Genomic DNA, 142,006 nt, shown 5'->3' on the forward strand with positions numbered 1-142,006 from the left:
TCAAATGAGATTTATCTTTGGCATGCAAAGATGGTTCAACATATGCATATGAATAAATGTTATACACCACATTGATAGAATGAGGAACAAGCATTATATGATCATCTCAATAGATGAAAAAAGCATTTGACAAAATTTAACATCATTTAATGATCAAAACTCTTAACAAAATAGATAGAGAAGGAATGTACTTCAACACAACAAGGGCTGTATATCACAGTTGTATGACTAACATCATACTCAGTAAGGAAAACTCTAACGTATTTCTCTAACAAGACAAGCATACTCACTCTGACTCTCACCACTTCTATGCAACATACTGGAAGTTTTAACCAGAGCAATTAGGCAGTGAAAGGAGTAAAAGGCATCCAAATGAAACAAGGAAGATGTAAAATTATCTCTGTTTCCAGAGGACATGACATTATGTATAGAAAACCCTAAAGACTCCATCATAAAACTGATAGAACTAGTAAATATAGAAAAGATACAGGATATAAAATAAATATAAAAATTAGTTATGTTTTTGTACACTAACAAGAGCTATCAAAAAAGTAATTCAGAAGAAAATCCCATTTACAGTAGCATCAAAAAGAGTAAGATACCTAGGAATAAATTTAACCATGGAGATGAGAGATCTGTACACTGAAAACTATAAAACATTGATGAAAGAAATTGAAGAAGAAACAAATAGGAAGATATTTCATATTTGTGAATTAGAAGAACTAATATTGTCAGAATATATGTATGATCCAAAACAATCTACAGATTCAATGCAATTTCTATCAAAATTTCAATATAATTTTTCACAGAAATAGAAAAATCCTAAAATTCCTTTGGAACCATGAAAGACTCTAAATTTATAACAGAAGCAATCTTGATCAAGAAGAACAAAGCATCACATTTGCTGATTTCAAATTATATTGCAAAGCTATAGTAAGCAAAACAGTATGGTAGCATAATAAAAATAGACATATAAGCAGGAGGAAGAGACCAGAAATAAACCCATGCATATACAACCAATGAATCTTTGACAAAGGCAACAAGAATACACAATGGGGGCAAATACAGTCTCTTCAACAGATAGTCTTAAGAAAACTGGATATTCACATGGAAAAGAATTAAATTGGACCATTAAATCGGACACAAAAATCAACTCAAAATATATTAAAGACTGCGACATAAGACGCGAAACTGTATAACTCCTAAGAGAAAATATAGGATAAAATCTTTATAACATTTGTCTTGGCAATAATTTCTTGGACATGACACCAAATGCACAGGCAACAGAAGCAAAAATAAAGTGGGACTACATCCATTTAAAGTGTATCTGCTCAGTAAAGGAAACAACAGAGTGAAAAGGTAGCCCATGGAGTGGGAGAAAGTATTTGTAAGCCATACATAAGGGGTTAATATCCAAAATTTGTAAGGAATTCATACAATTCTGTAGCAAAATATCAAATAACTTGATTAGAAAATGAGCCAAGGACGTAAGTAGGCATTTCACCAAAGAAGACACATGAATGTCCCACATATGAAAAGATGTTCAACATCAATAATCATCAGGGAAATGCAAATCAAAACCACAATGAGATATCTCTTCATATCTGCAAGGGTGGCTATTATCAAAAAAGCAGAACATGTTGGCGAGGATGTGGATTGGCATCCTTGTGCACTGTAATATAAATGGGAATGTAAAATGGTGCAACTGTTGTGGAAAACAGTATGGAAGTACCCCAAAAAGTTTAAACTACCATGTATTCCAGCAATCTCACTTCACAGATATTTATACAAAAGAATTGAAAACAGGACCTGGAAGAGGTATTTTCAATCCCATGTTAATTGTGGTAGCATTCATAGTAGCCAAGAAGTGGAAATAAACTAATGTCCATCAACAGATAAATGGATAAAGAAAATGTGGCTTATACATGCAATGGAATATTATTTAGCCTTAAAAAGGAGAAAATTTTGTCATTGTGACAGCTGAATAAGCCTGGAGTACATTAAGCTAAATGAAATAAGCCAGACACAAAAAGACAAATACTGTATCATCCAATTATATTTAGAATTTGATAAAGTTGTACTGATGGAAACAAAGTAGAAGGGTGGTTACTGGAGGGCTTGCAGTGGAAAATAGGGAGATGTTGATCAAAGAGTACAAACTTGCAGTTATAAAATCCTTCAGTTACAGAGACCTAATGTACAGCGTAGTGACTATATTTAATAATATATACTTGAAATTCACTAAGATAGTAGATCTTAATTTTTCTTATCAGAAAAAGTAATAGATAACTGTGAAAGTTGATGGGTATATTAACTTGATTGTGGTATTTTGCAATGTATCTATGTCAAAACATCATGTTATATACCTTGGTATATACAGTTTTTGTCAATTATACCTCAATGAAGCTGGTAGAAAGGGCGAAGAAGCTGATAATGCAGCAGGGGAAGTAGAGAGTTTTTGAGGAAAATTGGAAAGACCAGAATGGATAAATCATGAAAGATTAGAACAGAACAAATTTTAGAGATCATCTAGCCCTATTCTCTTTACAGATAAGAACACAGAGGTCCTCTAGAGATTATACAGCTAGAAAGCTGAATAACAAGTATGAAAAATACTTTTGACTTCAAGTCTTGATATTTTTCTACTGTGTCTAAAATATTACAAAATTTTAATCCATATCTTTAGAATTATTTTATTAATCATTTCAAGTTCTTTCTGGAGGTAGGCAGGACACAAATAAGTAACATTCTTTCAATCCTGTTAATACTTTAAAAATGGCATTATGTGAACATTTCATTTTTAAAATGAAGGTTTGACTGAAAACACATTGTATGTTCAGTATTGCAGCCTTATAAGCATTGTTTACAAGTGAGATATTATCTAGAAAGTGAAAATCATGAAAATTAAAATTATAATGCCAAAATTCTCCGACTCTGAAGACAGATACGGTTGTTTTTCTCAAACCTAGGAGAGTTGCATAATCTGCGATAGCCTCTAGCTAAAAATGGATATATATCTTCCTATAACAAAAATATTGTAGAGTGAAAGAATGACAACTTTGGAAGAACAATCATTTTTCTCATTCACATACAAACAGTAAAAGCAATTTCTATCATAAGTAGCCATTTATCTTCATTCCTATTCCATATGTATTTATTCATACTGTCTCATTACATTCTAGTATTAGGCCAGGTACAGTGGCTCACACCTGTAATCCCAGCACTTTTGGAGGCTGAGGTGGATGGATTGCATGAAGCCAGGAGTTTGAGACCAGCCTGGCCAACATGGTAAAACTCCATCTTTATTAAAAATACAAAAATTAGCTGGGCATGGTGGCACATGTCTGTATTCCCAGCTTCTTGGGAGTCTGAGGCATGAGAATCATTTGAACCTGGGAAGCAGAGGTTGTAGTGAGAGAAGATCAAATCACTGTACTCTGGCCTGTGTGACAAAGCCAGACTCTGTCTCAAAAAAAAAAAAAAAAAAAAAAAATCTGGTATTGTTCAATACCCCTTGGGTGTGTTGTGATTTTACCTTTTTGGATTTTGGATACATCAGTCACAAAATGGTTATACATTGTAATAAAAATAGATGCTTCACAAAAATTTATATTGGCTATATTCCATCTTAAATACTTTTGTTTTAATAAACACAAAAACTATGTAATATTTTAATTCAAGAAGAATTTATCTTATTTTCTAATTTTTTCAAACTCTGCTGTAACATTTAAAAATAACATGTATAGGCTGGGCGTGGTGGCTCATGCCTCTAATCCCAGCTCTTTGGGAGGCCAAGGCAGGTGGATCATTTGAGGTCAGCAGTTTGAGACCAGCCTAGCCAACATGGCGAGACCCTGTCTCTACTCAAAATACAAAAATTAACTGGGCATGGTGGTGGGCACCTGTAGTCTCAGCTACTTGGGAGGCTGAGGCAGGAGAATTGCTTGAAGCCAAAAGGCGGAGGTTGTGGTGAGCCAAGATAGCATTACTGAACTCCAGCCTGGGCAAGAGAATGAGACTGTATCTCAAAAATACATAAATAATTAAATAAAAATAACATGTGTGTAATACAGAAATCTTTGTAGAATTTATGTAAAATCCACAGACTTTTCTTATTTTCTTTTATGTAGCTCATGAATTTCACTTAAAGCTATATATACCTATAATAATTGTACTGTTAACTAAGTTGCTTAGAACTACTTAGTGGGACTCTACAGGCCTGGATGTTCTCTTTAATAAATTCAGGTTATCTAGTAATGCTTGTTTCTACATTATTTCTGTTGTCCTAATGAAGTTTTCATTATGTTTTATATGTACATTTTAGTAGCTTTCTTACTAGCTAATTGTTCTGCTTCTATTTTCTCTGCATCTCTTCCAAAACACAAATTAAATGTAAGACATAGTCAGTCTGCTATAACAAATTACCATAGACTGGGTGCCTTCAACAACAAACATGTATTTCTCACAGTTCTGGAGGCTAAAAACTCCAAGATCAAGGGGACAGCAGGTCCTGTATCTGATGGGGGAGTGCTTCCTGGTTTTCCGATGGCTATCTTCTCACTGTATCTTCACATGGTGAAGAGGCAAGGTAAAAAAAACAAACTCTGTGCTATTTCTTATTGTAATGACATTAATCCCATAATGAGGGCTGTCCTCTAATGATCTAATTACCTCCCAAAGGCCCCATCCTCAAATGTAATCATCTTGGGGGTGGGATATAACACTTTCTTAATTCCTAGAATTTTTACTTTATAGTTATTTAGAAAGTTATTTTGGATGGTGGATGGGAGACAGAACTAGATTGCAGCTTCAACTCGGATGGAGAGAACAGTGTGTGGAGGCTTGCATCGTGAATTTTTGCTCCAGAATGACTGCAGGAATAAATTGAGAAACCTGAGAGGAGCCACAGACCCTCTGAAGGAACCAGATTGCTCCTGCAAGACCCAGGAGACACCCCAAATACTGCAAAGTGGGAAAGGGAAATTGCCCCCAAATACACACCTCCATGGGAGAAACTGAAGATCTAGATTACAGGAGAAGATGCTGGCCTTACCTGGAGCTGAGTCCATTTATAGAGCCGAGTGAAATACAGGGGTAGAGGAAGCAGCAGGAAAAGCTCTGTGAGCTCAGCTCGCTGGGTCCCCTAGAAAGCCATATCTGCCTGGCCTCACAGGGGTCCTTCAGGAGGCTGGCCAGAAGCACTGAGAACAGGCCATAGGGAGAAGGCAATATCCAGCTGAACTTTGTAATGATTTGAAATGATCAAGAGGCCTCCTTGCCAAAACTCGGAGGAGGGCATGAATCCGGTGTGCAGACTCTACAGGTGGGTAACAAGGAAAGCCATACTTGCTTTTGCAACTGGAGGGTGGGTAGCCTGGGGCAAGTTTTCAGCCCCACTTGCCCACTACCTGGAAACAGACTCAGTGATGTTGGTGGGGGAATGGTGGGGGTGAGACCAGCCCTTCAGATTGTTTGGGAGCTGGGTGAGGCCTGTGACTCTGGCTGTCCCCCACTTCCCTGACAACCTGCATGACACCGTATAGACAGCCATAATCCTGCTAGGAACATAACTCCTTTGACCTGGGAACCTCACCCCCATCCTCCACAGCAACTGCAGCAAGACCCACCCAAGGAGAGTCTGAGCTCAGACATACCCCCACCCAATGGTTCTTTCCCACCCACCCTGGTAACTGAAGACATATGGCATATACTCTTGAGAGTTCTAGGGCCCTGCCCACCACCTGTTCCTTTCCATACTGCCACAGCTGATGCTTTCTGGAAAGCATCACCTCCCGGCAGGAGGCCAACCAGCACAAAAGTAGTGCATTAAACCACCAAAGCTAAGGAACCTCACAGAGTCTATTTCATCCCCCTGCCGTCTCGACCAAAACAGGTGCTGGTATTCGTGGCTGAGAAACCCAGAGATGGTTCACATCACAGGACTCTGTGTAGACAACCCCCAGTACCAGCGTGGAGCCTGGTAGACTTGCTGGGTGGCTAGATCCAGAAGACAGATAATCACTACAGCTCAGCTCTTAGGAAGCCATGTCCATAGGAAAAAGGGGAGAGTACTACATCAAGGTAATACCCCATAGGACAAAATAATCTAAACAATAGCCTTTAACCCTAGACCTTCCATCTGACAGAGCCTACCCAAATGAGAAGAAACCAGAAAATCAACTCTGATAATATGACAAAGCAAGGTTCTTTATCACCCCCCAAAAATCACACTAGCTCACCAGCAATGGACCAAAACCAAGAAGAAATCCCTGATTTACCTGAAAAAGAATGCAGGAGGTTAGTTATTAAACTATCAGGGAGCCACCAGAGAAAGGTAAAGCTCAATGTAAGGAAATAAAAAAAAAGATACAAGAAGTGAAGGGACGAACATTCAGCAAAATAGATAGCATAAACAGAAAAACAATCAAAACTTTAGGAAACAGTGAACACAATGAAATGCAAAATGCTCTGGAAAGTCTCAGCAATACAATGGAACAAATAGAAGAAAGAAATTCAAAGCTTGAAGATAAGATCTTCAAATTAATCCAGTCCAACAAATACAAAAAACAACAACAAAAAGAAAAAAACGAACAAAGCCTCCAAGAAGTCTGGGATTATGTTAAATGACCAAACCTAAGAATACTTGGTGTTCCTAAGGAAGAAGAGAAATCTGAAAGTTTGGAAAACGTATCTGGGAGAATAATCAAGGAAAGCTTCTTCAGCCTTGCTGTAGACTTAGACATTCAAATACAAGAAGCACAAAGAATACCTGGGAAATTTATCACAAAAAGATCATCGCCTAGGCATTGTCATCAAGTTACCTAAAGTTAAGATAAAAGAAAGAATCTTAAGAGCTGTTAGAAAAAAGCACCAGGTAATCTATAAAGGAAAACCTATCAGATTGACAGCAGATTTCTCAGCAGAAACCCTACAAGCTAGAAGGGATTGGGGCCCTATCTTCAGCCTCCTCAAATAAAAGAATTATCAGTCAAGAATTTTGCTTCCAGCAAAACTAAGCTTCATATACAAAGGATTTTTCAGACAAACAAATGCTAAGATAATTTGCCACGACCAAGCTACCACCACAGGAACTGCTAAAAGAAGCTCTAAATCTTGAAACAAATCCTGGAAACACATCAAAACAAAACCTCTTTAAAGCATAAATCTCACAGGACCTATAAAACAAGAATACAGCTTAAAAAAAACACAAAAACAAAAAACAAGGTATGCAGGTAACAAATAGAAGAATGGAATGGAACCCCACATCTCAATACTAACATTGAATGTAAACGGCCTAAATCCTTCACTTCAAAGATGAAGAATTGCAGAATGGATAAGAATTCACCAGCCAACTATCTGCTGCCTTCAAGAGACTCACCTAACACATAAGGACTCATATAGATGTAAGGTAAAGGGATGGAAAAAAACATTTCACGCAAATGAGCACCAAAAGCGAGCAGGAGTAGCTATTCTTATATCAAACAAAACAAACTTTAAAGCAGCAGTTACAAAAGACAAAGAGGGACAAAATATGATGATAAAAGGCCTTGTCCAACAGGAAAATACAACAATCCTAAATATATATGCACCTAACACTGGAACTCCCAAATTTATAAAAAAATTACTAATAGACCTAAGAAATGAGATAGACAGCAACACAATAATAGTGGGGGACTTCAATACTCCACTGAGAGCACTAGACAGATCATCAAAACAGAAAGTCAACAAAGAAACAATGGGTTTAAACTATACCCTGGAACAAATGGACCTAACAGATTTATACAGAACATTTCATCTGACAACTGCAGAATATACAATCTTTTCAGCAGCACATGGAACTTTCTCTAAGATAGACCATATTATAGGCCACAAAACAAGCCTCAATAAAATTAAGAAAATTGAAATTATATTAGACACTCTTTCAGACCACAGTAGAATAAAACTGAAAATCAAATCCAAAAGGAACCTTCAAAATTATGCAAATACATGGAAATTAACCTGCTCCTGAATGATCATTGGGTCAAAAATGAAATCAAGATGGAAATTAAAAAAATCTTCAACCTAAATGACAATAGTGATACAACCTATCAAAACCTCTGGGATACAACAAAGGTGGTGCTAAGAGGAAACTTCTTAGCCCTAAATGCCTATCTCAAAAAGTCGGAAAGAGCACTAACAGATAATCTATGGTCACACGTCAAGGAAGGAGAGAAACAAGAAAAAACCCCAAACCCAGCAGAAGAAAGGAAACAACCAAGATCAGAGCAGAACTAAATGAAATTGAAACAAACAAACAAAATTGCAAAAGATAGATGAAACAAAAAGCTAGTTCTTTGAAAAGATAAATAAAACTGATAGACTATTAGCAAGATTAACCAAGAAGAGAGAAAATCCGAGTAAGCTCAATATGAAATGAAGAGGAGATATTACAACTGACACTACAGAAATACAAAATATCATTCAAGGCTACTATGAACACCTTTACACACATAAACTAGAAAACCTAGAAGAGATGGAAAAATTCCTGGAAAGATACACCCGTGTTAGCTTAAATCAGGACGAATTAGATACCCTGAACAGACCAATAACAAGTAGCAACATTGAAATGGTAATTTAAAAATTACCAACAAAAATAAGTCCAGGACGAGACAGATTCACAGCAAAATTCTGCCAGACATTCAAAGAAGAATTGGTACCAATCCTTTTGACACTAGATAAAGAAAGAAGGAACCCTTCTTAACTCAATCTATGAAGCCAGTATCACCCTAATACCAAAACCAGTAAAAGAAATAAGCAAAAAAGAAAACTACAGACCAATATTCCTGATGAACATAGATGCTAAAATCCTTAACAAAGTACTAACTAATCAAATCCAACAACATATTAAAAAATAACCTGCCACGATCAAGTGAGTTTCATATCAGAGATGTAGGGATGGTTTGACATATGCAAGTCAATAAATATGATATACCACATAAACAGAATTAAAAACAAAAATCACATGATTATCTCAATAGATGCAGCAAAAGCATTTGACAAAATCCACCATCCTTTTGTGATTAAAACTCTCAGCAAAATCAGCATACAAGGGACAAATCTCAGTGTAATAAAAGCCATCTTTGACAAACTCACAGCCAACATAATACTGAATGAGAAAAAATTGAAAGCATTCCTTCTGAGAACTGGAACAAGATGAGGATGCCCACTCTCACCACTCTTCTTCCACATAGTACTGGAAGTCCTAGCCAGAGCAGTCAGACAAGAGAAGGAAATAAAGAGTATCCAAATCGGTGAAGAGAAAGTCAAACTGTTGCTATTTGCTGATGATGTGAGTATTTAACTAGGAAACCCTAAAGACTTCTCCAGAAAGCTCCTAGAACTGATAAAATAATTCAGCTAAGTTTCAGGATACAGAATTAATGTACACAAATCAGTAGCTCTTCTATACATCAACAGCAACAAAGCTGAGAATCAAATCAAGAACTCAACCCCTTTTACAATAGCTGAAAAAAATTACTTATGAATATACCTAACTAAGGAGGTGAAAGACATCTACAAGGAAAACTACAGAACACTGCTGTTAGAAATCATAGACAACACAAAACAAATGAAAACACATCCCAGGCTCATGGATGGGTAGAGTCAATATTGTGAAAGCGACCATACTGCCAAGAGCAATCTACAAATTCAATGCAATTCCCATCAAAATACCATCATCATTCTTCACAGAATTAGAAAAACACAGTTTTAAAATTTATGTGGAACCAAAAAAGAGCCCACATAGCCAAAGCAAGACTAAGCAAACAGAACAAATCTGGAGGCATCACATTACCTGATTTCAAACTACAATATAAGGCCATAGTCACCAAAACAGCATGGTACTGGTATAAAAATAGACATAGAAACCAATGGAACAGAGTAGAGAACCCAGAAATAAACCCAAATACTTAACAGCCAACTGATCTTCAACAAAGCAAACAAAAACATAAAGTGAGGAAAGGACACCCTTTTCAACAAATGGTGCTGGGATAATTGGCTAGCCACATGTAGGAGAATGAAACTGGATCCTCATCTGTCACCTTACACAGAAATAAACTCAAGATGGATTAAGGGCTTAAATCTAATACCTGAAACTATAAAAATTCTAGAAGATAATATTGGAAAAACCCTGCTAGACATTGGCTTAGGCAAGGATTTCATGACCAAGAACACAAAAGAAAATGCAATAAAAACAAAAACAAATAGCTGGGACTTAAGAGCTTTTGCATGGCAAAGGAACAGTCAGCAGAATAAACAACCCAGAGAGTGGAAAAAAATTCTTCACAACCTATACATCTCACAAAGGACTAATATCCAGAATCTACAATGAGCTCAAATAAATTAACAAGAAAAAAACAAAAAAACAATAAAACAAACAAACAAACATCAAAAAGTGGCCTAAGGACATGAATACACAATTCTCAAAAGAAGATATACAAATGACCAAAAAACACATGAAAAGATGCTCGACATCATGAATGATCAGGGAAATGCAAATCAAAACCACATTGTAGTTATTCATACCACCTTACTTATTCATACCACCTTACTCCTGCAAGAATAGCCATAATCAAAAATTCAAAAAACAGATGTTGGCATTGATACAGTGAACAGGAAACACTTCTACACAGCTGGTGGGAATGTAAACTAGTACAACTACTATGGAAAACCGTGTGGAGATTCCATAAAGAACTAGAAGTAGAACTGCCATTTGATCTAGCATTTTCACTACTGGCTATCTACCCAGAGGGAAAAAAGTCATTATATGAAAAATGTACCTGCACATGCATGTTCATAGCAGCCATGGAACCAACCCACATCCACATGCCCATAAATCAATGAGTGGTTAAAGAAACGGTGATATATATATATATATATATATATATATATATATATATACACACACACACACACACACACACATATATATACATATACACATATATATACATATATACACACACATATATACATATATATATGATGAATACTACTAAAAAGAATGATGGAATTCTTTTTAGTCATTAAAAAGAATGAATTAATGGCATTTACAGCAACCTGGATGAGGTTGAAGATTATTATTCTAAGTGATGTAACTCAGGAAGGAAACCAAACATCGCATTTCTCACTTATAAGTGGGAGCTAAGCTACGAGGATGCAAAGGGATGAGAATGACACAATGGACTTTGGTGACTTAGGAGGAAATAATGGAAGGAGGGTGAGGGATAAAAGACTACAAATAGGGCACACTGTATACTGCTTCGATGGTGCGTGCACCAAAATCTCACAAATCACCACTAAAGAGCTTACTCATGTAACCAAATACCACCTGTTCCCCAATAACTAATGGAAATGAAATATTTATTTTGAACTCATTTAGACATATATTCTTATCACATCTCACATAAAAAATAAAATATAAGTGAAATAAATTTGGTTATGGAATTCCTAAAGCTTATTCATATAAAAGTACTTTTCCTAAATCACTTTTCAATTCAGTCTTTGATGTTGGTCTTTCCACATCATATTGCTATGGTCTGAATGTCTGTGTCCCCCAAAATTGTTATTTTCAAATCCTAACCCCCAAGGTATTAGGAGATAGAGCCTTTGGGAGGTGGCATTAGGTGGTAGGGCTTTGCAACCTGAACATACTAAGGCAGGAAATTGGTATTGAGAAGTGGAGGTGCTGCTATGATACTTTCCTAAGAATGTGATAGTGGATTTAGGGTAGAGGCTTGCAGAGTTTTGAGGGGCATGCTAGAAAAAGCATACATTGCTGTAAACAGTTTTTTGTTGTTGTTTTGAGATGGAGTTTCACTCTTGTTGCCCAGGGTGCAGTGCAGTGGCACGATCTTGGCTCACTGCAACCTCCGCCTTCCGGTTTCAAGTGATTCTTCTGCCTCAGCCTCCCAGGTAGCCAGGATTACAGGCACCCACCACCATGCCTGGCTAATTTTTGTATTTTTAGTAGAGATGGGGTTTCACTGTGTTGGCCAGGCTGGTCTCTAACTCCTGACCTTGTGATCTGCCTGCCTCAGCCTCCCAAAGTGCTGGAATTACAGACGTGAGTCACCCTGCCCGGCCAGCAGAATGTTAAGGATGATTCTGGTGAAGGCCCAGAAAGAAAAGAGGAGTGCAGTAGAGAATGTCTCAATCTTCTTAAACAATGCCTAAGTAATCCTGAAGAGAATGTTGGTAGAAATATAGACATTAAAGGCCATTTTAGTGGGACGCCATTCTCAGATGGAAATGAGGAACATATCATAAAGCAATGGAGCAAAGGCCATCCTTGTTATCATGTGGCAAAGAACTTGGCTCAATTGTGTTCATGTTCTACTGTTTTGTGGAAGGTAGAACTGTGAGTGATTAAATTGAATATTTGACTGAGGGAAATATCTGAGCAAAGTGTTGAAGCTGTGACTTGGCTCTTCTTGACTGCTAATAGTAAAGTATAAGAGGAGAGAAATGATTTAAAGATGGAATTGTTAATCAAAAGAGAAGCAGTGCTTAAGGATTTGGAAACTTCTCAGCCTATACATATAGTAAAGAATGAGAAAGCATGTTCAGGAGAGAACATGAAGGGTGTAGCTAAATGACCATCTGATAAATTAGCAATCTCAACAGAAGCCAAGATCTACTATCCAAGAAAATGGCAGAACAACCCTGAAGAAAATTCAGAAGTCATCAGAGTTCTTGAAATGCTTTCATAGTGACTGTTGTCCAGTCATAGCATGAGAAAACCATATCTGTGCACTTTTGGGTGAGCTTATACTTTAAATTATCAAGTCTATTCATGTACAGGCAATGACAACTACATAATGACTTTGAGAGGATATTGACTGGAAGATACAGTGTGGCTGCTGAGATGTTTAAATGTAAAAATATGTGCCTTGGAAATTATGAAGTATCTCATTTTTTGTGATATTTTTAGTTTTAAACAGACAGTGACTCCTCTTTGCTTCCAGGATAATAATGTCTATTAACCTAACACGGTAAATAAGACTCTTCTGAGGTTTTTCTACCCTCACCTGCTATGACCTTTGCTTCCCTTAAAAAGTGTTCTAACAGCTCAGCTCAATATTTTTGTACATGCTGTGCATCATTATACATGCATGCATGTTTTCATGGAATTTCCTTTTTTCTTTCTTTCTTTCTTTCTTTCTTTCTTTCTTTCTTTCTTTCTTTCTTTCTTCCTTTCTTTTTTTTTTTGACAGACAAGGTCTCAGTCTGTCACCCAGGCTACACTGCAGTGACATGATCATAGCTCACTGCAGCTTCCAACTCCTGAGCTGAAGCAATCCTTATGACTCCACCTTCTGAATAATGGGAATACAGCGTGTGCCCCGTAACACCCAGCTAATTTAATTATTTTTGGTAGAGATCGAGTCTCACTATGTTGCCCAGACTGGTCTCAAACTCCTGGGCACAAGTGATCCTCTCGCCTTGGCCTTCCAAAATGTTGAGATTACAGGCGTGAGCCATTGCACCTGGCGAGGTTCCTCTTATGTGTTCCTTTCCTCCTTCACCTCGCTAAAGTGAACTACTTATCTTTTCATGTTCGGCTTTTCCATGCATCCTTCATGGAGCCCTCTTATTTTAAGAAAATTGTTTTCTCATTTGTGTTCTCCTAGGTATTTGTGCATCTAACATTTATCATACTGTACTGCATTTATCAACTATTTTATGGAACTTGGTATCTATGTTCTGAGTCAAGAACGGGGATTGTTTCTTGTTCATCTTTTGTTCACAGTGTCTAACATTTAATAGGAACTCAATATTTGTTTGAATTGATGTTTAAAGTCATCCATTTATTCAAAAAATATTGAGTATCTATAGTGTGCAAAATAATATGCTAGGAGTTCAATATAGGGTAATAAGTAATACTCTTATTATCCCCAGGTAAGGGATCAGAGATTTTGAGTGGTTAACTAATTTGCCTAGTAAAGAGTGGTAGAGTTCTCTGGCTGAAAATTGAGTGTCCATAACCATTCATATCCATTTCCTTGAACTTAAGACTTTATAATTTTAAATAGCCATTCTGTGTTTTCTATTTTTAAAATTTAATATTTTGGTTTTCTGCATTTTCTAGTTCAATATAACTGTTATGAAATAAAAATTTAGAAACAAGAGTTGAATGAAGCAAATATTGTACTCAGCAGAGCTTTGCATTTGTCAATGTCTTTATAAACTAATTCTGGTCTACTTAGGTATGATTATATTGGGATCCCTTCAAAGGCTCTAGCATTCTTGTGACCACAATCACTTCCTCATTGTCATTTGCATCTTCTATATGTGGCAGGAATTTTGAAAACCAGCAAAGTGTTGGAGAAAATGTAATGGAATCAATGAGAATCTGGTTTGAAAAGAATAAGCATTTTATGACCTATATTCTAAATTCTATTAGCCTGGATAAAACGTATCAAATCTAAAATACCAAGAGGTTTAAGTCTGATGCAATTGAAAATGAGTATCACTAAGTAATAATGACATTTTCTTAGTGTTAGTTTATCTTCTCAGTATTATCCACTATGAGACCCAACTTCCTAAGAAAATCTGAAAACCTTATCTACCATTTAAAAGTAATCTTTTAATCCCCTTAACATTTTATAATAGACTGTCATAATGAATTTTCATAAGCTTTCCATTGATGTGGTGCCACAAACTTTCCCCTTTATAGCAATCCATTGGTTGCAAGTTGGACAAAATGCTACGTGATTGAGTGACAGTAATTACTTTCTTCTATCATCTCTCTCATACTTCATTATTTGCATTATTAATATTGTCTAGTTTTTCTGTTTCTTTTTAGAAATTTTTTAACATAACTTTATTTTCTGAGGAGTAATCTAGATAATACATTCTATAAACTTGTTTAGTTAGTTAAATGTAAGTCCAATACATTGCATTATAGTAATTGTAAATGAATAACTGAAAGGCACATTTGTGAAACGCTCTTAAGTTATGGCATCTCCCACCTTTTCAGCAGGAGACCTCACATATGACCAGCTTACATACAGTCTTAGTGAAGATTCCAGTGTCAATTTCATAGTAAGTATTAGTAAAGCCTATTTTTTCTTACTTATTAAATAAAAATAAATAGAATGTCCTTGAATGAACTTGTTATTGATAATCTCATTGTTTCTAGATCTGTACCTCAACTATTTTCCCTCAGCTCAGTTGTTCATGCAGACTCTCAATATCTGCTGTAGACTTAGAATTTTCTGAATCTCTTTTGGTACAGGGAAAGACATCTGAAAGAAAGAAATACAGAGCCCAGAAATAGATTCATGTGCACATATGTGAATTAGGATAAAGAGCCATTTCAGACCAATTACTAAAAGATGAAGAATTAAATAAATATTATTTGGCTCATTGGTTAACTACTTAGACAAAAAGTAGAGTCTTCCATCTTATTCATTCACAAACACAGAAAATATTCTAGATATTCCGGATGGCTTAATTTTTTCTTTTTCTTTTTCTTTCTTTCTTTCTTTTTCTTTTCTTTCTTTCTTTCTTTTTTTTTTTTTTTGACAGAGTCTCACTTTGTCAGCCAGGCTGGAGTGCAATGGTGCAATCTTGGCTCACTGCAACTTCCACCTCTCTGGTTCAAGCGATTCTCCTGCCTCAGCCTCGGGAGTAGCTGGGATTCTCCTGCCTCAGCCTCGGGAGTAGCTGGGATTACAGGCGCCTGCCACCACACCTGGGTAATTTTTGTATTTTTAGTAGAGGTGGGGTTTCGCTATGTTGGCTAGGCTAAGCTCGAACTCCTGGCCTCAAACGATTCACCAACCTCGGCCCCCCAAAGTGCTGGGATTACAGGCATGAGCAACCATGCCCGGCTGCTATTTCATCCCTTTCTGTCACCATCCTTATTCAATGAATACCCTTAGGTATAGTAAATAATGATGGCAAAGAAACTGGAAAACATATGGGAAAAAAATCTAAATGAACATTGTAGAAAACACACAAGTGATAATTATGACTAATTTTGAGGTATAAATGCAAAATAGAACTATGATGCCGGAAAGAAATGAACTAAAGGCACAAAGGTCATCTGAATTAAAGCATTCTGTTATTTTGAAAAAGGTAGAGACATTGATTAATTTATACCTTGTTAAATCACGTATTAAGGGTAACTATTAAAGTAATAAAAATAAACTTGTGAAAACCAGTATAGAGAAGAAAAATATTAATTTGTTTTAATACAAGTTAGGAAAGGAAAAAAGAAGTAAAGAAATAGCCTAATAAATAAAAGGTGCACAAAAATGCAACTATGTCAGTGTCAAAGTAAATGAACTAAAATCACTTAGATTGGATAAAAATGCAAATCCCAACAATATACTGTTTACAGGAGGCAGAGACAAAGAAATCCATAATATTAGAAAGGGTAAAAGTAAAGGGATGGTAAAAGTTATAACTAGGACCAAGCCAATCATAAAGGTAACTACTATCTTAATTGCTATGTTAATAGTGGACCAAGTAGTTTGGTCTACTAATTAAGTTAGTAGATTGGCAAAGAACATTATTAGGGATAAATTGCATCATTACACAAGATGAGGAAGAATTCACCAGCAAGATGTCACAAATCTGAACATGTATATATTTAATAAGCAAAGAAACCTGACAAAATTATGGGATAAATTGACAAATCCACAATTACTATGGGAGATTTTAACATAGCCCTTTACGTAATTAATACATCAACCAATTAGTATGGATAGAGAATATTAACCCCACAATCATACAATTTTACAAAGCTTGGTATAATGATTAAATGTACACCTATCCAGAATCTACAAAGAACTCAAACAAATATACAAGAAAAAAACAAACAACCCCATCAAAAAGTGGGGAAAGGATATGAACAGACATTTCTCAAAAGAAGACATCCATACAGCCAACAGACACATGAAAAATGCTCATCATCACTCGCCATCAGAGAAATGCAAATCAAAACTACAATGAGATACCATCTCACACCATTAGAATGGCAATCATAAGAAGTCAGGAAACAACAGGTGTTGGAGAGGATGTGGAGAAATAGGAACACTTTTACACTGTTGGTGGGATTGTAAACTAGTTCAACCATTATGGAAAACAGTATGGCGATTCTCAAGGATCTAGAACTAGATGTACCATATGACCCAGCCATCCCACTTCTGGGTATATACCCAAAGGATTATAAATTACTCTACTACAAAGACACATGCACACTATGTTTATTGCGGCACTATTCACAATAGCAAAGACTTGGATCAACCCAAATGTCCATCTGTGACAGACTGGATTAAGAAAATGTGGCACATATACACCATGGAATACTATGCAGCCATAAAAAGGATGAGTTTGCATCCTTTGTAGGGACATGGATGCAGCTGGAAACCATCATTCTTAGCAAACTATCACAAGAAGAGAAAACCAAACACCGCATGTTCTCACTCATAGGTGGGAACTGAACAATGAGATCACTTGGACTCGGAAGGGGAACATCACACATGGGGCCTATCATGGGGAGGGGGGAGGAGGGAGGGATTGCATGGGGAGTTATACATGATATAAACGTCATGCACATGTACCCTAGAACTTAAGTATAATAAAAAAAAAATAATAAATAAATAAATAATAAATAATAAAAAAAAATAATGTACACCTTGCACCCAACAATTGAAAACTACACATCCTTTTTTTGCACACATATAACATTCACAAGTATTGTTAAGTAGGGCCACAAAACAAAACAAATGCCAGAAAAATCAATATCACACAGATTATATTCTCTAACCAAAATACAATTAGGTTAAAAATCAATAATAAAAACTTTTAAATACCCCTACCTTCTGAATTTTTTGAATTAAGTAACTCATGGGTAAAAGATGAATAGAAACCGTGTGTTTAAAACTAAATAATAAAGCAGTACTGAGAGAGGAATGTATAACCTTGAATGCTCATAGTAGAAAAGCCTGCAAATGAACTAATTAGGCATCAACTCAAAAAGACAAAAATGAGAGCAACAAAGAATGTCCAAAGAAAGTAAAAGGAAATAAAGAATTAAGAAAAGTACAGCTATTCATTAAACAGAATTTAAAAAAAGAGGGGATTCAAATTATGGTTGTTTAATAAACTGACAAGATAAATGAAGAAAAAAAAGAGAGGGCATAAACTTCAAAGTGAAAGAGAGAAATATAATGAGAAATGTAGTAGGTATACTAAAATTCATAAAATTTATGTGAAAATTAGACAATTCCTCCCTTAGGCAAACTTTCCCAAAACGGGGGAACATTTTTTACTTCACTTAATGAAGTAACTTTATAATCTTCACATGAAAACCAGACAAAGACAAAAGGAGACATAACAGACAAATCTTATTTATACACAAATAAAAATATTAATTATTAATAAATGAAATACATCACTGTATATTAAAAACTTATGAGGCATAACCGGGTAGGGATTATCCAGAATACAAGTATAGTTTATTATTCAAAAAATCCATGAATATAATGTACCCAATTAATATGTTTTAAAAGAAAAACCATATATTTATCTCAGTATATGCAGAAAAGAATTTTATGAAATTAAACATCACATTATGATTAATATCAATTAAAAAAATCCTTTTGGTAGGCCGGTAATAGAAGGAAAACAACTTTCTGTAACCTTTTAATGGTCTTTACAAAAACCATACTCCCAACATAACAGTCAAACATTCAAAGCATTCTCTTTAAAATTAGATAAAGAAATCTACTATCATGGCTTCTAGTCAATGTTGTATCTGTCTTAGCCAGCATAGTAAGACAACATATGAAGGTTGGAACTAAACAAGCAAAAACAGCTGTTACACACACACACACACTTGATGGCAAGTGAAAGTTTAGGATTGAGTAACACATAACCTGGCTCCAAAGTCTAACCTCAGTCACTTCTGCTTTACTGACTGGTGACCCAGACAGTAGAGAAAAATTTTATTCACTTCAGTTGCAATCCACATTGCAGTTTTGCTCCTTACGCATTTTCTCATCAATTAAATAATTAAACACATTAAAACAAATATCATTAGTAAAAGTTTATATCTTCTGCTAGATTTGACTCTGTTTTTAGACTTTTTCACTGTTTCAGTATGAAAAACAGTGTTACACTGAATGTTTTTGGTCTTCGTATGTATTGGTTCGTCTTTTTAAAATTTATTTTATTACATATGCATGAGTGGGATTAATAGGTCAAAATTTTTGAACTATGGCTATTGAAATACATTGACAAATTTCTAAAGCAATTTGCAGTGGTCCTGGTAAGGTATATGACAAATATAAGTAAGTGAGCTTCTAAATATATGATTAATTTATAAATTAAAGGATTCTTTAAATGGTGCTTATACTTGGATAGTAGTGTTCTACTAATTCATGTATATGGCACAACAGTCTTTTTATTTTTAAGAAATAGACTTTGTATTGCAAAATAAGTTGCCAATACTTAGTTTTACTTGTATTTTATTTATATTTATTTATTACTATATACATTGTTATTGAAGCCAGAATTTGGAGGCTTTGTTATACAATTCAAATTTTTTATATGTTTAAAATTTTTCTAACAAAAAAGCTCTGAGAAATTTAATTAATAATGAATAAAAGCTGAAACTATAGATGGCCTCTTGGTCTGCAGTCCAATGCTCTAACGCTGAGCTATACCCCCTCCTTCAGAATATACATTCTTCTCAGCACCACATTGCACTTATTCCAAAATTGACCACATAATTAGAAGTAAAGCACTCCTCAGCAAATGTAAAAGAACAGAAATTATAACAAACTGTCTCTCAGACCACAGTGCAATCAAACTAGAACTCAGGACTAAGAAACTCAATCAAAACCGCTCAACTACATGGAAACTGAACAACCTGCTCCTGAATGACTACTGGGTACATATCGAAATGAAAGCAGAAATAAAGATGTTCTTTGAAACCAATGAGAACAAAGATACAACATACCAGAATCTCTGGGACACATTTAAAGCAGTGTGTAGAGGGAAATTTATAGCACTAAATGCCCACAAGAGAAAGCAGGAAAGATCTAAAATGGACACTCTAACATCACAATTAAAAGAACTAGAGAGGCAAGAGCAAACACATTCAAAAGCTAGCAGAAGGCAAGAAATAACTAAGATCAGAGCAGAACTGAAGGAGATAGAGACACAAAAAACCCTCCAAAAAATCAATGAATCCAGGAGTTGGTTTTTTGAAAAGATCAATAAAATTGACAGACCGCTAGCAAGACTAATAAAGAAGAAAAGAGAGAGGAATCAAATAGACGCAATAAAAAATGATAAAGGGGATATCACCACCGACCCCACAGAAATACAAACAACCATCAGAGAATACTATAAACGCCTCTACGCAAATCAACTAGAAAATCTAGAAGAAATGGATAATTTCCTGGACACTTACACTCTCCCAAGACTAAACCAGGAAGAAGTTGAATCCCTGAATAGACCAATAGCAGGCTCTGAAATTGAGGCAACAATTAATAGCCTACCCACGAAAAAAAGTCCAGGACCAGATGGATTCACAGCTGAATTCTACCAGAGGTACAAGGAGGAGCTGGTACCATTCCTTCTGAAACTATTCCAATCAATAGAAAAAGAGGGAATCCTCCCTAACTCTTTTTATGAGGCCAACATCATCCTGATACCAAAGCCTGGCAGAGACACAACAAAAAAAGAGAATTTTAGACCAATATCCCTGATGAACATCGATGCAAAAAATCTCAATAAAATACTGGCAAACCGGATTCAGCAGCACATCAAAAAGCTTATCCACCATGATCAAGTGGGCTTCATCCCTGGGATGCAAGGCTGGTTCAACATTCGCAAATCAATAAACGTAATCCAGCATATAAACAGAACCAAAGACAAGAACCACGTGATTATCTCAGTAGATGCAGAAAAGGCTTTTGACAAAATTCAACAGCTCTTCATGCTAAAAACGCTCAATAAATTCGGTATTGATGGAACGTACCTCAAAATAATAAGAGCTATGTATGACAAACCCACAGCTAATATCATACTGAATGGGCAAAAACTGGAAAAATTCCCTTTGAAAACTGGCACAAGACAGGGATGCCCTCTCTCACCACTCCTGTTCAACATAGTGTTGGAAGTTCTGGCTAGGGCAATCAGGCAAGAGAAAGAAATCAAGGGTATGCAGTTAGGAAAAGAAGAAGTCAAATTGTCCCTGTTTGCAGATGACATGATTGTATATTTAGAAAACCCCATCATCTCAGCCCAAAATCTCCTTAAGCTGATAAGCAACTTCAGCAAAGTCTCAGGATACAAAATGAATGTGCAAAAATCACAAGCATTCTTATACACCAGTAACAGACAAACAGAGAGCCAAATCAGGAATGAACTTCCATTCACAATTGCTTCAAAGTGAATAAAATACCTAGGAATCCAACTTACAAGGGATGTAAAGGACCTCTTCAAGGAGAACTACAAACCACTGCTCAGTGAAATAAAAGAGGACACAAACAAATGGAAGAACTTACCATGCTCATGGATAGGAAGAATCAATATCGTGAAAATGGCCATACTGCCCAAGGTGATTTATAGATTCAATGCCATCCCCATCAAGCTACCAATGAGTTTCTTCACAGAGTTGGAAAAAACTGCTTTAAAGTTCATATGGAACCACAAAAGACCCCGCATTGCCAAGACAATCCTAAGTCAAAAGGACAAAGCTGGAGGCGTCACGCTACCTGACTTCAAACTATACTACAAGGCTACAGTAACCAAAACAGCATGGTACTGGTATCAAAACAGAGATATAGACCAATGGAACAGAACAGAGTCCTCAGAAATAATACCACACATCTACAGCCATCTGATCTTTGACAAACCTGAGAGAAACAAGAAATGGGGAAAGGATTCCCTATTCAATAAATGGTGCTGGGAAAACTGGCTAGCCATAAGTAGAAAGCTGAAACTGGATCCTTTCCTTACTCCTTATACGAAAATTAATTCAAGATGGATTAGAGACTTAGATGTTAGACCTAATACCATAAAAACCCTAGAAGAAAATCTAGGTAGTACCATTCAGGACATAGGCATGGGCAAGGACTTCATGTCTAAAACACCGAAAGCAACGGCAGCAAAAGCCAAAATGACAAATGGGATCTAATTAAAGAGCTTTTGCACAGCAAAAGAAACTACCATCAGAGTGAACAGGCAACCTACAGAATGGGAGAAAATTTTTGCAACCTACTCATCTGACAAAGGGCTAATATCCAGAATCTACAAAGAACTCAAACAAATATAGAAGTAAAAAACAAACAACCCCATCAAAAAGTGGGGAAAGGATATGAACAGACATTTCTCAAAAGAAGACATGCATACAGCCAACAGACACATGAAAAAATGCTCATCATCACTCGCCATCAAAGAAATGCAAATCAAAACCACAATGAGATACCATCTCACACCAGTTAGAATGGCAATCATTAAGAAGTCAGGAAACAACAGGTGTTGGAGAGGATGTGGAGAAATAGGAACACTTTTACACTGTTGGTGGGATTGTAAACTAGTTCAACCATTATGGAAAACAGTATGGCAATTCCTCAAGGATTGTACATAAATGTACCATATGACCCAGCCATCCCACTACTGGGTATATACCCAAAGGATTATAAATTATTCTACTACAAAGACACATGCACACGTATGTTTATTGCAGCACTATTCACAATAGCAAAGACTTGGAATCCACCCAAATGTCCATCTGTGACAGACTGGATTAAGAAAATGTGGCACATATACACCATGGAATACTATGCAGCCATAAAAAAGGATGAATTTGCGTCCTTTGTAGGGACACGGATGCAGCTGGAAACCATCATTCTTAGCAAACTATCACAAGAACAGAAAACCAAACACCACATGTTCTCACTCATAGGTGGGAACTGAACAATGAGATCACTTGGACTCGGGAAGGGGAACATCACACACTGGGGCCTATCATGGGGAGGGGGGAGGAGGGAGGGATTGCATTGGGGAGTTATACATGATATAAATGATGACTTGATGGGTGCTGACGAGTTGATGGGTGCAGCACACCAACATGGCATAAGTATACATGTGTAACAAACCTGCACGTTGTGCACATGTGCCCTAGAACTTAAAGTATAATAATAAATAAATAAATAAATAAATAAAAGCTGAAACTATATAAGGACGAGATTAATTTTTTAAAAATTTTGCATTTCTGTATGTTGAAATATTTTGCTGCATTTGATTTCCTGACACAGAAGAAGAAAAGGATCATTTAGTCATGCTGTATATATACTCAAGAGGCAGTACAAACTAATGGGTAAGATCACAAACTTAGAATCAAACTGCTGGCATTTAAATTCCAGCTCTACTGTGTATCAGCTCCAGGACCTGAGACAATTGCTTTACATTTCTTAGCTTCAGTTTTGTCTGTAAAAATGGGCCTAATAAGGTTGTTGGGAAGACTATATGAGCCATGTGTATAAAGCACTTAGAATAATACCTGGTGCCTAGTCAGCATTCAATAAGGCTTAGCTGTTATCATGGGAAAATATACTTGTTATATACCAGACATGTGCTATATATTAGGTTAATAGAAACTATAGTCAACCTCTGTTCCTCTTTGGTTCCATCATATTTTTCTTTTTTTTAATTTTGGTGCATTTTATGCTCAGAGTGATCGTTGTTTCTATTTTGTTCGTTTGTTTCTGGGTAGGTAGAAACAATATGTTCAACATATGTAGTCTTTGTAGGATAGAGAGGGGATGGGAACAGAAGATATCAAAGAGGAATTTCTCTGATTTTGGTTTGAATTTTCTCTCCTTATACTCTTGAATCCTCATTCTGTTATTTTCCTCTTTCTTATTTTCCAGATTAAATGCCTTAATGGATAAAGAAAAATTGGATGGTAAGATTGAATATTGTAACTGTGCAATGGATTCCTCAGTGGAAAACATGTATGTAAACAAAGTGTGGGTTCAATGTGAGAATGAAAATTGTTTGAAATGGAGATTGTTGTCAAGTGAGGATGCAGCCAGAGTTGATCATGATGAACCATGGTACTGCTTCATGAACACTGATTCAAGATATAATAACTGCTCAATTTCTGAAGAAGACTTCCCTGAAGAGTCTCAGCTTCATCAGTGTGGATTTAAGATTGTCTATTCACAGCTCCCTCTTGGAAGCCTGGTTTTGGTAAAATTACAGAATTGGCCAAGGTAAGGTTTGTGTTGTTTTGTGACTTTTGAGGTATAGTCTTGCCAGGTTTATGAATATTAAAAATCTTTTTGAAGATTCAACATTTTTCTTTTGTCTACTTGTTTCTTGATTTCTTATCATTGTTCTTTTCTATACTTCTTTGGATTTTTTTTTTTCTAGCTTTTTAAATGGGAAAGTTAGGTAACTGAATTCAAATCTTATTTTCTGCCCAATATAGGCAATTAAAGCTATAAATTTCTCTTCAAGTAGTCTTGTAGCTTCATCATACAAATTTTGATATACTATGTTTTATTATTCATTTTGAAATATTTACTGATTTTCTTTGTCGTTTCCTTTTTGAAATGGGTTATTTAGAAGTGTGTCTTTAAATTACCAAATATTGGGAAATTTTAATGTATCTTATTGCATTCTAATTTAAATCTGTTATAATCAGTTCCACTGATTCTTATTGTTTGGCCCACCATACCTTCTTGTGGCATATATTATTAATGTTTCATGGTCATTTGAAAAGAATGTATTCTGTAATTGTTGCCTAAATACGTAAAATATTTTTTCTTTAGATTTATGTTGATTTATTATATTCCAATATTTCCCATTCTGGGTTGGTTTTCCCAAGTATGCAGTGTGCACTTTCAGCTTATAACTTCAAGTCTTATTTTTAGCTGAGGTTTATTAAATTATAACCTATTATATTTGTTGTGTTGCATTGCTTTGATTTTCTTATTTTAGGATTTTGATATTACTTATGGTGGATGTTTGTCCGTCTTTTGTATTACCTTTTCTTGAACTGTGTTTATCTTTTCCATTTTTTAAAATTTCTTTTTTTTTCTTTTTTTTTTCTGAAGGTATATAAATTGCTTTTGTGTTCTGGTTTAGTCTTTTTTGTCAAAATCACACAAAAAAAATTTCATTAATTATGTTTCTTCTCGTTTCAAATCTTTGTCTTTTAATTGTAATTTTAGGTTCAGGGATACATACGCAGGTTTGTTGTGTAGGTACACTTGTTTGATGGGGGTCTGTGGCAAAGATTATTTCATCACCCAGGTATTAAGCCTAGTATGCCTTCGTTCTTTTTCCTAATCCTCTCCTTCCTCCCACCTTCCACCCTCTGGTAGGCCCTGGTGTCTGTTATTCCCTTCTACATGTCCATGTGTTCTCATCATCAAATCTTTTTCTCTAATCACTTACTTTATTTTCTTTTAGTTTTTCTAATTATAATTTATGTTGCTTTTTTTCATTACTTGCATTATTTTCTTAATTTCTATTATCTCAATTTGAACTTTCAGGTACAATTTTGATCTTTGTAAGGCCATGCCTCTGTGATAAGCTTTCACTTTTTGTTAGGGTATTTACCATAACATCTTTATATTAGATTCTACTATAATCTTTTCTTCTTGAGTACTTTTATATGAAATGGCTTCTTATTTGTTCAGAAGGCAAGAGGGAGTAATACTTTTTTTCAGTTCATTTTCTCTCTGTTCAGATTGGTTTATTCCTATTGTTCTCTTTTTAAGTTCACTGATTCTTTTCTTTATGATATTCATACTGTATTGAAAGTATCCATTGAGCTTTTAAAAATATTGTATTTTCAATTCTAAAATGTTCATTTGGTTCTTTATATTTCCTATTTGTTTACTAGACTTTATATTCTTTTCATTTTGGATCTTATTTAAACCTATTTAGCAGGCTGCTTTTGCTACTACATCAGCAGGATATGTGGGAGCACCTCTTTGTTACTCCCACATGGGAGTAAGAGTCGAGGTTCTCCACTCAGCCTCTATTGATTTCCAAGGGAGGGAAGGGTGCCTCAATTCCACTGGGAAGAGGAGAGCGTTCAAGCTCCCCACTCACAACCCTAGCTAGTAGGGGTAGGATGAACTTTTCATTGTTGCCAGGTGAACTTCATTGACACCATAGCGGGAGGGTCTTGTTAACACTGGAAGGTGGTAAAAGTCTCAGCTTCCAGCTAAGCCTTTTCTGCCACCACCTGAGCAGGAAGGGTCCTTCATTATTACTGGGTGATTTGCAGTCCGGGCTCACCATTGGCCTTTGGTATCGGGGTAAATGTGGAGGCCATATATTTTCCATGACGCTTTTCTGGGATAAAGCAGTTATTCTGTATAAGTTTTCTGTCTTGCTAGGCTCCCCCTATCCTGGTCCTTTGGCTAAAAAGAGCAGGCTTCACTGGAGCTTTCTTTTGTTTGTCTGGTTGTATTCACTGGTGTTTCTGGGTTGCTGACTTCTTCAGTACCCAGCTGAGGAATATAAAGTGGCAAGCAACTCACTGCCATGTCATTCCTCAAGTCACAGGATCCCTAGCTAGTCTATCATTTTCTCTTTGACTTTGAGAATCTTTTTATGTTTTTTTCATATATAACATGCAGTTTTTTTGATAGAAGGAGAAATACAAAGAAATGAATCTACTTCTTCTTGTTGAGAACCATACACTGGAGAATAGTTTGTTTGTTTGTTTTTTAGCTTTCCCCCCCTACTTCAAAGTTCCAGAGCCCTTATTTTATTGTTTTCTCAAAGTATCAAAAATATGGCCTGTGTTCTTAAATTTCCTAGGTTTTTCTCTCCCCCTTGTTTACTTTAAAATTTTTAACATTTACATTTTTATTTATTTTAATTAACTGACTTTATTTAGGTTTGCAGAAAAATGGAATGGAGAGTATGGAGAGTTTCCCCATGTCCCCTTCTCCCTCTGACACCCACGGTTGCCCCACCATCAACATCCCACACTGGTGTGGTACATTTGTTATAATCTATGAAATAGCATTCACTCATCATTATCAATAAAGTCCATAATTTACATTAGGATTCATTCTTTGTGTTATATATTCTGTGGGTTTTAACAAATGTATAATGACATGTATCCACCATTATAGTATATACAGAATAGTTTTATTGGCCTAAAAATTCTCTGTGTTTCTCCTGTTTACCCTTCCATTCATCCAAACTCTTGGTGACCATTTATCTTTTTACCATCTTCATAGTATTATCTTTTCTAGAATGCCATATAGTTGGGATTGTATAGTATTTAGCCTTTTCAGACTATCTTCTTCTTTTAGTAATATGCATTTACATGTCTTCCATGTCCTTTTATGGCTTGATTACGCATGTATTTTTGCAACTGCATAATATCCATTGTCTATACGTAGGACAACTTATCTATCCATTCGCCTACTGAAGGATATCTTGGTTACTTCCAAGTTTTGGCAATTATGAATAAAGCTTCTATACATCCATGTGCAGGCTTCTATGTGGACCTGTTTTCAGTTCCTTTGGGTAAATACCAAGAAGTGCAATTGCTGGCAGTATGCTATGAGTATGTGTGTTGTTGTTTGTTTTTTAAGAAAATGCTAAACTGTCTTCCAAAGTGGCTGTATTATTTTGCAATGTTGCTTCACCTCCCTGCCAGCATTTGGTGTCACCTGGATTTTGGCCATTTTAACAGGTGTGTAGTGGTATTTCATTGTTTTAATTTGTATTTTCCTAAGGACATATGCTTTTGAATATCTTTTTATATGCTTATTTGCCATCTTGTATATCTTCTTTGGTAGGGTGCCTGTTCAGATTTTTTGCCCATTTTAAAATCTGGTTGTTCATTTTCTTATTGTAAAGTTTGAAGAGGTCTTTGTATATTTTGGATATCACAGTCTTATCAGATATATATTTTGCAAATATTTTCTCCCACTCTGTGGCTTGTCATCTTATTCTTTTGACAGTGACTTTTGCAGAGCAGATTTTTTTTATTTTAATGAACTCCACTTTATCATTCTTTCCGTCATGGTTGGTGCCTTTGATGTTATATCCTCTCTTTTATTTGTATCTTCTTTTTCCTTTGTTTCTTATTGATCCTGTCCTCTTCAGTTTAGATTTTGCTCCCAGTAGTTTCTCATTCTGTGAACTTTTTTTTAAAATTTAATTTAATTTAATTTTTTTTTTTTTTTTTTGAGACGGAATCTCGCTCTGTCGCCCAGGCTGGAGTGCAGTGGCACAATCTGGGTTTACTGCAAGGTCTGCCTCCCGGGTTCATGCTATTCTCCTGCCTCAGCCTCCCGAGTAACTGGGACTACAGGCACCTGCCACTACACCCGGCTAATTTTTTGTATTTTTAGTAGAGACAGGGTTTCGCCATGTTAGCCAGGATGGTCTCGATCTCCTGACCTCATGATCTGCCTGCCTTGGCCTCCCAAAGTGCTGGGATTACAGGTGTGAGCGCCCGGCCCCTGTGAGCTTTTATCCTGGAATGGATCTTGGTTGGTTGGTTCATAGGGCCCACACTTTTCCAACACTTTCAGATTTTGTTGCAATCCATCTCACAGTTTTGGCTGCTGTTCTTAGTTCAACTTGCTGCACCTTCCTGTAAATGCTTGTTGCAAGTTTGAAGTCCTCATTCCTCCTCCTCCCACCCTCCTTCCTCTCAAATAGATGCTAATATTGTGTGGGGGTCATATAATTTTTAGTAGTTTGTGCCCATTTGCTCCTATTTTGGTGTTCATGTGGGTAGCTTACCACTTAGTTTCATTATAGGTGGTGTGCGTCAGGTTTGGTTTTGCTATTATGGTTGCCCTACCTGTATTTATGGGGAAATTTCAGGATATTCTAAAACTATACCACCATTACTGCTGTCTTTCCAGAATCCCTTACTATTTTACATTGCATTTTTCAACATAACATTCTTAAATATATATTCTAGCTCACTACCTTGTTTTCATTCATGTTCAACTATTCTCCATGAAGAAAATAGGATTTTGGCTTTCATAGAGAGACTATGGTGGTCTTATTCCCGCACCCCCCCCCCCCCCACCACGCCACACACACACACACACACACACAGAGCCTTTAAATCAATACTTAGATGTATGTTCTTGCTCTATCACTTATGGTTATGGCTGAATTATATTCTCTCAAAATTCATATGTTGAAGTCTCTAACCCCCAGTACCTCAGAATGTGACCATATTTGCAGATATGATTCTTAGAGAGGTAATTAAATGAAAATGAGACCAAAGTAAGATGGACCCTAATCCAATATGACTGGCCTCCTTATAAGAAGAGGAGATTAGAACCCAAGACGTGCACAGAAGAAAGACCATGTAAGGACACAGCAAGAAGGTGGACGTCTGTAAGCCAAGGAGAGGGGTTTCAGAAGAAACCAAACATGTCAACGTATTAGTCTTAGATATTAATCCCCCACAACTATGAAAAAATAAATTTCTATTGTTTAAGCCACCCAGTCTGTGGTATTTTGTTATGGCAGCCCTAGCAAAGTAATGTGCTTACTATCTTTGCACATGTGGGAAATCTAGAAAAATGTGGCCTTTGTTACTGAGGGCTTTTCTAAAGATCAAATGTGATAATGTTGTTTAAAAATTATATTGTTAATCGGCTTCCATGTAATAATTTAGGAGGGTCATCAAGAGGAAATAGTTACGTAAGAAAAAATGTTTTAAAAGACATGAATATGAACACTTATTTTATGAGAACTTATGAAGGTATTTGTAGTCCCACATAATTTTTCTTATTTCTAATTAACATTTTGGAAGCACAGTGTTTGTTTTCTCTAAGGAAAATTCTAAAGTTTTAATTCTAGCTCAAAAAAATTGATTTTTTTTTTGTCACTGTGTCTGAAAAACTGTGTTAGAAATTTGATTAAAACTTTTCTTTTGAAGTGTTGTGCTGGTCACTGAGGCTTAAGACTTAAAAATGAAACATGTTTTACCCCAGTCCCTCAATTATCTTTAATCTATGATTAGGGACATCAAAATGCCCAAAAACTACAGCTCTACCTACGTTCTTATTTACTGGAGAGTAGAATGCATCTGTCTAAGTTGTCACATATATTCCTCTTTATAAACTAAGTTGAGCACACAAAATACAGATTAAGAAACTCAAATCTACTTATATTGCTTATTCAGTAGCACAAATATATAGAAAGATAATAACAGGATAAATTACAATAGGAAAATATAAAGATAGAATTAACCTACTAGAAACAAATATTAGTTCTTAATTAAGCAATGTCATAGATGTTGAAGTTCCAAGTAGAAAGATTAGCTGCTGGCCCCAGAGATACCTAGCGGTGTAGCATCCTCTGCGTCAATTCTCTTTAGCCTATGGCCTTACATGTAGCTTCTAAGGCTCAGAAACTCAATCTTGTCAACATATCAGAGTTATTCTTTCTCAAAAAAGTTGATTCTCTATAATAAAGCTAGCTAGAGACTGATACAGAATCTAGAACTGCTTTATATCTATATAATAAAAACAAATAATTGTCAAGAGAATAGTACTTTCTTTTTCTATGTGCAGATTCCAGGAAGAATCAAATTATAACAGTTATATCTACTTCTACATTCTGGCACAGCATATATTTATGTACTTATAAAAATATATATGTAGGCCAGGTGCGGTGACTCATGCCTGTAATCCCAGCACTTTGGGAGGTCAAGGCAGTAGGATCACCTGAGGTTGGGAGTTTGAGACCAGCTTGACCAGCATGGAGAAACCCTGTCTCTACCAAAATTTCAAAATTAGCTGGGCGTGGTGGTGCATGCCTGTAATCCCAGCAACTCTGGAGGCTGAGGCAGGAGAATTGCTTGAACCCGGGAGGCAGAGGTTGCAGTGAGCCAAGATAGCCCTATTGCACTCCAGCCTGGGCAACAAGAGCAAAACGCCATCTCAAAAAAATTATATATATATATATATGTGTGTGTGTGTGTGTGTGTGTGTGTGTGTATGTAACATTTTGCCTTTGGGTTGTGCCTTTATATACTAGGATATGGAAACATCTGCATGTGCTAGAAAGATAAAACTCTCCACAGTGTTTAAGCAGCCTTGTTTTTAAGAAAATTGATCATACACTATTGTATTTGGCTAGAAAAAGTCTGGACTCTTTAGAGAAAAAAATGGTGCATATCTCAATTCAGGAAGACATATCGTGAAGCAGAAACTAGGCTCTGTTACGGTAACTACTTCAGGAATATTTACACAGATATTTGACAAAGCTCTGTCAAAAATATGAAAATTAATTTATAGAAAATATATTTGCATTCTATTATAGTCCAGTTTGGTAATAAAATATGGCTTTAAGTTAACAAAGCAATCAAGTGATACTTTTTAGACACAGTATATAAATTGATAAATTGAGATTTCTACCAGATCCTTTTAGTATTATAAATTATTAATTGATTACTTTTCATTTGCATTATTTTGCATATGAATTAATATACTCATAATGTGTGTGTCTGAAAGGAAAACTTCTCTTTTCCATCAGCCCCTGCAATTAGGTACAGTCCAGAGATTTCTTGGCAAATATAACATTTAGTCATGACTCATCCATTTTGTTTCCAACAGTTTAGGGAAAAGCCCCAAGTAAAGTTTGCTCTCCACTTATACATCCAACCACTATTTAAACATGAAGTCATGTATTTCTAATTGGCTATGTGACACCTGAAACCATGATTAAACTTCAACTTCTATGGGGGCAATAATTATCTTATTAAAGATCATTTCTGCTGGATAACAAATATGTAAAACATGAATTTTTTCCTGATACTTTGGCATTCCCTTGAGCTTACTTGTCCTGTCAAAATTTGCCCTTTCCTCTAATGGATTTCAATGACTGGTATCTATTTGATTTTCTTGCATTTGCACATTTTACTTCTCACCACCCACAGATTCTAAAATTGATCATACACTTTTCTTGTAATTCTGATAACTTTCCATTGGGTTGCCTACTCTTCTCCCTTTCCATCATTAAATCTCCTGATAATGCTTCAGAATTTCTCATCCCAGTAAAAGGAAAAATAGAGAAATGGAAGTGCAGAATGCATTATCATGGTTGACAGTCTCTGAACTCAGAATAAAGTCAGCGTAAGGGCAAAAAGTGGACATCAGCTTTCTTCAAACACCTCAAGTCGGAAAAGATGATGAATGTAGGAGATGAGGAGAAGTAATCATGTTTTCTACATCTATTGTCTCTGCTCAGCTTTTCCTTTAGTTTAGCACATTCATTTTTAACTGTGATATACAGACTAAGAGTCAAACAATTTCCCTCTGTCTCATGAAGAAATACTGAAGTACCCCATTTATTTGGACATGTGACAATATCTTTCACAATTTGTTTTTAGATCGGCATGCAAGATTTTCTATGATTTAATACGTTTAAATATGAACAGAAGCTTTCTCTTTCATTAGCATCTAATTCTTTTTGAGAGTCATCTCTTTTTATTTATATTTATAAAGTAATAATTTAAAATGAATACTCTTAGACCCAATAGAGATGTGATTTATCAAAGACTATCAAAATAGCCACTCATGTTATACATAATAACTGCAAAATACTTCCCACTTTTATGAATTAAGTTTGAGAAATCTTGAGACTATTTTATGGTACTTTTAATTTGATATTGCTTGACAATAATCCTTTGAGAAATTTTAAATCACCAACTATTAAATATAAACCTCTTACATTTTACAGTTTTAACACTGTAATGTAACAATTACGGATTGGTTGCTTTTAAAATAGATGTTAATTAGGTTGAAAGACCCATTGTTCCTAAATTTCTGTTAAGTTGGGTTCTCCATTGTTGCTGCCATGGAGTCTCCATTTCTGCTTCTTAGTGAGATCTTCCTTCTAGTGGACTCCTTCAGAAATGTAAATTTCCAATGTAAGTTTACAAGGTAAACTCTGCTCAAGTTTGTTCTTAAAGACAGCCTAATAACAGTCACCAAACAATGAGATACTGTGGTGTGAACCTGATAATAACCAGATAGTCTTCTTCATTGAGGTCCTGAGGCTACAACTGACTTTCTGTTATCACTTAGAGTTCTTTTAACATATTAGGCTTCTTTGGGTTCCAGACAGTTGGAAACAATGTGTAATGCTCTAGACCTTCCTCTTGTAAAACCTATGACTGCCAGGTAGTCCTCTACCTGTGCTTTCCCTAACTCAGAGGCACAAGAGCCACAGGACTCTGCTCAGCCTCCAGGGAGCAACTGAACATCTACTTCATTCTCACATTCCACTGTCTCTGTTGATTGTGCACCCATGTAACCACCGCCTGGCAGTAGAGTTGGGACTCGTCAACTTCCTAGAATCTGAATTTTTATGTCACTAAATACCAAGCATGAAATATTTTTATTAGTTTACATTGTTTTGTTAATTATGACCGGTAATGATATGTTTTGGCTCTGTAACTCACCAGAATCTCATCTTGAATTGTAATCTGAACTGTAATCCCCATGTGTTGGGGGCAGGACCTTGTGGGAGGTAATTAGAATATGAGAGCAGTTCCCCCATGGTGTTCTCATGATACTGAGTGAGATATCATGAGATCCAATGGTTTTATAAGGGACTCCCCCCCTCCACTTCACTTGGCACTATTCTCACTTCTCTCTCCTGCTGCCATATGAAGAAGGATGTGTTTGCTTTCCTTTCTGTCATGATTGTATGTTTCCTGAGGCCTCCCCAACCCTGTGGAACTGTGAGCCAATTTAACCTCTTTCCTTTATAAATTACCCAGTCTTGGGTATTTCTTCATAGCAGCATGAGAACAGATTAATACAGGAAATTGATACCACACAGAGTGGGATGTTGCTATAAAGATACCCCAAAATGTGGAAGCAACTTTGGAACTGTATAGCAGGCAGAGATTGGAACAGTTTGGAGGGCTCGATAGAAGACAGGAAGATGTGGGAAAGTTTGGAACTTCCTAGAGACTTGTTGAATGACTTTGGCCAAAATGCTGATAGTGATATGGACAATGAAGTCCAGGCTGAGGTGGTCTCAGATGAAAATGAGAAACTTCTTGGGAACTGGAATGAAAGTGACTCTTACTATGCTTTAGCAAAAAGACTGGCAGCATTTTACCCTTGCCCTAGAGATTTGTGGAACTTTGAACTTGAGAGAGATGATTTAGGGTATCTGGTGGAATAAATTTTTAAGCAGCAAAGTGTTCAAGAAGAGACTTGGGTGCTCTAAAAAGCATTAAGTTTTATGTATTCATTCACAAAGATATGGCTTGGAATTGGAATTTATGTTTAAAAGGGAAGTAGACCATAAAAGTTTGGAAAATTAGCAGCCTGATGATGTGATAGAAAAGAAAAACCCATTTTCTGAGAAGAAATTCAAGCCAGCTGCAGAAATTTGCATAGTAACAAGAAGCCAAATGTTAATCACCAAGACAATGGTGAAAATGTCTCCAGGGCATATCAGAGGTCTTCATGGCAGTCCTTCCCTTCACAGGCTCACAGGCCTAGGAGGAAATAATGGTTTCATGGGCCTTGCTTCTTTGTGTAGCTGTGGGACTTGGTGCCCTGTGTCCCAACCATGGCTAAACAGGGTCGAATACAGCTCAGACCATTGCTTCAAAGGGTACAAGCCCCAAGCCTTGGCAGCTTACATGTGGTGTTGGGCCTGCAGGTACACAGAAATAAAGAATTGAAGTTTCAGAACCTCCACCTAGAGTTCAGAGGATGTATGGAAATGCCTGGATGTCCAGGCAGAAGTTTGCTTCAAGGACAGAGCCTTCATGGGAGAACCTCTGCTACGAGAGTGCGGAAGGGAAATGTGTCAATGAAGCCCCCACACAGAGTCCCCACTGAGGCACTGCCTAGTGGAGCTGTGAGAAAAGGGTCACCTTCTACCAAACCCCAGAATGGTAGATCCACTGAGGGCTTGCACTGTGCAACTGGAAAAGCCATAGACACTGAGCGGCAGCCTGTTAAAGAAGTTGGGAGGGGGACTGTACCCTGCACAGCCACAGGGTGGAGCTGCCCAAGGCTGTGGGAACCCACCTCTTGCATCAGTGTAACCTGGATGTGAGACATGGAGTCAAAGGAGATAATTTCAAAGCTTTATGGTTTGAACGCCCCACTGGAGGGGCCTGTAGCCCCTTCATTTTGGCCAATTTCTTCCATTTGGAATGGGTGTATTTACCCAATGCCTGTACTAATATTGTATCTAAGAAGTAACTAATTTGCTTTTGATTTTACAGGCTTATAGACAGAAGGGACTTGCCTTGTCTTAGATGTGACTTTGGACTTGGAATTTTGGGTTAATGCTGGAATGAATTAACACTTTGGAGGACTGTTGGAAGGGCCTGATTGTGTTTTGTAATGTGAGGGCATGAGGTTTGGGAGGGGCCAGTGGCAGAATGATATGGTTTGACTCTGTGTCCCCACCCAAATCGCATCTTGAATTGTAATCTGAATTGTAATTTCCACAGGTTGGGGGTGGGAACTTGTGGGAGGTGATTAGATCATGGGGTAATTCCTCTATGTTCTTCTCATGATACTAGGTAAGTTCTCATGAGATTTGGTGGCTTTATAAGGAGCTTTCCCCCCTTCACTTGGCACTTCTTTCAGTTCTCTGTCCTGCTTCCATGTGAAGGACATGTTTGTTACCCCTTCTGCCATGATTGTAAGTTTCCTAAGGCCTCCCCAGTCATGTGGAACTGTGAGTCAATTAAATTTCTTTCCTTTATAAATTACCTAGTCTCAGGCAGTTCTTTATAGCAGCATGAGAATGAACTAATATAAGTAATAAATTGTTTTATTTGGTTATGGGTTGTTTAGATTTATTATTTTATAACTTTGATATCAATTGATAATTTAACAGATTAATAATCTACAGACCTCAAATTCAAGCAATTTATGGATATTTTATTTTTGTGATTTCAGATTCTTTGTATACCTTCTTTAGATTTTAAAATTATCTAAATAATTTAGTTTACAAATAGTTACCTTAATGAAGCAAATATATCTTGTATCATTCTTTCTCCTCTCAGTTGTAGCAAACATCTTACATATATATGATTGCATTTGTTTGCTAGGGCTGCCATAACAAAATGCCACAGATTGGGTGGCTTAAACAACAAAAATTTATTTTCTCAGTTCTGGAAGCTAGAAATCCTGAGATTACAGTGTCTGCAGGATTATTATTATTATTTTTTTTTTGAGACTATCTTCTTGGCTTGCAGATGGCTATTTTCTTGCTGTGTCCTAATATGGTCTTCCTTCTGTGCATGTCTGTCTTCACTTCTTCTCCTTATAAGGAGAGCAGTCATATTGGATTAGGGCCCACCCTAATGAACTCATTTTACTTCATTACCTTTTTTAAGGCCCTCTGTTCAAATATGACCACATCTGAGGTTAGGACTTCAACATACAAATTTGGGGGTGTGGGGAGGACAAAATTCAGCCCATAATGATGTCACTTTACAATTTTTTAACTTGCCAAAACCCAAAAATGTGTAAAGTATATGTTTGTTTGAACTTTATAGCAACACAGTGAAGAACTAGTTACAGTGAGGTCTAGATACCTGCTTGGTGCCTGTATTGGTTTGTTCTCATGCTGCTAATAAAGACATACTTGAGACTGGGTAATTTATAAAGAGAAGAGGTTTAATTGACTCACAGTTCAGCATGGCTGGGGAGGCCTCAGGGAACTTACAATCATGGCAGAAGGGGAAGCAAACACATCCTTCTTCACATGGTGGCAGCAAGAAGTGCTGAGCAAAGAGGGAAAAGCCCCTTATAAAACCATCAGATCTCGTGAGAATTCACTCACTATCACAAGAACAGCAGCATGGTAGTAACCGCCCTCATGACACAAGTACCTCCCACCAGGTCCCTCCTACGACATGTGGGGATTATGGGAATTACAATTCAAGATGAGATTTGGGTGGGGACACAAAGCCTAACCATATTAATGCCTCTTGTCTGGTTTATGGCAAAACCAGAGCAAAATGTTGCCAGTTAGAGACTTGAGCATGTGTTGGTCTTTGCTGTACCTCTAGGAAATGTTGGAAAAAATCTGAGCATTCTGTGTCTCAGATCACTGGGCTATAACATGTTGGGACATATGAAAGGTAGAGGGGTATAGGATTTGGGATTATGAACATCATTATCTAACTGGGACTTTACAGTGCTGCAAAGTGAAGTAGCACTTGACAGCTGTACAGATTTCTGAATGGTTTGGTATATTAGATATGCATATTTTATACCTTGATCTGTAAAACTGTATATTCCTTAATCATAGCTTGCTGACTTTATTTGCTGCCTTCCCGTCCTGCTTTATTCTCTGAACAGTAGGTCAGAGTGTAGAATGACTGGTTAATTTTTTAACACTTAGTTGATATGTAAGTGCAATTTTGCCATGGATAGTTTTAGCCTAATAATTTACATTGTACTAAATACAAGATGATAATTTTGATTTCAGATTTGTAGTTTTTAAAATAAAAAGTCAATTTTTTGATACATTAATACTAAGTATTTAAGAAATTATAGACCTAATATGTATGTAAGATAAATAAAATACCTAGCTATAGTTACAATGTATTATCTGAATGAAAAAAATAGGTATTCCTGAGATGAACTCATCTGTATCTTTTTCAGTTTTATTTCACTGAAAGCACACCATCATTCTATCCTTGGTCTTGATATAGTAGCAATCCTTATTGATCAAACATCTGATAAGAAAGGCCTTTTGTTATTTTAGTAAGTTTACTCTTTTGACTATCGTATAAGATAATCCTCATCAAATTGATTTTATATGGAGCTGGAGAAAACCTTCAGAGATCATGTGGTTGCCCCACTTCAATAAGCAAAGCATATTCTTACACACACACACACACACACACACACACACACACATACTCCTACACTATGTACCACACATACTTTGGTACTCTTTACCAAATGATTGTTTAGGCTCTTAACCAGCAAGGAAATGGAATTTATGGGGCTGAATATTCCATCTTTGGGCTAATTATTCTTAAGTATTTTTCTTTTTTTCCTTTCTTGAGTTGAATATAGCCTCCCTATAGTTTCCCTTCCTTTGGTACTGATCCTGCTTGATCAGTCTAGTGGACTATGATCTAGTCTAGTGGAAAACATTTGGGCTTTGGCATTAGAAAGTCCTTTTTCAAACCGTGTTTTCACCTTTTATTAACAGTCTTCTTAAGAAAGTTACAGAATAGCTCCAAGACTCAGTTTTCATTTAAATGAAGAAAATAGGCCAGGCCCAGTGGCTCACTCCTGTAATCCCAGCACTTTGGGAGGTCGAGGCGGGTGGATCACTTGAGGTCAGGAGTTTGAGACCAGCCTGACCAACATGGTGAAACTTCATCTCTACTAATTAGCCGGGCATGGTGGCAGGTACCTGTAATCCCAGTTACTTGGGAGACTGAGGCTGGGGAATCGCTTGAACCCGGGAGACGGAGGCTGCAGTGAGCCAAGATCACACCACTGGACTCTAGCCTGGGTGACAGAGCGAGACTCCCTCAAAAAAAAAAAAAAAAAAAAAAAAAAAAAAAACTTCATCAGGTTGGTGGGAGGAACATAATCAAAACCTCAAGGGAGTGCTGGGAACACTGGCACCGTTAACTTGCCTCAGTAAGTTGTCTCTTCCAATTACACCCCAGTTTTTTTTTTTTGGACTGCTTTTAAATATCTGTGGTATTCCTCCTCAGTTTCTCTTATAATAGCCTTGAATCAATTTTCACTTTACTGTTTAAATTACAGAAATTATTTTTAAAATATTGAGCAAATATATTACTTAAAAATTCTAATTTTCTTAGCACTAAATTTGTTTTTGTTTACATTCACAATCAGGAATTTTTACAATTATGATGTACCCATAAATTTTTAGTTTATTTCAAACTTCCTTTTAAACAGAACATGATAAACCAAATAAAATGAATAACTTTTTAGGTGTGGGTTTTCTCACTTCAGAAGTTTTTCAGGACTATTCTCTAATTTCCTGTTCAGACTCCATATAGAAATATTATTTCAGTTTTTGCTTATCAGGGGTGTTAATGACAGGAGCTCTCTGCTGCATATTATGAAATAGAAAAGCCAAATAAAACAAAAAAGGTAGAAGAGTAGAATGGGCAAAAGTGGGAAATGAAGACCAAAGAGAAAAATGAAACATATCAAGAAATTTGTGGAGGTTTATGTCATGGAAGAACATATCTCTAAATGTTTGTTTTTAACAAAGAATAAATTTTATTTTCATTGTTGAGGATTTTTGAACAATGTGGTCACCTGGCAATGCAGCAGATGGAGGAAGGAGACAGGATGGAACTGCTGAGCTCTATTTCTGCTTTTCCCACAGTAGTTTGACTCCACAGCATTATCAAAGCCTGAGCTACCAGGATTCCTTTGACAGACCTGGCTCAGGAAGCACCAGCTCTCTCCTACTCCATCAGAAACCGTACTTACTGGGTTAACATTTTGCTAATTAATCATTCAATTGTTTAGAGTTAATTCAGCTCTACCTGAATTTGATGAATCTTTTTTTTTTCTATTTGAATCTTTTCTATCATCAGTGCCTAAATATCTCTTGTTGTCCCTGGAGATCATTCTTTTGCTTTATAATTCTTTCCTTATGTCTTATCTATATGTTAAACTTGTGACTATTTCAAAGCTTTCTATAACTATAAAACACAACTTATTACTTGTATCAAACAAATATCCTAACTTTGAAAGATATAAGTGGGAATATATGTTTTGTGAAAAGTCATTAAAATTCAAAGGAGGAAGTTAATATGTGATTGATTGATGTGTTGATGTCTGCCTTTTTAAAAGCATCAAAATAATTACAAATGTTTTCTTTTGAAAGTTGGCCAGGGATACTTTGCCCTGACCGTTTTAAAGGGAAATATGTGACCTATGACCCAGATGGAAATGTTGAAGAGTATCACATAGAATTCCTGGGCGATCCTCATTCAAGATCATGGATAAAGGCAACCTTCGTTGGACATTATAGTATCACATTAAAGGTAGGTACAGTAACGTCAAAACTTTATTCTTCTTGCAGTTATTTTTAATTATGGTAATTTTTATCTTTGATCATAAAATACAATTATTTGCTTTCAGATTTATATAAATAAATAATGTATGCTGTTTATTTAATTGAAATATTTGTATTTTTAGTGTTTTTCTCAAAGAAAGTATGGACAAAAAATAGTTGTGGGAGTTTTAAATTTTATTTTTCTAATGGTAATATAATAAAAATCAACTGAAGACTTTATGTGATTGCCTTTTGAAACAATTTTAAGACTATAATTTGGGAATTTTTACGTTTTCTTGAGAAGAGGAGACTGTTATAGCCATAGCTCACAGGAAAAATTAATTATGGATTGCAACCAGCTTTTCAATTTCAAATGGAATATTTCATTTATACTAACTCCTTTGGTATCTTTTCGACTCTTTTTAAACTTTAAATCTCACACTACACTTTATGGATAGACTATTAGGTTAGTGCAAAAGTAACTGCGATTTTGCCATTACTTTTGCACCAACCTAATAGTTTCTCAAATTGATGAGAATAGTTAAACTGGACCTATTTCCAAGTATTTGGTTTAATAAGTATAAACCAATTAAATGACCTGTGTTTATATTCTAATACTGAAACTTTTCATCTGCAAATCATGCTTTCATTAAAACTTGATAAAAAGTTGATGTCAGAAATGTGGATACCTTTTACTTAATTTTAGTATTTTCTGTTTTTTCTTTTTTTTTTTTTTGCAATGGCCAGCCTTGAATTACTGGGCTCAGGTGATCCTCCTGCCTCAGTCTCCCAAGTAGCTAAGTCTACAAGCACACACTACTGCGTCCAGCTGGATGTTTTTTTGTTTTGTTAATAGTGAGATATGTACATATTTAGAAATACAAAAAAGTACATATACATGTTTAAAACATGCAATTTAATCCACAGTAAAATTAAATCTTTAAATATTGGGGTAATTTTAAATGAGCTTTTACTATATCTTTGGCAAATATATAGTAAAAACTATGTATTTTTTACTATTTTGTATGGTATTTTATACTATTCAGTTTGAAGCAGGTAAGAGGGGAGGCTGTTTTTGTGAAAACATTTAAGTATGGAATAACACCATATAAATCAATTTCATGCTAGTTGTGATCCAGTCATCTTTACATGAGGCATCTGCTCTGACGTTTGGAATGTGCTCCCAGATACTTCTGCTGTCAATCACAGAAGACAGGATAGAATATTCCATCTGGGCCTCTTTATAAAGGATAGGGGAATCTTTTAGCTGCTCATGAAGCTGACCTTAGAATCTTAGCTCGGGATAGCTGAGATTTCCCTTCCTTTGAAGATGGAGATTGTATTGACTTCAATTTACACTCTATGGCCTAGAATTCCCAGGGATTTAATCTTTTATGGTCCTTTCTACTTTGGAGCTCCTCTATCCTCAAATACTATCTCTATACTGCATCACATTGATCCAGATATTAAATACATGCCCCCGACTTCAGAAAAAAGACAGGACCACTTACACAAAAAGTAATGTATAAACAATGTAGAGTTTTAAAAATATTTTCTAGAGGAGAAGTATGTAAATTGTACATATTGTCTGATCACTTTTTCTAAAACCAGATGAAGAATGATAGTCATGTATAATTTTCACTGGTTATAGCTGACTAAATCTTACTTCATACACTATTTCAACATCATTTCCCTTTAAATTAATTCTTAGAAGGACTCAGTGTTGGTCTTTGCTGCTGGCAAATTGGGCACTCAGCAGTGGCTATAGCCAGGTCAGCCTTGGTGAGTGGAAGTCCGTGTTGCTGAGTCCATGCATAACCTCCATCCCTGCCACAATGGCCACTTTGTTCATGGGCCCGTTGGTTGATGACAAGGATGACTGAGAAAGAGGCTGAGTGGTGTCCACAGAACGCGGTCATCCTATCCACTTGATTATTGAAATCCTCCTCTTCTGGGGTCACCTGTTGGTGAGCACTCACATGGGGTACAAATATCTTCACAGTTTTTGACCACTCAGAGAGGTCTATCCACATACCTCTTCCCCACATTTCTTTATTACCAATTTTCCAGTCATGCTTCTTCCAAGTCCCTGACCATCCAGCCAAACCATTGGCTACAGCTCTTGAATCACTATATAATCACACATCTGTAGATTTCTCCTTCCATGCAAAGTGCACAACCAGGTGCACTGCTTGAAGTTTTGCCTACTAGGAAAATTACCTTTCACAGCTTTCCTTCAGGGATGTCCTAGAAAGGGGCTGTAGAGCTGCAGCTGTCCACTTTTGAGTGTGGTGCCTGCATATCACGCAGAACCATCTCTTCTTCTGTCAGCTGATCACAGGGAATTCATCATGAGGCCATTGGTTCAGGGTGAGGGAGAGAAGGCAGGGTGGCAGGAGTGGAGACGGTGGGAATTTGAGACACTTCCCCATGTAACTTACTTGTGCCTTCAGGACCTGCTTGAGCCCGATCACATATACCACTTCCATTTGATGGTGGAATGGTGCTGTGCACAACCCAGTTTATGGCTAGAAGGGTCAGAAAGCACCTAGTTCATGATAGGCAGTTCAAGTCACATGGGGACTTGCTAATCCATAGTCAAATGTTCAGTTTCCACCAAAGCCCAGTAACAGGCCAAGAGCTGTCTCTCAAAAGGAGAGTAGTTATGTGCAGAAGATGACAGGGCCTTGCTCCAAAATCCTGGAGGCCTCCACTGTGATTTACCTATTTGGGCCTGCCAAAGGCTCCAGACAGCATCCTTACCTGCCACTGACACTTCAAGCAACATTGGATCTGCTGGGTCATATGGCCCAAGTGACAGAACAGTTTGCACAGCAGCCTGGACCTGTTGCATAGCCTTCTCCTGTTCTGGACCACACTCAAAACTGGCAGCCTTTTGGGTCACTCAATAAATGCACCAGAGTAACACACCCAAATGAGGAATGCGTTGACTCCAAAATCCAAATAAATCCATTAGGCATTGTGCCTCTTTTTTGGTTGTAGGAGAGTCCAAATGCAGCAGCTTATCCTTCCCCTTAGAAGGAATATCTCAACAAGCCCCACACCGCTGGACTCCAAGAAATTTTGCTGAGGTAGAAGTTCCCTGAATTTTAGTTGGATTTATTTCCCATCCTCTGGCATGCAAATGTCTCACCAATAAGTCCAGTGTGTTTGCTACTTCTTCCTCACTGGATCCAGTCAGCATAATGTTATCAATGCAGTGGACCAGTGTGATACCTCATGGAAGTGAAAAGCGATCAAGGTCTCTCTGAATAAGATTACAACACAAAGCTGGACAGTGGATATACCCCTGAGGTAGGACAGTAAAAGTATATTGCTGGCCTTGCCACCTGAAGGAAAATTGCTTCTGGTGGGCCTTATGGACAAGAATGGAGAAAAAGGCATTTGCCAAATCAGTGGCTGCATATCAGGTACCAAGAAATGTGTTAATTTGCTCAAGCAATGAAACCACATCTGGTACAGCAGCTGCAATTGGAATCACCACTTGTTTACACATATGATAATCCACTGTCATTCTCCAACATCCATCTGTTTTCTACACAGGCCAAATGGGAGAGTTGAATGGGGATGTGGTGGGAATCACCTCCCCTGCGTCCTTCACGTCCTTGATGGTGGCACTAATCTCCACAGTCCCTCCAGAGATGCGATATTGTTTTTGATTTACTATTTCTCTAGTTAGAGACAGCTCTAATGGCTTCTATTTTGCCCTTCCTACCATTATAGCCCTCACCCTACCAGTCAGGGAGCCAGTGTGGGGTTCTGCCCGCTGCTACATATATCTGTGCCAATTATGCAATCTGGCACTGGGGAAATGACCACAGGATGAGTCCAGGGACCTACTGGACCCACTGTAAGTCAGACCTGAGCTAAAACTCCATTAATTACCTGACCTCCATATGCCCCTACTTTAACTGGAGGACCACAATGACATTTTGGGTCCTCTGGAATCAATGTCAGCTCAGAGCCAGTGCCCAGTAGTCCCTGAAATTTCTGATCATTTCCCGTTCCCCAGTGCACAGTTACCTGGGTGAAAGCCCAGAGGTCTCCTTGGGGACATATGGGAGAAAGATTCACTGCATAAATTGTTGGTAATGTAGTGGGGTCCTTCCTCAAGGTGACCCGGCCTCCCCTTCATTCAAGTGGTTCTGGGTCTGTAAACTGGATCAAGTCTGGAAATTGATTGAGGGGGTGTGGTTCTCTGTTTTTCCAATTGAAATTAATCTTTTGTCCATTCAACCTAGTTTTCTGCTTGTATAAATTAAGTAGGAATGCAGTAGGCTTCCTATCAGTTTCACTTCTAGGAACGTTGTGATTAACTAGCCAATACCAGTGGGCTCTACACAAGTCAGACTATTCTGATTGCTGCTTCGCCTCTGCTGTCCATTACAGTAGATATGCCCACCTTGCCTTTAATGGTTGAGTGTCACCACTTGGCCTCTGCCACCTCAGGATCCAATTATTCTCATTGTATTTAAATTTTGTAGTCGAGTGACCATGGTTCCCACTGTTAGATCTGACATACAGAGAAGAGCAATTACAGGGCTCCTCAAAATTGCAGATGCTGCCCTCAAAAATCTGTTTTGCAAGGCATTGGTCGAGGGTGTATCTTCTGGACCCTCCCAGCTAGGATAAGTAGGTCTAAGTGACTAATCCACTCCACCATCCCAATCTCCCTAACCCTTTGGACCCCTTCCTCTACATTGAACCAAAGAAGATTAGGCATTTCCAGCTGCTCACAGTGAACCATCTTCTAATCCATGTTTCATGTGACCAAGCAAATAAACTGTTAGAACCTTTTTTTAACTCCCCAAGCTACAACATTAAAAGCAGAGTCCCTACTTAATGGGCCCAAATCAATAAATTCAGCCTGATCCAATTCTGTCTTCCTTCCACCATTATCCCACACCATTAATATCCATTTTTATGCCTGTTCACCAGATTTCTGTTTATATAAATTAGAGAACTCAAACAGCCCTTTTTGAGTGTAGCACACCTACTCATGCTCACACTCTCACCCTCACCTCTAGGGGTGAAGACTTTAGTCTAGTTATAGGTCTAGAAGATAGCATGAGTATTGAGGGTGGCTCCTGAGGAGAATCAACATTATTTTGCCTGGCAGCTGCCTCGGGGGAAGCCATCACTGTTGCCACAGGCAATGCAGGGTTGATCTCCTCAGACAAAGGCAGAAAGGCTGATGGCAGCATTGGTCAAGGAGGGGAAGCTGCCACTACAGAGTTTACAAATCCAGTGTCCCCAGCTTCATCAGGGTCCTCCCACATGTCCCCATTCCACAATGCAGGGTCCCATTCTTTTCCAATCAATGCACTCACTTTTAGAGTAGACACCTGGTGAGGCTGTACATGCACCTTTCGTTGCAGGTCAGCCACTCGCATGATAAGAGCTTGTGCCTGTTTTCCACAATTTCAGCTCTTCCTCTACAGGAGATAAGACTCTTACTCAGGGCAATCTTAGCAGATTTGAGGCTTAGTATCTGCTTCTTCTGAAGCCGGGAGTTAGAATCCCTGTATTCATATTTTGCTTTCATCACTTTGTCCACTGAACGTAGGAGCAACCAACCAGCTTCATTATATTCCTTGGTTCTTCACATATGGTCAAATGTATTATGTATAGAGTCACTAAACTCCTTGCCTCTCATGGGCAGTGAATCAGGAGTGCCAAATGCATTTATTTGGCTAACTCCGTAAAAAGTTCACACCATGGAGTATCAGTTTTTTCTATACTATTAGAAGTAGAGTCCTTAGCATTTTGGGGTCTATCATATTAAGCAGCCAACTCCAGAAACCCCCAAACCAACAAAAGAACTCCATCCTTAATATTCTATTCCCCTAGAACCATGCCTGGTACCCAAATCTGTATTAGGGTTCTCTAGAGGGATAGAACTAATAGGATATATATATATATATCCTATTTATATATATATATCCTATTAGTGTGTGTATATATCCTATTTGTGTGTATATATATGTGTGTGTGTGTGTGTATCCTATTAGTGTGTGTGTGTGTGTGTATATATATATATATATGAGTTTATAAGTATTAACTCACCACTTGGGTTACAGAGTGAGGCCCTAACATTATTAGTCTAAAAGCTCATATATGTAACTTTGGCTTATAACTCCATATTTTGTTTTCTGCATAACTTGAGAGACTGATGCTCTTCAAAGAATTATTAGTTTATATTTTGGGCAAACAACATATAAAGATGAAATTTCATGACAACAACTAAAAGGGGCAGGGATGAAGCTGTTAAAGGAGCAGAATTTGTGTATGTTGTGGAAGATAAGCTGGTATAAATTCAAATTAAAGTGTTATAACTTAAGGATGTAATCCTCATGTTAAACATAAAGAAAACAGCTATAGAATATATGCACAAGGAAATGAGAAAGGAATTTAAATGTTTCCGTATAAAAAATTAAATATAAAAGATGCCAGTAAGGCAAGAAATGAGGAACAAAAAGCTGTAAGGCGTATAGAAACAAATAACAAAATGACAGAAATAAGCCCCTTATTAGTAATTATTTAAATGGATTAAACTCCCCAATCAAAAGACACAGATTAATAGAATGAATAAAAAGACATGATCTTACTATCTGCTGTCTAACAAGACTCATTTTAGATCCAAAGACACAAATAGACTGAAAGTGAAACAATGAGAAAACATGTTCCATGCAAATAGTAACCAAAAGAGAACAGGGGTGGCTACACAAATAAACAAACATAATAACAAAATAAACATAAATGTTATAAGAAACAAAGGATACAACAACAGAACAAAATAAGGATATTTTAATGAATAAGATGTTCTCAATATTGTGAGACAATATAACTATTATAAACATGCATCTGTTAAAAGATTATTAAACCATATGAAGCAAAATCTTCCAGAATTGAAAGGAGAAATGGACAGTTCAACAATAATAGTTGGAGACTTAATAACCCATTCTCAGTAATGGATAGACCGCTAGGCAGAAGATAAGTAAAGAAATAGAGGACTCAAATAACACAGTAAACCAAATAGATTTAACAGACATGTACAAAACACTCTACCCAACAAGAATAGTATACACTTTTTCTCAAGTTCACATGGAACATTTTCTACAACAGATGACATGATGGACCACAAATTAAGTCTCAAGAGATTTTTAAAAGACAGATATAATGCAGAGTATTATCTCGGACCACAATGAAATGAAGGTAGAAATAATAAGAAGTAAAATTAGAATTTGTGGGAATAAAACACACCCCAAGACAACCAATGCATCAAAGAAAAAATTATAAGGGAAACAGGCTAACACTTAGAGATGAATGAAACACATCTTAGATAAAACAAAAAAACACAGGACACTAAAACTTATGGTATGCAATGAAAGCAGTACTAAGGGAAAAATTTATATCTACAAACACTTATTGAAAAACAAGAAATATTTCAAATCAGCAACCTAACTTTACAACTTAGAGGACCAGAAAAAGAAAAACTAAATCCAAAGCTACTAGAAGGAAGGAAATAATAAAGATAAGAGCAGAGATAAGATATATAATAGAAAAACAATAGAGAAAATCAGTGAAAACAGAAGTTGGTTCTTTGAGAAGATCAATAAAACTGTCAAACTTTTAGCTAGATGTACTAAGAATTAAAGAGAAAAGACTCAAATTACTAAAGTCAGAAATAAAGCAGGGACATTACTACCAATTCTACATAAATAAAAATGACGATAAGAGCATACTGTGGGCAGTTATACAGCAAAAAATTGGATAACCTAGATGAAATTGATAAATTCCTAGAAACACAAAATCTAGCAAAACTAAAGCATGAAGAAATAGAAAACCTGAGTAGACCTGTAACTAGTAATGAGATTGAATTAGTAATCCAAAATCTCCCCACAATAAAGAATCCTGGACATGATGGCTTCACTTTGAAGTCTACCAAACACTTAAAGAACGAATACTGATCCTTCAAATCCTACTTTTCCAAAAACCTGGATAGGAGGGCACACTTCCTAACTCATTTTATAAGGCCAGCATTACTCTGGTACAAAAGGCAGATTGAAACACTGCAAAAAAAGAAAACTATAGGCCAGAATTCCTTATTTACATTGATGCAAAAAGTCAACAAAATACTAACAAACCTATTTCAGCAGAATAGTAAAATAATTATACACTATGGCAAAATAGGATTTATCTTGGAATGTAAGAACAGTTCAATATATAAAAATCAACGAATGTAATATACCACATTACCAGAATGAAGGAAAAAATCATTAATTAATTAATCATTTCTACATTAATTAATTAACGTACAAAGAGGATTTGACAAGATTCAACAGCATTTCATGATTAAAAAAAAAAAAAAACTAGGAATGGAAGGCTACTATCTCAACATAATAAAAGCCATATATGAAAACTCATGGAAAACATTATATTCAAAGATGAAGAATTAAAATATTTTCTTCTGAGATGAGGAACAAGGCACAGATGCCAACTTTCACCATTCTATTCAACATAGTTCTGAAAGTTCTAGCCAGAGCAATTAGGCAAGAAAAAAGACATAAAAGATATCTAGCTTCCAGGGATGTTGTCAAGAGGCACTCAGAATGGACCAGGATTTGACATACATCGTAAGGTTTCCTACAATACAACCACTAATAAAACTAGGCTGTCCTGAATCCCTGGTAATAGAATTGTTTACCTTTATACAAAGAAGGTTGGGAAAGCACCGAATCTGCATGTGGTGTGTGCCCAGGCAGACTTAGAGGGGTTCGTGCTGTAAGGCCTAAATTTCTTTCTTTCTTTCTTTTTTTTTTTATTATACTTTAAGTTCTAGGGTACATGTGCATAACGTGCAGGTTTGTTACATATGAATACTTATGCCATGTTGGTGTGTTGCACCCATCAACTCGTTAGCACCCATCAATTCATCATTTATATCATGTATAACTCCCCAATGCAATCCCTCCCTCCTCCCCCCTCCCCATGATAGGCCCCAGTGTGTGATGTTCCCCTTCCCGAGTCCAAGTGATCTCATTGTTCAGTTCCCACCTATGAGTGAGAACATGCGGTGTTTGGTTTTCTGTTCTTGTGATAGTTTGCTAAGAATGACAAAGAAACATGTCAGCAGGCCCTATGGTATTTCCATGTGTACTAAATGTTTTCATGACAGGATCAAGTGTGCTTTCCTTGTTGAGGAGCAGAAAATTGTTGTGAAATTGTTTAAGGTACAAGCACAGAGTCAGAAAGCTAAATAAAAAAATGAAGCCTTTTTTAAGTAACAAAAATTAAAAGTCTTTAAAAAAAGATCCCAATTGGACAGAAAGAAGTAAAATTATCTTTCTTTGCAGATGATATGATCTTATGAGTAGAAAACCTTAAAGATTCCACACACAAAAAATTAGAACCAATAAGTGAATTCAACAAAGCAGCAGAAACACACAGAAATTTAGTTGCATTTCCATACACTAAGAATGCCAAAAGATAATTATAAAAATGACTCCATTGACAATGGCATCACAAAGAATAAACTACCTGAGAATTAACCAAGAAGATCAAATACTTGTACAATGAAAACTACAAAACATTGGTGAACAAAGTTAAAGAAGATATAAATAAATAGATAGAAACATGTTCCATGTTCACAGATTGGAACTTCCTATTGTTAAAATGTTAATACTGACCGGATGTGGTGGCTCATGCCTGTAATCCCAGCATTTTGGAAGGCTGAGGAGGATGTAACACTTGGGGCCAGGAGTTCGAGACCAGCTTGGCCACCATGGAAAAACCCCATCTCTACTAAAAATACAAAAATTAGCTAGGCACGTTGGCACATGCCTATAATACCAGCTACTCGAGTGGCTGAAGCATGAGAATCGCTTGAATCCGGGAGGCAGAGGTTGCAGTGAGCTGAGATTGTGCCACTACACTCCAGCCTGGGCTACAGAGTGAGACTCTGTCTCCAAAAAAAAAAAAAAAAAAAAAAAAGTCAATACTACCCAAAGCAATGTACAGAGTCAATGCAATCCCTATTAAAATCCGAATGATATTTTTGCATGAATAGCAAAACCCATCCTAAATTTATTTGGAATCTCAAGGGACCCTGAATAGTCAAAACAATCTTGAAGAACTAAGCTAGAAGACCCACACTTCCTGATTTCAAAACTTAGGACAAAGCTACAGTAAACCTATAGACAAGTGGAATAGAATAGACAGCCCAGAAATAAGTTCTCATGTAAATAGTCAAATTATTCTTGACAGTAGGGCAAAGACCATTCCATGAGGAAAGGACATTCTTATCACCAAATAGTGCTAGAAAAATTGGCTATTCACATGCAAAAAAATGAAGCTAGACCCTTATCTAAAACCATGTACAAAAACGAGTTCATAATAGATCAAAGACCTAAATATAAGACCTGAAACTATAAAGTCTTAGAAGAAAGCACAGGGCAATAACTAGTGGCATATACCAACAATGGAATATTATTCTGCCTTAAATAGAAAGGAAATACTGACATGCTACATCATGACAGAACCATGAAGATATTACGATAAGTGAAATAATACAATCACACAAAGACAAATACCGTATGATTCCATTTATATGAAGTACTTAGAACAGTCAAAATTGCCAGGCGCAGTGGCTCATGTCTATAATCCCAGCACTTTGGGAGGCCGAGGCCAGTGGATCACAAAGTCAGGAGATTGAGACCATCCTGGCTAACATGGTGAAACCCCATCTCTACTAAAAATAAAAAAAATAAATAAAAAATAAAAAAATAGCCGGGCGCGGTGGCGGGTGCCTGTAGTCCCAGCTACTCCGGAGGCTGAGGCAGGAGAATGGCGTGAACCCTGCAGATGGAGCTTGCAGTGAGCCGAGATCGCCCCACTGCACTCCAGCCTGGGCGAAAGAGCAAGACTCCGTCTCAAAAAAAAAAAAAAAACAGTAGTCAAAATTGTAGAGACAAAGTAGAATGGTGCTGCCAGGGGCTGAGGGAAGCAGAGAATGGGGAGTTATTGTTTAATGGGCACAGAATTTCAGTTTTCAAGATGAAAACAGTATGGACATAGATGGTGGTGATGATTGCACAACATTATAAATGTATTTAGTAACACCAAACTGTACATTTAAAATAGTTAAGATGGTAGATTTTATGTGTATCTTATCACAATAAAAAATTACAGAAAGTATGTGTTCAACATTTACATCACTCTAGTAATTACTCATAGAAATAACCATGAACATGTGCTGCAGGGCTATTTTTTTAAGCTGATGCATGGTATAGAATTCTTCCCCATTAGTACAAATGATTTTTCTTTTGTATTTAGTAGGTACATGTCTGTAGAACCCATGATTTAAAAGTTTATTTTGTAGCTTGATAGGTTACATGATTTAGTGTAGCGTTTTAGTGTAGAGTAGTGTAGTGTTTGCTCTTCATGCAAATCTCGTTGTGCATTAGAAAGCTTTACCAAACAAAAACAATAACAAAAACAGAGAACTGCCTGAACCTCACTCTACTGGATCAATTAAATCAGAATCTCTTGGAAAAGGGCCAGGCATAAGCATTTTTAAGTTCGTCAAGCATTCGAAGTTCCTTAAGTTTTAAGGAGAGACCACCTCTGATTAAGTTTTTCTCAACTTGAGGCATTACAGTTTTGTTGGTTTTATCCCTACTAGTGTGGTAGTCTAACTTTGTTTATGGCTTATAGCTTTCTGTTGGCTTTCTTTAGTGTACTTCTTTTGTTGGCCTTTCACTTTGATTTGCCTGGACTGGAAATTATGCTTACTGCCATAGGCTCACATGTCTAACCCAATAGTAATCAGTTTAACTGAACACAACATTGAGGTCATTCTTGTCGTTCAATATTATTTATGATTTGTAGATATTGCTGATTCAGAATTTGGACTTAATGTTTATAGCATGTTTAAGTTGATCATCTAGCTTGTAGGTGGCATGGAGCCATTATAATTTTTCTTGGGCATAAATAATGTATTCCTATTAGCAGTATAGTACAACCAGTAATTGCTTAGACTGCACTTTTATAGTTTTCTATGTTGCCAAGAAGAAGTAGATGGTTCATCCCTGATGCTAAGATGCTCCTATAGTAAAAATGTAGCTTGTCTTATCCATGATGTGAATGGATGTTTTTGGCCATATATCTTAGTAGTCTGCTTATCATTTTATGTAAGATATTCCTATATAGATATGGAATTATTTTGGGGGAGTCCCAGAGATCGTTTGGGTATTTATCCATTGTATTATGAAGTTTACCCATATTTTCTAGGGAAATGGAAAGGGAGCATTGCCATATTGCTAAACTTGAGCTATACAGATCCAATAATGCTGCTTTCTTTTTTTTTTTTTTTGAGACGGAGTCTCGCTCTGTCGCCCAGGCTGGAGTGCAATGGCCGGATCTCAGCTCACTGCAAGTTCTGCCTCCTGGGTTTACACCATTCTCCTGCCTCAGCCTCCCGAGTAGCTGGGACTACAGGTGCCCACCACCTCACCTGGCTAGCTTTTTGTATTCTTTAGTAGAGACAGGGTTTCACCGTGTTAGCCAGGATGGTCTCAATCTCCTAACCTCGTGATCCGCCCGTCTCGGCCTTAAGGCTGCTTTCTAATTGTGACAGTCATTAATATTGCTGATCAGCTTTCTAGATCTCTGCCTTCCTGCTGCAAAGTAGAAGTGCACATTTGGCACCCTCATGGTAGGTAGGGCCAGTGGCTTGTGAGTGAAAGTGATGAATGTCATTTGTTTGAGCACTTAACTGCGAGTGAAATATCATCCAGAGTTCTTTCTTTCCATGGCACAGTGACTGGTAATGTTTGAGGTGTCAGTTTGCTGTTGCCTCAGCCTGGATCCTGAGGGACTGCATTCAACATGTGCTGTGATGACTCCAATAACAAAAAGAGGCCACAAATGTTTATATCAATCATATATTGAGTCTATATATATGGGCTAAAGATAGGGAGATCTTTTAAACATAATATTAAAGTCTAACAGACATTATCACTATTTGACATATGGAAGAAACGGAGACTCAGGCTACATGTCTACTCCAATGTCTGTTGGCTAGATGACAGGGCAATGGTTAGAATCCATATATCACGTCCAAATTCTTTTCTCTTTGTATGCTGTGCCAACATATATATGCATAAGCAGTGGCCTAATTTATTTTTGAATGTTTTCTCACATTTGTACCTACAGTGAGGAAATTTTTGGGTTTTTGATACATGTTGAATGATGGAAGTCTCTGGTAGACTTGCTCTTTACTTGCTGCTCGATGCTCCCCTAGGAAGGAATAGAGACCAAGAAGAACAGGCAGAATTCTTATTTTCAAGTTACGTTTGCAGTGGTCATTTGACCAGCACATCTGGATTAACATCTAATTAAAAAGTGTTTTGCTTCTAAGATTCATTAGGATTCCAGTTCTAAGATGTAGTCTGTGATAAGGATTAGCAAACAAGTTTATAGCTTCATCATCTGGCAGCATTTTGCCATCAGAGTAATAGAGTGAAACTGGATACGGATTTATTAGCCAACACACTGGAAAAATACATTGGAAAACAAAAACTAAAAACCTCTTGCACCACGTTCCTACTAGCAAATAATCTTGTACAGCTACCAAACTCTCAGTAAAATTGTATTATACTAATCCCATAGTTGGCATAAAATTTGCTGTAATTTTGCGATTATTAGATTCAACCTTTGTTTTCTAAACATCCTTTAGTTTTTGTCCTGGAGAAAGGTTGAAGGAATTAGAACATGACTCTATAACTGTGATATATTTGTGAATAATCTGCCAAGAAAAACTTTGGTAGTAATTTACAATAGGAAAAGAATAAAGTTGTCAAAGTGGTTAACATAGTGGTTAAAAATACAGGCTCTAGAATCAGGTTCTTTGGGCTTGAAGGATACCTCTGCTACCTACTGATGCTTGACCTAAGACAAGTCACTTAACTTTTACAAATTCCAGATGCCTTATCGTTTTTATTTATTTATTTGTTTATATTTTGAGACAGAGCCTCACTCTGCCACCCAGGCTGGAGTACAGTGGCACAGTCTCGGCTCACTGCAAGCTCTGCTGCCCCAGTTCAAGCGATTCTCCTGCCGTTCTCCTGCCTGAGCCTCCCGAATAGCAGGGATTACAGGTATCTGCCACTGTGCCTGGCTAATTTGTGTAGTTTTAGTAGAGACGGGGTTTCACCAGGTTGGCCAGGCTGGTCTTGAACTCTTGACCTTGTGATCCACCCACCTCAGCCTTCCAAAGTGCTGAGATTACAGGTGTGAGCCACTGTGCCCAGTCACCTTATCTTTAAAATAGAAATTGTGATAGCATCTGCCTTATAAAGTGGATATGAGTGTTAATTGAGATAATACATGTAAAGCATTTAGCATGTGCTTGTCATACAGTAGGCTCTCAATAAATGTTAGTTGTTAGTATTCATTGGAAGTAACTGGTTAAATATACAGTTAAATTATCTATTTCCTTTCCCTAAGACCCCATGTCTATAGGAGAGAGTACCAAAAAGATGTTGAGAACAATAAGGTGGAGAATAGTATCTTTTATTTTGACTAAGATCATATATAGAAAATGACATGATTTTAATGATCTTTATCAACAAACACAATGCTCCCAGAAATTGAGAGAAGTAGAGCTAGCTGATCATCTTATTCTTTGATTCTTCAGTACATGACTGAAATGAGACCATTGCTGCAATGTTTTCATAGTTTAGTGTAAACAGAAGTGTCAATAACTACTGAAAGCAGGAAATAAGTTAGAGCCTTCTTAATCTGACTACTTGGTGAATGAGTAAGCCCAATATCAGCAGTGTCTCCAGAATACTTTGGATTTGTTTGATGGAATTTGGAAGGAGAACAGGAAATACTATACTTCATGTTCTTTGCAACTGAATGAAACCAGTTTCTTTCCCTATCTCTATTCTGTTTTTTGGATTCACTCACGTTTATATAGGCTGATTTCGCAGCACCAACTAAATTGTTGAATTCACCTCTATCATCTCTCAACTTCATCTCTTATAATTTTAGATAGCTGTGAACTTGTACTGAAGTTAAAAGTCCAAACCAAATAATATGACCAACTTCACTCAGTATATAAAGAATGGAACAGTTGGCTACCTTTTCCATCATCAAATGCATGAAAAATACATCAACTAGGTTTCTCATATTGACTCTTCAATGGAATAGCAATATTCTTTTCTAAGAAATTTCAATATATAGCTTTCTTGATTTTCTAAAAGTGCTTATTTTCTGTTAAAAAAACATGAATCAGGTCATTGTTTTTAAGCCAATATACAAGACTCATAAAATTGCCCTCAGAGTCATTTCTCTTATAAGTAAAGTTGCCTTATAATGAGATTTTTTATATTGGGGTTCTTAAATTAGTAAATAGCTGGAAAGTAACTTCTTGTTGCATTCCTCCATCAAGAATGGTGAAGTCCAAAACTCAAAATCAGATAACAGAAAGTTTATAATTGTGTATATTTATAATGGTATATATTCTTTATCATTTTCCTTTCATTAATTCTTCCCTTTACCTTATTTTTACACATTCATATATATTGCATTAATAGTGCTGACATCATGAAGCAGGACTTATGTAGGGAGTATGATATCCTAGCATTTTTAAAAATGAGATATTAGGTCATGCAAATATTTGTAAGAAAGAGGAGGATATAGTATTAAATTTTGTGGATTTCCTCCTTTGTTATCTTTGTCATTACAAGCAAGTGTTATTCCCTTTCATGAGTACGCATTATACTTCTTCATCTTACTTTTTCATTTCTAACTTTTAAGTTCAGGAGTACACGTGTAGGATGTGCACGTTTGTTACATAGGTAAGTGGTAAGTGTATGCCATGGTGGTTTGCAGCACAGGTCATCCCATCATCCAGGTATTAAGCCCAGCATCCTTTAGCTACTCTTCCCTATCTTCTCCATCTTTCTACTCCTCACCCTCTGACCAGCCCCAGTGTGCGTTGTCTCTCCCCTTGTGTCTGTTTGGTCTCATTTAGCTCCCACTTAAAAGTGAGAACATGCAATATTTGGTTTTCTGTTCCTGCATTAGATGGCTAAGGATAATGGCCTCTAGCTCCATCCATGTCTGTGCAAAGGACATCATCTCGTTCCTTCTTATGGCTGCGCAGTATTTCATGTTGTATGTGTACCACATTTTCTTTATCCAGTCTATCATTGATCGGCATCCAGGTTGATTCAATGTATATGCTATTGTGAATAGTGCTACAGTGAACATATATGTGCATGCGTCTTTGTAATAGAGTGATTTGTATTCCTTTGGGTCTATACCCAGTAATGGGATTGCTGGGTCTAATGGTATTTCTGTCTCAAGATCTTTGAGGAATCACCACACAGTCTTCCACTATGGTCGAACTAATTTACACTCCCGCAATCAGTGTATAAGTATTCCCTTTTCTTTACAACCTCACCAGCATCTGTTATTTTTTGGCTTTTTAGTAATAGCCATTCTGACTGGTGTGAGATGGTCACTCATTGTGATTTTGATTTGTATTTTTCTGATGATCAGTGATGTTGAACTTTCTTTCATAGGCTTGTTGGAGGCATGTGTGTCTTCTTTTGAGAAGTGTCTGTTCATGTACTTGGCCCACTTTTAAATGGGGCTGTTTGTTATTTTCTTGTAAGTTTGTTTAAGTTCCTATAGATGGTGGATATTAGACTTTTGTCAGATGAATAGATTGCACAAAGTTTCTCCCATTCTGTAGGTTGCCTGTTTACTCTGTTGATAGTTTCTTTTGCTGTGCAGAAGCACTTTAGTTTAACTAGATCCCATTTGTCAATTTTTGCTTTTGTTGCAATTGCTTTTGACTTTTGTCATGAAATCTTTGCCCGTGCCTATGTTCTGAATGGTATTGCCTAGTTTTTTTTCCAATGTTTTTATAGTTTTGGGTGTTACATTTAAGTCTTTATTTCATCTTGAGTTAATTTTTGTAAATGGTGTAGGGAAGGGGTCCAGTTTCAATTTTCTAGATATGGCTAGCCAGTTCTCCCAGCAGCTTCTATTAAATAGGGAATCCTTTCCACAGTGGTTATTTTTATCAGTTTTGTTGAAGATCAGAGAGCTTAGGTGTGTGGCCTTATTTCTGGGTTCTCTATTATGTTTCATTGGTCTATGTATCTGTTCTTGCACCAGTACCATGCTTGTACTAGTACCGTGCTGTTTTAGTTACTGTAACCCTATAGTATAATATGAAGTCAGGTAGCATGATGTCTCCAGCTTTGTTCTCTTCACTTAGGATTGTTTTGGTTATTCAGGCTCTTTTTCAGTTCCATATGAATTTTAAAAGAGCTTTTTCTAATTCTGTGAAGAATGTCAATGATAGTTTAATGGGAATAACATTGAATCTATAAATTACTTTGGGCAGTACAGCCATTTTCATAATATTGATCCTTCCTGTCCATGAGCATGGATGATTTTCCATTTGTTTCTGTCCTCTCTGATTTCTTTGAGCAGTGGTTTGTCATTCTCCTTGAAGAAGTCCTTCACTTCCCTTGTTAGCTGTATTCCTAGATATTTTATTCTTTTTGCGGCAGTTGTGAATGAGAGTTCATTTGCAGTTTTGCTCTCAGTTTGCTTGTTGTTGGTGAATGTTAGCAATTTTCATGTATTGATGTTGTGTCCTGATACTGTGTTGAAGCTGCTTGTCAGTTGGACTGATACGATGGGGTTTTCTAGACATAGGATCATGTCATTTGCAAATAAGGATAATTTGACTTTCTCCTTTCCTATTTGAATACTATTTCTTTCTCTTGCTTGATTGTCCTGGCCATAACTTCCAATACTGTGTTGAGTAGGAGAGATGAGAGAGGCCATCCTTGTCTTGTTCCAGTTTTCAAGGGGAATGCTTCCAGCTTTTGCATTCAGTATGATGTTGGCTGTGGGTTTGTCTTTTATGGTTCTTATTATTTTGAGGTATGTTCCTTCAATACCTAGTTTATTGAGAGTTTTTTACATGAAGGGATGTTGAATTTTATCAAAGGTCTTGTCTGCATCTATTCAATAGATAATCATATGTTCTTTTCTGATTCATCACATTTATTGATTTGCATATGTTGAACCAACCTTGCATGCCGGGGATGAAGCCAACTTAATCATGGTGGATAAGCTTTTTGATGTGCTGCTGGATTTGCTTTGCCAGTATTTTGATGAGGATTTTTGCATTGATGTTCATTAAGGATATTGGCCTGAAGTTTTCTTTTTTGTTGTTGTTGTATCTATACCAAGTTTTGGTACCAGGATGATACTGGCCTCATAGAATGAGTTAGGGAGGAGTCCTTCCTTCTCTGTTTTTTCGAATAGTTTCAGTAGGAATGGCATCATCTCTTCTTTATACCTCTGACCTCTACCTTTCCTTTAAAGTATCTTCTAGTAAAGGATCAGGTCCAGTCCATGAATTAGGTGAAATCCAGTATCCTCAAATGCTAAACAATGCTGACTAAACTAGTTTTGAAAATAAATTTAGGATTATCACTTCTTTACCATTTGTTTAGCTCACAGAATATGTACTGATTCTGCATCACATATTTAACCTAGATTTCTTTACCTAGATTTCTCACCTGCCCTTATAATTCTATCATTAAACATAGAATCCGAGCATCTGTTTGTAATAAATACAACCAGGGTTTCCCCTTAAACACATATTCTATAAAAAACAAGCAAGTATGGAGTAGAAAATAGCATCCAAGTATACTAACATTCTTTTCAGTTCAGGTCTTGATATCCATTAATATTGTTGCCTAAAATTTTGTAGGCTAATCCTGAGTTTTTAAAGACTCAGTGCAAATGAGTGCATGCTTATTTCATGGCTGATTTAAACCTGTACACTTCTTGCAGTTCTATTTAATGTCTCTAGCTGCAGCAGTCTGCCTGGCTAGAGCAGTGGAAGATAACGGCAATTTAGATAAGCACTGGCCTTAAAAATTATCTATTAACTCTATGCTCATTTGCTTCTTGTGTTGTGTTCATCAATATGTTACTAATACTTCACTATCATTTTACATAGCAGAGTTTACAACTGCTTTTTTTTGCTACAGACTTGATGAATTTCAGTTTTCTTAAAAATAAAAATTCTACACCTTGAAATCAGAATATGTAAAATACTTTAAACTGTACACAGTGTTTTTATTCTTTTTAAAAAATTGCATTAACATAGATATAGGATAAAGTTTACCATTTTAATCATTTTTAAATGTACAGTTCATTGATGATTTAAATTTTTAACTACTGATTAATTGTCCTAAAAATTTTTTCCTAAGCAATATGAAAGTGACCAATGCCACATAGCAGTTTCTCATCATTTTCAACACCACTTATTTTTTTTATGATATGAGCTAAGGAACTCTTTATAACACCATCTTTGATAGTTAGGCAATAGAATTACCTTGTAGTGAAACAATATCATTTTGTAGTGGCTGAGCACAGAAACTCTCTAGGTTGTCTGTGTATGAATTACAGCTCTGTCTTACTCTCTATGTAAACTTATGCAAGTTCTAAACTCAGTGCCTCTGCTTTCTCATCTATAAAATGAGAATTCTAGTACCTACTTTAGAAGCTTGTTAAAAAAGCTAAATGAGTTATCTATGAAGCACTTAGGATGGTGCCTGTCAGTACTATATAAGCATTGAAGAAATTAGTAAGTTTAAAATATTAGGTTCATTAAATTGTAGAACTCCTATAGAAATTAAATATATACATGGCCAACTTCTCTCTATTGTGAACAGAGTTCCTATCTCATTTTTTGGACTGTAGACATCAAATGATAATCTCACATAATCTTCATTTGTTGTTAAGAGTACTAAGGTTCAAGTTAAGTGACTTGCCTGAGGTTACACAGCAGCAGAACCAGGACTCAAGCTCAGATCTTATGATTACAAACTCCAGGTTTTTATATTGTATGTCAACCTGTTTGAAATTTACATTGGGACATCTGATTCTCATCTTCATAAGCATACCAAATTCATAATAAGCTATCATTTGTAAACTGGAAAACCGCACAGGCCTTCTTATTGATCAACTGTTGTTAATTCAGCCAACCTGATTAATTAGTTTAACCTTTAACCGGGGTCTTTCAAAGCTGAATAAAGATGTGAAAGGTCTTTTAGTCATGCTTAGGGCATGGATTTCTTGCTGTGGATTTGAAGGCTCTTCATGTTGCCATTAAAACCTAGGATTTATTTCATTCCCTTTTAACATAGCAGTAACTGGTTGTTATTAATACAAATGTTGTTATCCTGTTGTCGTCGTTCGTTTTGTGTTTTTTATTTGTTTGTTTATATTTGTTTGTTTTGATCTACTCTTGGTTCCCAGGCTTGCTGGTCATCACATTCTGCTGTAGAGCTCCTTAAAAATACATATTCTTGGCTGGGCGTGGTGGCTCACGCCTGTAATCCCAGCACTTTGGGAGGCCGAAGCGGGTGGATCACAAGGTCAGGAGATCAAGTCCATCCTGGCTAACATGGTGAAATGCTGTCTCCACTAAAAATACAAAAAATTAGCCAGGCGTTGTGGCGGGCACCTATAGTCCCAGCTACTAGGGAGGCTGAGGCAGGAGAATGATGTGAACCCGGGAGGTGGAGGTTGCAGTGAGCTGAGATCGCACCACTGCACTCCAGCCTGGGCAACAGAAGTCACTGTCCTTGGTAAATCTCAAGAACCACTGTATAGCAGATTATTTTCCCAAAAATATTTTCTGTGTGGTGCTGGAATTAACTAAAGAAGATATTTATGTGAATCTGCATTGCATTTATTGTGTTTACTCTATGGAATGAATGAAAGTATTTATGAAGCTGTGGTACTGAAGAAGCCAGGAAAATCTTGGGCAGGATTGTGGCACTAAACTCCCTTGTCCTTTTAAATATGTTTCTTCTTTTGGTGGTGCCTGATTTTCTCTCTGCTGTGACAGCCAGAGCCCTCTCACTTTCTCTTCTCAAAATCTGATTTCAGGTCTATCACACTATATGACTGGCATATTGGTGGTATAAAAATTGTTTTCTAAAAGGATGTCACTCCAGATAATGGACAAACCTAAATTGTCAAATCGGGGCTTCTTTAAAAAATATTGCCACATGCAGCAGTTGTGTATTCCTTCCAGATAGTAAAAGAGCTTAGATATTCAAACTCTTTAGTAAATATATGTTAAAGTCTAGGTGAATACAAAGCTGATCTAGTACCTTGTGATTTTTCTGATTGGTTCATTGGAGCCATTTTATCATAAACTGCTTGATTTCCTACCTCCCTACCCCTACCTGCAATGTTGCAGGGAGTACCCAGTTAGGAATTTGATCTTCTGTCTTGATACTTTCAAATAATTTTAAGCCAAGTAATGGAATTACAGTATAAAGATTTGACTCCCAAATTTTCTTATTATTTTTCTCTGCCTAATTTCTTCTCTAGTGCCCGTTGCATTCTTGGCATTATCTCTCAATCTGATGTAAGGGATCACACTAAACAGAGCTAGCCTTTTTTTTCTTTTTCTTTTTCTTTTTTTCTTTGTCAGCTTTAATAATTTACACTTTCCAGTGGCATGGGGAGTGGGATACACAAGTTGTTTTGATCTTAAAATTCTGCTGAGTTAAGGAAGCAAAATTACTATTTGTGTCTGTAGGAAACTTAAGCAGAGTAAGCAACAACTCAGTAATATTTTTTAAGCAATATTTGCTTCAAGTATTCAATAATTTGAATAAGCTGTCTAAATAATCCTGATTTGATTGTTTGAAGATCATATGAACCTATGTTAAAGTGACAGGTGAGCAGGAAGGCAGATATTATTAGAAAGCCAAGGAAGCTAACTAAAGCTATGGCTTCTCTAATGCACATGGGTATAATGTGGCATTCTTCTAGTTTGTATCAAAGGAACAGGAATGTTCTCACTGTCTGGATTACTGGTTGCTGTTGCAGAAATCCAATTTAAAGAAGACAAGATATCCTAGTGATTAAGTTTCTACTGAACTGCTTTAAGTGAAAACGATCTGCCCAACAGAGGAAAAGAGCGATAGCTTTGGCACAATAGTAAATAGAATGATGCGTCAGTGCAATACATGGTTAGAGTCAGTGAGCTACATTGCAACTTTGAATGTATAAATAGCAGCAATTGACATAAATCTCTAGACAGATACTTTATAATAGGTGGTAGTGTTGGTTTTTAAACATTTAGTGGTGATGCAGTCCAAAGGATAATAATGTTTTATTTCTTTAGATTATGAGATCTATGACTTATATCCACATGTTGCTAAAGACATATAAGAAATAATTTAAAGAAATGATCAATATTTGAAATCATATCAATGAATTTTTGAAGCTCTATAAAGAAGTTTGTAAGTATGTGTCATTCCAGTTTTCTAGATTTTAAATATATAAACATTATATCTAAAAGATACATTTTCTAAATTGGAGATGCTTGTATTTGCAGTTAGCCTTAATATTGATATTTGAATTGATAATTTTAGATTATAGATGTTGTCATTGTACCTAGAGTATCGTTATAAGGTTCTCCCATTCCCCAGATTGGTCATACTAAGAACATTTGATTGAATTACTTTAAAGTTATGTACCATTTTTTATATAACATTATACTTGACATTAGACACACATTTTTTTCAAGAAAAAAAATGCTACCAATACTAGGGGATAAATCACTGACCTATGAAATACTTTACCCAAAATGAAGTTTTATATTATTTTAGTATCACTGTAATACCAGGTGATCATTATGTTTATAAAATTTTCTTTTTCCTTTGTAGAGGGTAGTCACATAATTCAGGATTAAAAAATGTAGCAGCCTTTTGTTTTCATCTCCAGTTTCCTGACTGGGTTGTTTTTCATGCCACCTTGAATGAAATATGTCTATTTATACTACTCAATAAATATTTACTGAACTCCTATTATTTGAAATTCTTCTAGGTTCCAAAGTGAACAAAATAGACAAAATTGAATGCCGTCATAAAATTTAAATTAGTGGAATAAGACATGTAATAAATAAATAAGAAAAACAATATAGTATGTTAGTTATTTTTGAGTGCTATGTAGAAAAATCAGTGCAATAGGCAGAGTAAAGAAGTAGAATACCAAGGGATGGGAAGGAGAGACTGTCACTTCCTTATCTATTCTAATATTCAAAGTCACATAGCTAGGACATTCTTCCCTACAATTAACCAAACACCACTGGTTGGTTGATAATAATTTTTGTCTTGATTGTATTTTTCTCTTTCTTTTACTGCAAAAAGTAGTTAGGCCCCTTACATTTTCATATGTCAGGGGAGTTTTCTGTTGTGATGGTCAAAAGCAGGGTTTGTTTGTTTTCCTGACCTGAGTTCCTTGAGGGTGGGCAGGGCAGACTGGGAACACAGAAGTCAGGACCACTGCAAGGGAGACACAGGAACAGCAAGGCAGAGAAGATAGTCTCTCACACTTAGAAGAGAACAAAAGTCTGTCAGTGCCCTGGGCATGTGGCAGTACCTTGAAGAAGAATAGCACCATGGTGTACCCAGGGAAGTTGAACCCATGCTATCAAGAGTCCTAGCCTCTGAAAAGATTCTTTTGTCAAGGTGTGGCAAAGAAGTTATTGGGTTGCCTAACTTCAAGGGACGTGAACAAAAATAATATTCATGTAACCATGATGGGCTGAAGAGCAGTGATCTGCCCTCGTTTTTTCAAGCACCTTTTAGGCACAATGCCTTTCCGATTTATGTGAACCTAGGGAATGTAAAAGATGGCCCCAAAATAACAGAGATCCAATTTCTTATTATCCTGGTTGGATGAGCACTGTCACATTCAATTTGATTTTGCAAATACGAGGTAATATGACATTGCTTACACATTCAAGTTTGAAAGTAAGATTTATCCTGCTATAACCCCAGGTTATTATTTATTACATCTTCATTAGTTCTTTTGTAGAGGACAAAAGTCTTAAAATAGGAAGCAACAGAAGACATGAATTTCTGCCAGATTTCAAATTTCTCTCTACTGCCCTCACTGTTGGACAAACCCTTACGTATTTTTTTCCTTGATTTTTTAAAATCCACATTAGTATGTAGAAATAGCATAAACCTTGTTCAGTGAGTCAAAAGTTATTGAAAAGAGACATTCGATTTCTTCCTTAAGGAAATGGGAAAGGAAAAATGAGGTTAAGGCCTTCAGTTGGTCAATAATACCTGATTAAAACAAGATCACATAGAACAGTGGTTTACAAACTTCAATTTTGGACACAGCTAGGGATTTTCTCAGACACAGAGCATTATCTTCTCTGTCTAGCCATATGTTTAGTCTCAAACCTCACTCTTGCTCCAAACATTTCCATGCTTATTCATTTATCAAAAATCATTTATTTATATTCATACGTTTACATAAATTTTAGTCTAAGTGTCTTTCTTCTCTTTTTGTAATTATTACTTCTTTTATCCTCCACTGAAAATTTAATAAAACTGATTGAGAAAACTCAAGTTCAAACTTGGCAAAGTAATATAGACATATTAAGGATATAATATTCTCTCTCAGAATTACAGGATTTACTGGAATGTGATGATCATGGTACCCACTCCTTCCTATAGTCTCATCTGGAGTTACTGGTATTAACCCTTGACTTTATAAGCTTTTAGGTTCTTGGAAGTTTTTACTACAGAGCTGCCTTGAAAATGTTTAAATTTAAATTTTAAATTAAAAAATTAAAATTTGTCTGTGTTTTGCTTTGGGTTGGGAGATAACCTAATTTGAAAATTCTAAAATTATTAGATACACTCAGATTTTAGTGAAAGTCTTTAGAACCTCAAGCTAAGGACAAAGATAATTATTTTTGCATCACAAAGTGAGGTACAAGAGTATGTATGCAGAATTTACAAGGAGGTGCCAAACTAGCTTGGCATCCCTTAACCCAATTTTATAAAAGGTTGGAGGTTGAACATACAAAACTTTTTTGGTGGTGGTACATGCTTGTAGTCCTAGCTACTTGGGAGGCTGAGGTGGGATGATCCCTTGAACTCAGGAGTTCAAGGGTTCAGTGAGCTATGATCATGCCACTGCAGTCCAGCCTGTTCAACAGAGTAAGACCCTGTGAAAGAAAGAAAGAAGGAAGGAGGGAGGGAGGGAGGGAGGGAGGGAGGGAGGAGGAAGGAAGGAAGGAAGGAAGGAAGGAAAGAAGAAAAGAAAGGGAAGGGAGAGAGAAAGGGAGGGAAAGAGAAGTAAAGAGAAGGGAAGCGAAAGAGAAGGAAAGGGCATGAAAAGAAATGAAAAGGAAAATTTTAGGGGAGGAAATTTTGGTATATTGTGGTATTTTCTCTACACCTCCTTCCTCCCTATCTTGGGAAAAAGAAGATGGTCATGTTTCTTTACCTCATGTGAAGTACAAGGGTGTTTTTTGTTTGTTTGTTTTATTTTTATTTTTATTTTTGGAATACCTGATGAATGTGTCTTAGAGCTTGAGCAATACAGTATATTGATATAAAACTTCTCCCTGAGAAATCTACACAGTGAAAACTGAAGACTGATGGCAGCACTGGGAATGGCCAGCGTTATTCCAGTTTTCAGGAGCAATGATGCAGACAAAATGGGAAGAGTCAGGGGTCAGTTTAAAAGAGTCTCCACCCTAAAGGGCTTCCTGCCTTCATGCAACCTAAGCAGAAGGAGGCAGAATATGATAATAAGATATAGGTTGAAAGCAACCAATTGAAAAAAAAAGACATTGCTCCTCTCGAGGAAGTTGTCAATCAGATGTTCCTAGTTGGGAGAGAAGACCCTCTAACAACCCACAAAACACACTGTAGTTAAAAAAAAAAAAAAATACTTCAAGCCCAGAGAGTACCAATCCTAGATTGCCATAATAGAAGATAAATAAATATATTTTCTGCAATTTCTCTTGTAATCTCCATATCTAACTCTTTCAGCCACAGAGGACTTAGAACATAGTGGGGAAGAAGAAGAAGCATAGATGGTCAAGAAGAACCGCTGGCAGCCTGAAGTGTACCGCTAGCTTGTAGGGCACAGGAGCTTTAACTTGAAATGAAGTTTGGAATTTTGTTTCTTACATGCTAGAGGACACTTTGGCTTTTTAATATTGGGGGACTAAAACTAATTGCAGAATATTTTATTATTTTAGTGTTATCAGAAATATCACAGGAATTTCTGTAGATTTTAGCCAAGGCTTAAGAAACATCCGGATTATAGTTGAAAAAGTTTTAATGGCAGTTGTTTCTGCTTAAACTGGAATCCTATTTTGAATAGTATTTGTCTTTGAGAATAATTATTTGTTAAATATGAACTTAATTATCTATTTGATTGCTGGTTAGAAAAGTAAATGTAAATGTTTCCATGCTTTCAAAAGATAATTTTTTAAATGTAGTTTTTACCTTAGTTTGACCTTATCTATAAAACAGCTTTCTTTCCTTTGCTAATTTGTTTCTAAAATATAATATAAATGTGTTCCAAACCAAATATTTGTCTCTTTACATACTATGGCATTTTAAGATGGAACTTAACCATAATGGTATTACTGTAGCTCATTCAAGCATGATGTTCATTCATCTTTCACAAACTTTATCCAGTAATTAGTATATAGAATGAATCTATTATGTTTAGTGAGATGCTGAGTCTTAGCTTCTTGTCAATCCAGAAGCCTTTCAGTGGAAGATTTAAATTGAAAGATTATGATAATGTCTAAAAGAGCTAAGTTTATGAGAATGATTTCAAACATACTTGTTTGTTAGCTTCTCAAAGTAATGCAGTTAAATAAATGTGAATTACTTCAACATCTCATGAAAAGAACAGGAACTCATTTTACATTTTTATTTTAATTAGAGAAAAAACTGGTTGTTCAGGCGGGAAATTTGAATTTTTAAAAGTAGGTAGGACTGCTACTATTATGTAATATTATTCTGGTCTAATTGGCTAATATAATTAACCAAAGAAAGAATCAAAAGTGCCCACACAAGAAAGGAAGCAGAAAAATTACATTATTAGTAGACAAGTGTATACCTGTAAAACCCATGGAACTCAAACAAACAAAAAAAAACCTATGGTAAACAAAACTATTATACACAATAGGAAAAAACGATTAAAAGGGTAAGAAAATTCAGTGGTATGTCAGGTCATAATGTTTCTTCCTTAAAGACACAAGCACACGCATGTGCATCACAGCATCATTCACAATAGCAAATAGATGGAATCAACCTAGATGCCCATCATTGGTAGTCTGGATAAAGAAAATGTGGTACATAGACACCACGGAATACTACGTAGCCATAAAAAGAACAAAATCATGTCATTTGTAGCAACATAGATAGAGTCAGAGGTCATAATCCTAAGAGAATCAATGCAGAAACAGAGAACCAAATACCACATGTTCTCACTTCTAAGTGGAAGCTGAATATTGAGTACACATGGACACAAAGACAGGCACAGTAGACACCAGGGCCTGCTTGAGGCAATCTTCTAGTAGGGTAGGAGGACAGTGAAGACAGAAAAACTACCACTGGGTACTGTGCTCATTGCCTGGGTGATGAAATAATCTGTATACCAAACCCACATAACACAAAATTTACCCATGTAATGGGCCTGAACATGTGGCCCCTGAACCCAAAATGAAAGTTGGAAGGAAAAAAAAAGAAGTAACCATTCTGAAAATATAAAGATACTAAAATTCTCATTTATAATAACAACAAAGCATAAATAATACACTGGTGTAAGCCTAAGAAGAAATGTGCAAGATCTGTGTGAATAAAACTTCAAAATGCTGCTAAGAGGCAGAAAATAAAGCCCGAGACTGGCTGTGATGGCTCACGCCTGTAATCCCAGCACTTTGGGAGGCCAAGGCAGGCAGATCACCTAAGGTCAGAAGTTCAAGACCTGCCTGGTCAACATGGTGAAACCCTGTCTCTATTAAAAATATAAAAATTAGGCTGGGTATGGTGGCTCACCCCTGTAATCCCAGCACTTTGGGAGGCCGAGGCGGGTGGATCACGAGGTCAGGAGATCGAGACCATCCTGGCTAACATGGTGAAATAACGTCTCTACTAAAAATACAAAAAATTAGCCGGGTGTGGTGACCAGCACCTGTAGTCCCAGATGCTCTGGAGGCTGAGACAGGAGAATAGCATGAACCTGGGATCTGGAGCTTGCGGTGAGCCAAGATCGCGCCACTGCACTCCAGCCTGGGTGACAGAGCGAGACTCCATCTCAAAAATAAATAAGTAAATAAAATAAAATAAAAATACAAAAGTTAGCCAGGTATGGTGGCACACACGTTTAGTCCCAGCTACTTGGAAGGCTCAGGCATGAAAATTGCTTGAACCCAGGAGGTGGAAGTTTCAGTGAGTCGAGATTGCACCACTGGACTCCAGCCTGGGTGACAGAGCAAGACTCTGTCTCAAAATAAAAATAAAACATGAGTAAATGGAAAGATATAATCCTCTTCTTGATGTGGAAGATTTAATATGGAAGATGTCAGTTCTCCCTAAATTAATTTAAATGCCATCTCAATTAAAACAAACAAGAACTTTGACAAAACAAACTAATTATAAATTTGTTAGAAGGTTGAACAAAAGAGAGAGGCCTATAAAATATGATAGATACAACAAGATGTCACTAGTTAAGGCAATATGATACTAATGGTGATTTGACAGATTAATAGAAATATATAGAAATTCCACAAATAAACTCAAAAGTACTTGAAATTATAGTTAATGGTTCAGGTTGTATTCAAATAAGAAAAGTTATATTGCTTAATAAATGGGATGGGTACAAATAGTAACCTGCGGGAAAAAAATGAAGTTGGAGCTATATATCATACTCATGTCCAAACTAATTCTACAAGGAAGAAAGACTTAAATGAACAACAAAAAATGAAAACACAAACGTACTAAAATACAAACTATAAACAGAGGAGAATATTTGTAGTACATAGAGGAAAGGGATATTTTTAAAAATATATAAAAATATTATTTTACAGTCAGTAAGAAAAAGACCATTATACATGCTAACACAGGACTTGAATAGTCATTCCATATAAAATAAAATATAAATGGCTTTTAAAAAACAATCACAACCTGCTGACTGTAGATCCCTAGGGCATTGAGGGAACACAGGCAGTAGCGAGGTAGTGGTTATAGTGGGCCTTGGGTGAGACCCAGTACTGTGCTGGCTTCAGATTAGAGTCAGTGCATCCCCAGTGGTGGAGGCCACAAGGGTGCATGTGTCACGTCATCCCCAGCCCCAGGTGACTCAGAGAGAGCAATATTCTGTTTGTTTGTAAGTAAGTCAGGGAAGAGAACAAGAGTCTCTGCCTGATATTCCAGAGAATTCTTCTAGATCTTATCCAACACTCTGTGAGTCCGTAAGAGCCATAGCATTACTGGGCTTACGGTGCTCCCTAATGCAGATACAGCTTAGATCACAACACTCAAGCTCTTTTAAATACCTGGAAAGCTTTCCCAAGAACAACAGGTGCAAACAAACCCATACTGTGAAGACTACAATAAATACCTAACTCTTTAATGCCCAGACACTGATGAAATGCACAAGCATCAAGACCATCCAGGAAAACATGACCTCATCAAACAAAGTAAATAAAGCAACAGGCACTAATCCTGAAGAGATATGTGACCTTTCAGACAGAATTCAAAATAGCTGTTTTGAGGAACTCAAAGAAATTCAAGATAACACAGAGAAGGAATGTTGAATTCTATCAGATTAATTGAAGAAAGAGATAGAAATAATTAAAAAGAATTAAGCAGAAATTCTGAGTTGAAAAAATGCAATTGGCATAATGAAGAATGCATCAGAGTCTCAATAGCAGAATTGATCAAGCAGAAGAAAGAATTAATGGGCTTGAAGACAGGCTATTTGAAAATACAAAGAAGAGACAAAAGAGAGAGAAAAAAAAGAATGAAGCACACCTCAAAGATCTAGAAAAGGGCCTCAAGAGGGCAAATCTAAGAGTTATTGGCCTTAAAGAGGAAGTAAAGAAAGAGATAGTGGTAGAAAGTTTATTTAAAGGGATAATAACAGAGAATTTCCCAAACACAGAGAAAGATATCAATATCCAAGTATAAGAAGATTATAGAATATCAAGCAGAATTAACACAAAGAAGACTACTTCAGGACATTTAATAATCAAACTTCCAAAGTCAAGGATAAAGAAAGGATCCTAAAAGCAGCAAGTAAAAAGAAACAAATGACAAACAATGTTACTCCAATACGCCTGTCAGCAAACTTTTCAGTGGAAACCTTACAGGCCAGGAGAGAGTGGCATGACATATTTGAAGTGCTGAAGTAGAAAAACTTTTACCCTAGAATAATGTATCTAGTAATATCCTTCAAACATGCAGGAAAAATAAAGATTTTCCCAGACAAACAAAAGCGGAGAGATTTCCTCAACACCAGACCTGTCCTACAAGAAATGATAAAAAGAGTACTTCAATCAGAAAGAAAAGGATCTTACTGAGCAATACATCATCTGAAGATCCAAAACTCACTGGCAATAGAAAGTACACAGAAAAACACAGAATATTATAACACTGTAACTGTGTTGTGTAAACTACTCTTCAGTAGAAAGAGTAAAAGATGAACCAATCAAAAATGGTAACTGCAACAACTTTTCAAGACATAGAGAGTACAATAAGATATAAATAGAAATAATAAAATGTTAAAAAGAGGGAGGAAGGAGTTAAAGTTCAGAGTTTCTTTTTACTTATTAGTTTGTTACATGTAACAATATGTAAGCAGTTGTTGTTATCAGCTTAAAATAATGGGTTATAATATTTACAAGCCTCATGGTAATCACAAATCAAAAAACATACAACAGATACACAAATTAAAAAGCAATAAATTAAATTATGCCACCAGGAAAAATAACCTTCATTAAGAGGGAGAGAAGAAGGAAGGAAAGAAGGAATATTTGTAAAACAACCAGAAAACAAATAACAAAAGGAGTAAGTCCTTACTTATCGATAATAACATTGAATGTAAATGGACTGAACTCTCCAATCAAAAGACATAGAGTGGCTGAATGGATTTTAAAATAAGATCCAATATCCATTGCTTACAAGAAACATACTTCACGTATAAAGACACATGTACTCTGAAAATAAAAGATGGAAAAAGATATTCCATGCCAATGGAAACCACAAAAGAGCAGGAGTAGATACACTTAATACCAGATAATATAGGTTTCAAGACAAAAACTATGAGAAGAGACAAAGAAGATTATTATATAATGATAAAGAAGTTCATTTATCAAGAGGATATAACAGTTGTAAATATATATGTGTGTGTATATTTATGTGTGTATATATGTTTTTATACATATATAAATATATATGTGTGTATATATATAAAAATATATATGTGTGTATATATATGTGTGTGTATATGTGCATGCACTGGAGCACCCAGACATAAAAGCAAATATTATTAAAGCTAAAGAGATAGATAGATCCCAATACAATAATAGCTGGAGACTTCAACATCGCACTTGCAGCATTGGATAGATCTTCCAGACATAAAATTATCAAGGAAACATCAGACTTAGTCTGCACTTTGGAACATATGGACCAAATAGACATTTACAGAACATTTCATCCTATGGCTGCAGAATACATATTCTTTTCCTTAGCACATGGATGATTCTCAAAGATAGACCATATGTTAGGTCACAAAACAAGTCTTAAAACATTCAAAAAAATTGAATGTATGTCAAGTAATTTATCTTTCTGCAATGGAATAAAACTAGAAATAAATAACAAGAAGAATTTTGGAAACTATACAAACACATGGAAATTAAACAGTATGCTCCTGAATAACCAGTGGTTCAATGCAGAAATTAAGAAAGAAATTTAGGCTGGGCACGGTGGCTCATGCCTGTAATCCCGGCACTTTGGGAGGCTGAGGTGGGCGAATCATGAAGTCAGGAGACTCAGACCACCCTGGCCAACGTGGTAAAACCCCATCTCTACTAAAAATACAAAAATTAGATGGGTGTGGTGGTGTATGCCTGTAATACCAGCTATTTGGGAGGCTTAGGCAGGAGAATTTATTGAACCAGGGAGTCAGAGGTTGCAGTGACCCGAGATCACGTCACGGCACTCTAGTCTGGCGACACAGCGAGACTCTGTCTCAAAAAAAAAAAAAAACCAGGAAATTTAAAAATTTATTGAAACAAATGATAATGGAAACATGACATACCAAAACCTATGAGATATAGTAAATGCAGTACTAAAAGGGAAGTTTATAGCCATGAGTGCCCAAATTAAAGAAGAAAAGTTTCAAATAAATAACCTAATGATACATTGTAAAGTACTAAAAAAGCAAGAACAAACAAAACTCAAACTCAACTGATTTTCTTTTACTCAAATTAGTAGAAGAAAAATATTGAAGATTAGGGATGAAATAAATGAAATAGAAACATAAAATACAAAAGATCAACAAAACAAAAAAAAATTTTGAAAAGCTAAATAAAATTGACAAGCATTTAGCCAGACTGACTATGAAAAAAAAAAAAAAAAGATAAGACCCAATAAATAAAATAAGAGCTAAAAAGGAGACATTCCGATCAATACCACAGAACTTCAAAGGCTCATTAGTGGCTACCATGAGCAACTGTATGCCAATACATTGGAAAATCTAGAAGAAATGGATAAATTTCTAGACCGTACAACTTACCAAGATTGCACTACAAAGAAATCCAAAACTTGAGCAGACCAATAACAAGTAACAAGATAAAAACTATAATAAAAAGTCTCCCAGCAAAGAAAAACCAAGAACCTGATGGCTTCACTGCTGAATTCTATGAAACATTTAAAGAATAACTAATACCAGTTCTACTGAAACTATTCCAAAAAATAGAAGTGGAGGGAATACTTCCAAACTCATTCTATGAGGCCAATATTATTCTGGTACCAAAACCAGACAAACATACATCAAAAAAGAAAACTACAGGTCAATATCTCTGATGAATATTGATGCAAAAATCCTCAACCAAATACTGGCAAATATAACCAAACAACACATTAACAAGATGATTCATTATGATCAAGTGGGATTTACCCCAGGGATGCAGGGTTGGTTCAACATACACAAATCAATCAATGTGGCATATCAACAGAATTAAGGACAAAAACCATATGATCATCTCAATTGATGCTAAAAGAAATTTGATAAAATTCAGCATCCTTTTATGATAAAAACCTCAGAAAACTGGGTATATAAGAAACATACCTCAATATAATAAAAACCACAGACACACAGCTAGTATGTATCATACTGAATGGGGAAAAACTTAAAGCCTTTTTTTAAAATCTGGAACATGACAAGGATGCCCATTGTTATTCAACATAGTGTTAGCTAGCGCAATTAGACAAGAGAAGGAAATAAAGGGCATCCAGATTGAAAAGGAAGAAGTCAAATTATCCTTGTTTTCAGGTGATATCATCTTATATTTGGAGAAACCTAAAGACTTCACCAAAAAGCTGTTAGAACTAATAATCAAATTCAGTAAAGTTATAGGATACTAATCAACATACAAAAATCAGTGGGATATTTATATGCCCATAGTGAACAATGTGAAAAACAAAACAGTAATACTGTTTACATTAGCTGCATATAAAATTAAATACCTAGGAATTATCTCGACCAAAAAATTGAAAATTTTCTGCAATGAAAACTGTAAAACAATGATGCAAGAAATTGAAGAGGATAAAAATAAATGGAAACATATTTCATGTTTATGGACTATAAGAATCAATATTGTTAAAATGTCCATACTACCCAAAGCAATCTACAGATTCAGTGCAATCCCTGTGAAAATACCAATGACATCCTTCACAGAAATAGAGAAAAAGAATCCTAATATTTATATGGAACCACAAAAGTCTTAGAATAGCCAAAGCTATCCTAAGCAAAAGGAACAAAACTGAAGAAATCACATTACCTGACTTCAAATTATACTATAGAGCTATAGTAACAAAAATGGTATGGTAATGGCATGAAAGCAGACACATAGACCAGTGGAACAGAACAGAGAACCCAGAAATAAATCCATGCATCTACAATGAACTCATTTTTGACAAAGGTGCCAAGAACATACATTAGGAAAAGAACAGTCTACAATAAATGGTGCTGGGAAAGCTGGATATCCATATGCAGTAGAAAAACTAGAACCCTATCTCTTGCCATATATGAAAATCAAATCAAAATGGATTAAAGACTAAAATCTAAGACCTCAAACTATGAAACTACTATAAGCAAACTTTGGAGAAACTTACCAGGACATCAGTCTTGGCAAAGATTCCTTGAGTAATACTCCACAAGCACAGGCAACCAAAGCAAAAGTGGACAAGTAGGATAACATCAAGTTAAAAGCTTCTGCACAACAAAAGAAACAATCAACAAAGTGAAGAGACAACCCACAGAACGGGAATAAATATTTGCAAACTACCCATTCAACAAGGGACTATTAACCAGAATATATAAGAAGCTCAAAGAGCTCTATAGGGAAAAAAATCTAATAATCCAATATAAAAAATGGGCAAACGATTTGAATAGGCATTTCTCAAAAGAAGACATACAAATGACAAACAGGCATATGAAAAGGTGCTCAACATCATTGATCACCAGAGAGGCAAATTAAAACTACAATGAGATATTATTTTACCCCAGATAAAATGGCTTATAGCCAAAAGACAGGCAAGAACAAATGCTGGTGAGGATGTGGAGAAAAGGAAATCCTTGTACAGTGTTGGGGGGAGTATAAATTAGTACAACTACTATGGAGAATACTTTGGAAGTTCATCAAAAACTAAAAGTAGGCTGGGTACAGTGGCTCATGCCTGTAATCCCAGCACTCTGGGAGGCCAAGGTGGGTGTATCACTTGAGGTCAGGAGTTCAAGACCAGCCCGCCCGACTTGGCAAACCCCATCTCTACTAAAAATACAAAAGTTGGCCAGGCATGATGGTGCATGCCTGTAATCCCAGCTACTTGGGAGACTGAGGCAGGAGAATTGTTTGAACCCAGGAGGCAGAGGCTGCACTGGGCTGAAATCATGCCACTGCACTCCAGTCTGGGTGACAGAGTAACACTTTGTCACAAAAATAAATAAATAAATAAATAAATAAATAGAGCTACTATATGATCCAACCATCCCACTTCTATGTATATACCCAAAAGAAAGGAAATCGGTTTATTGAAGAGATAATCTGCACTCTAATGTTTATTGTAGCACTGTTCACAATAGCCAAGATTTGGATGCAACCTAAGGGTCTATCAGTATATGAATGGTTAAGCAAAACATGGATCATGCCATGAAGTACTATTCAGCCATGAAAAAGAATGAGATCCAATCATTTGCAACAGCATAGATGGAACTGGAGGTCATTACGTTAAGTGAAATAAGCACAGAAAGATAAACTTTGCATTTTCTCACTTATTTGTAGGAGCTAAAAATTAAAAGAGTTGAACTCATGGATATCAAGAGTACAAGGTTGGTTAACAGGCTGGGAAGGGTAGTGAAGTGTCAGGGGGATGTGGAGATGGTTAATGAGTACAAAAAATAGAAAGAATGAACAAGACCCAGTATTTTCTAGCACAAAAGGGTGACAATAGTTAAAAATATTTAATTGCACATTTAAAAATTACTAAAGAGTATAACTGGATTGTTTGTAACACAAAAGATAAATGCTAGAGGTGTTAGCTCTCACATTTATCCTGATCTGATTATTACACATTACATGCCTGTATCAAAATATCTCACGTAACCCGTAAGTATATACACCTACTATGTACCTACAAAAATTAAAAATTAATAAAAAAAAAGATTGGTAAAGATGTCAAAGCTTGGAACAGAAGTGTTCTGCTAAGTGTGGGGAAATATATTGAATATATTTCTTGTGGCACTGTAAACTTTGACCTCCTTATTCAAAAGTGATTTCACGGTAGCCTCCAAATTTTAAAATATACATACATTAAACCTGTAATTTTATGTCTTGGAACTTATCTTTCAGTATACTCTCAAATGGACAAAATAACATATGGAAAAAATGTTTTTGTTTCAGCCTTGCTTCCAATAGCGTATTAGGAACAACCTAAGTGTCCATCACTTGAGCATTGTCAAATGCGTGCACACGCGCATTTGTGTATGTGTATGTGTTTGTAATTCCTAAAGTTTATCTGCGGGTAACTTTTCTGTCCTGAATTTTCATATCCAACTGCTACTTGACATCTCCACCTCGATGTCGTAATTATCTTCCTCTTGGGTATTGAGAAGTCTAGTGTCAGTATGTGCGGACTCTTTTTTTTTTTTTTTTTTTTTTTTTTGAGACGGAATCTCGCTTTGTCTCCAGGCTGGAGTGCAGTGGCACGATCTCCGCTCACTGCAACCCTCGCCTCCCGGGCTCAAGCAATTCTGCTGCCTCAGCTTCCCGAGCAGCTGGGACTACAGGCACATGCCACAATGCCTGGCTAACTTTTTTTTTCTTTCTTTTTCCTTTTTTTTTAGTAGAGGCGGGGTTTCACCATGTTGCCTAAGCAGGTCTCGAACTCCTGAGCTCAGGTAACCTGTCCAACTCTCAGACTCCCAACCTAGCCTCCCAAAGTGCTAGGAGTATCCGCATGAGCCGCCGCGCCCGGCCCCGAACTCTTGATCTATCTCCTAATCCTTCTTCATTGACAGCCTGCTTCATCTCAGTAGAGAGCAAATTCCATCCTTTCGCCCGCTGGGTTTGAAAGTCCTAGAGTAATCCTCCGTTTTTCTCCCAAAACCAATTTTCAAGTGGTCAGGAAGTGCTTTTTGCTCTATCATCAAATTATATCCAGAGCCCTAATACTTTTTATCACAGTAACTTACTGCCCTGGTCCACACTGCCATCATTTCTTGCATAAATTATTGCGATAGGCTCCTAATTGTCCTGCTTCTATACTTGCCTCTGTATAGCCTTTCCTCATCAAAGCAATCAGAATGATTTCTTTAAAAACAGGAATTCAGGCCGGGCGCGGTGGCTCAAGCCTGTAATCCCAGCACTTTGGGAGGCCGAGACGGGCGGATCACGAGGTCAGGAGATCGAGACCATCCTGGCTAACACCGTGAAACCCCGTCTCTACTAAAAAATACAAAAAACGATCCGGGCGAGGTGGCGGGTGCCTGTAGTCCCAGCTACTCGGGAGGCTGAGGCAGGAGAATGGCGTGAACCCGGGAGGCGGAGCTTGCAGTGAGCTGAGATCCGGCCACTGCACTCCAGCCTGGGCGACAGAGCGAGACTCCGTCTCAAAAAATAAATAAATAAATAAATAAATAAATAACAGGAATTCAAATCAAATATTAATTTTATGCTCAGAACTCTGCCATAGTGTCTATTTCACTCAAAGTAATAGCCAAAGACCCTACAATGGCTTGCAAATGCCTTGATGATGTGGCCCTTGTTAATTTTCTGCAATCATTCTCTCTTCATCGTTTAGACTCAGCTACCCTGGATTCTTTGATACTTCTTGAATATACATGTACTCTCCCACATTAGAGGATTTTTTTCTCTACCTGGAGTATGTTTTCCTTGGATATATATGTGGGTAACTTCCTGTCCTCCTTCAGGGAGATCATGGCCTGAATTTACTTTTTTGATCAGAGTTACCTTGACCACTCATTACCCACCCAGACTTTACCTTACATTTTATTACAGAGCACTTATTACCTCTTATACTATAGCCTTATGTTTTACGCTTGTTATAGATTGTCTCTTCTCATAGGTTAGGATGTAAGCTTTGTCTGTTTTCTTCAATGATAGATCCCGAGTCTAGAATATGTTGAATCAATAAATTCAGCAATCTTCAAGAAAATTTAAAGAATCAATTATATATAACTATTCATAAAATTAATTATATATTTATATAAGTTATAGAAATATATAATGTTATAATATATAAATTATATAATTATAAAAATATATATCTCTGGAAGACTGTAAAAGCAACTAGTAACAGTAATTTTGGGAGAAGTAGTACCTGGGATGGGAAGGAAGGCACATTCCATATTGTTAGAATTTGCACCTTATCACTTCTTCAATTAAAAAAAGGAATTTAAAAATACAAAGCACAGTTGAGCCTAATTTGGAAATTAAAATTCTTCGTAAAATAGATCCTTAGTTTTTTGAGTTCCTTAGGAGGTTTTAATTTGTATTACCACTAGGTGGCACATGCCTACTGATAAGTTCAAAGATTCCCAGACACAAGTGTTAAACCTTTCGGTTCCCCTAAGTCATCAAAGTTTATTTTAGCTATATGGCACTGATTTTTCTCAAGAATTTTCTTTAACTATTTTCTTATACTATTTTTGTAGGGCAGCAGTCTCCAACCTTTTTGGCACCAGGAACCGGTTTCATGGAAGACAATTTTTCCATAGACTGGGGGAGGGACGGGGGTGGTTTGGGGATGATTTAAGTGCATTACATTTATTGTGCACTTTATTTCTATTATTATTACATTGTAATAAATAATGAAATAGTTATATAACTCACCATAATGTAGAATCAGTGAAAGCACTGAGCTTGTTTTCCTCCATCTAGAGGGTCCCATCCGGAGGTGATGGGAGACAATGACAGATCCTCAGGCATTAGATTCTTATAGGGAGCACACAACCTAGATCTCTCCCACGTGCAGTTCACAATAGAGTTCATGTTCCTATGAGAATCTAATGCCTCAGCTGCCCTGACAGGAGGTGGAGTAATGCTTGTTCGTCCCCCATTCCCCTCTTGCTGTGCTGCCCAGTTCCTAACCGATCACGGACTAGTACTGGTCTGACCCCTGCTTTAGGGAATATTATAGGAACTGTTCCTACACCATTGCTATATACAGAATAGTATGGGAACTGTTTTGTGCTATAAGCTTTAAAGTGATTTTTCACTATAATTTCTAATTTAATTTTATAACATTTGACTTGCAGAAATGTCCAATCTGTGAAGGCTAGCTTAGACATTCTTAAAATAATTTAAAATTTCCAGTATTTAGTGAATTGTATCTGTCTCTTTTCATCTGTTTCCTATGAAATAACTTAATAAATGAAATTCATAGATTATGTGTCCAAAAGTAAATTTTTGTTTGATCTTATTGTTTCATTGCTTTTATGTCAAGTTAATCTGTGCCCAGGACCAAATGCAATTTATCAGCCTCTTTCTGAATACTTTATATAATATACCATGAGGTATAGGCAAATGGGTACTGTGGAGGATGCAAAGATGAAATGTTATTTATTGCCTCCATCTTCATGGACCTTTCATTTTATGGGTAGTGATGTCATGAACACAAATAACTATAATAGAAATCAGAAAGTAGTAAATCAGTAAATGAAAGTATTATGTGTAGTGGGAGTGCAGACTTGATATTAATTTAGGGACTCTAAGAGTATGGTGACATTTGAGAAGAGCTTTAAATATATCGTTTAATTCTCTGAATTAAGTCAATATGGGTCTTATATAGATTTACACTTCTGTGAAAAGGGTGAATTATACATCTGAGAGAAAAATATAATCTTTATAGATCGGTGATAATTATAGGTTAATAAAATTAATAGCCATATTCCTTTGGCTAGTAAAGTATTTTGAATAAAATGAAAATGATGGCATGCATTTTATAAATATAACATTTAAAAACATTATGCAAATCTTTTTTGCTGGGTTTTAAAATAACACTGAAAACATTGTTGGACTAGGTCAATTTAATATTTATTTTTGACCCAGATTTTTTTTCATTTTGTTTTTCTTTTTAAAATATATTTTTTGTAAACTAAATATGTATTTAGAAAATGCACTGTATCCAAGTAAAATAACTTATTGAATTCTTATTATGCCATGAAACTATAATCTATTATTTCATACTCATGAGACCTTATGATGTATGTAGTGTTATCATTCATATTTTTTAGATAAACTAGGGCACAAAGTTTAAGAAACTTGTATGCGTATGTTAATATCTGCTGTAACACTAAAACTAGATGTGAATATAATTTCTTTTTATTTTATTTTATTTTATTTTATTTTTGAGACAGAGTCTTACTCTGTCACCCAGACTGGAGTGCAATGGCACAATCTTACATCACTGCAACATCTGCCTCCCAGGTTCAATCTATTCTCCTACCTCAGCCTCCCAAGAAGCTGGAATTTACAGGCATGAGCCACTGCACCCTGCCAAATTAATTTTCTTCTAATAAGAAACTTGCTTTTCAATTTGTACCACTTTAGTATAATTGCTATGTTGTTTAAAAAGAAATCAGCATTATTCTTATTAAATCTATTAGTATTAACTACTTTGTTATGTAGCGAACCAAACATCTGACCCTTTGACTATTAAATTGCAGAATTTTCACAATTTTGCTGAATTCTAAAATAATAATAAAATAATAATTAGATACCAAAGTCTAAGAAATATACTATACAATGCTCCAAATTAGATTTTGTTCCAGCTTAATCAGTGGATTTTAAAACAAAGTTATATATTTAAAAAAGAATTTTATTCTTTTTTCTGTATTTATATAGCCAGAAAAATGTAAGAATAAAAAGAAGTGGTATAAAAGTGCACTTCAAGAAGCATATCTACTCTATGGATATTCTCATGAGCAAAGACTGGAAATGTGCTGCCTATCAAAACAACAAGGTATATCAATATTTTTTCTTTATTACTCCAAAATAAGGATTTATCCAAATGCATATTTTCCAAAATATGTTTGCTCATTCAAAAAAATCTGTCTCTTTCTGTTCATAGGGAAATAGTATGTCATTGATTATTGGAAAATTATTTTTATATAAATGAATAGCATATATTTTGTCCCCTAAAACAATTTTCAATGACTAAACATACACTCTATTTAAATGCAGGAGTTCTTGTTAGCACTTTTGTTATCTTCTTTACTTTTAGACTATCTACAGATCCCCTTGTGTATTTCAAAGGCATATATTTCACAATGGGAACCATAGCTTTAAATATATTCCTGGCATTAAAATTTCACTTGGATATGCTATATTATTACAGAACAAAGTATTTTCAAAATGTTGCATTTTAAAATAAGTTCAGGGCAGGAATAGAAAATAAACTTCAACTTTCAAAAAAATTAGGTGAAAAATTGTGATAATATTTCAGGTTATTTTCAAAGAAAATTTTATTGAATTCTCAATACTGTGGTGTATAGTTAGCTTTTTAAATGAAACCATTTGAAAGATTATAGTAGGTTTGATTATTTTTGTGTATATTTAACTTTTAAGTTCAGGGGTACATGTGCAGGCTTGTTATATAGGTAAACGTGTGTCATGGGGATGTGTTATAAAGATATTTCATAACCCAGGTATTAAGCCTAGTACACATTAGTTATTTTTCCTGATCCTTTTTCTCCTCCCACCTTCCACCCTCTGATAAACCCCAGTGTGTGTTGTTCTTCTCTATGTGCCAATTTATTCTTATCAATTAGCTCCCACTTATAGGTGAGAACATGCAGTATTTGGTTTTGTTCCTGCATTAGTTTGTTAAGGCTAATGGCATCCAGCTCCATCCATGTCCCTGCAAAGGACTGATCTCATTCTTTTCTATGGCCGCATAGTATTCCATGGTGTACAGGTACCATATTTTCTTTATTACAGTGTACAGGTACCACGTTTTCTTTACCACATTTTCTTTATCCACATTTTCTTTATACCATTAATGGGCATTTAGTTTGAGTTATTGTCTTTGCTATTGTGAATAGTGTTGAACACACGTGTGCAAGTGTCTTTATAATAGAATGATTTACATTCCTTTGGGTATATACCCAGTAATGAGATTGCTGGGTTGAGTGGTATTTCTGCCCCTAGGTCTTTGAGCAATCAGCATACTGTCTTCCACAATGGTTGAACTAATTTATACTCCCACCAACAGTGTATAAGCGTTCCTTTTTCTCCTCAACCTCACTACCATCTGTTATTTTTTGACTTTTTAATAGTAGCCATTCTGACTAGTGTGAGATGGTATCTCGTTGTGATTTTGATTTACATTTCTCTAATGATCAGTGATGTTGAACTTTTTTTCATATGTAGGTTGGCCATATGTATGTCTTCTTTTGAAAATTGTTAGTTTGTGTCCTTTGCCCACTTATTAATTTTTTTTTTTTTTTGTGAACTTGTTTAAGTTCCCTATAGATGGTGGGTATTAGACCTTTGTCAGATGCATAGATTGCAAAAATATTCTTCCATTCAGTAAGTTCTCTGCTCACTCTGTTGATAGTTTCTATTACTGCACTTTTTGGTTTAATTAGATCCCATTTGTAAATTTTCGCTGTGTTCCAGTTGCTTTTGGTGACTTCATTGTGAAATCTTTGCCCATGCCTGTGTCCTGAATGGTATTGTCTGGGTTGTCTTCAAGGGTTTTTATAGTTTTGGGTTTTACATTTAAGTCTTTAATCCATCTTGAGTTAATTTTTGTATATGGTATAAGGAAGTGGGGCAGGGTCCAGTTTCAATTTTCTGCATATGGCTAGCCAGTTCTCCCAGCACCATTTATTAAGTAGGGAATCTTTTCCTCGTTTGCTTTTTTTTTTTTTTTTAGACAGAGTCTTCCCCTGTCGCCCAGGCTGGAGTGCAACGGTGTGATCTCAGCTCACTGCAAGCTCCACCTCCCGGGTTCAAGCAATTCTCCTGCCTCAGCCTCCCAAGTAGTTGGGTTTACAGGCACATGCCACCATGCCCGGCTAATTTTTTGTATCTTTAGTAGAGACGGGGTTTCACCATGTTGGCCAGGCTGGTCTTGAACCTCCCATTGCTTGTTTTTGTCAGATTTGTTGAAGATCAGATAGTTGTAGGCATGTGGCCTTATTTCTGAGTTCTTTATTCTGTTCCATTGATCTATTGGTATGACACATTTTTAACTCTAAAAAGAAGATGATTGCCACATAAAATGATAAAATTTATTCATTTATTTATTTATTTAGATGGAGTCTCACTCTGTCGCCCAGGCTGGAGTGCAGGGACACGATCTTGGCTCACCGCAAGGTCCGCCTCCTAGGTTCTAGCAATTCTCCTGCCTCAGCCTCCGGAGTAGCTGGGATTACAGATGCCCGCCACCATGCCCAGCTAATTTTTGTATTATCAGTAGAGACGAGGTTTCCCCATATTGGCCAGGCTGGTCTCGAACTCCTGAACTCAGGTGGTCCATCCGCCTTGGCCTCCCAAAGTGCTGGGATCACAGGCATGAGATAGTTTTTATTAAACTTAAATATGTTTAACTTGCTTTCTGCTTAGTGATTATAATCATTTAATATTTTATAAGCCCCTTTTTGTCTTTATTACTTTAAGTTCTAAACAGGTTACTCTATGGATAGAAGGATCCAGACTTTGATGCTGACTGAATTTTAAAGTAGCAATGATTTTTTTTCTCCTTTGGAAAACTTTAATTTATATTTACAAAAAATGTATATGTGAAAAGATTTTATTTGAGAAAAAATTTAAATTTCAACCCAGCCACCTAAGTTTAGGATTTAAAGCAAATAAGTAGGTTTGAAAAGAGTGGAAAAAGAATGACAAATACACTACTCAGGTTTACTCTGAGACCATGAGAAGAGACATTTATTACTACAAATGCAATTTTATTCCTGTGCTGAAAATATAATGTCTCTGTTTATTAGCAATAAAGGTTGAACTCACTGTATTGTCACAAATACAATTTTATGCCTTGCACAGACTATACATTTTTGTTATTTAATCACAAAAGCCTTTTAGACATTTACTTTTTTGAACATTAATAACTTTAAGTAATATAGTCATTTACTTTTTAAACTTATATCTATTTCTCATGAGGAGTAGACTTGCACTCTCAATTAGCGGTGGGTCCTTTGACATTCTTGCCTGTCCGGAGACTCTGAAGAAGGATTATTTCTGATTGGTTTTGCAGAAATAGCTCATTTTCTTGCTGAAAGTGTGATTATATTTACATGCAGAGTTTTATGTAATTCAGCCTGATTATTGAGAGCCATATGGCTAACAGCTTTCATTTTGTCTCTTAAGTAGCCAAAATGGAGGGGCATGAACTTTTAGGACTTCAGAATTCCAGGAGTTTAGTATTTGCAGTAACAGGCTCACAATTCACTATTCACTATCTCCAAAATAGTCATGTAATCCTTGTGTCTGCTTAGCATCCAGTGTAGATTCTGGTAAAGTATTCGGCTTCTTTCTGTATTCAAAAGTAGTTTTGAGAGATAAGTAGCCACTGTTTAGATATTTCACCAAAGATGAATAACTTAGCAGTAATCCACTTTTTAATCCAGCAACTTTAAAGGTTTCTTCACCTAACAATTTATTTTTCCAACCTAGAAATAAATTACCCCAATATTTAGCCTATAGTCTTCCTACCATGCAGAAATTGGTATAGTATTTTATCTGATGCAACGCTCTCATTGTTGAAATATGCAGGATCTTTAAATATTTGTAAATTTTTTTTTTTTTTTTTTTTTTGAGATGGAGTCTTGCTCTATCACCCAGGCTGGAGTGCAGTGGCCGGATCTCAGCTCACTGCAAGCTCCGCCTCCCGGGTTTACGCCATTCTCCTGCCTCAGCCTCCCGAGTAGCTGGGACTACAGGCGCCCGCCACCTCGCCCGGCTCGCTTTTTGTATTTTTTAGTAGAGACGGGGTTTCACGGTGTTAGCCAGGATGGTCTCGATCTCCTGACCTCGCGATCCACCCGTCTCGGCCTCCCAAAGTGCTGGGATTACAGGCTTGAGCCACCGCGCCCGGCCAATATTTGTAAATTTTTTAAAAAATATAACTTTAAATATAACCCAATCAGATTAAACAGCCTCACCCTCATAATTTAGTTGTTCTGTTTTTGTTGTATTTGTTACTACTACTACTGTAACTAAGTAATTCTGCTGGGGCTAGAAAATTTTTTATCTTATATAGAAACATTCATTTTAATTATACTTCTAAAAATAAATAGACCATTATCCATAGAATAATGATTAATCTTAATAAAGATTAAGACTTTCTTACGTGCTCTACATTTTAGAATTGATGTCCTTATTTCTTTTTCCCAGAATTATTTATATTGTTAAAAAAATTGACTTGATTTTTTTAGAGCAGTTTTAAGTTCACAGAAAATTGAGTGGAAAGTACAGAGCGTTTCCATATATCTCCTCCCCACAGCCCCTAAACACACAACCTCCCCCACTATCAACATCCCATACCATGAGATCTATTTGTTACAATTGATGAACCTGCACTGACACATCAGTATCACCCAAAGTCCTTAGTTTACATTAGGGTTTACTCTTGCTGTTATACATTCTGTGGGTTTGGAGAAATGTATAATGACCTGTATCCACCATTGTAGTATCATGTAGAGTAGTTTCACTGCTCTAAAAATCCAAGGGTCAAAGAGTCAGATGTTTGGTTCGCTTCCATATTGGATTGGCTATTCTGGGTCTTTTGCCTTTCCATATACATTTTAGAATCAGTTTGTTGATTTCACAAAATAGCGTGCTGGCATTTTTATTGGGATTGTGTTGAATCTATATATCAAGTTGGGAAGAACCGATATCTTGACAATATTTAGTCTTTTTATCAATGAACACAGAATATCTTCAAGTTTATTGTTTATTCAGTTCTTTTTTGATTTATTTTATCAGAGTTTGGTAGTTTTCCTCATTTAGATCTTGTACTTTTGTTTTAGATTTATGCTTAACTAATTCACTTTGAGGTTTGCCAGTGTAAATTCTAATGTGTTTTCATTTCAAATTCTACTTGTTTGGTACTGGTATGTCAGAAATCTATTTATTTTTGCATATTAACCTTGTATCCTGTAACCTTGCTATAATCTATTATTAATTACAGGATTTTTTTGTCTATTCTTTTCGATTTACTACATAGATAATCATATTATGTGCAAAGAGACTTTTATTTCTTCTTTCCCAATCTATATACCTTTTATTTTCATTTCTTGTCTTACTGCATTATCTAGGAATTCCAGTACAGTATTGAGAAGAGTGGTGAGCGAGAAAACCCTTGACTTGTTCTTCATCTTAGCACGACAGCTTCTAGCTTGTTACCATTAAATATGATACTAGCTTTAGATATTTTGTAAATGCTCTTTATGAAGCTAAGGAAGTTCCCCTTCTTCCGTGTTTCCTGAGGGTTTTTTTTTCTTCTTTATGCTATTAATGCGATTGATTAAATTAATTGGTTTCCAATTTTTGAACTACCTTGCATTGAATGAGTTAGAAAGTATTTTCTCTGCTTATATCTTCTGGAAAATGTTATGGAGAATTGGCATAATTTCTTCCTATATGTTTGATAGCATTCACCAGTGAGCCCATCTGGGCTTGCTGCTTTTTGTTTTGGAAGGTTATTATATTGATTCAATTTCTTTAATAGTATAGGTCTATTCAGATTGCCTGTTTCTTTTTGTAAGAATTTTAGCAGAGTGTCTCTTTCAAGAAATTGGTCCATTTCATCTAGGTTATAAAATTTGTGGGCATAGAGTTGTTCATAATGTTCCTTTATTTTCTTTTAATGCCCATGGGATTTGTTATAATGTCTAACTCTTTCATTTCTAATATTAGTAATATGTGCCCACCTGCCTCTCTCCCTTTCCTCCTTCCTTCCTGTCTCTCTCCCTCCCTTCCTTCCTTCCTTTCTTCCTGCCTTCCTTCCTGCCTTCCTACCTGCCTTCCTGTCTTCCTGTCTTCCTTCCTTCCTGTCTTCCTGTCTTCCTTCCTTCCTGTCTTCCTGTCTTCCTTCCTTCCTGTCTTCCTGTCTTCCTTCCTTCTTGTCTTCCTTCCTTCCTTCTCTCTCCTTCCTTCCTTCCTTCCTTTATTCCTTCCTCCCTCCCTCCCTCCCTCCCTCCCTTCCTTCCTTCCTTCCTTCCTTCCTTCCTTCCTTCTTTCCTCTCTTTAGTCATCAATTTTACTGATCTTTCAAAGAACTAGCTTATGGTTGTATTGATTTTTCTCTGTCTACTGTCTTCAATTTCATTGATTTCTGCTCTTTTATTTTTTTTTCTTCTGCTTACTTTGGATTTAGCCTGTTCTTTTTCTTCTAATTTCCAAAGTAGAAGCTTAGATTATTGATTTTAGAGCTTTTTTCTTTTCTAATAGATGAATTCAATGCTATAAATTTTCCTCTGAACATTGCTTTTGCTGCATCCCGTGATTGATAAGTTGTACTTTCATTTTCATTTAGTTTAAAATATTTTAAAATTTTTCTTGAGTTTTTTTTTTTTTTCTTTGATCTATGTGTTACTTAGAAGTGTGTTCCTTACTCTCCAAGTATTTTGAATTTCCACCTATCTCTCTGTTACCAGTTTCTGGCTTAATTCCATTTTGGTCTGCAAGGAGACATTGTATTATATCTATTCTTTTAAATGTGTTAAGGTATTTTTTATTGCCCAGAATGTGGTCTGTTTTCTGAATGTTTCATGTGGGCTCAAGAAGGATGTGTATTCTGCTGTTGTTGGATGAAGTAGATTACAGATGTCAAATATATCCAGTTGATTGATGGTGTTTTTGAGTTCAACCGTGTCTTTACTGATTTTCTTTTTGCTGGATTTGTTCATTTCTGACAGAGGGCTGTTGAAGCCTCTAGCTATAATAGTAGATTTATTTATTTCTCTCTACAGTTCCATCAGTTTTTGCCTCTCATATTTTGATGCTCTGTTGTTAGGTGCGTGTACATTGAAGGTTGCAAGTCTTCTTGGAGTATTGACCTCTTTATTATTTTGTATGACCCTCTTTATTCTTGGTAACTTTTCTTGCTCTGAAGTCTGCTATGTTTCAAATTAATATAACTCCTACTTCCTTTTCGTTAGGGTTAGCATGATATACTTTTCTTTTAATTCATCCATCTAGGCCATTAATATTTAAAATGATTATTTTTAATATCATGGATTAATCGTTGTCATATTTATTATTATTTTCTATTTATTGCCCTTTTTCTTTGTTACTGTTTCTGCCTTTTACTCTTTTTGTCTTTATGATTTTGAGATTTTATATAATTACATTTTCTTCCCTGTTGACATATCAATTATCAATTATACTTTTTTAAAACTATTTTTAGTGGTGCCCTTTTTCTTTGTTACTGTTTTTGTCTTTCACTCTTTTCCTGTCTTTGTGATTTTGAGATTTTAAATAATTCAATTTTCTTCCCTCTTAGCATATCAATTATCAGTTACACTTTTTCAAAAACTTTTTTTAGTGATTGCCCTAGAGTTTGCAATATACATTTACAGCTAATTCAAATCTCACTTACAAATAATTATCCTGTTTCATGGGTAGTACAAATATCTTATGACAGACTATGCCTAATTCTTCCTTCTCATCCCTGCTATCATTGATATCATTCATTTTACTTATATATAAGCATATATGCATGCACACAAAAAGATGTATGCATAAACATACGTAATTAAGTATATCATGATTATTTTAAACAAACTGTTATCTGTTAGATCAATTAAGAATAAGAAAAGTAAAAAGTTTTTACTTTACCTTTACTTAGTCAGTTTTCAATGCTCTTCTTGTCTTTGTGCAGATCTGACTTTCTAACCTATATTATTTTTCTTCTCTCGGAAGAACTTCTTTTAGTATTCCTTGCAAGGCAGTTCTATTGGCAACAAATGCCTCCTTTTTTTTTTTTCTTTTTTTGCCTGAGAAAGTCTTTATTTCTCCTTTACTTTTGAAAAATAATTTCACAGGCCATGCATTGTGGCTCAGGCCTGTAATCCCAGCACTTTAGGAGGCTGAGGCAGGAGGATCACTTGAGCCCAGAGTTTGAGACCAGCCTGGGCAACATGGTGAGATTCCATCTCTATAAAAAATTCAAAAATTAACCACGTATTCGTCTAAAGTCCCACCTATGCAGGATACTGAAGTGGGAGTATCGCTTGAGCCCAGGAAGTTGAGGCCACAGTGAGCCATGATTGTGCCACTGCACTCTGACCTGAGTACAGAGCAAGATCCTATCTCAAAAGAAAAAAAAAAAAAAGAATTAAGAAATATGTTATCTAAATGAAAAAAAAAAAGAAAGAAAGAAAAGTAATTTCAGAGTGTAGAATTCTAGGTGGGTGGGCTATTTTGTCAACACTTTATTTTGCTCAACTATTTTATCAATTGCATGGTTTTTGAGGAAAAGTTTGATGTAATTCTTATATTTACTCTTCTATTGGCAAAGTGGGTTATTTCTCTGACTTTTTTCAAGATTTTATTTTTAATCTTTTATTTTCTGCAGTTTGAATATGACATGTAGATTTTTGGCATTTATATTACTTGGTATTTCCTGAGCTTCTGGGTCTATGGTTTGGCATCTGATATTAATTTGGGGGAAATTATCAGTTATTATTGTGTCAATTTTTTTTTTGTTCCTGTATCTCTTTTCATTCTAGTATGTCTATTATGTGTATGTCACACTTTTCTAGTTGTCACACAGTTCTTGGATATACTGTTTTATTATTTTTTTCAGCATTTTCTCTTTTTCAGTTTTTTTAGTTTTGGTGGTTTTTATTGATATACCTGAAGCTCAAAGATTGTTTCCTTAGCTATGTCGAGTCTCCTGATGAGCATATCAAACACATTCTTCATTTCTGTTTCAGTACTTTTGCTCTCAAGTATTTCTTATGAATCTTTCTTAGAATTTTCATTTCTTTACTTACATTACTCATCTGTTCTTGCTTGTTGTCTACTTTTAACACTATAGCTTTTAGCATATTAATCATAGTTGTTTTAAATTCATGAGCTGATAATCCCATCATCCCTGCCATATCTTGATCTGGTCCTGCTGCTTGCTCTTTCTCTTCAAATTTTCTTTTTTGTCTTTTAGTATGCCTTATAAATTTTTACTGGAAGGTGGGCATGATGTTCTGGGTAAAATAACTGCAATCATGATAGTTTAGCAGTACAGTGGTAAGACATGAAGGGGAGGGAAAACATCCTGTGTTCCTATCATAAAGTCTCAGTCCTAGGCTGTAAACTTCATAAGAGCTTTCCTCCAACTTCCTTTTTTTTTTTCTTCACCTACATAGGTGGTAAAGGATGGCTAGAAGGGGCTGGAGTTGGGTATTTTGCTTCCCCCAGGTCAGGCTGGGGTTAGGCTTTGAAAATCCCTCAATAGGTTAGGCTCTGGTAAAATAGTTTCTCCTCAGGGCAGGCCTTGCTAAGAAGTACAGAATGGTCTGATTTTTTCAAAATGATTACTTTTCTCCTCCCCTTGATGGAACCAGGAGATATTTCCCTAATCTTCTCTGTGAGAACCTGGTAGAGCTCCTTCGGGTAAAACTCAACAAAAGTGTGCCCCTCCCACCATGACTAGGTCCCCCTGGAGTTTTTGTCTCAGGCTTATTCCCACAGAGTTTCTAGAAGTTTGTCAATTGAAGTTCATGTTTTCCTACCCCTATACTAGTTTCCACCCTGCTCAGGTGGGTTGTGATTCTCTGTATTTACCTGTCTTTTTCTCCAAATCTGGGGACAGCAGTTTCCCCGGTGACCTTACTTCTCCAAAGGATCTGAAAAGAGTTGTTCATTTTTCATTTGGCTCACCTTTGTACATGTTGTTGGACTCTAGTGGCAACCTTCTAAGCTCCTTACATTCCAGACCAGAAACTGAATGTCCTCTACATTTTTACGAAAATGCTGTCAGCTATCACAGTTAAACAAACAAAAACTGACAACTTTTTCAGAGTCCATGAATACACAAGGTTTAAAAAAATTATTTAAAGAAGAGAAATCATTGAATTATGTTAATATTTTTATTTCTCTCTAATATGGTTGTAAGTAAAAAATCAATAACATCTGTTCTGGGTCATGAGTCATAACCACCTCTACTCATTTAGAACATTTTCATTTACTACCAGCAGCTCCTCTTTTGCACTTTAAAAATATGACTTGGATATAGCTCAAAGGAGGAGTGAAGGCCCTTTTCATTATCCACATCTACATTTCCTGTTAACTGCTTTTCACTCTTTATGGTGAGAGTCCCTCCATGCAGAGATTTCTGAAGGAAGGAAATTAAATCTTTCTCACAAGAGAAAATTTAGCTTTTAGAAGGTTGTTAATTTTTGCTGAAGTTGAACATAGACCTACTGTTATTATTAATAAAGAAATTACTACTGATCATAATGTTTCAAGTATTACATAAGAGTTTTCCTTAGGCATTTGAAAATCAATGTGGTTTTTGATACTCCCCAAGGTACTCTACTTTTATTGGAAGATGGTTTTTATAACTTTTGAACATAAAAAGCTCCTTGAACAACAGTTCACATATTTCTGTTACCAATTCATTGCCATGTTAGCAAATTTATGTAAGAATGAGGTATGTTTTGACAGGAAACATAGCAAACATCCATTTTGGTTAACTCTCTCTGTCCCATCCAGATACATAGACTCCAATTTTTAGTTTTTGAGTTTCTTTTTGTTCAATTTTAACTATTTTTAATGATTGATATTTCATCATGACTTCTATCCTTATTAGAGATTTTCAAAAGAACAAAGAGTAAATTAACTTTTTTTAAGATACAATAAAACTTATTGCATCTTGTTATTACTGTAAGGTTCTACTGGGCCCTTTACACATCATTAATCCCAAAATATACTATGAGATTTTCGTGATCTTATTTTTTCCTATTTCTTGAAACATGTTGCTATTTTATTATTACTCATCAATTATTTCCAACTATGTTAAAAAGATGAAAATAATTATTTAGATGGAAGAATGGTAGAGTCACCTAAAAAGATGATACAGTAGTGAAATATATAATCACTGAAGTGTTTTTCCTAGTATTCCAAAGATCAAGATCTCCCTCTGTCTTTCTTTCTCTCTTTCACACACACACACACACACACACACACACACACACACCCCATGTCTATTAGCTAAAATGGAAGTGAATATTTGTTGATTATCTGTTATCTTCAGACATTGTTTTAGGAGTTTTAATTAAGTAGCTTATTCTATTTAAATCTCACAATATACTAGTGAGGTAATCATTTTTACTCCTGGACCTAATTAAACTAAAGAGCTTTTTACAACAAAGGAAACTATCAACAGAGTAAATAGACAGTCCACAGAATGGGAGAAAATATTTGCAAACTCTGCATCTGAAAAAGGTCTGATGTCCAGCATTGATAATAAGCAAAAAATAACCCCATTAAAAAGTGGGCAAAGGACATGAACAGACACTTTTCAAAAGAAGACATATATGTGGCTAATGAGCATATGAAAAAATGCTCAACGTCACTGGCCCTTAGAGAAATGCAAATCAAAACCATAATGAGATATTATCTCACACCAGTCAGAATGGTTATTAATACAAAGTCAAAAGATAACAAATACTGGCGAGGTTACAGAGCAAAGGGAATGCTATATACTACTTGTGGTAATGTACTTTAGTTCAGTGACTGTGCAAAGCAGTTTGACAGTTTTTCAAAGAACTTAAAACTGAACCATCATTTGACCCAGGAATCCCATTTTTGCAATATATACCCATAGAAATAGAAATCATTCTATCATGAAGATATATGCACACATATGTTCATTGCAGCACTATTTTCAATAGCAAAGACATGGAATTAACTTAGATGCCCATTAATTGTAGACTGGATAAAGAAAATATGGTACATATTCACTATGGAATACTATGCAGTCATGTAAAAGAACAAGATAATGTCCTTTCAGCAACATGGTTGGGACTGGAGGCCATTATCCTAAGCAAGATAATGTAGGAACAGACAATCAAGCACTACATGTTGTCACTTATAAGTGAGAACTAAACATTGAGTACACGTGATCACAAAAAGGGAAACAATAGACACTGGGGCCTACTTGAGAGTGGAAGGTGGAAAGAGGGTGAGGATTGAAAAACTACCTATTGGGTACTATGCTTACTACCTGGGTAATAAAATAGTATGTACACCAAACCCCGCAACACACAATGTATCTGTATAGCAAACAAGTACATGTACCCTTGAAACTAAAAGTTTAAGAAAAATAATTATTACCCCTGGTTTATAAATAAAGAGAGTCTAAGAGCATGTGCATTGTTTTATATCTTCCACTGTCTAATATAGTAGCTGATACCACGTAAATGATCAATATATTTTAATTAATACATTACAGTAATTTTTTTCAGGTAAAATGTATATTTCAGATTTATAGGAGATTTTGGATGAAATACATACACATTTTTAATTATAAGTAATATTGAACACTTACTGCATATAAAATGTGGTCCCTGCTTTTGAGGAATATTCTAGTCACAGAATACTTAGACATGTTCGTAACTAAGCATAATACAAAGAAGAAAGTTTCATGGCTTAATATGACTATGATTTTACAAAAGAGGTGGAGTTTTATCCTAATCAGAGGAATATCTGTAGTGGCACATAACCTTATACATTCATCAGTGGAGAGAAAGGGTGTTCCAGAAAGAGGGATCATCTCAAATATACAGCTGGATATAGGAAAGAGAATAGTTTACATGTGACCAGCCAGTTGTAGGAATGAATATAGTAACCTGTTCCTCTGAGTTTCTATATTTTATGACAACAGTCGTAACCAATAGGTACATATACACACATACACACTTTAGCATGTCTCAAAATAATATCCTGGGATAGTTTTTTATGAACTATTTGGTTACTAATTATTCTGTTTTTAGGAGTGGCATAATGAGGAAATGTATTAAATTTAGGAGTGGTATAATGAGAAAATGTACTAGTAGTTTCCATTCTTTTTTTTTTTTTTTTTTTTTTTTTTGAGACGGAGTCTCACGCTGTCACCCAGGCTGGAGTGCTGTGGCCGGATCTCAGCTCACTGCAAGCTCCGCCTCCCGGGTTCACGCCATTCTCCTGCCTCAGCCTCCCGAGTAGCTGGGACTACAGGCGCCGCCACCTCGCCCGGCTAGTTTTTTGTAGTTTTTAGTAGAGACGGGGTTTCACCGTGTTAGTCAGGATGGTCTCGATCTCCTGACCTCGTGATCCGCCCGTCTCGGCCTCCCAAAGTGCTAGGATTACAGGCTTGAGCCACCACGCCCGGCGTAGTTTCCATTCTTGCTGAGTCTTTCTCTGAGGCACTGTTGGTAGCTCAGTGGTCCCAAATGGAGATGACAGACAGTGTGGAAAAATTAGAGGTTTGTAATCAGATGGTTCTGGCCAAGCTGCATGACCTCAGGCAGGATACATTATTTACCTCAGCTGTGAAGTGAGGAGAGACTGCGTACTTTACAAGGTTATAATGAGAATTAAATAAGATATCTATATAAAGTCCTTGTCCCATGTCCAGCGTATAATAGATAGATAATGAAAATGGAGGCAGTTGGGATTCAATTCTAGATCCTATATGCTCCAGAGCACATAAGCTCCCCAGAACCTAGAAATCAGATATACTAGACACCAACTTGAGGACATCCAACTAACCAACTTTAAGAGAGGAGATTTGCCAAATAAGTATAAAAATGTGCATATTATTACTTTTGGATTGCATTGCTCTACTAAACAATGGGAAGCTCAGTTTATTAGCATATTAATTAAAGGGACAACTGGAACAAAATAATGTTATAGTAGTAATGAGAAAGTAGAAATTTCTCATTATGTAACTCAGTATTTATTTGAACAGGAACATAGGCACTTTTTTGAAGCAGCCATGTTTCATTGTCTTACAGATAAATCCAAAACACATGACAAAGTTGCTGCACTGGCCAAGAAAGGGGTAAGATTGTGTTTTATTATATAAAATATACAAACTTCAAATTTCATTTAACACTATTCTTTAAAGAAAATTAAATTATTTAAAAACAAACAATGACATACAATCCACTTTTTCTTCTAAATGTTACTTCAGTATGTTTCCTTTCTTAGGTTAATATGAGGAAATTAATATTTATGGTTACTTATATTAATGTTATAGGACTATCAGAAATTAGAACAATAGAGAACTGTAAGTAAACAAGTAAATGAGTGCTTTTACTTAAATTATATTTCATATACATACTCATATACTAAAATAGTTTTATATACTATATTACTGTAATGTGAGTACACAGTCTCACAGAAAATTTAAGTAGAATTTACTGCTCAACATGACATCTACCTTAAACTTAAGTAGAGAACAGTATTAGCCATCTTAATGAATTTTCTGAACCTGGAATGTTTTACATGAAAATTGTCAGCAGCATTTTTAAAGAATTATTAAAATGTAATACATTATTCTGAATATTGTATTCAGAGAGTTGTTTAACTCTACTTATTGTCAAAAACGTGGTTAAGATAGGATGAACCTTGACATTCTCCTCAAGAGATGATGTTCTTACCACTAAATAAAGAGAAAGAGTTGGTGCCTAAAACAAATACTTGTGGACATATACTAGTGCCACAATAAAAAGGAATTATGATAGAACGAAAGCCTATGGTGAGATTTCCCATTTTGAGTGGTGAAGCAGAGCAGACCCAGGGAAGGTCAAGTGTAACCTCGAGGAACAGAAAAGGATGTTGGGCATGTATCTATAGATGATTAGGCAAAGGATGGGCATCATGTTTGTATTCTGAGTATATACATTTTATGAGTCCTTCTAAAATCAGGTGTTGTTTTGTCTTTTTGCTTTTTGGCTTATAAAAGGAATCTTGGCTGTTCACTGGCTGAATATTGTTCAGCTCCTTTGCAGAGAGGAATTCAGTATCATAGAAAACAAGGTTGCCCTTTATAAAAGAAAGGATATAGGTCTTGTGTGTTCATCTGGAGATTTAGACAGGAATACGTGAAGTAGCACAGTATTGTTAATGTGGATAGGTTTATTTTAATCTTTGCTAAATGATATTTAGAATCAAAGACTATAAAGATAATAACTAATGTTTCTATATATTGCTTTATTTGTACCAGTTTTTCTTAACAAAGGCAGTACTGTTCTCAGGGTCAGTGCCATGGGCCAAGTCTTTGTTATTGTAAACAGTGCATAAATAAACATACATGTGCATGTGTCTTCATAGTAGAATTATATATAATCCTTTGGGTATATATCCAGTAATGGGATTGCTGGGTCAAATGGTATTTCTGGGTCTAATTCCTTGCAGATTCCCCTCACTGTCTTCCACAATGGTTGAACTAATTTATACTCCCATCAACAGTGTAAAAGTGTAAACAGTGTAAAAGTGTCCACCTCCTCTCCAGCATCTGTTGTTTCCTGACTTTTTAATGATCGTCATTCTAACTGGCATGAGATGATATCTCATTGTGATTTTGATTTGCATTTCTCTGATGACCAGTGATGATGAGCTTTTTTTCATATGTTTGTTGGCCGCATAAATGTCTTCTTTTGAGAAGTGTCTGTTCATATCCTTCACCCACTTTTTGATGTGGATGGTTGTTTTTTTCTTGTAAATTTGTTTAAGTTCCTTGTAGATTCTGGATATTAGCCCTTTGTCAGATGGATGGATTGCAAGAAATTTCTCCGGTTCTGTAGGTTGCCTGTTAACTCTGATGATCGTTTCTTTTGCTGTTCAGAAGCTGTTTAGTTTAATTAGATCCCACTTGTCAACTCTGACTTTTGTTGCCATTGCTTTTGGTGTTTTAGTCATGAAGTCTTTGCCCATGCCTATTTCCTAAATGGTATTTGCCTAGGTTTTCTTCTGAAAATTGCCTAATTATACCCTTACCCATTTTTTCTTGGGCTTATATTTTTTCTGATTGATTTGTAAGCATGGACACTCTTATTAGTTATTAATAATTTGTCAATATGTTACAAACATTTTCTGTTTTTCCTTTTAAATGATTTGTAGTTCCTTTTCTGTATTTATATAGTAAAATTGTCTCTTTGGGGGCATTCAGTTTTTTTTTTGAAAGACTGCTTTTTTGTTAATATAAAGTATGTTTCACAATTCACTTAACCTTTCTTCTATTGTTGTTGGTAAAACTGATGAAAAGCTTCATCAGTATAGCTTTCTTTCCTATCCTATTTGTTGAATTGTTTTTTTAAGGACACTTCCCAGTAGAAGGATTATGTTGAAGTGTTCTCATCATCAGTGCTTGCAAATGCCATAATTGTCATTGACAAGTATTAGTAATAAAGATGTTGTTGCCAGTTTACATTATAACTTGTTGTTGCTATAACATGAGGTAAAAAAAATCTATGTACCAATTTAGGGAAAAATTTCATATTTATAATATTAAATGCATCCATGTAGAAACATAGTTTAATTCTCTATTCATTTTTTCAATAGAGAATTTTACATATTTCTAGTTAACTCTATCCCAGATATTATTACTAACTGGAATAGGATCTATTTGTTAATTTTTTGCTTACATACAGAAATTATGTGTATCTTTTTCCCTAAAACTTATTAATACCAATAACTTAACTTACTATTTGAACAACAAAATTAAGGACCACTTTCTTGATTTATACATTTCAGTATGAGGAATTTCAGCTATTATGTTTTCTGATAAAAAGTATTTCTCTCCAAAGTTATTACAAAAAATTTCCGTAACAAGCAGAAAATTTTCATTAGCCCAATTAACAGGATAAGTTGCTTACATTTTATGACTAGATGTCTGGATATTTGTGTTAATTGCTAAGCTTGCTATTAATATGGAATTCATGTACTGCAACTCACTTAATTTATTTAGCTTTATATGCATCCTTCCCAGAAGATAAATATATTATAGCAGATTCCTACTGCTGGGTTCTAGCCCTAGGCAGAGAGAAATCTCAGAAAAGAATAGCAAGGAGCAGAATCCCTTGGGAAGAGTCACAGTCAGGTTTCAAAACTCATTTAATTTCCTTTTGTATTCTACTTTGTGGGCATTATTCACCTTTCCATAGGCCAGTGTCCCCCTGACTTGAATCATTCAGGTATTCCATCACTATTTTGCCGTTTTCAGTACTATTAATATAGTTTTTTGTTTGTTTGTTTGTTTGTTTGTTTGTTTGTTTTTAGTTTTTAGAGAAGAAATTTTCAACAAATTGAGTTTAAAGATCGAATTGGCTTTTATTAGCGATTCATGAATCTGGCAGCATCTTATCTATGAAATAGAAGAGTGCTCTACTGGGATTAGCAGAATGATCAGCTTTTGTAAGGCAGCTCCAGTAGGAAGAAGGAAACAGCATTATGCAAAAAAACTAGATTGGTTAGCATCAGGTTACTTCAAGTTACTCTCCTTGTGTGGCTGAAAGCAGGAGATACTTTCTTATTATGCCAGCTCAGATTGACTGGGACCCTTATTATTGGTTGCTGTGAAATCTTCTGGTTTTTGGAAAACTAGCTCATATCTCAGTTCAGTTTGATTACATGACACCTAGTGTGAGTGACTCCATTCTAGTTTGGTCTGGAATATTGGGGTCTAGTGCAGGGGCACAGTCCACAATGACTACCTCCTATAAATTTTATTTAGCCAACTTGACTCACCTTTGTCATAATTTAAATTTTTATTGAAGTAAAATTTAAACACAGTGAAATGCAGAGATCTTAAGTGTACAATTTGATGAATTTTTCTTAAATATATATACTCATAAAACTACCATCCCTAATCAAATAAAGAATTTTCCCTACCCAGAAAGTTTCCTAATGTAAATATTTATCCATTTTATCCATTTATTACTTTAAATCATCAGTGTAAATCTTAACATACAAAGTTCATTTTCCTTTTTTTGAGGCAAGGCTGTTGCCCAGGCTGGCATACACTGGCGTGAACACAGATGGATCAGTGACGCCTTGACCTCCTAGGCTCAAGTGATCCTTCTGCCTCAGCCTCCCAAGTACCTGGGACCACAAGTGTGCACCACCTTGTCTGGCTAGTTTTTGTTTTTTTTTTGTAGAGACAAGGTACTCCTGGGCTCAAATAATCCTCCCACCTTGGCCTCCTGTAGTGCTGGGATTACAGGCATGAGCCACCCACACCCCACCAGAAAGTTGTTTTCATACTAATTTCATTTGCCCTATGCTCAAAATCTGTAGAGGGAAACTGCCTCCTTATAAGGCAGTATGAAAATGCCCTTCCAGAGGGTGATTTTAACAAGATACTCTTTAGTAACTTCATAACTAACCCTGCTTGATTAAATTGCACGATTTACTTCTTTTATCTTGAATTAAAGTCTATAGGAGTGCTATAGGATAACAATTAGTAGTAAAATATTACAATTAGAGAAAATAGATAAATCTCTTATTCCAAATCCTTTTACACACCATTTATGAAGGCAAGCAAAGATCCCTTGCTTCAGAATATCAATTTTCTGGTGCAGATTATTGTATTTGCTCCTTAAACAAAGAAGAAAAGTCTTCGTTGAGACTTATATATTTCCTTAACCCTTTTTTGTATTTGATTTTCGCTTGATGGATCTGACTTCAGCCAAACTGCCTACTTGTGGTTTTCACAAAATGGCCAGTGGGAGTGGGAGGAGCTGAGGAGTACAGGGTAAATGCGTGTCAAGGATGAGTATAGCAGAGTTGAAAACTCCTTTGTTTTTCTCCCCTGGAGAGAAAACAATAGTATGCTATAGTGTGAAGACCGCACTATTCCCCAAGTTCATAGGGCATGTAGTATAAGAAATGTTGGCTAGCAACTAGCTATAAGGGGAAGTTTTTCCATCCACAGGGCTGCTGGCCTGCTTATTGTTGCTAGGGTTGCAGTTGAGTTGTAAGGGGCTGTTCTAAGACAGTAGAAGTGGAGAGAGGTATAGTGATGCCTTCCTAAACCAGTGTTTTTTTTCCCAGTGCAGTGAATGGTTTGTCTGAGAAAATTCAGAGTTTAATTATGTAAATCTGGTTTTTGGTAAACAAACATTGAGGTTTATCTATCAGTGATTTTCTCTAATCATTTAAAACTTCTTTTCATCCTTGTTACTAAAAAGCAAACACAAAAGTATCCTTTTTGAATGTCACTGTTTATAATGACTAGTTTTGTATTAATTTTTCTCTATACATAATGTCCATTTAAAAATTCAGTTTAGATTATTTTACTTGGAATTTGAATTTGATGATACTTAAAATCTGGTGCTGCAGATTCTGAAAATTTGAAAATTTTCAATCATAACTCTCCCTGTTTTCTATTCTATATTTCAACTTTGAACCAGAAAGCAAGAAATATGATTCCACAAAATGTGGCTGCCCTTTTTTTAAGAAACAAAATCTTCCTCAAATACCAGTTATCAAATGGTGAACAGTTGCCAGATGTTGTCCTTTGTTATTTGGACCTACGGTTGTGGTATGCAGTTTTCTTCAATGCATTTTGCTGATTGTATTAAGTACAAGTGTAATCCTTTCTCTCTGATTCAGAGACACAGAAGTCCTATTTCTAACTTCAGACTCCACACAAAATGAATCTGAGTTTCCTCTGAAGTCTGGAATATTTCTTGCTCACCATCATCATCTTCACTCCATTCCATTAAAACCAAAACCAGTAGTACCTATCAATAGGTTATTGATATAATATAGAATAGGAATTTGAATAATGAGTTTGTATTTTATGGATTGTAGCAATTATACTAGTTATATTAAGTGATTTTTTCTATGCCTAATAGTTACACTACTATTCTACTTGCAAAGGGGAGAGATATCACCAGAAAAAATACAATGTCAGTGAAAAGAAAATTGGCTTATAGCAGAATTCAAGCCTACAGTTTCAAATTTATGAGCATTTGGCTTTTGTCCGCAAGTCTTTCAACTTTTCATTTATGTTAAATGACACAGACCTATTTTCTTTCTTTAAAAACCTATAAATTACTACTTCTAAAATTATTTAAAATTATAATGACTTTGAGATGCTCTTTGTCTTTTTGTTTATGTAGTTAATACCTTTATTTTGCCAGGCAGGGTGGCTCATGCTCATAATCATTGCACTTTGGAAGGCTGAGGCGGGTGGATCGTTTGAGCCCGGGAGTTCAAGACAAGCCTGAGTAACATGGTGAAACTTTGTCTCTACTAAAAATACAAAAATTATGCCAGGTGTGGTGGTGTGCATCTGTGGTCCCAGCTACTCAGGCTGAGGTGGAAGGATCCCCTGAGCCTGGGAAGTTCAGGCTGTAGTGAGCCAAGATTGCGCCACTGCACTCTAGCTTGGGTGACAGGAGTGAGACCCTGTCTTAAATAGTGATAGTAATAATAATAATAATAATTCTTTCACGTTGTTCCAGAAATAATTTGCTGCATCATGAAATGTTTATATTAGAGATGCATCTTAAACTTATACTCTCCTACATACTAGACAACATTTTAAAAATAATTTTTTAAATGTTTTAGTTGTGCTATTGTGGAGAGTCTGTCTATTCCTATGTATGAGAGAGATCTTACGCATTCTACTGAAGGTAAATGCTTACAGCATTTGACAATGATCCATGAGTTGAAAAATCAGGCTGGTTATCCTTACTATTCTAGCTGATATGGAGAAAAATTATAAAACAAATAATGAAACACTTGACATTCATTCTTTTGTCCAGAAAAACAGCATAATATAGGTACTATAACCACTGAATATTCTCTGCATCAGCTTTTTAGAGTGTAATTGAAACACATAGATTCTAGAAAGTCTTCCCTAAAAACAGTATCTTCTCCCAACATTCCCCTGCTAAGATACCTGTTGGCTTTAGGAAAAAACTGTACCCAAGTAGGAATTGTTTCAACTGATTTGGATTTTCAGAAAGCCTACAATTGGAGGTCAGATAATCTAATTTACTGGCTTTATTCAATCAGCTAAGCAACTGTGTCACAAATTCTGCTTTCCATGGGGTTTGTCCCTCCCTGGACACCCTGTCTGGATTAGTCCTTAGTATTCTTAAACTCTTTATAATTATAAGTGAAATCTGTTCTATTACAAAAAGAAATACCTGGATTTTCATGGTCTATCTCTGGTATATATAGTCAAAGATCACTAAAAAATAAATGTAAGGCTTTAAAAACGATCAGTGAAGCACCAAATCATAGAGCTCCTTGAAGTTTCCTGGTACTCCTGTTCTCAGCCAGGATTGTTAAGTGTTAATCAAAGACCTTTTATGCCTTTTGTTTAAGGTGGGCTGGTGATCAACTGCTATTTTTAGGGAAAGTGCTGTCTTGTGTCTCAGCTCACTGCTTGAATACACACTCCAGTGTTCTCTTTGATAAGCCCCTCAAAGCAGAGAAATCCACAGTGCTTTATTGTAAACTTACACATGGCTGAAGAAGAGAGTGAAGGGAACAGCAAGATATAAGTCATATTGTCAGGGACTGGTCTGTTCAAATCTCACAGGAATGAAGAACTCTACTAAAGGTTGACTAGACTGGAGCATGTAGCAATTGATGATTGACATTTATATAAGAAACACTAGATTTGTGTTCTTTCTATTGAAATAGTGTCTAAAATAGGGCCAGCAAATGATCATTTTAATCCTCCCCTCCTTTTCAAAGGAAAGTTGAAAGCAATCATTGTCTAGGCCCAAAGACTTACCTATATCATCTCTACTCTCTGGATACTCAGATTAAGTAATAACCATCATTTGCAGTGCTACATGTAACTAGTTTTCATCCTTATTCTAAGCAGATTTTTCAAAGGGAAATGAGGATATTGGCTTTTTCTTGTATATGATAACTTTTAACAAGGAGTTTGTGTACATTATTCAAAGCACACAGATTCACTTTTGGAAATTCTGTCAAAGCAGGCAGCTCTTTAGTGATTATTGACTGACAATTACTCTCAAAAGAAGATTACAAAACATATTGATATCTTCCCTGAGCATAAAATACTGAATCAAAATCTCACACCCTCAGATTTAACAGAACTAACAGACTTATTCTTTTTGTTTAAAAATTAAAAAAGAAAACTTCATTTAGCTGAATAGTGACTTAAGGAAATGGGCAATGTCAAGTCAGTTTACGCAGATTATATAAATCTAATGTAAACACAGTTCTATAGATTTTCTGTCCTTTGCAATTAAAGGCAATTCTGTCATTTGTCATTCCAGTCAGCAATCCTAATTATCATTTTGTGTATGTGTGTGTATATATATATATATAGAGAGAGAGTCTTTCCGTATAACCACGTTGTTTTTTACACTCCACAAGGAAAGCGTTAATACTTACTTGATTTATTTAAACTCAGTGACACATAGTGTGTTATATTTGTGTGGATAGGTGGGAAGCATTAAATTAGTGCCTCAAAAACTTTAATTTGCTGGAGAGTCATCTAAGGGGCTTATTTAAACACAGATTCCTGGGACCCACTCCCAGAGTATCTGATTCAGTAGGCCTAGGGTGGGCATAAAAATTTGCATTTCTATCAAGCTCCCAGGCATTGCTAATTCTGGCTATTACTCTGAATAGTAATAGGCTAGACAACATTGGAGAATCAGCTATTCAACGGTAGAGAGAGAAGTGGAAGGGATGGGATAGGTAAATATTATAGTATCTACCTGTAGTGGGTTGAATAGTGGCCCCCAAAATATATGTCCATCTGGAACCTTAGAATGCGACCTTGTTTGCAGTAATGGTCTTTGCAGATGTAATCAAGGTAAGGATAGTAAGATGAGATCATCTTGGAGATGGGCCCTAAGTTTAATGAGTGCCCTCACCAGATACAGACTTCTATCCTATATTACTGTAAGATAATACATTTCTCTTGCTTTTCTGTTTGTGATAATTTGTTCCATCAGTCCTAGGAAACTAGTGTACTACCCAAGCTCCTACTACACCAGAATGCTAAGTTCCCTCAGTCATATGCTGTAAACAAAAAGGGTAGAATCTGGACACTGGTCCAGAAGTAAACAATGATTGAACAACTAACTGGCAAGCAGAGTTGGATATTTTCTGATGTTATTTTCTCTTCCCCCGAATACTTTGAGGTAAATAATCTTTGGTATCATTTAACAAAAGAAGACCTTGAAATGCCAAATAGTCATTTAGGCCACAAATATTGATTGTTTATACCAGACTCTTGCTGGCTATTGGAGTGGTCAAGTGACTTGCCAAAAGTGACACAGCCAGTAAGTGCCAGAATAAGCACTTAACTCTAGATCCTGTTATACCAAATTCTGTGCTTTTCTCCATCACATTTTATCAAAGGCTCATACTACCAAGGCACAGAGCATTTTGGCAAATACTAACTTGTTCATTTCAGTCACTGTAGAATATTTAACGAAGTAGAAAAAGAATTTATTTTTTTAACAGGAATCTCTGTGATTTATGGTAACTGTTTAATTGTATTTCCATTAGTAACAATACAGTACTTTTCATTTGTTGTTATCTTTTAATCTTATTTCCTCTTGTAGTAAACCTTTTTAATTTATATTCAAACATGCAGATAATTTTAGATGATACTTACTAACAAGATAGAAATAATAGTTCTACATTGTCTTTGGAGATGGAGGTCAGTGATTTAGACAATATTTCAATATTCGTTTTTTTTGAGATGGGGTCTCCCTCTGTGTACAGTGGTGCAATCTCGGTTTCTATGAATTTATTACAAATTTTAGTTAGCTACCTTTTGGGTTTTGATTTCACATGCTATTGCATTTTTGTCAGTGAATATGGACTGTAAAATAGAGATTACTTTAATATTTTTGAGACTTCCTCTGTGACCCAGTAGGTGGTCAAATTTATAAATGTTTCAAGGTTGGAAACAATATGTATTCTTTAATTATTCAATGCTAGTTTTAATATATGTTCATTATATTAGGCTTATTATTTGTGTGGTTGAATTATCATATTTACTGTATTTGTTCTGCTTTATTATTTTTTGAGAGGTAAATTGTATGAGAAATTTTAAGAGAGGTAAAAAAAACTGTAGATTCAGTATTTTCTACTTGTAATTCTGTGTTTTCACTTTGTATATTTTAAAGCTACGTGTCTTAGTTCATTTAGTGTTTCTATAAAGGAATACTGGGTAATTAATAAAGTAAAGATTTATTTGGGTCAGGGTTCTACAGGCTGTACAAGAAGAATGGTGCTGGCATTTGCTCAGCTTCTGATGAGGGACCCAGGATGCTTCCACTCGTGATAGAAGGCAAAGGGGAGTCAGCAGGACTCTTTTTAACAACCAACTGTAGTGAGAATTAATAGACTGAGAACTCACCCACAAAGGAGCGCATTGATCCATTTATGAAGGATTTGCCCCTATAACCCAAACACCTCCCATTAGGCCCCACCCCCAACAGTGAGGATCAAATTTCAACATGAAGTTTGGAGAGGACAAACATCAAAATTATTGCACTAATATTTTAGATAATAGACAGGTCAAGACAATTATACTTGCTAAGTGAATTTTTTTTTAGCATTTAGTAATAACCCTTTTTATCTCTGATTATGCTTTTTGACTTAATGTCTGCTTAAATATAGTTACATTAGGTTTCTTTTGTTACTTTTGTTAATAATTATGAACATATCATATTCCAGCTCCTCACTTTCAACCTTTTTTTTTTGAGACAGAGTCACACTCCATCACCGAGGCTGTAGTGCAGTGATGCGATATTGGCTCACTGTAGCATACACCTCCAGGGTTCAAGCGATCCTCCTGCTTCAGTCTCCTGAGTAGCTTCACCCCCTGAGTATTACTGTTGTGTACCATCACACCCAGCTAGTTTTTGTACTTTGAGTAGAGATGGGGTTTTACCATGTTGGCCAGGCTTGTCTTGAACTCCTGCCCTCAAGTGATCTGCCTGCCTTGGCCTCCCAAAGTGTTGGGATTACAGGCGTGAGCCACTGCCCCTGTCCCTTTCAACCTTTCCATGTCATTCTGTTTTTTAAATTACAGATTTATTGAGATTTAATTTGTATATCATACAGCTCACTTCTAAAAAATGTACAGTTTAGTTTATTCAAAGTTTTGCAGCCAACATCGCTAGCTAATTTTAGAACAGTTTTTTCATCACCCTGAAAGGAACCTTTATACCCATTAGCAGTCACTGCCCATTTCCCATCTTCCCCTTTTCCGTGGTAACCATGCATCTATTTTCTCCTTCTATAGATTTGCCTTTTTTAGACATTTTAGATCATATAATACTGTGGCCTTTTGTGTCTGACTGTTCACTTTTCATCTATATTGTAGCATGTGTCAGTACTTCATCATTTTTGATGGCTGAGTAATAGTTCATTATATGGATATACCACACTTTATCCATTGGTGGACATTTGGGTTGTTTCTACTCTTGGGCTATTATAAATAATGCCATTATGAACAATCATGTGCTCGTTCTTGTATGGGCATATGCTTCTGTTTTTCTTGGGTATATACCTAGGATTGGAATTATTAGATCATGGGGTAACTCTAAATTTCAGGTTTTGAGGAACTACCAAACTATATTCCAAAGTGGCTGTACCATTTTATATTCCCACCAGCAATAAATAAAGATTTCCATGTCTTCACATCCCTGTGAACACTTGTCATTTTCTATTTTTTAAAAAAAATATTAGCTATCCTAGTAGGTTTGAAGTGATATGTCATTGTGGTCTTGATTTTCATTTCTCTGATGACTAATGATATTAAGCATCTTTTTCTGTGCTTATTGGCTGTTTATACGTCTTCTTTGGAGAAATGTCCATTCAAATTTATTGAGCATATTTTAATTGACTTATTGTATTTTTATTGTTGTGGCTTCTTTACATATTCTAGATACAATTTCTTATCAAATATGTGATTTCAAAATTTTTTTCTCATTATGTAGATTTTTTCACTTTCTTGATTGTGTCCTTTACAATTACAGAAGTTTTAAAATGTTGATGACATCCAATTTATTCTTTTGTTGTTTGTGTTTCTGGTGTCATATCTAAGAAACACAGTTCTATGGATTTTCCAAGATTATAAAGATTTGCCTCTGTGTTTTCTTCTAAGAGTTTTAACTTTTATCTCTTACATTTACATTTTTGGTCCATTTTAACTTTTATGTATGATGTGAGGTACAGGTTGAACTTCATTTTGCATGTGGATATCCCGTTGTCTGAGTACTATGTGTTGAAAAGACTATTCTTTTCTTACTGAATTGTCATGGCAACCTTGCTAAAAATCAGTTGACCATATACATGAGAGACTTTTTCTGGACTCCCAATTCTATTCTATTGATCTATTCTTCTGTTCTTATTCCAATACCATACTATGTTGATTACTGTAGCTTTGTCATAATTTTTGAAATCAGGAGATGTGACCACCTTCTTTTAACCACACCCTTTGCAGCTGTTCCTTCTAAAGAAGAGTATATTGCCCCACTGCATGCCTTTGGCTGAACTCTGTGACTTACTTTGGCCCATGGAATAAGGTAGAAGTGACAGTGCAATAATTCCAACCTAGTCCTTAAGAGGCTTTGTGTATTTTGGCTTTTCTTTTGACCCTCTACACTAACCCAAGTTTACCCAATGGTCTTAGGAAAATGCAAGTCATGTAGGGCAGAACTACCTACCTCAGCCAACCCTAGACCTACAGGAGAGCATTCCTAGCTGCTTCACTGTGCATCAGAGATGCCCCACCAAACGAAGAGAAACCTCGACCAACCTGAAGACATAAGAAAAGAAGCCACCTGAAGACATAAGAAAGGAAAGCCTAGGATCATCCATGAGAAGATGATGATATACAAATTTCTTATCTGTATTAGTCATTTACAAACACTGTGCATGTCCATTGAGGATTAGCAGGGATTGAAACAATTAGAACAGAATCTCTACTCCATGGTCACTAAGGGAACCAGATTGAGTCTCTACCACCTGGTAGCTACACTCTGGAACTTGTAGCCTTTTCAGGTATCAAGATGAGAGTCAAGGCTAAGAATCTACCCTAGATGTCAAGAAAGGCCCTGGGCATAATCAGTGCTGAAGTGAAAAGGATCAACACTGGAGAGAAAAGAGGGGAAGAGGTAAACATAATGACAATCTGGAAGATGAATTGAATTTCATGGTAGTAAGGGAACTCAGGAAGTCATTCAACTATCTGTGTGTGAACCAACTAGGAGCAAGTGTCAGTTCTTTATATGGGTCATATTGTTGCATCCTCCCTCATGGGAACTAATATCTTAAAGTGGATTTTGAACAAAATTATGGAACTTGAAAATATAGCAAATGAATATACATAGTGTAAACAAGAATTTAAATGGAAAGTACTTCATTTGAAAAATTTTTTCAAAAATGTTTTCAAAATGTTAGCAGCAAATTCTAATAATAAATGTACTGAATAGACAGGCATTATCTGTCTATCCAAGTATTCACTCTAAGAATTTTTCTATCCATTGAAGTACATATTTTTAGACGTAATAAAAATGAATTTTCTTTAAAAAAATACAAATTGTATTTCTCTTCTTTTGGTGATTATCCTTAAATATGAACATGCTTATTGGGTTTAACAATTTAAATCTGATCTCCATCACTCTTCTTCTGAATAATTCAAGGTTCTTAAGATGCTTTCACCTTTGTCTAACCCCTTTTCCTCTTCCATTCAGTTGTCTACTTTTGTAAATCCTCTTTGTTCTTTACTCCATTACCAATTTGTCTTTTTTTAGGTCAGTGTTTATTTAGATTTACATAATGTTGAGCACTTAATTTACTTATCTTCACTTCCTTTTGATTTTTCTAGATTAATCTTCTTCCTCCAAAGTACATTCTGTAGTAGCTCTGTCAGCAAAGTTCTATCTTTTTAGTTCTCACTCTTTTGAAAAATATTATTTTAAAAATTGTAATTTTTTTCATAATCATGGAAATTAACAATCACAAAGGCAGAGAAAATAGTATTAAACCTTTTTATACTCCTCAGTCTCGACAAACACACACATATGGCTACCTCTTTGAATTACAGTTTTACTGAATATTGTTTAATTGAAGATAGGTTCCTGGGTATTGTTTTGATATGGTGCCTATTAAAGCCTAATTGTCTTACCTTTATAGCTTGGCACCATGGGCTTTTACAAATTGACATGTTTAATTCTGGAAAATTCTGTTTTTTTTCTTCTTTGAGACAGACTCTCGCTGGAGTGCAGTGTTGCAGTCTCAACTCACTGCAGCCTCTGCCTTCAGGGTTCAAGTGATTCTCTCATGCCTGGCTGATTTTTTTTTTTTTTTTTTTTTTTTTTTTTAGGAGAGGTAGGGTTTTGCCATGTTGAGCAGGCTAGTCTCAAACTCCTGACCTCTGATAATTAACCTGCCTTGGCCTCCCAAAGTGCTGGGATTACAGGTGTGAACCACCACACATGGCCTAATTCTGGAATATTCTTAGTCATTATCACCTCAAATATTTTATCTTCCATTTTGTTTCCATATTATTCTTATGGAATTCCTTTCAGAAATATTCTTGACCTTATCATTCTATTCCCTGTGATTCTTAGCTACTTTTCCAAAAAGTATTTTTGTGTCCCACTGCTATAGATTTGGTGATCTCATCAAGTCTACCTTCCAGAATATTCTTTCTTCAGTATATCTAATCAGCTCTTTAATTCATCCATTGAATTTTAAATTCAATGACTTGACTTTTTTTTTTTAATTGTAGAAGTGCTATTTGGCTCTTTTTGAAAATTCTTTCATAGCTTATAGATAGTATAGAAACCTAAAGTTGTTCATTATAGTTTCTAATCCATTTTAACCCTTTAATAACTTAAATATTTATTTTTAATTTAGGTTTATTGCTGTAATACAAACATACAAAATGAAAATCATAAATGTAAATAAGGTGAATTTTTTAAAATGAGCATTCCCTTCTAACCAGCACCAGATCAAGAAGCAAAACATTTCCAGAACCCCAGAAGTGTTCTCATGCCCTCTTCTAGTCACACTTCCTACCTCCAAGGTAACTGCTATCCTGACTTGTGGTGCCACAGTTTAGCTTTGCCTGTTTTTGAGTTTTATGTCAACTGAGCTATACAGTGCAAATATAATTATTTTATGGGTTTTTTCTTCTCCAGATGATCTATATGCTCTTAATACTTGTGAATTACAAAGACCGTGTATACATTTTTACATTAATTTCTTGGCTCTTTTGCTTACTTTTGTCTTAGTGATTTTAGAAGTCCTGGATAAGTCTTCGTGTTAATTATTCGACTGGGAAATCTCAGGAGACATGAAATTGGATTTCTCACTTTAGTGGTATAGACCTAGTGTTTTCATTCTTTTAGGATTATTGCTTTTTGCCATCTAATTCCCCATGTCAGACTGCGTACTACCTTATTGCTTTTGTGTCCTAGTGAATGAAGTTTTTCCTATTCTTTTGTTATGGACAGGAAAAAATCCTTGAAGTCCCTGGGCTTTATGGAACATTATTAGCACAGCTCTCTAACCAGTGTCACCCTCAAAACATGTCACTTATCTTTGCCTGGACATGAAAAGCCCAGCTCAAAACTCCTTTGGCCCCTTATCCTGGTACAAATTTCTTTTGGACTTTCACTATGTCAGTTTCCACCTATATATTAATAGCTTTGCATTTCATGTGCTTCTGGCATCTGATTTTTTTTTCTTTATCTAAACATTATATATGTGTGTACAACTTTAAAGTGTTTTTATTAGTATTTTTATATGTTTGTGAAGTTATGTAAGGGGGATCAGGTAATGTGGGAGGTAGACATCCAAATCAGATCAGTTTAGCACTCCTGAAGGATGAGCAGATCCATGCAATTGCAGTGACTATGCAGTGGTTGACTAGACGTAAAGATGTGGTTTAGGGCCATTGGCCAGGGTGTTTCTTCTGGCCAAATTACTTGAACTGCATGGGGCCCATTATTTTACTGAGCTGATTTAGTCCTATATGAACTAACTCATATTTTTGTTTTTGTTTTATAGAAGCAGATTTCTAAAAGTAATATTGAAAAGAAGCCCAAACTTAGAAAAAGGAAAAGGTATGCTTTTTGAAATTAAATAGTATTATGATAAAATTGAAATATATATTGGATTTAGTTGTTGCATGACCTTTCTCATAATCCTTGATTCTGTTTCACTTGGAAAATACTGTGTTTACAGTTTTCTAAAAGAATTAATAGAATTATAAGTAGTAGTCTTAGAAGTAGGGAAAAAGCTTTATATTTATGAAATATTTTGAAATGGTACTTTTAGAGATTAATATGAGCAATCAGAAGAGAATCAGGTTTTTAGTTTAAAAATAGGTAATTTAAACCAGAAACAGGTTTTCATAATGAACTAATAAGCCACAGATGACAAGTTTTAGTGTTTGTCATTGAACCAGTCATTTTTTAAAGAATGGTAATCAGTGCTGTGTTAGGAGGGTTCATACTCAAAAACAAGGACTGACACTAATAGGTAGCCCTTTTCTTCTTCCTTGTACTTTTTCAGAAGATGAATAACTAAATTTTAAAAATGGACTTTCACTGCCTTATTTCATGACACTTCACACTAGCCCTATCAAATAGTTAGAAAGTATATTATAATCTCCATTTTAAAAAATGAAGAATTCCTGGCTTGGAGAAGTTAGTGACTTTCTCAAGATCTTATGGTTAGAGAAAGTACATTTGAGCAAATTGTTTTCTGACTCTGTGATTACATAGAGTCATGGAAACAGTATGGATTTTGCAGTCTGACAGAGTTTAGTTCTGCCACGTTCCACCATTTACCTAAGTTGTCAAACTTCTCATTTTTCTTTGATATCTCAAATTCTCAGTTTCTTTATATAATGACAGTAACAATTAGTAGTTGTTTTAGAGGAGGATTATGAAAAAGCCAGTGTAAGGTGCTTGGTAAATTGTTAATGCTTTGCACCTAGTGAGAATTCAAATCAATATTAGTCTTCTTTGTTTTTCACTGCAACACACTTTCTTACTACATAAAATAACCGAGAGAATTACCTTAAGAAAATATATGTATTTATAATCTACAGTTACCAATGAATAGACATAAATGGTCATTTAAATATACATGATTGATCTTTTGAAACTAAATCTATCAAATTCTTTTTCTAGGAAAGCAATTTTAAAATGCTGTTTTGAAAATGTTTGTTCTGATGATGCCTTATCAAAGGAAAACATGGGTATGTGAAAGCCTGTCCTGCTTTTAGTTCTTTAACCTATATTTAATTCCACAGGATGTAGTTGTAGTCCTTTGAAGGAAAAAAAAAGCTCTCGTGTGTGTGTGTATATATACACATATACACATGTATACATATGTATACATTTTTACACATATATACGTGTGTGTATATACACATATATATGAAAAATATTAATGAATCATTTTGGTTATTGATTTACATACCAGAGCTTTTAAATTTTCTTTAGGTTTCTATTTCCTTGAATTAAATTTTCTCTTAGTCCTGTATTTAATTTTTTAAAATAACACACCGGGCCAGGCACAGTGGCTCATGCCTGTAATCCTAGCACTTTGGGTGGCTGAAACAGGCAGATCACTTGAGGTCAGGAGTTCAAGACCAGCCTGGTCAACATGGTGAAACCCGTCTCAACTAAAACTACAAAAATTAGCTGGCCATGGTGGCATGCGCCTGTAGTCCCAGATACCCTGGAGGCTGAGGCAAGAAAATCACTTACACCTGGGAGGCGGAGGTTGCAGTGAGATGAGATCGCGCCACTGCATTCCAGCCTGGGCGACAAAGTGACAGAGCGAGATTCCCTCTAAAGAAAGAAAGAAAGAAAGAAAGCAGCAACAGCTGTGAGAAGAAATACCAACAACTATACATTTCAATCCAGACTTCTTCATTCCAAACTTACTGGGATCCTAGGAGTGCCAAAGGGAGAGAAGAAAGAAAAGCAGAAGCCTGAGACTTCCAACTAAATTGTCCTCGATTAGAACACAGTAGAGTGAATGTGGAATGCAGGGAGAAAGTTTTGGTTTTCAAAGGCAATTTCCTCCTTCTACATTTTCTTTAGTCTTGAAAAGCAGTAAAATGCTTATTTGCAATGTGGAACTTTGGCAGTCATGTTCAAAGCCCATTAAACCCTGAGGAGTTATCAGTGATATATTCCCTTTTCCTTGAAGTCACTCCCAGGGGATCCTATGGCATTGCATTTCAATTGGCTAAATAAGTCAGTTGTTGCAGTATTATTAAAAGAAAAGAAAGCCAAGTGCAGTGGCTCATGCCTGTAATCCTAGCACCTTGGGAGGCTGAGGCAAGAGGATCCCTTGAGCCCAAGAGTTAAAGACCAGCCTGGACAACACAGTGAGACCTCATCTCTACTAAAATTAAGAAAATAAAATAAATTAACTGGGCATGGTGGCACATGCCTGTAGTCCCAACTACTGGGAAAGCTGAGGTGGGAGGATGACCTGAGCCCAGGAGTTTGAGTTTACAGTGATCTATGATTACGCCACTGCACTCCACCCTGGGTTACAGAAAGGATGAAGTAGTTATTTTAAAAAAATAACTTGTTTTTTTTAGACCCAGAATGTAAAATAGGAAAACTTTTAGACTCTAACACTTTTCTTTTAGAAAACAAAAGAAAACCAAGTACTTTTTCCTCCTCATTACTCTTCTCTTTTATTAAAATGCCTTCCAAATTTTAACATTGACATAGCCCTGCAAATTTATTTAGCATTTTTTCTTCAGTGCCAGCTTTGGGGTAACCCAACCAGTAGCTACTATGTAAGAGAATGTGTTTGTCTGTTCTTGCATTGCTATAAAGAAATACCAAAGACTGGGTAATTTATAAGAAAAGAGGTTTAATTGGCTCACAGTTCTGCAGGCTTTCTAGGAAGCATGGTGCTTGGCTCCTGGGAGCCTTCCCAGAAGGCTTACAATCATGGCAGAAGGTAAAGGGGGAGCAGGCATGTCATATGGCAAAAGCAGGAACAAAAGAGGGGAGAGTTGCCACATACTTTTAAATGGCCGGATCTCATGAGAACTCACTCACTATCACAAGGACAGTACCAAGGGGAAAGTAGTCAATCATTCGTGAGAAATCTGCTCCCATGATCCACTTACCTCCTACCAGGCCCCACTTCTAACACTGTAGATTACAATTCAACATGAGATTTGGGCAGAGACACATATCCAAACTCTATCAGGAGGAAACAGCTTCTTAAACATTTAATAGGTAAGTCTAGGTAAAAGAAAACTCCATAAACATATATTTGAAAGTTTTTAAAATAGTGACTGAGTTATTGAGACATACTGTGAATTATTTCTTATCAAGAATGGAAAAACAACACTGATTTATTTTTCTACATATTAATTTTTAAAAGCTAGATATGGGGCTAGACGTGGTGGCTCACGCCTATAATCCCAGCACTTTGGGAGGCCGAGACAGGTGGATCACCTGAGGTCAGGAGTTCGAGACGAGCCTGGCCAACATGGTGAAACCCTGTCTGTACTAAAAATACAAAATCTAGCCAGGCATGCTGGCATGTGCCTGTAGTCCCAGCTACTCAGGAGGCTGACGCAGGAGAATTGCTTGGAACCGGGGGGCAGAGGTTGCGGTGAGCCGAGGTCATGCCACTGCACTCCAACCTGGGTGACAGAGTGACATTCCATCTCAAAGAAAAAAAAAAGCTAGATATGGAATTTGCTATTACAGATACGTATTTTTTCTTTCATTTCTTTCTTTTTTTTTTTAACTTTCTCTGAGTGATAGAGTAGCCGTAATGCTACCACTTCACTCTCAACAATAAATTGAAACAAGTCAGAGAAACTACAAGATAATCAGTGTTGATAGAAGATGATTGGTCATGCAATCAGCAAAGGCATTCATTTTGTCCGTATCTTTGGAGGATATCATTGACCAATTTTGATAACATAGTTTATAGATTACAATAACTGCTGTTTTTTGAGAATTATTTTTTAAGTTCATTTACAATATAGGAATACTTATTTAGAAAAGCAAACCTCCCACTACTCTGGAAGCAGAAGCTGACAGCAGTCAGGTTGGTGTTGTCAACCCTAGTTGACTTATGAAGTCATCCATTACTTTGTCTAATTTTGATCAAAAGGCAGTGTACATATTTCTTCAGATCACTTGAAAAGAGCCTACAATGCCATTTGGCAATGATATTTATTATCATAAATTGATTGTATTTTAGCCTAACATTAGAAATATAAAGGTGTTTGTTTGCCATTTTTTCTTTTACAGCATAGCTTCAAATCTATCTTCTCAACAGTGTATTAAATGTCATTGTCAATTTCCATAGACTCAGAATGTAAAGTAGGAAAACAACATTTGTGAGTGGAACTGGGGAATTGGTGTGAAAATAACCATGAGCAGTCATCTATTTAATTCCACAGAATGTAGTTGTAGTCCTTTGAAGGAAAAAAAAAGCTTGTGTGTGTGTGTATATATATACCCACAGAATGTAGTTGTAGTCCTTTGAAGGAAAAAAAAAGCTTGTGTGTGTGTGTATATATATACACACATATACACATGTATACATATGTATACATTTTTACACATATATACATGTGTGTATATATGCACATATATATGAAAAATATTAATGAATCATTTTTATTATTGATTTACATACCAGAGCTTTTAAATTTTCTTTAGGTTTCTATTTCCTTGAATTAAATTTTCTCTTAGTCATGTACTAGTCAGGTATTTAGTCTATTATATAGTATAATGACTATTGTAGTAGTCATTATATAGTCAGGTTACTAAATAAGAAATCTGTCTTAAAGAGGGTGTTAGTTTTATTAACAAAAGTGCTTCAATAAAAAACATACATTCCTCTAGAAAATCCTGATTTGATAGACATTGCATTGTTATATTTTTAAATAAACTCTCCAGGTGATTATTATGCCCACACAATTTTGAATGCCACTGTTTTAGAATCCAGCATTCTGTATTCTGTGTTCTTAGGCCTTAACAGTAACCCTAGAACATAGATCTATGTGGATGCAACTAACATGTTTATTACAGGTTTTGCTTGTTTGTTTTTAAACATGAGAACTTTTTATAAGATGTGGAGTTGCTTATCAAAAAGCTTGTTTCAAACTATTTTGAAAGAGGTTTTCCATAGAGAAAACCTAAAATTGACAGGGAGGCGGTGATAGCTAGGAAGGCTTATTAGTCTATGCTGTTTTCTTGTGTTCCTGCTCCTTGGTAGGCAAACAGTAAATATTTGTTGATTGAGTATGAAAGTGCTGGGGAAAGCAGTAAATATTGACAGAAAAATTATTTTCAAGACAAACTTGTGTTGTGAAAAATATAAACTAAAAGTAGTTTTTCCAGTACTGTAATGACAAGAACCAGGAAATGGAAACCTATTTCATAACCTGCTATGATTTTATTTAACATTATTTAATAAGTATTTGAGCAGAATTTTAAATTTTCCTACTTATGTCCTGCTTGGGTATTTTCATGTTCCATGACCTTTCAGCTACTCTACTAGGTGTGATTTTTGCTGACTTGCCCATGAACTGCAGATAATAGAAGGTGGTATGTTAGATTTTACTAACTAGTGGAAGATGAAGGGATGTGTACTCATGGCCTTTCTCTCTGAATTACGTTGTCTTTGGAAGAGCTTCTCAGATGCTCCATCTGCCTCTGGTGCAAGACGACAGGCATGTGGCCTCCCTTCTTTGAAGCAAAGGCTTCACTAGGCCCTATATAAAATGAAAATGTTTGTTTTATTTAAGTCAAAAATGCAAATGCATATTTTTAATCAGTAGTTAAGTCTAGAGTTATAGTAGGCTTTTATTTCTTTGGTGGGGATATTGTTTTATCTCAGCAAGGTCAATGAATTACCAGTTTGGTTTTTTTTTTGCCTTTTTTTTTTTTTTTTTGAGACAGAGTCTTGTTCTGTTACCCAGGCTGGAGTGCAGTGGTGCAATCTCGGCTCACTGCAAGCTGCGCCTCCTGGGTTCACGCCATTCTCCTGCCTCAGCCTCCCGAGTAGCTGGGACCACAGGCGCCTGCCACCACGCCCGGCTAATTTTCTTGTGTTTTTAGTACAGATGGGGTTTCACCATGTTAGCCAAGATGGTCTCAATCTCCTGACCTCGTGATCCACCTACCTCGGCCTCCCAAAGTGCTGAGATTACAGGCATGAGCATGTCATGGTGACTTTTATAATACAAAAAGACTTTTATAAATACAGTATTAAAAAATTAGATTAAGCAATTAAGATGTGTTGCCATTTGGATTAGAAAGGCACTAGCTTGTGTTCAGCCTAGCCACTTAATTACAAAACTTTTCCTTTTAACAGTAGTTTAATAATCTATAGTAGAGATTGGCAAACTGTAGTCACCAGCTGCTGCCTGTTTTTGTAAATAAAGTTTTATTGGAACATAGCCACTCTCATTTGTTTATGTACATGTCAATGGTTTGTGCTACAATAACAGAATTGAGTTGTTGTCACAGACCATCTGGCTCCCAAAGCCTGAAATATTGGCTCTCTGTCCCTTTAGAAAAAAATTTGCTAACGCTGTTTCTATAAATAATATAATTTAGTTTGGTGCCTTTAGCCCCTAATTAAAAAAAAGTTCTAATAAGCTTTTGATATTTCACTTCTACTTTATGGTTTATACATAGCAAGACTATTACCTACATTTTTTGAGGAAGAATTGTAAAAGATTCACGTTGATATTCATAATAATTTTGTATCAGGAAGAAGTCATTTAAGAAAATTATATAAAACATTTATATTTTACCTTGTAGCATTTAAAAGATTTCTTCTTTCTGGGTAGTTAAGATTATGAATTAGATTGAATTAAGTGAGATGTAGCATTTCTTACTGTATTAATCATTTTTTTTTAGTTGTATCTGAGACTGAAGTTTTACTAAAAGAGTTGGAGCAAATGCTACAGCAAGCACTGCAACCCACAGTCACACCTGATGAGTCTGAAGAAGGACTTGGAGAGGAAATAAATATGGGAGAAAAGGTAATATTGATAGTTATTTTCAGACCTAAATAACAACTTCAAATTATTTAAACAGTAGAATTTTTCCTGATTGTACATTTTAAATATATAAAAAATGATTTTTATGTTTGAAATTTGAGTCCTTGATTATCATGAGGTAAATAATAAACTAGTAGCCTGTTAAGAAATCAAAACACATCTATCAGTATTTGAAAAAAAAATCTGTGTTTAAGCAGAGGAGTTCTTTTAATTTTAAGTCTTTGGGATTGGAGTGAAGAAAGATGGACGATGCTCACTGTAGCTGAAGTAGGCCACTCCAGAGAGAATTCCCCCTTGCTACCAATCTTTACAGTCAGGAGAGGGGGCCAGGATAGTAAGAGCTCACTGGAAAATCTGCCCTGTCTAGGCTATGCACCAAGATAATCTCTGCAGGGACAAACCTTGTCATTAACATACTGGAGGTAGAATTTTTCACGGGAATAAGTTTTACTATTTATATCTAGACTCATCCTTTTTTAATTTTTTCATTTGGCTTTCTATGGTGAACTCAGAAAGGCCAAATGTGCTTACTTTATTCAATGTGTCTGCAAATAAAATGAGAGTCTGTGATACAAGGCTCATGCCATTAGTACGGAGCAGTGATGTGGTAGGTATGAGAAAAAGAAGTCATAGGGTAGACACTTGCTGTAGCATTTGCTCCAACTCTTTTAGTAAAACTTCCGTCTCAGACACAACTAAAAAAAACATGATTAATACAGTAAGAAATGCTACATCTCACTTAATTCAATCTAATTCATAATCTTAACTACCCAGAAAGAAGAAATCTTTTAAATGCTACAAGGTAAAATATAAATGTTTTATATAATTACTACAGATGAGAATTGGCAATGGCAGTTGCTAGAGAGAATAAGTGCTTAGATTTTCTTTCTTCATCTCTCTTTTCCCACATTCACACTTTGAGCAACTGCCTATCTCCAAGTCTGTCTGTTCCAAGATGTAGAAAAAGATGGATTTATAAATGGACAAAGGGGTTTACACCTTTAAGCAGACTGCCCAGTTGTATGATTTCATTCAGAATGTCAACAAAAATAAAGATTATTCATAAACATGTCCTTTAATGAGTTAGAAATTAATAAAATATACAGAATGTACTACTATGGAGATGAATGTGCTAAAGTAAAATAATATTAGCATTAAAAACTCCTACTGAGTGGAAAAACATAACTTTCTTAATCAGCATCAGCAATATCAATTTTTACCTGAATGTGCATGGTTATAAATGATACTTTTCCAGTTGGGTTCCTTTCTGAAAAAAAAGACTTGTTTTCTGTATATGGGTCTTTTGCAGAACAAGACCTGTAGATTGGTATCATACATCCTACATACGTATAATTATACATACGTATAATTAATATACAAATTATTCTTTTTCAGCAAATATGTGTTTTATTTGAATACCATATGGTTTTGTATAGTGTTTTTCAGTGTTAGCAGTTTCTTTTCAAAAATACAGCCAGGTTGATCTTTATAGCGATGTCCTGGAGCTTTTATAGGCACAGAATTGACTTCTGTTTTGCCATTATAAGTAGTACCGTGATAGAACAGAGAAATACTTCTGATTTTTATTTCTTAAGGTAAAATATATAGCTTTAACCCATCACCAGGCAGGAGCTTGCTTTTTGTTTTAGATTCTTGTATTATTTTATTCTTTCAAACAGCATTTCAGAAGTGTAAAAATTAGCTATTTTAACTGGCTAGTGGGCAGGTGAGTGCCTCCTGGTTACTGAATCATAAGCACTCTGCATACTGAGCTTTGTAAGTCTGGCATTCATGCCAGATTCAGGATATTTGGGTTCTTGTTCACTTTTAAATGAGGAGAATAACAGTGAAACCAACTAGCAAAGCTGGAGAAATTTCAGTTTAAAAGTAAATAAATAATCACATGTTGGAATTTATTTACTGTTATTAGAAATAATTAATATGTCTCCCAAAAGCAACTCCACTTAAAGCTGGAGATGTGTTGTTTTTAGGAGAAGGTGGCGTCTTATAAGGTAAATACTCCAAGAAGAGACCCTTAAGAATTTTAAAGTCCTGAGCACGTTGACTCTGAGCAGACATTGTATAAGCTGTTTTCAAAGTTGTGAATTTGATGATGTTTTCATCATTCATTTCACCTATGAGGTTTCAAGTGGATTATCTCAGGCATTTACATCAATGGATGAGAATAACAACATGGAAAAAAGCTTATACACGTAGATAATCAAAACTCATTTCTATTTGTCATTGAAATGTTTTATGAAATTATTTTCCTATGTAGAGTCACCTTCCTACTTATGTTCTTCTTAAGCTAATATTAACATTGGGTGACATGCCCTGACTTGGCAAGCAATCGGAGGAAATAAATTTTAGATTTTTATAAATCCACCTGAATAATTCACAAATTGAATAATCCATATACAAATAAAATAGAGTTTACTGAAAAATTATTTGTATAAAAGAATACATTTTTGATATGTGAAAATATTTCTATGAACTACATATATATTTTTTCCCTTGAATTACATGGAAAGTGAACTCTACCTTTAATAAGCTCTGAAGTTATAAAGCAAATAAATCCACATATGCATTGTTTTTACTAGTGTCCTTTCCCACTAAGCAAGAGCAAATTATCACTATTTTTAAGCAATGCAGATGACCTTTTGACAACATGACCACAGCAAATGTGACTAAAACAGTCACATTTTAAGTTGTATTCCCTGTAACAATAATGTAAAAAATAAAACAACGTAGAAAACTCACATAGAATTAGAATTATCACATTTTTCCAAAGCATAAAATTAAAACTAAAAATGTATAAGGCTGGGGAATAGACACAGACCTAAATAATGACTTTTTCTTATATAAACACATTCACCCTACATTATACTATATATAGTGACTATTATTTGAACACTAGAATAACAGAAAAGTTTGTTTAGCTAATGTGGCTTGCAGAATTACTGACTACTTTATGTTTTGTTCCAGTAATCAGGTAAATTTGACGTAGTTCCGATTCATTATGTGGTTGTTTTGCAGTTATCTAAATGCAGCCCAGAAGCTCCTGCAGGCAGTCTGTTTGAAAACCACTATGAAGAGGACTATCTTGTAATTGATGGGATAAAATTAAAAGCTGGAGAATGTATTGAGGATATAACTAATAAATTTAAAGAAATAGATGCTTTGATGTCTGAGTTTTAGAATATTATACATTTTTAAGTTAATTATAAAAATATTGGCATCTTTATATTTATCCAAAGTTAAAACCTTAAAAATGTTTGGTGAAATAGGTATAAATTATACCAAAGTTTATATTTGCAATAGCTTTCTACTTCATATTTTGAGAATGGCCATGATTTTTAGAGCCAGTCAAATGGTATTTAAGTTAGTGTCAAAAATTTAGAATTAAAAAACCCTGATGGTTGTATTTATATATTTCTTGTTTGCCTTAATTTTTAAATGGTTTGTGAAATTGCCTCACAAACATATGCTTTACAATGACTGTTTAGGCCCTTTATTCAAAAATGGATAACTTAAAATGGCTGGCCAAGATATTATAATTCTCAGAGGTAATTCAAATCTAATAGACTTAGAGAATGTATATTTGTGGTGGAATCAAACTATTACAAAATAAAAGGAAATAATTTTTTAAATAATTGTTTAATAGAGTTGAAATTTTTCTATAAAACAAAATTTCACTTGCTACTTATACTGGAAACAATTATTTCAACCATGGTACCCAAAAACTGACTGCTTAATAGAGTCTCTGGGAGATTTTGGAAGATCAAAATCCTAGACCCTTCCCTCCTGACTCAGTGTCTTTGGAGGTATCATCAGAAAGGTGGAAAAATGTAATTTAACGTGTATACGGAGAAGTTAAACATATTCATTATAAGAAATCTAACAATATAGAAATTAAAAACTACATCATTTTTCAGGAATTCTCTTGAACAGTTTTAGTAGATATCATTCTAGATCTTGCTTTACGTACACTGAAACATGTGGGCATTCACACCTATCTTTAGTTCCTGCTCTATCTCTCTCTGGCGGTACGGGGTGAGGAAAAGGGCATTCCAAGTGAGACAAGTGCATGAGAGCATCACCATAGTGGTGAATTTTATTGTGAGTTGCCTCATATTGCTTTATCAAGGAGGCAGCACATGTATAGATATTAAAAACAAATAAGACACCAACCAACCAACATATCACTAAGGACTCATTGAGTGGGTTGCTTCTTTTAAGTATTTTTAGATTCTGTAGTAATCACATAGAGTGGAGAGTAGAGATAGACCCATAACAGTGAAATATCTTATTTGTCAAAGTAAAGTGTGTATGTATTTCTGTCCTCCTTGTTTTCCTCATGTAGTCCTTAGCATTCTGATATTGTGTCATAGGATGTTGAGTTGTAAAGCCTGTCTGGGTTCATGTTTTACCTACTAACTTGTCTTAAGTCATATAACCAGTAAATAGAACTCTCAGAAGTTGAGTACATTTCTGTCAGGTTCCAGATCCCACGCCATTGATTATCATCTATAATGTCTTGATGAAGCTTTTAACTAGCTGGGTGGTGGAATGATAATCTAGTTTCCTCATGTGTAAAATGGGGATGGAACTATGTAAACCAAGCATTGTTGTGAGGAATAAATGAGATTCTTTTTTGTGAAAGTGGTTTGTAAATCAATTTGATCTTCCGTTTTACTCTTTGCAAAGAGAACCAAGTATGTGTTTAAGTATATTGCAATTAATCATTACTGAGATAAAATGTAACTATACATTTGAAATGATGACTTTTCTTTCTCTTATATTATTTAATCTACTACTCCTCAATATCAGAGTTCCTTCTTTCTCATTTATAAAATTAATCTTTGGAAACCATCACAAGCAACATTATGATCTTCTGTCTATCTTTTAAGGTACAGCTCACTGTTGAGTTTTAGAAATGGCTTTAAATAACTTTGCTTTCTTAATAGACATTCAGTTAAATAGGGAAAGGTGGAGGAAAGTCTTAGTTTTGATGAGTAGTGGCTGGTTTCTCTGTCATTTTGGATGCACTTCAGCAAATGGCCAAAAGCCTTTTGCAAGAAAGACATGCTATTTTTAAGGATATGTTCCTACAGAGAGTTGGAATTTGGGCCCAGGCTCAAAATAACTTTTAAAAACCAGGAAGTTCACCAAAATATTTAATCAGCATTAGTCTCCTTCATTGTTGACACTTCCTTATTATGACATATAATGAATTTCCATAAATCTTAAATTTTATGAAATGAACTTCTTGCAATTTGCAGAGGAAAAGAAGTCAGGAGAGAAATGTATTTATTTACTTTTATTTATTATACTTTAAGTTCTGGGATACATGTGCAGAATGTGCAAATTTGATACATAGGTATACACGTGCCATGGTGGTTTGCTGCACCCATCAACCCATCATCTACATTAGTTAGGTATTTCTCCTAATGCTATTCCTCCCCTAGCCCCCCACCCCCAACAGGCCCTGGTGTGTGATATTCCCCTCCCTATGTCCGTGTGTTCATTGTTCAACTCCCATTTATGAGTGAGAACATGAGGTGTTTGGTTTTCTGTGCCTGTGTTAGTTTACTGAGAATGATGGTTTCCAGTTTCATCCATGTCCCTGCAAAGGACATGAACTAATCCTTTTTGATGGCTGCATAATATTCCATGATGTGTACATGCTACATTTTCTTTATCCAGTCTATCATTGATGGGCATTTGAGTTGGTTCCAAGTCTTTGCTATTGTGAACAGGGCTGCAATAAACATACATGTGCATGTGTCTTTATCATAGAATGATTTATAATCCTTTGGGTATATACCCAGTAATGGAATTGCTGAGTCAAATGTTATTTCAGTTCTAGATCCTTTGGAATCGCCACACTGTCTTCTACAGTGGTTGAACTAATTTATACTCCCACCAACAGTGTAAACATGTTTCTATTTCTCCACATCCTCTCCAGCATCTGTTGTTTCCTGACTTTTTAATGATTGCCATTCTAACTGGCATGAGATGATATCTCATTGTGGTTTTCATTTGCATTTCTCTAATGACTAGTGATGATGAGCTTTTTTCCATATGGTTTGTGGCTGCATAAATGTCTTCTTTTGAGAAGTGTCTGTTCATATCCTTCACCTACTTTTTGATGGTTTATTTTTTTTTTTTTCTTGTAAATTTGTTTAAGTTGTTTGTAGATTCTGGATATTAGCCCTTTGCCAGATGGATAGATTGCAAAAATTGTCTCCCATTCTGTAGGTTGCTTGTTCACTCTGATGATAGTTTCTTTTGCTGTGCAGAAGGTCTTTGGTTTAATTAGGTCCCATTGGCTTTCATTGCCCTTGCTTTTGGTGTTCTAGTCATGAAGATTTTGTCCATGCTTATGTCCTGAATGGTACTGCCTAGATTTTCTTCCAGAGTTTTTATGGTTTTAGGTCTTACACTTAAGTCTTTAATCCATGTTGAGTTAATTTTTGTATAACCTGTAAGGAAGGGGTCCAGTTTCAGTTTTCTGCATATGGCTAGCCAGTTTTCCCAACACCATTTATTAAATAGAGAATTATTTCCCCATTGCTTGTTTTTGTCAGGTTTGTCAAAGATCAGATGGTTGTCGATATGTGATGTTATTTCTGAGGCCTCTGTTCTGTTCCATTGGTCTGTATATCTGTTTTGGTACAAGTATCATGTTGTTTTGGCTACTGCAGCCTTGTAGTGTAGTTTGAAGTCACGTAACATGACGCTTCCAGTCCAGCTTCTTCTTTTTACTTAGGATTGTCTTGACTATACAGGCTCTTTTTTGGTTCCTTATGAAATTTAAAGTAGTTTCTTGTAATTCTGTGAAGAAAGTCAATGGTAGCTTGATGGGGATAGCATTGAGTCTATAAATCACTTGGGTAGTATGGCCGTTTTCACGATATTAATTCTTCCTATCCATGAACATGGAATATTTTTTCATTTGTGTTCTCTCTTATTTCCTTGAGCGGTGGTTTGTAGTTCTCCTTGAAGAGGTCCTTCACATTCCTTGTAAGTTGTATTCCTAGGTATTTTATTCTCTTTGTAGCAATTGTGTATGGGAGTTCACTCATGATTTGGCTCTCTGCTTGTCTATTATTGGTATATAGGAATGCTTGTGATTTTTTGAACATTGATTTTGTAACCTGAGACTTTACTAAAGTTGCTTATCAGCTTAAGGGGATTTTGGGCTGAGACGATGGGGTTTGCTAAATATACAATCATGTCATCTGCAAAAAGAGACAATTTGACTTCCTATGTTCCTATTTGAGTACCCTTTATTTCTTTATGTTGCCTGATTGCCCAGGCCAGAACTTCCAATATTGTGTTGAATAGGAGTGGTGAGAGAGGAAATCCTTGTCTTTACCAGTTTTCAAAGGGAATGCTTCCAGCTTTTGCCCATTCAGTATGATATTGGCTGTGAGTCTGTCATTTGTTATAAATAGCTCTTATCATTTTGAGATACGTTCCATCAGTACCTAGTTTATTGAGAGTTTTTATCTTGAAGGGGTGTTGAATTTTATCGAATGCCTTTTCTGCATCCATTGAGATAATCATGTGGTTTTTGTCATTGTTTCTGTTTATGCAATGGATCACATTTATTGATTTGTGTATGTTGAACCAGCCTTGCATCCCAGGGATGAAGCTGACTTTATCATGGTGGATAAGCTTTTTGATGTGCTGCTGGATTCAGTTTGCCAGTATTTTATTGCGGATTTTTGCATCAATGTTCATCAAGGATATTGGCCCGAAATTTTCTTTTTTTGTTGTGTGTCTGCCAGGTCTTGCTATCAGGATGATGCTGGCCTCATAAGATGAGTTAGGGAGAAGTACCTCTTTTTCTATCATTTGGAATAGTTTCAGAAGGAACGGTACCAGCTCCTCTTTGTACCTCTGGTAGAATTTGACTGTTAATCCATCTGGTCCTGGGCTATTTTTGGTTGGTATGCTATTAATTACTGCCTCAATTTCAGAACTTGTTATTGGTCTATTCAGGAATTCGACTTCTTCCGGGTTTAGTCTTGGGAAGGTGTAGGTGTCCAGGAATTTATCAATTTCTTCTAGATTTCTAGTTTATTTGTATAGAGATGTTCATAGTATTCTTTGACGGTAGTTTATATATATGTGGGATCAGTGATATATACCCAAAGGATTATAAATCATTCTACTATAAAGAAAAATGCACATGTATGTTTATGGCAGCACTATTCACAATAGCAAAGACTTAGAACCAACCCAAATGCTTATCAATGACAGACTAGATAAAGAAAATGTGGTACATATACATCATGGAATACTATGCAGTCATAAAAAAGAATGAGTTCATGTCTTCTGCAGGGACATGGATCAAACTGCAAACCATCATTCTCAGCAAACTGACACAGGAACAGAAAACCAAGCACCACATGTTCTCATTCATAAGTGGGAGTTGAACAATGAGAACGCATGGACACAGGGAGAGGAACATTACATACTGCAGCCTTTTGGTGGGTGGCTGGCTAGGAGAGGGATAGCATTAGGAAAAATACCTAACATAGATGATGGGTTGATGAGTGCAGCAAACCACTGTGGCACATATATACCTATGTAACAAACCTGCACGTTCTGCACATGTATCCCACAACTTAAAGTATAATAAAAAACAAAAACTTTTAGAATGAATAAATGAATTCAGTAAAGTTGCAGGATACAACTTTAGCATACAAAGATGAGTAGTATTTCTGTACACTGATAACAAACTAGATGAAAAAGAAATCAAGAAAGCAATCCCATTTACAATAGCTACGAAAACGTAATAAAGTAAAATACCTAGAAATAAACTTAACCAAGGAGGTAAAAGACCTCCTGCAAAACTACAAAACACTGATGAAAGAAATTCAAGAGCCACAAGTAAAAAGACACCCCAAGTTTATGGATTCAAATAATTAGTATTGTAAAAATGACCTTACTACCTAAAGCAATCTACAGAGTCAATGCAATTTCCATCAAAACACCAATAACATTCTTCACAGAAATAGTAAAAAAAATATAAAATTATAAAATTTACATAGAACGAAGAAAGAGCTCAGATAGACAAAGCAATTCTGAGTTAAAAGAAGAAAGCTGGAGGCATCATACTACCAGATTTCAAAATATGCTACAAAGCTATAATAACAAAAACCACATTGTACTGGCATAAAAACAGACATAGAGACCAAGTGAAATATAATAGAGAATCCAGAAATTAATCCATGTGTTTATGATAATATGATTTGTTATAAAAGCACCAAGAACACTCTGTGATGAAAGGACAGTCTCTTCAATAAATGGTGCTGGGAAAACTTGACATCCATATACATAAAATGAAACTAGATCCCTATCTCTCACCATTTACAAAAATCAAATCAAAATGGATTAAATTCTTAAGACTCAAATCTATAAAACTATTAAGAGGAAGCATAAAGTAAAGGATTCAAGACCTTGTTCTAGACAAAAATTTTAAGACTAAGAATTCAAAAGCATGGACAACACAAACAAAAATAAATGGGACTATATTAAATTTAAAAGCTTTTGCATAGCGAAGGAGACAATTAACTTGGTGAAGAGACAACCTGAGAACCTGTAGAATGAGAGGAAGTATTTGCTCATTTGGCAAGGGACCAATATCCAGAATATATAAGAAACTCAAGTATTCGACAGCAAACAAAACAAAACAATTTTTTAAAAAAACAATAAATAATCTGATTAAAAGGTGGGCAAAAGTTCTGAATAGATACTCCTCAACAGAAGACAAAAGGCCATCAAGTATATGAAAAAAAATGCTTAACATCACTAATTATCAGGAAAAACGCAAATTAAAACTGCAATGAGATATCATCTCATCTCAGTTAAAATGGCTATTACAAGCCACGAAAAAGAACAAACGCTGATGAGAACACAGAGTAAAAGGAACTCTTTAACACTACTGGCGGGAATGTAAATTAATACAGCCATTATGGAAAACAGTATGGAGGTTTCTAAAAAATCTAAAAATATAACTACTACACAATTCAGCAATTTCATTACTGGGTATTTATCCAAAGGCATACAAAATCACGGTTTCAAAGGGATACCCACACACCCATGTTTCTTTCAGCACCATTCACAATAACCAAGACAGGGAATCAAACTTGGTGTCCACCAACAAGAGAATGGAGAAAGATAACTGTATATATACACACTGGAATACTACTGAGCTGTAAAAAGTGAATGGAGAAAGATAACTGTATATATACACACTGGGATACTACTGAGCCATACAAATGAATGAAGTCCTGTCATTTGCAGCAACCTTGGTGGAACTGGAGGCCATTATGCTAAGTGCAATAAGCAAGGCACAGAAAGATAAGTATTTCATACTCTCACTCATATGTGGGACCTATACAAATTAATGTTACAGAGGTAGGAAAATGGAATGATAGTTACCAGAGTCTGGAAAAGGTGGGGGAGAGGATAAAGAGTGATTGGTTAATGGATCCAAACATACAATTAGACAAAAGGTTTAGGGTTTGATAGCACAGTAGGTTGATTATAGTTAAAAAAAAATGTGTATTTCAAAGTAGCTAAAAGATAAGAATTTAAATGTTCCCACCACAAAATTGATAAATGTTCATGGTAATAGATTTGATCACATTTTAAGGATATGTATCAACATACCACATGTACCCTGTAAATATGTATAACTATTATGTATAAATAAAATAGATTAATTTCAAAAAGAAAAAATCTGGCAGTCAAAGGGGGAAAATTAAATGTTAAAAGAAATGATGCATCACTTGATTTAAATGCTAAATGCCCTTTTTGCCAATCACTGTTGTGATGAATACTAGTGCAGAGTCATTGGGTTAATAAACATTTTGGAGAACTGATAGAATTTAAAGGTCCAGAGAGTTATATTCCAGTTTGGACAGGGGTAGGGATTTGGAGGTGCTTTAGAGAATGAAGTCAGTGTTTACTGATTCCTTTTATGAAAGTGGTCATGTAGCTTTCCTTCCTGTATCTCAGTCATGATCAGTGAATGTTTTGATATTAAATTACTTAGCTGATAATTTTTAAAATCCACTTTTCTTGGATTAAATTGAAATTTATTGCAATGAGAGCATGAAAACTATTTCATTTTTCATTCACATATTTCATCCACAAATACACATATTTTGTGTGTTTGTAGTCTCTATTTGTAGTGTCTACCTTTGGATGATGGTTCTTGCCCCAGCCCTTGCACTAAGTATTTAAATTCATTCAAAACCATTATTGCTCATAAATTTTACCTTACACAAAATAGATTATAAATACTTTTAGGTCAGGGTCTGGGATTTATGGATTTTTATAATCCTTTGACCTAGCACAGCAAGCAAGGGCTTAAGAAATGTTTGTTTAATAAATGAATAAATCAAGTTTATGTTATTAAAATGCCTGGAACAAATACCTTTGCCCAAGTAAGGATTAAATTTGCCATCTAACTTAGCCTTTCCAATTATGTAAGTCTAAGTTCTCAAAACTGGATGAAACTTGAATGTTTCCACATTTTAGCCCTCACACATGGCCACATATGCTTTATTACTTATTTCATGTGTGTGTCAGCCAGTATTTAAGATGATTCTCAACTTCTGGTATCCAAACTCATGTAGTCTCTTTTTACATTGAATAGGGCTGAACTGTATAACCATTAAGATACTGCAAACATGACAGAATGTAACCTCCAAGGCTCAGTCATAAAAAACAGTGCAGCTTTTACTTTGATCTCTTTTGGAGAAGTCATCTGGAGGAATCCAGCTGGCACATCATGAGGACATTCTAGCAAGCCTATAGAGAGGTCCATGTGGTAAGAAACTGAGGCCTCCAGCCAACAACCAGCACTAACATGACAGCCATGTGGGTGAGCTCTTTTAGAAGTAATCCCACCAGCCTCAGTCAAGTCTTCAGATAACCACAACCCATCTTGACTGCAACTTCATGAAAGACCCTGAGCCAGAACTTATCAGCTAAGGCTTGCCTAGATTCCTGACCCACACTCATGTCTTGAGGTAATTTCTTACACATCAATAGATAACTAATGCAATATTTGATGGGTTTGTCTCACCAAATAGATTATAAGCATCTTAGAGAAAAGAACCATATGTCTCATTTCTCACCGTGCCTGGAGTAGCATTGAGATACTTGTCTCAATAAATGATGTCAATGCTTTACAGTTACATTCTAGTCAAGTCAACAAATATTTATTAATGTCTACCAGATACTCTTCTAGGGGCTAAGAAAAGTAAACATAAAGGGACAAGGTAAAGTCTAATGGAGAAGACAGACAATTTAAAAATAAATGGATCAGGGCAATGAATCAATGAAGATAGGAAGCTAAGAAGAAAACCAAAACAAGGATGGGGGATGATACTTTACATATTTTAGACAGGGTGTCAGAAAGGCCTCTCCAGTTAGACATTTGTGCATAGAACTATGCATGTATCTGGGAAAGAGCATCCCAGCCAGAGGGAACCACAAGTTCAAAGGTTATGATACTGCAAAAGCATGACATATTCAATAAGGCCAATATGGCTAAGGCTGAGTTCACTATTTGCTTCAGATTTCACTATTTAGTTAATTGAACTTCTCACGAATGCAACTTTACATTCGAATCTCTCACATTGGCTTGGATCCCTCTTCCTGAATTTGAACATGGCACCAAATATTGGTCTACTATAAACAGATCTGTTCATGTAAGTTCATTATTTTATAAACACATGAATATGGCTAACAAGTCAAAATATGCTAATATTTGTAATTGGAATGAAGAATTAGAAAATTTACTGATTGCAATCTTCCTGTTATTATTTCTGCTATTTGAAGCTTTCTGATTTCATTAAAGTCATTAGTGCCTACCAATAAATTACATAGCCTTTGCAGTAACACAAATATGTTTGAATGTTACTGACATTGCAGGAAAGAATCAGGCTCAATCACTATATGTTTATGAAGAAATAGCATCTCAAATTGGCAAGTGATTATCTCTCCCAACAGGAGAACAAATAAAATTCCATCATTCCATGCTGTGGACTTTACTTCTTTTCCTTCAGTTCTGAAACACATATCATGTTGAATCAAGTGATCACTGAATAATGAATTCAGCCTTCATTACAGTGTGTTAGTGATCATAAATAAATGAAATGTGTGCATTTCATGGACATACAGTTTTTTAAATCTTGTATTTCACCTCAGATAACCAAGTGAAGTGTATCCTTATTTTAAAAGTAAATACCCCTTTGAGAGACATAATGCAGAATTTAAACTCACATTTAACATTCTTAATTATATGTAAATAAGAACTCCTGCCGGGCGCGGTAGCTCACGCCTGTAATCCCAGCACTTTGGGAGGCCAAGGAGGGTGGATCACGAGGTCAGGAGATCCAGACCATCCTAGCTAACATGGTGAAATCCTGTCTCTACTAAAATTTCAAAAAATAAATTAGCCAGGCGTGGTGGCGGGCGTCTGTAGTCCCAGCTACTCGAGAGGCTGAGGTAGGAGAATGGCGTGAACCTGGGAGGCAGAGCTTGCAGTGAGCCGAGATCGCGCCACTGCACTCCAGCCTGGGCAACAGAGCGAGACTCCGTCCCCAAAAGGCAAAACAAACAAACAAACAAAAAACTCCTCATTCTTTTACTACGACAGTAGCTGGTGTTCTCTCTTTAAAAGACGAGTGATATTCTTTCTTGCATGCTCCCTTTTATAAACATAATATTGGCAAATTAATGAATTATTTTATTTGTGCTTTAATGCCGAAGAGTAAACTTCACAGAGGACACATGGGGGAAGTAGGGAATAGGAATAATAAGGCAGAACAGGGAGAATCAAAGAGAGGAAGCCAGAAAGAGAGAGACACAGAGATAGAAAGATACAAAGACAGAAAAATTCTGCAGCTTGTGTGCATGTGTGTGTGGGGAAGAGGAGTAGGTGTGCATTTGTGGGTGTGTGTGCAGGCAAGACAGTGAAGAGGTAACTACTGAGATGTAGCCAGAACGGAAAAAGAGCAACCATTTAAAGACTAGGATTTGTTGGTGGGAAAGAAGAATAGTTTGTTATTTTTTAAATACATAATACTGAAAAATGTAATTACCACACATGCTTTTTCTTAAATAGAAATGATGCCATTCAAATTACAAAAGGAAAAATATTAAAAATTCCTAAAAGTAAATGCATCTATTAAGTATTTTACCTGGAAGCCTAATACCATACATTTTTATCAAAGCAAATTAAAAGGTATGAGGACTAGGCATGTGTAGTGTCATTTATAATTGAGTTTTCCAAGCTCTATCAGAATTTCTTTTGATAACCTAATTAGATATAGATAAATGTATTTTAAAAATCTTTCTGTGATTCATATTTACTTGATATGAATTGTTTCACTTTGAGACACTATACTCTGATAATAATTTACTAAAAAAATCAACTTTGATAGAATCTAGTAAGTGAATTTGTAAAATGTAAACAAATTTCAAACTTTCTTACAACTTATTTTTCATGAGTTATAATGCATATGATTTATACATTTAGCATAAACTTAAGCATATGCTGAAATCTATTCTTCTTAAATTGCAAATTTTTAACGATATTTAATCTTTAGCTTCAGGATATTCAAACAATTATTTGGAATTTTCCAAACCCCTAGAATTTGGTTTTCTAAGTAGCAAGAACTTTAAATATCCATTCTCCATAGAAATGATTATCTCTTAATGACAACTTTAAGAGAATTTTGGTATGCTTTTATTGAAGAGAAAAGTTTTTAACAATCCCGCCAATGTTTTAAGTAGAAAAATAAAAAACAACCAAAGAAGTAAATTCTCACACATATTTTCCCTAAAGGACTTCCTTCTTTTAGAAACTATATTTCAAGGGAAATCTAATCTGTGTGTACTTGATTCATTTATACACCTTCAGAGACATTTCAGATACCAACACTTTTTAAGAGTCTTCTTATAAGACTTTTCCAAGATATTTTTATTTGGACTAGAAGTTCATGTTTTGTTGACACTAAATGGAGCTTGGGATGAGAGAGAAAAAGTTAGCTTGGAGACCACAGAGTTCAAGTGACTCCAAACAAGGTCAAAAGCATTCTTCTAGTCTCAAATAAGATTGTAGTGAAGAATAGAAGTGTTCACTATGTGATAGCATGTTTGAGCCAAAGATTTAAAAAATAAATAATACATTATCCTGAAACCATTAAATACTTAAGGCCTAAAACAAATTCTACACAAAGTAGAATAAGTTGCAAATTCTTATATTTGCTTGGTTTGTGATTTAATAATTTTTTGTTTTGTTTTGTAGACAATTTTTTTTTTTTTTTTTTTTTTTTTGGAGATGGAGTCTCACGTTGTCACCAAGGCTGGAGGGAAGTAACGCAATCTTTGCTCACTGCAATCTCTGCCTCCCAAGTTCAAGTGATTCTCCTGCCTCAGCCTCCTGAGTATCTGGGATTACAGGCATGTGCCACCATGTCCAGCTAAGTTTTGTATTTTTAGTAGAGATGGCGTTTCACCATGTTGGCCAGGCTGGTCTCAAACTTCTGACCTGAAGTGATCTGACTGCCTCAGCCTCCCAAAGTGCTGGGATTACAGGCAGAAGCCACCCAGCCCGGCCAAGACAAATATTTTTAAAAACACGTTTTTGTAGTTTTCATATTTGTATTGCTAATTGTCTTAGGGTTTCTTCCAGAAACAAATATTTAGGGGTAAGTGTTTTATTTGGGTGTTAGTGTTAGACAATACTGGGAGGTGATGTGAAGAAGTGACACAGGGAAGGCGAACACTAAGGGTGTGTTATCAAGCAAATTCCCATCATGGGCAACTAAAGCTCAATCCTGCTGGGGAACTCTGAGAGCCAGCGTGGGACATACACCTCAGAACTGTGCCACCTAGAGTGTGAGGAAGCTAAGCTATTTATATGCCACTTTCCATTGGTCACTGGTTAGAGACTGCTCCTGGAAGGTAATGATTCCCCATGCTTCTGGCCTGCCATATACAGCAGAATGGACTGAGGTCGTCAGAATCAAGGTGATGTGGGATGCCTGGACAACATCTACTACTCTGACATCTGTTCTTTTTTATTTCAGAATAATAACCACAGAAGGTTTATGGTGGAGGATCAAGAAAAGCTCTGTCTGAGTTAGTGAGTTGGTTAAAGCAATTTTTCAAGCGAAAGAAAATTTGTGATTGAGACAAAAGAGAACTTGAGAGCCTCAGTTACTCAGATTTTATAAAACAACACTTAGTGTTTACACTTAGTGTTTGACACTTCATTTTCCTTCATATGGATAATAGCTAACATTTATTAAACACTTCTTATATGCCCATCACTGTGCTAATTGGTTTAGCTTTTAATAAAACATTTAGTCCTCACAACTACCCAATGAGATAGGCAATACTATTATCTTTATTTCACAGATGAGGAAACTGACACATAAAAAGGTTCTGTAACTTGCCCAAGATCTGGTAGCAGAACAGGAATTATAATTCAGTCTGGTCTCAGAACCATGTGCAGAAGTTCCTAGGTCTAGCAGGAAGTTTTGCACAAACCCAGCTACCAGAGAATAAATCTGGTCAGGCAGAATACTCACACAGCACATCAGGCAAAGGAAATTTATTAGTCATAGACAGGCAGCAAGGATAGATAGAAGCCTAGAATCCATGAAGAGCCAGTTCTTCAAGATGCAGGAAAGCTAGCCAGAGTGGAGAGAGTCTGGTCTATGCATGCCCCACGTTGCATTGCAGCTGAGGGACCGCTAAAAGTACTTTGCTCTGAGTTGTATACCCTGGATGTCACTAAGTCTCTGAGTGCAAACACTGAAGAACATCCGAATTTAGGAGGAACGAAGGCATGGTCTGGGATATTCTGACACTTCCTTCTTATTTCGGAATGTTGCATTCTCAGTACATTTGGCCTCAGAATTGCAAAGAAGGGGGAAAGAGCCGGCTTGGCCAACGCCATCCAGGGATCTGCCCTCCTGCACTGTGGTCTTCAACACTGCATATACTGTTTCCTGGATAATCTAGCATTCATGGTTCAATGGTTAATTTTGTTTCAAATTGATTGGACCAATGGGGTACCCAGACTAAACATGATTTCTGGGTGTGTCTGTGAGGTTGTTTCTGGATGAGATTAGCATTTGAATTGGTGGAATCCATAAGGTAGATTGACCTCCTCAATGTGGGTGGATATCATCCATTCTGTTGAGGGACTGAATAGAACAAAAAGTCAGAGAAAGAAGTAATTCACCCCTTTTTGCTTTCTGCCTGCCTGTCTAAGCTGGGACATCAGTCTTCTTCTGCCCTTGGACTGACCACCATGGGATTCCCTTGTTCTCAGACCTTCGAATCAGAGTAGAATTACACCACCAGCTTTCCTGAGTCTCCAGCTTTCAGGTAGCAGATCGTGGGACTTCATATATAAATGAAGGTATTTATTATGAAAAAATGGCTCACACAGTCATGGAGGCTGATATATATATATGCTTCTATTTCTCTGGAGAACCCTGACTAATACAGATTTTTGTTTGGATACCAAAAATGGTTCCAGAGGAACAGAATTTTAAGGATGACTTTTCTAAATTGATCAAAGGGTTTCTGAAATTGGATCTCTAATCTACTTAGATTTGAAGATGCTAATGACTCTATTTTCAGTAGTAAAGAGAGCACTGATAGTCCATGGTGTGTAGTATTTATAGAGATAAACAAAATATCTCCATTTGATACCCTAATCAACCACTTAAAGGAGCAGAGAGCTGGGTGACTGTATATATCATACATATAAATATTTTTAGAACTTTAATGAATGTAATGAAGTTGACTGGTTGTGCATAATGTCCCTGGACAAAATGGTGAAAGAAAAGAATGAGCTCAGGGATTCTCATTCCCAGTGCAAGTGCCACATACATGACCTGAAAACATCTATGTGTGCCCTGAAGAAGATCCTTATTGCCTGTAGCTTCAGGACTGAGATTGCTGAAAATCAAATAAAGAATCTTATCCTGTCATTGGTTGAATTACAATGCAAGTTGAACTCCTAGCCTTGTAGCATGTCTGTTAAAGTGAGAGCGTTTATTGGGAAGGAATGGGATTCTCTACATTGAAACAGAGATGTGTGAAAAGACCCTGATGATTCTGGGAACGCTGACCCCCTTAATTCTAAATTCTGATTAGTGTTTTTGCCAGTAGAAGTTGTCTCGCTAGTTATGGTGGCCTTTCTACCTTCTGTCTGAGGGCATTGACTCTGCATTGCCTAAGGAAACTATAATGGCCTCTTCTGATGCAGTTGCCATGCAAGACAATGCTGACTCTCCTCAGGACCCACCCCCAGAACCCCTCTTTGCTTCTATAATGATAACTAAACTCAAGCACTGCCAGGCCTTTAAAGGTGAGGTACAAAGTATGACCCATGAGGAGTTGCACTACAAAAGAACTATGTGAGTTTTCTAATTTATGTAGACAGAAATGGGGAGCATATGAGGAAATGAATGTTGAGGGTGTGGAATAATGGTGGAAAAAACATAAAGTTGTATCAGGCTGAATTTGCTGATACGGGCTCACTAAGCAGAGATTCTGCATTTAATGTTGCAGCTTGGGAGTTAGGAAGAACCGTAATTGTTTGGTTCGTTGGCTAAAACTTGGACCAAAAGGTGACCTATGATGAGGGAATTAGAAAGGCCAGACCTGCCTTGGTTGAATGTTGTAGAAGAGATTCAATGGCTTAGAGAGATTGTAAGGTTAGAGTGGAGTTTTCATTTAAGAACTACTAACCCACTCTGGGAGAGCCCAGAAGATGTGCCTTTCATCAATACTTTGAGAGAGAAATTTGTGAAGGGAGTCCCAGCTATCTCTTCAGAACTCCATGATCACTTCACTCGTCGCTCTTGGCCAGACTTTACAGTAGGGATTGCAGTGACTGAATTGGGAAATTAAAATGCAATGGGAGTAATTGAAGTAATTGAATCCCTGGGTGGCAAAGGCCAAGTGGCATCACTCAAATGCTAAAGGGAAGGTAGACATTGTTACCATAATGGACAGAAGAGTCAAAGCAGCAATTAGCATAGCCTGACTTATAAAGACTTAGGGTGTTGGCTAATTGATCATGGTGTTCCTAGAAGTGAAATAGAAAGAAGCCTACTAAATTCTTACTTCATCTGTATAAGCAGAAATGTTCTAGATCAACTGAACAAAATTCTAACTTGAATCATAAAAACAGAGTCACGACTCCTCAGTCAATTTCCAGACTTGAGCAAGATTATAGACATAGAGTACCATGAATGAAGGGGAGACTGGGTCCTCTTCAGGAGAGACCATGGGACACTGCCAAAACTTTACTGTTAACCTTCCTCATAGCCCAAAGGAACTTTTGGCCTTTTACTGGGGTAACCATGCACTGGGGAGAGGAAATAATCAGAACTTTGGGGAATTCCTGGATACTGGCTCTGAACTGACACTAATTCCAGGAGACCCAAAACATCACTGTAGGTCCACTGGTGAAAGTAGGGACTGATGGGGGTCAGGTAATCAATGAAGTTTTAACTGAAGACCATTTCATAGTGGGCCCAGTAGGTCCTCAACCCTAGCCTGTGATTATTTCTCCAGTTCCAAAATGCATAATTGGAATAGTTACACTTAGCAGCTGGTGAAATCCCCATACTGGTTCCCTAACTTGTGCAGTGAGGGCTATTATTGTGGGAAAGACCAAGTGGAAGTCACTAGAACTGCCTCTACCTAGGAAAATAGTAAGTCAAATGCTGTGTGAAGACTTCTAAAAAAAAAAAAAAAAGATAAATAAGAACCTTAATCCTGTTTATAAGGGAGAAGCCTTCATGATCTAATCACTTCTTGAAGGTCCCACCTCTTAATACTATCACATTGGCAACACCTGAATTTTGAAGGATATGCACTCAAACCACAGTGCAGCTCCTAAACCAGATGTGGTTTTATTGCTTGAGTAAATTAACACATTCCCCAACATGGTATGAGGTTATTAATCTGGCAAATGCCTTTTCTCCGTTTTTGTCAATAAGGCCTACCAAAAGCAGTGTATTTTCAGCTGGAAAGGCCAGTGATATACCTTCACTGTCTGGTAGGTAGGTATACAGGGGTGTATTAACCTTCCATCTTTTTATCATAATTTAGTTCACAGGGATCTTGATCATCTTTACCTTCCATAAGGTATCACACTAGTATATTACATTGATGACACTGGGCTGATTGGACCTAGTGAGCACAAAGTAGCCAATATTCTAGAATTATTGGTAAGACATTTGCATGCTGGAGGGCAGGAAATATACCCATATAAATTCAAGGACTTCTACTTCAGTTAAATTTCTAGGGGCTCAGTGGTGTGGGACATGTTAAGATATCTCTTCCAAGCTGAAGAATAAGTTGTTGCATCTAGCCTCTCCTACAACGAGAAATGAGGCATAATGCTCAGAGGGCCTCCTTAGATTTTTGGAGGCAATATATTCCTCAGTTGGATGTGTTTCTCTAGCCCATTTACTAAGTGACCTGAAAAACTTCTCTTTTCGTGGGGAGCCCAGAGGAAGAGAAGACTGCAACAGGTCCAGGCTTCTGTTTAAGCTGCTTTGCCACTTGGGCCATATGATTCAGCAGATTCCATGATGTTTGAAGTGTAGGTGCATATACAGATGCTGTTTGAAGGCTTTGACAGGTCCTTATGGGTGAATCACAGTATAGACCTCTAGGATTTTGGAGCAAAGTCTTGCCATCATCCACAGAACTATGGTGCTTTTGAGAAATACCTTGGCCTGGCGCGGTGGCTCAAGCCTGTAATCCCAGCACTTTGGGAGGCCGAGACGGGCGGATCACGAGGTCAGGAGATCGAGACCCTCCTGGCTAATACAGTGAAACCCCGTCTCTACTAAAAATACAAAAACTAGCCGGGCGAGGTGGCGGGCGCCTGTAGTCCCAGCTACTCGGGAGGCTGAGGCAGGAGAATGGCGTAAACCCGGGAGGCGGAGCTTGCAGTGAGCTGAGATCCGGCCACTGCACTCCAGCCTGGGCGACAGAGCGAGACTCCGCCTCAAAAAAAAAAAAAAAAAAAAAAAAAAAGAGAAATACCTCTTGGCCTGCTACTGAGCCTTAGCAAAGACTGGGTGCTTAACCATGGGTCACCAAACTATCATGTGATCTGAGATACTCATACAAACTTGGTTGTTCTTTTTCCCAGCCTGCACGTCTGACTTTTTGGGGAATTCCCTATGGTCAGTTGCCAGAGGAAGAGAAGGCTTGGGCCTTGTTAACAGAGAGTTCTACATTACACGCAGGCACCACCTGAAAGTGGACAGCTGCAAATCTATAGCCCTAACCTGGGACATTTCTGAAGGACAATGGTGAAGAAAAATCCTCCCAGTGAGCAAAACCTCAAGAAGTAAATCTGACTGTTCACTTTGCTTGAAAGGAGAAATGACCAGATGCGCAATTAGATACTGATTCATGGGCTAGGCTAGTGGTTTTGCTGGATTGTAGTCAGAGATTTGGACGTGATTGGAAAATTGATAACAAGGAAATTTGAGGAAGAAGTATGTGGATAGATCTCTCTGAATGGACAAAAACCATGATGATATTTGTGTTTCCTGTGAATGCTCACCAAAAGGTGGCCTCAGCAGAGGAGGATTTTAATAAGCAAAAGGTTAGGATGACTCAGTCTGTGGATAGCAGTCAGACTCTTTCCCCACCCTCCCCCGTCGTCACCCAGAGGGTTCATGAGTAAAGTCATCATGATGGCATGAGCTCAGCAACATGGACTTCCACTCATCTAGACCAACCTTGCTACAGCTATTGTTGAGTGTGAAATCTGCCAGCAGCAGAGACCAACAATGAATCCCGACATGGCACCATTCCCTAGGGTGATCTGCCAGCTTCTTGGTTGACTACGTTGGACTGCTTCCATCATGGAATGAGCAGCATTTTGTTCTTACTGGCATGAACACTTATTCTGGATACAGATTTGCCTTCCCTGCATGAAATGCTTCTGCCAAAACTACCATCATGGACTTTTAGAATATTTTATCCACACTCATGGAACTCACTCACAGAAAAAAAAAAGTGTGGTAACGAGCCCATGTTTATGGAGTTCACTGGTCTTATATTTTCCACCATCTGGAATTGGTATGACCTTTTGAAGACTCAGTTACAATGGCAGGACAAGGTTCTGTAGAAGGCGTATATGCTCTGAATCAGTGTCCCATATGTGGTGCTATTTATTCTATACCCAGGATTCACAGTTCAGGCATCAAGGAGTAGAAATGAAAATGGCAGTACTTGCTACTACCCCTAGTGACCTGCTAGCAAAATTTTTGCTTCTTGTTCCTGTGACTTCATGCTCTGCTGGCCTAGAGGTCTTAGTTCCAAAGGGAGAAATGCTTCTACCAGAAGACACAACAGTGATTCCATTGAAATGGAAGTTAAGACTGTCCCCAGTCATGTTGGACTTCTCAGGTTTTTGAATCAACAGATAATTAAGAGAGTTACTGTGCTGGCTGGAGTGATTGATTCTGACTAACAAGGGAAAATTGTACTACTACTCTACAATGGAAGTAAGGAAGAGTAAGTCTGGAATGTAGGGGATCCCTTAAACAGTCTCTTAGTATTACCATGGTCTGTGATTAATGTCAGTGAAAAACTACAACGGTCTCATCCAGGCAAGTCTACTAATGGCCCAAGACCCTTTAAGAATCAAGGTTTGGGTCACTCCAACAGGTAAAGAATCATGACCAACTGAGATGCCTTTTTCTACTCATTTTTTTGCACAGGACTGATAGGAGGAAGTCATTTTTTGAAACATGCATTCTTCTTTCTGTACTTATTCTGTACTTTCACTAGGTGAAAGTACCTAGTTTTCAACCTTGTGGGAACTTGTGGTTATCTTGAAGTCAAAATAAACTTAAAAATAAAATTATAGAACAGAAAAACACTTTTGGGACCAAATAAAGCCTCTATGTGTGAGAATTTTGAAACACGCAGAAATTGCATACATTCAGTACAACAGACCAGAAAGTTGTAGATAAGGCCACCTCTTTCTTGTTCCTTAGCATGTAAATGACAGCAAAAACACTTTGGGTTATTTTATACATAGTGCATAAGTTAAATTTATTTTATATGCTATTTTATGACCTGAGACTATTTAGTAAATTGGTTAGCATGTCTCTGACTAATAGGGTAATGTCAAAATATCATTCCTTGCAGCATATTTATTTATGTATTTTTAGATGAAAAGTTGTTATATGCTCCCCAAATGGGGTGGCAGGTTGGGGAGGAGCCGTTGTAGGAAAAACAGTATAGGTTCTCAAGAGCTATTAAGTCAATAGCTTAAGTGAGGTAAGACTATGTACTGGCTTTTTAAAAATTTATGATAAATAAAAACCTGGCATGAGGGGACTTTCATTTATAATCTTGTATTTTTTTTGAGTCAAAAAATGTTGTCTTTAAATTTTAAAATTAATCGTCAAAACTTCTTTTGGCCTCAAATGTATTACTGAAAACAAGCTGAGTTAAACTACAAAAACAAAGTTAGAAATAGTCATTTGTTCTTATGAAAAAGAAAGTATTGCTACCCACAATAGCCAAGAGGCCAAAATTAGTTCTAAAGAAGAAGGTAATCACCCTCTTGGCAGAGTGGGCAGTACGTCAGTCTCATAAATGAAAAGGTGATCCCTAAAACGAGAGGGTTAGTTTTGCCTAACCTCCAGGAAAGTTGTTTTTCAACTATCATTTCCCACAACACAATGGAGGGAAAAAATAGAGGCAAGTATATACAGACTCTTTTCTGGAAGGGGAAAGGGGAAATCATTCTAGCTATTAAATACTTAGAAAGAGTAAAAAAAATAGGGATACACAGGACGTGGTGAAAGTAATTTATTTCAATTTTTAAAGGTTGTGATAAGGCTTCCAAATAAAGGCTGTGAAGGAGCCCACACAGCCCATGGGATAGCACTCAAGCCCTCAAGAGACAAGTGTAGGATACAAAGGCCACAAAGAAGATGCTTTCTGAGGAGAAAAGATCAGGCCCCACCTTGTCCAAGGAAGCAGCCTTTTATGAGTACATAAGTGCCCAGTGGCCACACTTTGTCATTGATGATAAATGTCTCTGCTAAGGGGAGATA

At 36.0% G+C, this 142,006-nt stretch overlaps 1 protein-coding gene and 1 pseudogene across 1 annotated transcript; both read left to right on the forward strand.

The window, feature by feature from the left end:
- Positions 1–15,017: 15,017 nt before the first annotated feature.
- Positions 15,018–121,482, forward strand: ZCWPW2 (zinc finger CW-type and PWWP domain containing 2). Its single transcript, XM_033212867.1, has 9 exons — positions 15,018–15,084; positions 23,940–24,284; positions 39,916–40,075; positions 80,666–80,783; positions 94,789–94,835; positions 110,822–110,877; positions 111,952–112,019; positions 117,694–117,818; positions 120,873–121,482. Exons 2-9 carry the CDS (start codon positions 23,953–23,955, stop codon positions 121,032–121,034), a joined length of 1,068 nt encoding a protein of 355 aa, XP_033068758.1. The 5' UTR covers positions 15,018–15,084; positions 23,940–23,952; the 3' UTR covers positions 121,035–121,482.
- On the forward strand, positions 48,698–49,411 carry LOC117084536 (annotated as a pseudogene).
- Positions 121,483–142,006: the final 20,524 nt, after the last annotated feature.

Source organism: Trachypithecus francoisi, unplaced genomic scaffold, assembly GCF_009764315.1.
Source record: "Trachypithecus francoisi isolate TF-2019V2 unplaced genomic scaffold, Tfra_2.0 Lachesis_group0, whole genome shotgun sequence".
NCBI lineage: Eukaryota > Metazoa > Chordata > Mammalia > Primates > Cercopithecidae > Trachypithecus > Trachypithecus francoisi.

Excerpts from the sequence above, each read along its gene's own strand:
- ZCWPW2 (XM_033212867.1), top strand. The coding sequence starts at position 23,953 with ATGGATAAAGAAAAATTGGATGGTAAGATTGAATATTGTAACTGTGCA. Across the intron at positions 24,285-39,915 it reads AAATTACAGAATTGGCCAAG|TTGGCCAGGGATACTTTGCC; the intron begins GTAAGGTTTGTG and ends TTCTTTTGAAAG. Across the intron at positions 94,836-110,821 it reads CTGCACTGGCCAAGAAAGGG|AAGCAGATTTCTAAAAGTAA; the intron begins GTAAGATTGTGT and ends TTTGTTTTATAG.